The following is a 144,179-nucleotide window of genomic DNA, read 5'->3' as shown; positions in this document are numbered from 1 at the left end:
TCAAATTGCTGCAAATAAACCACTACTAAAGGACACCAATAAGAAGAAGAGACCTGCTTAGGCCAAGAAACACGAGCAATGGACATTAGACCAGTGGAAATGTGTCCTTTGGTCTGGAGTCCAAATTTGAGATTTTTGGTTCCAACCGCCGTGTCTTCGTGAGACGCGGTGTGGGTGAACGGATGATCTCCACCTGTGTAGTGCCACCGTAAAGCATGGAGGAGGAGGTGTTATGGTGTGGGGGTGCTTTGCTGGTGACACTGTCTGTGATTTATTTAGAATTCAAGGCACACTTAACCAGCATGGCTACCACAGCATTCTGCAGCGATACGCCATCCCATCTGGTTTGGGCTTAGTGGGACTATCATTTGTTTTTCAATAGGACAATGACCCAACACACCTCCAGGCTGTGTAAGGGCTATTTTACCAAGAAGGAGAGTGATGGTGTGCTGCATCAGATGACCTGGCCTCCACAATCACCCGACCTCAACCCAATTGAGATGGTTTGGGATGAGTCGGACGGCAGAGTGAAGGGAAAGCAGCCAACAAGTGCTCAGCATATGTGGGAACTCCTTCAAGACTGTTGGAAAAGCATTCCAGGTGAAGCTGGTTGAGAGAATGCCAAGAGTGTGAAAAGCTGTCATCAAGGCAAAGGGTGGCTATTTGAAGAATCTCAAATATAAAATATATTTTGATTTGTTTAACACTTTTTTGGTTACTACATCTTTCCATGTGTTATTTCATAGTTTTGATGTATTCACCATTATTGTACAATATAGAAAATAGTAAAAATAAAAAAAAGCCCTTGAATGAGTAGGTGTGTCCAAACTTTTGACAGGTACTGTCCATACAAATCGGTCCAAGTTAAAACCTAGGCAACAGTAAAAAAAAAAAAAAAAGATTATGTTGGAAACTGTTGGAATACCCGCCCATATGACCATAACGCGCAGGGCGCACGGTGGCCGTAGATATAATTACAGACCTATTAAAAAAACAACTTATGTACCTCTAATAATTTGATATCAATGAGATTGGTACATGTAGAAGTTACAGAAAATATAATGTATACATACACTACCGTTCAAAAGTTTGGGGTCACTTAGAAATGTCCTTGTTTTCGAAAGAAAAGCTTTTTTTTTGTCCATTAAAATAACATCAAATTGATCAGAAATACAGTGTAGACATTGTTAATGTTGTAAATGGCTATTGTAGCTGGAAACAGTGACATACACTCCCCTTACAAAGAAAGATTGCAGTTTTGAATCTGCAGTAAAAGTGCAGTAACTGCAGTCGACTGTGGTATTTTGGACGCAGTAACTGCAGAATAACTGCAGTGTACATCAGTTACACTGCAAAATTACTGCAGTAAAAAAACAGTGTTATTTTGGATGCAGTATTTGCAGCATACTGCAGATATACTGCACTCTAACTACAGTTATACTACAGCATACTGCAGTTATACTGCACTCTGACTGCAATATTTTTTCGTAAGGGTCTGAATGATCTAAAATGATAGATCCCATATTGGTCTTTCAGTCAGGCCACCCCAAGCTGTGCTGTGCAGTAGGCTAATAGTAGGCCTACTATTGAGACAGAAATTCACGTTTCAGATTTCCCAGGTTTTCGTTCTTTTCAGAAAAACAACAAAATGGTATGTTCTATGTTCATAACAATGCATAAACCACATCAGGAGACCACTTTTGAGGTCTGGGGAAAATAATATGCCATTTAGCAGACGCTTTTATCCAAAGCGACTTACAGTCATGTGTGCATACATTTTTACGCATGGGTGGTCCCGGGGATCGAACCCACTACCCTGGCGTTACAAGCGCCATGCTCTACCAATTGAGCTACACTATTGTTTGATTAGCAGTGTTTCTGTAGCACATGAGATGGAGTTTGCAAAAGAAATGGCCACTGGATTGATGGAAATAATCATCATGATATCATTCTGACAGGTAGGCATAGGCTACTTTGTAGCTAGTTAACATTTAATAGAGAAGGTTTTTGGGAAAGCCTTTCCATCTACCAGAATATGGTTAGGCCTATCATTAGCATCACTATAGTTTTCCTGTTCCTTCATTGTTTGAAACCTGGACGTTTTAATTCATAATATGAGGCATGTCTTACCTTGCTTCAAAGTAGCCTATAGCCAAAATCCAACCATAGAAACGTGGATGGAATTATTTTGATAAATACTTACTTATTATTATGCGTTCTCCTGTTCTATTGGTTTAATTTCAACATTCTTTAATTGTCTAGCAGCCAAAGACATTATCGTAATTATATTAGCAACCCATGATAGTTGTTGCATCTTTAAATCCCCCCTCTTTCTAACTGATATTTCCATCTCTGTCAATGAAACCGCTTGCATGTGCGGTGCGCATTTTAGAACGGTGTTTTGGTTCAGAGCTTTAGGAGACATGGCGGACAAACTGTAAAGCCAATACAATTATCTTCTCAGTAATAGATTGTCGATATCTCACCGCATCCTGTGAGTCTTAACATGTTCGATACCAATGTATCTCAGAGAGCTGATGTGACGAGCCTCCATGAAATGCGCAGCCACGGGTTTCTCTGGTCAGGAGTCCTGATATTACTCCTGTGTTCTGCTTTCCTTGTTTTCAGAGCTCGTTTTGTTTTTCCTACACAGTATAGACCACCAATACATTTGATCAGGTATACCACATTTTTTTGTGGAACACGTAATGATGCCCTTAATCTTAATGCCCTTGCCCGTGAAAGGGTGATTGAACATTGTGCATTTGTTCGTAAAGTTAAACTGTGTAGGCCTACACCCGCCACATCTGTAAATACCGTCTGGCATACTGTCTAGGAGTGTGCTAAGTGGCACGGGTGGAAAATCAGACTTCACCACCACTGATGTTTGGGGCGCGTTAGAAGACTACCCGCGGGGGTTCTTTAAAAGTATTTTCCAGTTGTGAATCAGTGCTCAAGATGTGCCAGTGTTTTTTAATGATATGGTCGAACTGTTTGCGAAGTGGGGAGTATTGAAGGAAGCATTGAACTCGTTGGTCAGGGGGGCGGGGTGGTTTGGGCGTGAGGCTGTCATCCTGGGTCATATCTTTGAAACGGTCCCTTGAGTCATGCAGCCATTCCTCTGGATAATTCCGTTGTCTGAAACGCTCATCCAGACAGACGGCTTGTTTGCCATAGTCACTGTGTACTACAGATCCTACGTATGCGACTGTATTAGCTGATAGGGAGGCTTTTTATCAGGGGTGTAGGGTGCAGCTATCTCCGCGTAACAGTGAATTCCTGTCCGTCGGCTTTCTGTATAGGGCCGTGCTAAAGCCACCTCCCTCTTTATCAAAATGTCCAGAAACTTGTTTAATGCGCATCAAATGTGAGGGTGAATTTTAGATATTCACTGCTTATATTGATGGAGTGGAATTGATGAAGTTCCTCTGCTGTACCCTGTAATGGAAGGAATAATGTCATCAATGAAACGTTTCCAGAGCTTGATATGGCGCAAGAATGGATTGTTAGGGCTGAAAATCATATTCTTCTCAAACAACCCAGCATACAGATTGGCATAATTCGGTGCCATTTTACTGCCATAGCAGTTCACTTCTGTTGAATGAACATGTAATTTTCAAACATGAAAAAGTTCTTAGAACAATCTCAGCCAGTTCAACAATACAGGTAGTGCTAGGAAGTGTGCCAGTGGGTTGTTGACTAAGATAGTGTGCCATAGCTTCTAGGCCTCCCTGGTGGGGGATGTTTGTATACAGGGATTCAACATCAAAGCAAGGGTTAGTATGTATAGTCAAGCCAGACGAAAACAGTAAAGCTTTATAAATCCATTCAAACCTGCCACTATGACAGTTGTTGTGATCACTTACCATTTCTGTTGGCTCCTCATGCAGTTTCCAGAGAACCTCAGAACATGGCCTCACCTGGACAGTGGTCAGCCCTATTGTGTTCACCTACAGAGTGATCCAATGCCACAACCTGCTGGATGTTGGGAATGACACACTGCTATGTGGTCATATAGAGGACCAGGATGAGCTCAAGGCCTTCAGAAGCAAAACCAAGCCCATCAAACGCTTCATTGTCATCGATGAGACAGTCAATCAGCTCTATGGCTCCCAGGTCACCAGGTATTTTGAGGCCAGAAATGTTCTCTATAGGATCCTCCCACTGCCCACTACAGAGGAGAACAAGTCCATGGAGCTCGTGACCAGGATTCTGGAGGAGGTTCACAAGTTTGGGATAGACAGGCGCTCTGAGCCCCTCATTGCTATTGGAGGAGGGGTGTGTCTGGATGTGGTGGGCCTAGCTGCTTCGCTCTACCGGAGACGAACCCCATATATCCGTGTCCCGACAACCCTGCTTTCCTACATTGATGCCAGTGTGGGGGCCAAAACTGGAGTCAACTTTGCCAATGGCAAGAACAAGCTGGGGAGTTACATACCCCCGGTCGCAACATTTTTAGACCGGACTTTCATCCGAACTGTTCCTCGCAGGCAGGTTTCTAATGGAATGGCAGAAATGTTAAAGGTACTCATCATCGCAGCATGGGTACAGGATGCATGTGGGTTAAATACGTGAAAGCTCTCTAACACATTACAAACTGAGCATGTCATCTTTTCTAAAAGGACTGAGACTGTTGCTGTGCATTTCGAGGCATATCTGGACAACAGTTGTTTTGGACAAACATCCCTTAACAGCAAGGTGTGGTTGTATTTGTTTGCTGTCTATTACATGTTTAATACACTCTACTAATCACTATTACTAATTTACAAATATGAATGAAGAAAGTTAAGCACTTTTTACGAGCCTAAACCACCCCATTGATAGTGGCTTACTTCCAAACTCTGTATGGAGCTAATAAATCAGCCATCATCCGTTGTGTTCTAGATGGCTCTGATGAAACACAGGGGCCTGTTTGAGCTCCTGGAGACTGAAGGCAGGTACCTGCTGGACTCCAGTTTCCAATCCCGTGACAAGTTCAGTGGCTGCTGTGACCTGGAGGATGCAGCCTCTTTGTCCACACGGATTGCCATAGAAACCATGCTAGAGGAGTTGGCTCCCAATCTGTGGGAGGATGACCTGGACAGACTGGTGGACTTCGGCCATCTAGTCAGCCCTGAGCTAGAAATGGTAAAGATATGATCACTGAGTTGATACTAGTGAACGATAAAAAAGGTCTATGGAGAGGATATAAAAGGATGGAGAGGAAGGCATCAGGGAAGGTGTGAATGATCAGATACATTTTTGACAAGTGAAGAGACAATTCGGCAAATGTGAATACAGTATAACTTTACCTTTGGAACTAAACTCTTTATGCTCCATTGCAGAAAGTGCTGCCTGCGCTGCTCCACGGGGAGGCAGTGAACATTGACATGTCCTTCATGGTGTACGTGGCCCACCAGAAAGGGCTCCTGACGGGAGAGGAGAAGGCCCGGATCAGCCGCTGCATGTTGGGGCTGGAGTTGCCTGTGTGGCACCAGGACTGCACTCTGGCCCTGGTGCAGAAGTCTCTGAGCGAACGACTGAAGCACTCTGCAGGGTCCCTGAGGATGCCTCTTCCCAAAGGACTGGGCTGTGCAGGTCTGGACATCTTTCCTTTAAGAACACCATCAGCCTGCCTTTTTTTATCAGTCTCAAAACATTCCTAGATATTCCATACAGTATGTGTTTTGTAATTACCTAAACAAGCAAGCTCATTGACTATACTGTACATTCTGTCTCATCTCTACAGAAATCTTCCATGACATCAGTGATGAATTCCTGTGTCAGGCTTTCAAGAGCTGGTGTGATGAACTTGGTTCTTCTTGACATCTGGAGATAACAATATCCACACTGAATACACTGATGCCATTATGAGCTGGTGAAGATGAAATACTGTATTTCATATTCAATATGTTTCAGTCAACACACATTACTTGAAGTCTACCAATACAATATTAATATATATAATATACAGTGCCTTCAGAAAGTGTCCACACCCCTTGACTTTTTCAAAATTTTGTTGTGTTACTGGCCAAATTTAAAATAGATTAAATAGAGATTTCTTGTCAATGGCCTACAGACAATACCCCATAATGTCAAAGTGGAATTATGTTTTTCGAAATGTTTACATATGAATTAAAAATGAAAAGCTGAGGGCCTCCCAAGTGGCGCAGCGGTCTAAGGCACTGCATCGCAGTGCTAGAGGCGTCACTACAGACCTGGGTTCGATCCCAGGCTGTATCACAACCGGCCATGATTGGGAGTCCCATAGGACGGCGCACAATTGGCCCAGCGTTGTCCTGGTTAGGGGAGGGTTTGGCCAGGGGCGCTTTATTTGGCTCATCGCGCTCTAGCGACTCCTTGTGGCGGGCCGGGCGCTTGCAGGCTGAGCTCGGTTGTCAGTTGAACGGTGTTTCCTCCGACACATTGGTGCAGCTGGCTTCCAGGTTAAGCGGGCGGGTGTTAAAAACCGCGGTTTGGTGGGTCATGTTTCAGAGGATGCATGACTCGACCTTCGCCTCCCGAGCCTGTTGAGGAGTTGCAGCGATGAGACAAGATTGAAAAAGGGGGTAACATTTTAAAAATGAAAAGCTTAAATGTCTTCAGTCAATAAGCATTCAAACTCTTTGTTATGGCAAGCCTAAATAAGTTCAGGAGTAAAAATGTGCATAACAAGTCACATAAGTTGCATGGACTCACTCTGTGTGCAATAATAATGTTTAACAGATACAATTATCTGTAACGTCCCTCAGTCGAGCAGCAAATTTCAAACACAGATTCAACCACAAAGACCAGGGAGGTTTTCCAATGCCTCGCAAAGAAGGGCACCTATTAGTAAAAAAGCAGACATTGAATATCCCTTTGAGCATGGTGAAGTTATAAATTGCACTTTGGATGGTGTATCAATACACCCAGTACAAAGATACAGGCGTCCTTCCTAACTCAGTTACTGGAGAGGAAGGAAATCACTCAGAGATTTCACCATGAGGCCAATGGTGACTTTAAAACAGTTACAGACTTTAATGGCTGTGATAGGAGAAAATTAAGGATGGATCAACAACATTGTACTTACTCCACAATACTAACCTAATTGACAGAGTGAAATAAAGGAAGCCTGTACAGAATAAAAAATATTCCAAAACATGCATAATGTTTGCAACAAGGCACTAAAGTAATACTGCAAAATATGTGGCAAAGTAATTAACTTTTTGTCCTGAATACAAAGTGTTATGTTTGGGGCAAATCCAATACAACACATTACTGAGTACCACTCTCCATATTTTCAAGCATAGTGGTGGCTATATCATGTTATGGGTATGCTTGTAATCGTTAAGGACGGGGGTTTTCAGGATAAAAAATAAACGGAATGGAGCTAAGCACTGGTTCAGTCTGCTTTCTACCAGACACTGGGAGATGAATTCACCTTTCAGCAGGACAATAACCTATAACACAACGCCAAATCTACAGTGGCGTTGCTTACCAAGAAGACAGTGAATGTTCCTGAGTGGCCGAGTTACAGTTTTGACTTAAATATACTTGAAAATCTATGGCAAGACCTGAAAATGGATGTCTAGCAATGATCAACAACCAATTTGACAGAACATGAAGATTTTTTAAAAGAATAATGGGCAAATGTTACACAATTCAGGTGTGAAAGCTCTTAAAGACTTACCCAGAAAGACTCACAGCTGTAATCCCTGCCAAAGGTGATTTTGACATGTACTGTATTGACTCAGGGCAGGGGGTTGAATAATAATCTAATCAGGATACACTGAGTGTATAAAACATTAGGAACACCTGCTCTTTCCATGACAGACTGACCAGGTGAATCCAGGTGAAAGCTATGATCCCTTATTGATGAAGGGGAGGTGACAGGTTAAAGATAGATTTTTAAGGCTTGAGACAATTGAGACATGGATTGTGTACGTGTACCATTACCATTCAGAGGGTGAACGGGCAAGATAAAATATTTAAAAGTGCCTTTGAATGGGGTATGGTGCACCGGTTTGAGTGTGTCAAGAACTGCAACGCTGCTGGGTTTTTCATGCTCAACAGTTTCCCGTGTGTATCAAGAATGGTCCACCACCCAAAGGACATCCAACCAACTTGACACAACTGTGGGAAGCATTGAAGTCAACATGGGCCAGCATCCCTGTGGAACACTTTTGACACCTTGTAGAGTCCATGCCCCAACAAATTGAGGCTGTTCTGAAGGCATGTAAATGTAAAGGGGGGTGCAACTCAATATTAGAAAGGTGTTCCAAATGTCTTTTTAACACTATTTTACACTTAATGTTTTATTTCCATGGATTTTTTTACAAATGAAAAAAGAAAAATGTCCACTTTGACAGAGTATTGTGTGTAGATCGTTGACAAAAAATGACAATTCAATCAATTTTAATCCTACTTTGTAACACAACAAAATGTGGAAAAAGTCAAGGGGTGTGAATATTTTCTGAAGGCACTGTATATATTAATTATATTGGAGTGTCTTTGAACATTATATACTGTATTCTCATTAACCTCATTGTATACAGTATTATTTCCCCATCAATCGTGTTTACAGACAATTAGTGAAATACTTAAATAGAAAGAAAACATATAAAGACAGGTAACAATATTTAATTGACTTTAATGTTTGTCACTAGATAGTTTTCACACTCAGTTCTAATTAATGAGCTTGAGTTTGACATCACTGATCCATCCCTAACCAGTGTATGTATCATTATCAGATTACAGTGGCAATCTCAGCAGATAAATATAATGAGTAGAGCTGACAGGTGTGTTCAATGTGTGAACAAACATGGCTCTTTGAAATGTTAGTGGTATACCCAAACTGTTCCATGGTAGTGGACCCAATCAAAATTACAATGTGTATTTACAAATAATAAGCTTCAATCAACTGTCACCATTGCTTTTAATGGAAATGTTAGTTATATGCATTCAATGATATGCTGACCTGGGTTCAGTCAAAGGGCAGTGAGTGAATGACAGGCCTGTGTCTAGTATGAAAATGTATGTACTGACTAAGTCGCTCTGGATAAGAGCATCTGCTAAATGACAAAAATGTAAATATCACCAGACAGACCTGGGTTCAGTTTGACCACGAGGGCCATTCTGCAGTGGATTGTTACTGCAGAGAATGCCCCTTTAAGTGCATGGGCTACTTTATGCTTAGCTTTACCTGCTTCCTGATTGCCATTCTTCTTAAGTTATCGTTCTATAAATAAGGAAGAAACATCCGTACATGAAGCTACATCAGCTAAGCTGTCAAGAAAACAACAAAGTTAATTCCTTCTTTGCATATTTTAGACTTCACTTTGACTTTGGAAACACATTTTGGCAGTCAACACTGAGGTACATTACATTCAGAAAAATTATTGGTCTTAAAAAAGAAGCAGAGAATTCAGTAAAACAACATTTTGATTATTGCCCTCTGAGTTGAATTGTGATATTTAAAAAAAATAATCGAGCATAAAAAAAAATAATCTAGCATTAAAAACATCCCAAACAAAACGGATGGGGAGACATTGTTACAGTCCAGTGTTAGAGACCATCTGGTCATGGGAGGCCCATAACACGGTCTTCTACTCGGTCTGACAAAAGGCCCTTTCCTACTGCTTCCCTTGGGGACCTTGCAGCTCAACACTTCATACATGAAGCACCAAACACCAGAAACAACAACAACATACCAGTGTATAGTCCCGTGTAGCTCAGTTTGTAGAGCATGGCGTTTGCAACGCCAGGGTTGTGGGTTCGATTCCCACGGGGGGCCAGTATGAAAATGTATGCACTCACTAACTGTAAGTCGCTCTGGATAAGAGCGTCTGCTAAATGACTATAATGTAAAATGTATAGTTGTCCTCATAGGTCTGTGTAAAATAAAAAACCAACTGTAAGGCACTTCACTTCAATGTAAATCATTCTGCCATCCGCTTCTTACTAATCATAATAGATGATGTGTCTAATGTCTTCTGGGTAAAACAGACAATACTGAGCTACAACTGTGATCATTGCATAGTTCCACAGACTTGAGGATGCACTGTAAGCATGCTCTCAATACAGTGGTGTAATGTACAGTAGATAGTTATTATCAAAGGCATATTTGAGTACTTTGCTAAGTTGTTGAATAGTAGAAATATACATTAAAAGTACAGCTTATAGTTATAACTACAATCAATCATACAATAAATTGTATGCATTTAAAAAAAACTAAATATAATATTGTTAGTACATATTATTTTTTAATGGTTACCAACCTAACCATTTTCAATTTATGGATGTCATTCCAGTGTTTTGAGTGTGTCATGCTTTTTTTAAAATCCCACAGCAGTGTCCTTATATTCCTTCACAATATAAACATTCACATAATTTAAAAAAAGATCCTGAATATCTCAAAATGGATGTTGGACAGGCAAATCCTAACAAGGGTACAACAAAACAATAATAATTTAGGAAATGGACAAGTTAAAAACAAAATGTATTTTTCTTCCTCTAAAATACACTTCTTAGGGCTCAATCCGTATCGCGGAAGATCCGTGTTATAGCTTGATTGAAATTTAAAGGCAATGTTCCCATGTTAAACGCTGCATATGTTGGCTCAATCGGAAATTACCTTTACATTTTAACATCCGTGATCCTTCAACGATACGTTTTGAATCCAGCCCTTAGTGAGTATTTATTGCAATACATTTCAATCATATTATCATAAATATCTTCATAAAGCAAAATATGCTTGTATTGAAATCACTGTTGCATTTCTGACAACATTGGTAGACTGACTACATTCTGTACTATATGTGAAATTTTTAAAAATCTTCTGACTAAGGCATTGTCACATTCAAGTTCAATCTAAGATGGTAAAGCACAAAAGTAATTAAAATAATTTATTATCGCTTCTGTCAAATTGCTCTGAACAGACTTGTTAAAAAGCAAGTAGTGTGTATCACACCAAAAATATATTTAACCACAATTTTTTGCTTTCATTCCGAGGGAATTACATTGTTTAAGATTTAAAAGCAATAAGCTCATCAATCACAGCTTTATAACTATTATAAGCCTGTCCTATACAGTACCATGATGACTATACACAGGTATGTCAGATTCGCTCCCTGACTCATTGTCATCAAACTATTATAAAATCAGACCATGATCGATTAAAATGAACTATAAAAATGTATTTAAAATCAATACATAAGAGAAACTGAACTAAATTCAGTTTGAACGCTTTCAGAACCCAATGATACCATAAAATAAACAAAACAAAATATAGGGCTGAAAAATTAAATATGTGTCAACACCTGAAAACAACCAACCAACAAACAAACCAACCAGCAGCTGGCTGAAGTTAGCTCCTGACGGGAGTCGTCTGAGGAGGCCTCAGCACAACACCATAGGACAGGGTGGAGGGATGGAGATAAAGCTGCAGGTGGGGGGAGTGGCAGCAGTGAGTGCTAACAGCCATGGTCGTTCTCTTCCATGCTTATGCTGCCTGAGCAGCTGCTGTCCTTAGAGGCCCCAGGCGAGACAGAGGAGAGCAGCGGGTCTCCCCGTCCCACCGGGGACAAGGTGTCGTCCATCCGGAGGTCGCCTGAGATGCCGCTGTGGCCCTCGGTGTAGGGAGAAGCTTCATCATTGAGCTCCAAGGTGGTGGACTGAACCTGGTCTGGAGTGCAGGCTGGGTGGTGTTGGTGCTGGGGGTCGACAGGGTACAGATCCTGGTGGAAGTCTCCCAGGGCTGGCTCCTGCTTGATGCCTCGGGCTGAGAGCTCCGCTGAGCAGAGGGCAGACGAGACTGTGGTCAGACCATGGGCACGAGCCTGCATCTCCAACTCCTGAACCCCATCAAGGCAGGAAGATAGAAAGAAACAAAAGGAAAGAGAGAGTTATCAACATTGTCTGTCTGTAAGCTGCATAACTGATACCATCCAGAGGATAGAAGCGCTCATCTAGATTCAATCCTACTTTTATTGGCTAATACAGTATGTGACCTTTTGAAGGCATAGCTAGGGCTGTGGCGGTCACAAAATTTTGTCAGCCGGTGATTGTCAAGCAAATAACTGTCAGTCTCACTGCAATTGACCGTTAATTAACATAACCACATTTAGCATCTCCTGGCTTCCACACATAGCCTACAAGCCATTTAAAAAAGTCTAATAAATCCATGTAATATAGCCTACACCTTCACAATAAATCCATTATTTATTTTAGACAGGTCTAAAGAAGCATGATATGAAGAAAATGTAGTCTATTTCAGAATAAAATAATAGCATACTCTTGAGTTGTCCTTATGTTAGGTCCTGATGTGGCTATGCCAAATGGCTGTGGGCTACACTAGTTCATTTAGCAGACAAGATTCGCTTATAATTCCGTGGCATTATTTTATAGTATGAAGAATACAATTGAACAAAGCTGAATAATTTGAGGGAGTGCGCACATGCGGCTATTCTGTGTTGAGCGGTTAACAAAGAAATAGGTACTCCTATATGCGTAATTTAGAGTTATTAATGTAACTTTAGTTGTTCTACAAACGTTGGGCTATATGTTTTGATTTTTAATACATTGTAAGGCTGCATGATGAGACTAATGATGATTTTTTTAAAGTCGCTTAAAAACGTATGAGCTCTGCTTTGTTTTTTGCACAGGCTGTACACACTCCAATAGTCTCTCATTCACAATTTGACAAGCACTTGATGATGCCTCGAATTTCACGGTGGCATCCCCTTTGTGGCCGTAATGCACCCAAAAAAAAAATATGCCTTGACAGCCGGCGTGGTGGTAATACAGTCAATGCAACAGCTCTAGGCATAGCTAGTCGTTTCCCATCTCTCCCAGTCAGCCACGGCCTACAGTGCTGTACCTGTATCCGCAGCATTAGGTGTCTATTGACGTGCTCCAGCTTTTTCTGCCTGTTCTCCAGCTCCTTGGCCCCCTGCTGCTCCCGCTGTAGCTTCCTGATGTAGTCCACCGACGCCTTGAGAATGGTGCCTTTGTTCCAACGCATATCCCTGAGGACCAGAGAGGGGCACGGCAGGCCAGCAAGATTTTATCAGACTGAACTTTGCATTCTAGAGTCAGCTGACAACGTTCTAACTCACAAAATTCTCAAGGGTATGGATGCACTGGGAATAGACTGAGGCATTGATGTATAATTATTGTCCTGTCTAGCCTAGGGTCAATAAACTGTCTGAGCCATGGTATACTGTATATCTGATAGAAAGACTTCAAATCGATGTCAATGTTTAGGCAACATACGGATCACTTGATTTTGGAATCATGGTCCCCAATTCTTTGATCCGGTCGTTGATGTTAAACCTCCGTCTTCTCTCAACTACAGCAAATAGGGACAACAAGAGAACAACTAGAAACAATGAATCATGCAACATTTTATAATGAACAGCTAATGTCACAGCATTAAACTTATGTTATGGAATGTGATATTACAGAGTATATGTAAATAACCTACATCATATTACTAGATAGCTGATAACTACAGTATAACAAAACTCACTCAAATTATGGTTATCCTTCTTCTGTCTTTCCTTTGCCATTGCCCTGACCTCTGCTTCTGAAACAAAGCAGTTAGCGTTAATGACTCATCAAAACTAATGGCAAAACATTGATGTTGACACACAACAAAATAGTTATGCCAGAAACATTTAGTCAGTCTGGAAGAAAATAAATGAAACTGTGCTGAGCACATTATAGGCTTAGCAAAGTGCACCACTGTAACCTAACTCAAATGAGTTAGCTAACGTAAATATGAATATTAATACGCAGACGTACCTACAGGAAACCCTTCAGGCCTCTGATAGTTCTCAAACTTGCCACATGATTCTGACTTGTCCAGCATGTGCATGATGGCCGGAGATTGGGAAACTATTTGGCACATAAAATGTTCAACGTATTTCTCCTTATTCTGAATTACAAAATACCCAAGTTTACAATAATCAAAAACAATATTCATGCAAAGCACATGCATAGACATTTTTCTGACCCTTTTAGCATATTTCTCAAATCACAAAGGCCTCGAGAGTAATTTGTAACACCATGTTTGAATCTGGATGTTTTTCATGCCATGGGGTTTTGCTCACCTGAGTATTCCCTTTTGATGTTGGGCAAGTTGGCAGGGCAGGAGTTGATGGCCAGGCCTGGAGGGGGCATTCCCTGGTTACCATACAGCTCCAAGAGGTTAGTGTTGACAGCGATCTGATGAGACAAGATAACCATAGACATTATTAACATTAGCATGTCAAATAGACCAGGCACAGGTGGTGCTTAAACATGAGTAGGTAACCCTTACATTGTTTTTGTTTACACCATGATCTGTATGCAAACACTGCTGTCTTTGTAGACCCATCTACTATGAAAAGGCTATCTGGGTTTTCTATGAACAGGTACGTAAATGAAGACAATCATACCGTATTGGCCATCTGAAGCCCTGGGTCCATTAATCCAAGGATATCATCGTTATAACTAGATTCCAGACTAATTATGTCATCAATGACATCATCCATCTAGAATAAAAAAAAAAGTAGTTAAATTCGAGATTACACTTTTTTTTCTCCAAAGGTTGCACTGTTTCTAAGTCATTTCAATGCACTTTAATGACTCAACAAAGATTCTTCAACTATAAGGTGCTTTTTGGAGCTCTCCTAGCTGTGCCGGTGAGGAACTAGAGCAAGCACACTTGTAGTTGTTTTGTTGGAACACAGCCTTTCATTCCCACCTTTACTGTTGTTGTTTACGCAATCCAAAAAATGTCCATTATAAATCGTATAAAATACGATCTTACAGCGTTAGGCTTTCACAAGGCAATTCAGAGATGCAGATCATCATTTTGGTGTGAATAGAATTGAGTCATGAGTGCATTCAGATGCGTGGTCCGTGGCAAATCTTCTTTACAATACAACAGGCTCATTCTGTTCAGGACAACCCAGGGTATAACGCCATGTCATCTTGTAACTGTACATCAAACATAGTGATCATAAACGTTGACACTGTATATTACATGGTTTTATGATATGGAAATGTGAATTGCCCATTTGGTGTTTGGCTTGATTGTATGACATCAAAGCGGTATTTATTATAATCCTCAACGTCTCATCTTTCATAATACACAGTCCTCTTAATTTACAGCATTTCCCTCACTCAGACAACAAAAAAATGATCAAAGTTGCCCAGTTAGCGGAAGGGATGGGGGCAACTTCTTGTCATATGCTGTGCTCAAGTTCAGAACGGCTGTCAGTCAAAACCCATACAGAGCTGTGAAGTGGAGAACCTGAGCTCTGACATCATGTATAGCATGTTACTGTACACTGTGTTCCAATTGAGGTGCTTATCAGTGTCCAAATCTGCCATTTTCAACCCGTATACGGGTACGAGTGTAAAGGGCTCCTCAACAGACGATCACATTTCCTGCTCAATGAATATGCATGGTGTTACTACCATTCATGGTGTTACTACCATTCATTACTTGAATACACATTGCTATGAAGCAGAAGTAATGGAAAATTGGCAGAGATCATGGAATGAAAAGCACACAGAATTTACACACACTGCATTGTAGCTTGGTGTCTATGGCCATGTTGCAGCCAGGTCTGCGAGAGAAGCTTTACCTCTTTCTCGCAGTTGACGTTGAGGGTGAGTAAGGCCATGGGGCTGTTGGGGGCACTGTTGCCCGGCCCCGGAGGCATGCCCCCGTGGTCAGCGGGCTGGTTAGGGCAGGGCAGGGAGCCAATCTTGCCCAGGTAGCGCTTCACCTGCTGCTGCTGGGCCTGCTGGATGTGGTACTTGGTGGGGTTCTCCAGGTGAGTCTGCACCTGGAAGAGGGAGAGAGGAGGAAAGGAGAGTAAAGAGAGGAGAGGGAGAGGCAGAATCCTTAAACTCTGATATGATGGGTTAATGATTGTGGGTCATGTTTCAGTTGTGCTGTGCATTCAAGAAAGGAGCCTTCAATATTATATCTCATTGATTAATAATAAACAGCCTTGAACATGTTTTTCCATTCAGTGATAATAACAATCATAAAGAAATAGCATTAGTAAAATATGTAAAGAAACCAAAAGGCAGAGCAATTAGTTCAAATAAAAGGAGTCGAGTGACAGTGTCTTCTCCTTTGACAAAGCCACTGGACCTGGGTTACTGAATAAAATATGAAAATAAATGTCAGCTCAACTAGTGATCCTGTAATTGACTTGACCAGGGGAAGTCAACTATGGGTTGAAATTGTATAAAGTATCACTATGAAGATCCCTTTATTGATCAACAAATAGTGATCAGACATTTATTTTATTCATATTTCCGCTGTACAATTTGGATCTGCACAATTGCATCCTCTCTATTGCTTAAAAAATATCCCTTGTTATTGTCACGAGTTACAAAGCCAGAACCCAGAAGCAGACCAGGACAAGGTAAGTTGAAACGAAGATGAGTGTTTATTTACAAATTCAAGAGTGATGCTGAATAATCCAGGGAACAGAGCGGGCGGCGTTGATTAGTTGTTGGGGGTGCAGTGGTTGATCCCATCATGGCTCGGCAGCCGCCGACCACCAGGCAGAGGTTGGATGAAGGTTCCGGACGAGTGATGTTCATGGCTAACGATCCGGCAGGGAATGGATGTTAGGCCAGAGCCTAAGAAGGGTGATGATCAGGACCAGGTGTGCAGATTGCTGATGGGATGCAGGTGCGGAAATCAAGAGAGCTCCCCGGAGCGTTCCAGAACCCTCGGGAAACTGGAGATCCCGAGCAGAAAAACTAGTCCACAGACAGGACCCGACTCAGACTGCCGGGATCGTTACAGTACCCCCCTCCGACGAACGCCACCGGGCGGACTCCCGGAGCGCCAGGATGGAGGCGGTAGAAGTCACGGATGAGGTCAGCATCTAGGATCTGTCGCCGCGGAATCCAACTCCTCTCTTCAGGACCATACCCCTCCCAGTCCACGAGATACTGGAAACCCCGGCCCCGCCGTCTGGAATCCATGATGCGTCGCACCGTGTAGGCAGGACCACCTCCGATCATCCGAGGAGGAGGAGGAGGAGGCGGAGGAGGCAACAGAGGACTGAGGAAAACAGGCTTGAGGCAGGAGACATGAAAGGTGGGATGGACTCTGAGCGTCCTCGGGAGTTTGAGTCGAACTGCCACCGGATTGATCACCTTCTCCACCACAAACGGACCAATGAACTTCGGTAACAACTTCCTAGACTCAGTCCGTAAAGGAAGATCCCGTGTGGCCAACCAGACCCTATCTCCGATGGTGTAGGTGGGAGCGGGGATCCGGCGACGATTCGCCTGGAGCTGATACCGGTCCGAAACTCTAAGGAGTGCCTTTCTGGCCCGATGCCAGGTCCGGTGGCAACGACGAATATGGGCCTGAACAGAAGGCACTGAGAGCTCCTTCTCCTGAGAAGGGAACAAGGGAGGTTGGTAGCCATACAGGCACTGGAAGGGAGACATCCCAGTGGCAGATGTAGGGAGAGTATTGTGGGCATACTCAACCCAAGGCAACTGAGAGACCCAGGAGGTGGGGTTGGAAGAGGCCAGGCAGCGTAGCGTGGATTCCATCTTCTGGTTGGCTCTCTCCGCCTGACCATTAGATTGGGGTGAAAACCAGATGTGAGACTGACTGTAGCTCCAATGGCCAAACAGAAGGACTTCCAGACAGCAGAGGTAAACTGAGGCCCACGGTCGGAAACGATATCACTGGGCAACCCGTGGACCCTGAAAACCTCCCTAACCAGGATCTCGGACGTCTCCGAGGCAGAGGGAAGCTTGGCAATTGGCACAAAGTGGGCGAACTTGCTGAATCTGTCCACGATAGTCAGAACGACCGTGTTCCCCTCAGAAGCGGGCAACCCAGTGACAAAGTCCAGGGCCAGATGCGACCATGGTCGCCGGGGAATAGGAAGGGGGTGAAGTAGTCCAGAGCTGGGCCGATTGGTACTCTTATTCTGCGCACACACTGGACAGGCAGCAACATAACCCCGAGTATCCTCGGCCATGGCAGGCCACCAAAAACGTCTGCGAAGAAACGCCATCGTCCGAGCCACGCCAGGGTGACAAGCCATCTTGCTGGCGTGGGACCATTTGAGGACCGCAGGACGAACCGACTCAGGCACAAACATATGGTCGGTGGGGAGGGAGTGACAGAGCCTTCTGCTTACTGAACACTTCCCCCAAATCGTGATATGTCTCGGGAACCAGGGACAAATCTGGGGGTTTAGCCTCAATCACCTGACTGGGAACCGAATGGGGACAGGCAGTCTTGAGACAGTTAGCATGACAATCAAGGCTCCAACTCGTTACCTTGCCCGTCACCCAATCGAACGTGGGATTGTGTTCCTTCAGCCAGGGGTATCCAAGGACCAGAGGAACATGGGAAGACGGCAGAATGAAGAATGAAATCATCTCCGAATGATTCCCCGACAACAGCATCTTAACCGGTTCAGTCCTCATCGTGATACGTGCCAGACTACTGCCGTTCAGAGTGGTCGCTTCAATGGCTTCCGGCAATTGCTCCTTGGAAAGCCCCAGCTGTTCCACCAACTCGGCATCAAGAAAGCTTCCATCGGCACCTGAATCGATAAACGCGTTAATCGCTAAGCTCTGATTCCTGTTCACAAGGGTAGCCGGGAAACGGGGTCTGACAGAGGTACTGAGAGGTTGAAACTGGCTCGCTAAAAGTCCTCCCAACTTTAGCGAGCCGGGCAGTTTGACGACCGCCGGGAACAAGTGGAGATGTAATGTCCCGAGCTACCACAGTAGAGGCAGCAGTTGGTCCTACGTCTATGTTGACGCTCCTCCTTGGTTAACCCGTGCCGCCCCACTTGCATGGGTTCAGAATCGGGAGAGAGAACCTCTCCACTAATCCTTTGTGGTGGAGAATGATCGACGTGTTCTGGTCCACCACCCGACCCGACTGGGAACTGAGAAGCTGATCGATTGGACGGACCCCATTGCTTCTCCCTCCTTCGCTCTCGGACTCGATTATCCACCCGAATAGACAAGGCTACCAAGCTGTCCAGGTCACTAGGCTCCGGATAGGAGATCAACTCATCCTTGAGCTGCTCCGACAGACCCTGGTAAAAGGCCGCTTGCAGAGACTCCTCATTCCACCCACTCTCCACAGCCAACGTCTTGAACTCGATCACGAAGTCGGCCACGCTGCGAGTTCCTTGGTGAAGCGAAAACAGGCGCCTAGCTGCGTCCCTCCCTCGGACGGAATGGTCGAAGAGCTTCCTCATCTCGGCCGTGAACCCCTGGTATGAAGCCATGCAGGGGTCTTGTCGTTCCCAAACGGCTGAAGCCCACTCCAGCGCTCGACCACGCAGCAACTCAATCACAAAGGCTATCCTAGCCTTGTCTGTGGCATAAGAGTAGGGCTGTAGATCGAACACTAATCCACACTGCATAAGGAAGGAACGGCATCTTCCCAGCTCCCCCTCATATTTATCCGGCGTCGGAACCTTAGGCTCACGGAAGGACACCGCTCCAGACGCGGCAGGCGAGATGGGTGAACCCGGTAGTGGATCCTCCACCGGAAACTTGCGCTGGTTCTGGACCTCCGTCAGACCGGTAGAGAGGTTCCGAACTGCCAACGCGATCTCCTGTAGCTCCGTGCTATGATGGCCCAACATCTTCTCCTGATGGGTAATGGCATGGCGAACAGAGTCCAGGTCCGCTGGGTTCATTACTGGCCGGATCGTTCTGTCACGAGTTACAAAGCCAGAACCCAGAAGCAGACCAGGACAAGGTAAGTTGAAACGAAGGTGAGTGTTTATTTACAAATTCAAGAGTGATGCTGAATAATCCAGGGAACAGAGCGGGCGGCGTTGATTAGTTGTTGGGGGTGCAGTGGTTGATCCCATCATGGCTCGGCAGCCGCCGACCACCAGGCAGAGGTTGGATGAAGGTTCCGGACGAGTGATGTTCATGGCTAACGATCCGGCAGGGAATGGATGTTAGGCCAGAGCCTAAGAAGGGTGATGATCAGGACCAGGTGTGCAGATTGCTGATGGGATGCAGGTGCGGAAATCAAGAGAGCTCCCCGGAGCGTTCCAGAACCCTCGGGAAACTGGAGATCCCGAGCAGAAAAACTAGTCCACAGACAGGACCCGACTCAGACTGCCGGGATCGTTACAGTTATAAACACATGAATAACATTTCACACTACTGTAACCTTTTAAACCCTAGAACTTAAAGCCACAAAAATGGGCAGAAGGGACATATCTCCAGTGCTTTTAATATAACCTGTCCCAAAAGAAAATACATTTCAATAAGCATATTATTGCGCCTACCTGATAATTATGGTATTCAAGCATCTCCAACATATTGCACAATTTATATTCCAACTCAAAAATGAGATGCTAAAACTTATATAATTATATTCCCTTTGACTATGTAGCAGGACCAGAGAGACTGTGCCTGTGATGCTCCAATTCCGATACTGATAATATGGGGAGGAACACTTTCAGCTCAGCTTATAAAAGGTGGAGAAAAAGTCATTAGCTACACGTTAACAAATCTGAGTAAGATACAATGAACCTTTTTAAGTTTGTGTTGTTTTATGTAAAATATTAATGTATGCCTTTATGTTGCTTGTTTGACGTCAGAATGGGAGTCTTACAAAGAGGCCCTTTCTACAGCCAGGCCAGTCCACCGTGTCTACTCACACTTGCCCGGGGCCAGATAACTCATCTCTTCTTTAACACCATGCATGGCTACCGCCGCACATTGACTGGCTGGTTCCTCTGCTATCTCCGTCTTTGGATGATCAGATCATTGAGCTAAAACTTTTAATGGAAACTACAGGCTACATAATATATTCATTTTTTGTCTAAATAAATTAAAATACTTAAATAAAAAATATTTGTAATAAAATAAAGCTCAAAGAAAGGTCTACTTCATTCACAGGAGCCTGGCGTGCTACTTACATGATAAGATGTCACAGTTTCTAAACATGAGCCTACAGCGACCTGTAACAATTTCTCTAACATGAAGTTGCTACCAACAGATATCCTTTGACAGTTCACTCAATACATTCAAGGGTTCCAACAATGGCAAAGATGACCAACCGATAAATAAACAATAATAAACCAGCAATGAAAACAAAGATATGTTCTTAAGACAAATCTAATTCAGAGTTTACAATCTGTTGTGCTGCTAAACATGTGTTTATCTACCATGTGTGGAAATTGACTGTAGCAAGCCTGGCCACGCTCTAGTCTAGACAAAGACAGTCTGTCTGTCTTACCACCAAATGTGCAAGTCTGTAACTATACTGAACAAAAATATAAACGCAACATGTAAAGTGTTGGTCCCATGTTTCATGAGATGAAATAGCCCTGAAATTTTCCATAAGTACAAAAAGCTTATTTCTCTTCAATTTTGTGCACAAATGTGTTTATATCCCTGTTAGTGAGTATTTCTCCTTTGCCAAGATAATCCATCCACCTGACACAGGTGTGGCATATCAAGAAGCTGATTAAACAGCATGATCATCAGGTGCACCTTGTGCTGGGGACAATAAAAGGCCGCTCTAAAATGTGCAGTTTTGTCACACAACACAATGCTACAGATGTCTCAACTTTTGAGGGATGGTGCAATTGGCATGCTGACTGCAGGAATGTCCACCAGAGATGATGCCAGAAAATGGAATGTTAATTTCTCTACCATAAGCCGAATCCAACGTCATTTTAGAGAATTTGGCAATAAGTCCAACGGGCCTCACATCCGCAGACCACGTGTAACGACACCAGACCAGGACCTCCACGTCCGGCTTCTTCACCTGCGGGATCGTCTGAGACCAGCCACCTGGACAGCTGATGAAACTGTGGGTTTGTACAACTGAAACATTTCTGCACAAACTGTCAGAAACTGTCTCAGGGAAGCTCATCTGTATGCTTGTCGTCCTCACCAGGGTCTTGAACTGACTGCAGTTCAGCGTCGTAACCGACACCGTCGATGGCCACTGGCACGCTGGAGAAGTGTGCTCTTCACGGATGAATCCTGGTTTCAACTGTACCGGGCAGATGGGCGAGCGGTCTGCTGATGTCAACATTGTGAACAGAGTGCCCCATGGTGGCGGTGGAGTTATGGTATGGGCAGGCATAAGCTACGGACAATGAACACAATTGCATTTTATCGATGGCAATTTGAATGCACAGAGATACAGAGACGAGATCCTGAGGCCCATTGTCGTGCCATTCATCCGCCACCATCACCTCATGTTTCAGCATGATAATGCACTGCCCCATGTCGCAAGGATCTGTGCACAATTCCTGGAAGCTGAAAATGTCCCAGTTCTTCCATGGCCTGCATATTCACCAGTCATGTCACCCATTGAGCATGTTTGGGATGCTCTGGATCGACATGTACAACAACAGCGTGTTCCAGTTCCCGCCAATATCCAGCAACTTCGCACAGCCATTGAAGAGGAGTGAGACAACATTTCACAAGCCACAATCAACAGCCTGATCAACTCTATGCGAAGGAGATGTGTCGCGCTACATGAGGCAAATGGTGGTCACACCAGATACTGACTGATTTTCTGATCCACACCCATAACTATTTTTTTAAGGTATCTGTGACCAACAGATGCATATCTGTATTCCCAGTCCCAATGAATGCATTTCAATTGACTGATTTTCTTATATGAACTGTAACTCAGTAAAATATTTTAAATTGTTGCATGTTGTGTTTATATTTTTGTTCAGTGTATGTTATCTTTCAAAACATGCTTTAAGTTAATGCTTTAAGTTAATTTTTCAAGCTATTTAGAAGAACACACATCCTTGGTTAGGGTCAAACACGAAACCATAACAATACAGGGTGAAATGTAATCAATTTCTACTGAACAAAAATATAAATGCAACATGCCAATATTTTTAGCATATTTTAGCCTATTAGCGTATGTGCTAATATGCATCTACTGGCCATCTTTAAATGCATCAACGTTATTTTCTCAAACTCTTTAGGGACTACTGTGATGAGTCCAAAGACCAAATTTGAAGTGAATCTGATTTATAGTCCATGAGAAGAAGATTTGTAATGATTATTTTAAGCATTGTAATTACTTTCCTTATATTTTAAGATATCAATGCCAAACTTAACAGGGTTCATCATGGTAATGTCTTTGACGACCCTAAAAAGTATATATTTGATAAGCAATTGTGAAGTGGATTTGCAAAGAATTTAAATGGACACGTAAAATCTGATTCCCTGATTTATCAATAACTCATCCATCTCTTAACCAATCTCTTAGCTTTTCTCAAGGCCTTTAGTTTCTGTGTGCCAAATTAGAAAAAACGTAATATGCTGAGTTATTTGACCAGGAAAATCAAATAGTCTAAGAATGACAATAGCTTCGCTGTGAACCCCTAGAAATAATTTGGTAGGTGCTTATATTTGTTTATTTCACATATGTACAAGTGTGTATTATACGCATGTGTGAATTGGAAATGTGTTTTTTGCATATCCCAACTCTCCCTGAGACACCCTCGGAGAGTGGGGTCACGGCCAGGGTCTGCCATTATCAACAGCGAACTTGGAGCAATTAGGGTAAAGTGCCTTGCTCAAGGGCACATCGGCCAATTGTTCACCTTGTCGGGGATTCGAACTAGCGACCGTTCGGTTATTGGGCCAATGCTCTTACCGCTAGGCAAGTGTATATGCGTTTGTGCACTTGTGTTTTAATGAATTTGTGCAGTTAATTAGCATTGAGATTCTCTTAGAAAGTGCCACTCACACATCCTCTTGGATCATAACAACATGCTGAACAATCTGATAACAAGGTCATTTAGAGTCTCTTTACTTCTTCACATGCAGTTCAACACTCCTATTACTGTACTAGTATGACTAATACATGCATGTACCACCTCTAATGGTAATATCAGTCTGCAAGGTAGTGAGTGACCAGGCAAATGTTATTGCAAATCTGACATGAAGTTACAATATGAATACAATACATTTTCTACATTTCAGAGTTTCTTCATCATACGGTAATCCTTCTGACATCGTTCCCACTCCAGTCCTACATCTGTTCCCACCAGGGAATACCAATGCATACTTCAAGCCAATCTCCCTCAGTATTTTCTTGACCTGGTCAAATTCCTTCTGCTAATGTTGAATATCTCCACAGTGGAGGGAAGGGGGTGTAAATACCGCTTTTGTTATGATGAATTGCATTGAGTTGATATAGCGACATCTATTTACCAGGGTGTCATTGAGACAATGGAACAAGGTCAGCAATGAATATAAATCATTTTCTTACTTATATATTGATTGATTGATAGACATTGAAATAATAATGTGGATTATAACACTGGATTAGCCCAAAATAGTGAACCAAGAAGCAGGTTAAAAAAATTGGCCACTATTTGTACATTACCTAAAACATGTATTAGTATTGCCGGGAATGGCAGAATGCAGGCTTGATAAAAATGTATTTCACTCTTGATACAGATTGAACGTAAAGCCTCCGGTAACTGAATTTGAAATCACACTAAAAGCTATTTGAAATCGTGCTACGTGTTCTTTGCCTTATGGTTCTTATTTGATGTCATAATATAACTTCCACGAAAGAAACACTACTAACTTTGTCTTAGATCAAACTTGATTAACAGGATATTACTAGAATAAAATACATTAAATAATAGATCTTCCAAAACAAGACAGGGCTCTGTTCTGCAGCCCATGTGCTGTAGCCATCAATAGAGTCCTCAGGCCACCCCAATAAAAGTCAATGACATCTCGAAGAGAACAGAACTCACACACATTATACTGGCATCTCAGTTTGGGGAGGGGTGGATGGGGAGGAGCAAGAGGGAGCGACAAACAAACATTTACATTTACATTTTAGTCATTTAGCAGACGCTCTTATCCAGAGCGACTTACAGTTAGTGAGTGCATACATTATATTTTTTTATTTTTTCATTTTGGTCCAGGATGCTTTCTTTCCTATGGATGAGAACAATGACACAGCATTATCCATGTTCGACATGCATGCAGTTGTAACTCTATATGAAACCATAAAACCATCACCTAGAGCAGTGGTTCCCAACCTTTTTTGGTTATTGTACCACCAACCAGTAGCGGTGCGTGGATAAAACAGTGGGTTGTCCTAGGCTACCTGGCTAAAATGCTTGCTCGCTAGCCTAACTTCCATTCATGGGCAACGTTAGCTAGTTAACAGTCTTCTACATATTGAACTTCCATCCTCTCAGGCCAGGGGCACAACAATGTATGAATTAATGGTTGGATCAGAATTGCCGTTATAATCATTGGCCAGTATGGAGAATTAAGTAAAACCACAAGTCCAAATCCCTATCTCCATCCATGGCTAATTTAGGAAAGGGCCAATTTTAACTAGCTAGCTAGCCACCGGAGGACAACAACAACAATGTTTTATAAAAAAAAATTATCAAGGGAGGCCAAATGCTCACTGGCTTCCCTTCAACACTTGCCTTCAATGCTACGGGCAGCAACAATGTCATACTCGTTTGGAACAGACAGCATCAGATAGATGGCCTACACGTAGAGAGATAGGAGGGGCGCTATTTCGCTCGCTCGGATGCTTTCTCCTGTGAGATACATTCAGCCTCTTGCGAATTGAAGGAAAATTATGAAACACAGAGACGAAAGATACATTATTTTATTTTAGGTCAATTTTGGGGGAAGCCTGGCTTCCCTTGGAATCCATGAATACACGCCGCTGCCACCAACTGAATTCTGCTCTGCCCGGAGTACTCCTAAGTACCCCCTCATGTGCATTTTACCAGTAAGCCTATGGTCTCATGAGTCTTCTCACGTACCCTCTGTGGAAAGGCCAAGTACCCCCAGGGTTGGGAACCACTGTCCTAGAGTGTGTATTTGTTCAAGGAAAAACAAGGAACCTGTCTTTCCTCATCCAATAGTGTACCAGATAGTACAACAAACAATGGTTCCCTATGAAGCTGAGGGTCTGTGCAAGTCCTTGTTATAAGAGACAGAGAAGGTGACCTTATGAAAATCTTATCAATGAGAGAAAACCTAAATGAAATAATTTCCTGAGCTTCATAAATTCTTAATATTTCCTTTTAAAAATGATATCTATTATAAAATCTGTCTCAAAAGGTATAATAATATTGCATTGGATGAATTAACTGCTGCTTTAAAATGGACCAAAGTGACCAGCTGTAAACTAATTATCCATGGATAATTACATAACGCTTCATTAATACATAACTTTGATGCAGTGTGATCTAAAAGAACACATCCTGTCATTTTCAGAGCTGAACACTATCCACAGTACTTTGTTCTTCTCTTAATATGCTAATTCCTTTTCACTAAATCTGGAAATCATGTTGAACCCTTTAGGAAATTATCCTACATAGATTTCAAAGCTAGTTTTTTCCCCCTTAAATATGCCATGGAATGAAAGCAGTGGGGCTAATTACGAGCATTCTTAGCTGAATTAGCATTGGGGTGTTTGGTAAGACTGTGCTTGCCTTTGTCCTGATCCCCAAATTGATCCCATACTTATTCCTCCAAAGGTCAGGGGTCACTTGGTTAATTAAGGGCCCAAATCGGTCTTCAGACAAACTCATCTGAGCTTAATGTTTTCCCTTTTTAGGTCCAGCTGCTCCACCTGGTACCCCTAAACTAATTTTGTGTAGCTTTGTGTGTGGACTGTGCTAATCTAGTCACAGACATGCGAGCAGGTTAACACTGCTCTGCAGTGCTCAGTACTAGGCAGGAACAGGCCTTTCATTTAGAGAATTTCAGTCAATGAAGAATGCCCGTAAGCTCCGACCCTGAATCACAGAAATGTCTTCCAGCTTGTCTATCGTACTCTTTAGTGGGGGATATCCTAAACCTCTCAAAGAGCTAAAGATTATACAGAGTATAGGCTAAGCAATGTTTATGTTGTATGTGGAGGGCAATGGTTTCAACGGTTGAGGGAGGCACTACTTCTATACCCACTGCTCTTTGTACTATTTGTACTAATCCACTACTTTAAACTGTATTAAATGTTATTTTACATAATGGGATTAAGGCTTTAACACATTAGTAAGTTAACACATTTTTCTTTCAAAGAATCAATCCTCTATGAATAATCTATATAATCTATGTCAGATTTCCACAAACAGCTGTCACAATCAAAACAATATTATTGACATAATCAAATATTACAGTGATATGGAACACTTGCACAGATACAACCAACTTTCACAAACAAAAATGGTTGACTACCCAGATGGCAAATCCTACATGCGTAAACTTCAACCACAACAATCACACAAATTCCAGTAAAACGTGGACTACGGCTTTTCTACTGCTAAATTATTACAATGCTTCCAGTAAATCTACAGTAAATCTTCATGTTCAGAGCGTTTACAGATAAACAAGAGCCAAATCAGTCACCATGAATCAGAAATGACTCAGTCTCACCTGATATCCTTAGAATGAGGTTCTGCCTGGGATGTAGCTCAATTGGTAGAGCATGGCGTTTGCAACGCCAGGGTTGTGGGTTCGATTCCCACGGGGGGCCAGTATGAAAAAATAATAATGTATGCACTCACTAACTGTAAGTCGCTCTGGATAAGAGCGTCTGCTAAATGACAAAAAATGTAAAAATGTAAAAGTGTGAACACTGTTTATTTTTGAGAAACAATTGTAAAAGCATTCCCTCACTGTTTTTGAATGGGTGGCAGTATGCTCTTTAGAAAAGTATGTCAGGCAGTTCATGCTATAATGCTACCACATGTACTGTATCATTGTGTTCGTATCTTTATCCTTTATGACTCTTATTCTCACCATTTTTTCACTTTAGAAATGAAAATTGTAGATATTGTACAGTGATAACAATCACACTATTGTAGTGACAATGTTGGAAACAACAGGAAAATTGTAATATTTTAAGGAAAAGACAAAGGAGAAATATCTATCCAGTCATGCAAAATGTTTGAGATATGAAGTTTGGGATAGTTCTTCAATATAACTTTTTTTTCCGAATATGCACGTTTTGATATTAGTAATACTATTTCTAAAGAAAGACAAATACATTTAATGCAATCAAAAAAAAAACTTACCAAATTATCTTTGTTTTGCTGGGTGTACTCTCATGAAGTATAGTATAGTAGTGTGTTGTGGTAGTTATCACACTGTCTCCATTAGCTCAGAAAATGTGCAACAGTCTCGAGTCCCCAAGAGCAGACTAACAAGGAATCAAAGCTATGAAAATATGTGAATGTAGCTCAGCAAATAGGATTAAAGATGGCTAAATCCAAATGTCTGGAAGCACAGCATGCATTACAGAGGAATTCTCTCAGGAAAGATAATCCCCATGTGCGTTTTAACACACTTCACTCATCCCCACGTTTTTACACCCTATCATAGTAAACCGTGCTTGATCGACTGTCCAGAAGACTTATGATCAAGTTGCCAATATAGTCAAACCCACAGTACCTTCTACAAACAAAACATCTGATGATGTATGCCTGCATCTAGAGGTGACAGTGAGAGCTCTGGAAGTCAGAGTAAGGAGTGGCATGGTTGTCATGGTTGTCAGATCACAGAGAAGCAACCAGTCAGGGAGTGGTGTGTCATCTTTGTCATTAGGTGTGAGGACTGAAGATGATACTTATTGCTTACCTTCAGCACCTCCATGGGCAGCTGGGATGCGGGGGGCAGGCTGGGAGGCGCACTGACGTTGATGGCCGGTGTCTGGGCGTGCGTGTGATTGTGGCCGGCGGTGGTCTGGGGGTACTGCGAGGTGGAGGAGGCCTGGCGTCTCTGCTGCTCCTGGCGCTCCTGCTCCTGGAGCTGCTCTCGCATCAACTGCTGCCGCAGCAGGATCCGTGATGTCATGGTCGAGGAGCCCAATGGGGGCTTGGAAGACGAGCATGGCTGGTCTGAAGGATTACTGCAGGACGGAGAGACAGAGACCAGGCAGGGCATCAGGAGAGAAGAGGGTGAGGAGGTGGGGTAAGACAGTGAGGTGTAAGGAGTGGAAGAAAGGTCAGCGAAAAGAGAGGCATTGGAGCATTATGATCTACATTACTGGGATCAGGAAGAAGCCACATCATAGTGAGAAAAGATACAAATGTCTTCTAAATGTCTCCTAGATGTTACAAGGAGCTGCTGGTCTGCGAGCCAGAGAGTCCTTTCTGCAGCAGAATACGGCACACCCTCCCTCCTCACTGAGGAATCTTAGCCCCAATCACTCAGAGTCATTATTATATATATATATAATTCCTGAACACTCCACTCTGGCTCCTCTCCCATGCCGTGTCCAGCCTCGGGTCAGCCACGGCCAGCCCTATAAGGGACTGTGTTGTGGGGTTATAAAGTTGTTTGATACCAATATCTCGCCATGCTCAGAATCACAATGGCTTGATCCTGCCTCCATTTATCACAGCAGCGCAGACATGGCCTGCCATGATATTATACAAATTATTATTAAAACTTTGAACTCCTCGCCCATAAATTAGGAGCTAAATTGCCTCGATGCCGTTACGTGGGGAGAATGTAATGGCTTCCGTCGCCTTACACACTAAACGCCAAAGTAATTACACACTAAACGGGAAGCATGGCTGGGCATTCTGCAACGAGGGAAGTAACGGAGAAGCGGGTGTGAGAAGGGAGGGAGGAGGGGAGAAGCGGGTGTGAGAAGGGAGGGAGGAGGGGAGGTGAAAATGGAAATTAGCTAAGGATTTGCGATCGGCGATATGTGCTTGTTAGTTTCAGTTTTCTTGTGCAGCACATTATTCATTCATCAGGTCAGGCCAACCTGAGTATGGACCTATTAACAGGCCTAGAGACCGAACATCTGCTGTTAAGTGCAAGCAGGCAATACTGTGACATGTTTGAAATCTTGTCCCCTTCAGATGTTTGGCCTACAGTGATACACTTCAAACACTTAGCCAGCACTGCTTTCCTTCACTCTCTCCAACACTCTCTCTCTCTTTCCCTTCTCTCTCTCGTTCCCTCTCTCTCAGCTGAGGTGCACCGATACCCTCTTCCCCTTGACTTCATTATTTTCTCTGGCATCTGCATGGGTACTGGGACTGGGTATAGGGCTGGGGTGATGGTGGGGGATAGGATCAAGGTAGTGATAATGGAAGGAACATCTGCTGAGCTGCAGGTGTCTTTTCCTCCTCCACTTGTCAATGTGTTAACTGATGATCTCACCCTTCTACATCACTGATCATAGCCCTCCTTTGTTCATAGCCACCTTCCCTCCCCACTAAACAAGTGACACACATGTCCCTGGAGCATAACAAATGACACATACTATATGTGTATGCTGAAGCCTAAAGCCTAGTCTGAACAGTGTCTAAATGTAGCCAAAATCCTATATCCTTGGATCAAAACAATGACTATCACAGAAAGGGGACATTTTCTTCACACACAGTTTCAGTTCTTCATGTGTTTTCAAATGTAGACACTTGCTGTTTTCCAGACAGAATCCTGCTGCAGACCTAAAATAGAGAGGGTGTGCTGGAGCAGAAGCTCCCGGGATGGAGCCTTCCCAGAGTGAGTGATCCTTTTGATAAAAACCTCTGCAAAAAGTCTCGCCAATCCAGCTGTGCAGTAATCGGACTAATTAGCCAGTCCAGTCAAACGCAGCCTTGGTCCACAGCCATCCCTCCGCACTGAGCACTCTGCACATACCATAATTCCTCTTTGTTTCTATATAAGCTAACATGTCAACCCCTCGTAAAATGAAAAATAAATTCATACGTGTTTGTATATCTGGCCAATTTTCTGACAACTGGTGTATTACAAATACAACTTTTATTTTAAGTTTGAATTGGATCAGACAGACCAAAAAATTAAATCATGTTAGGCCAAAAAATGTTTATAGACCTGAAGAAGCCTGGTACCAAATACCATTTTCTACACTGTAACTACACTGAGAGGGGTTAATATCTCGATCTGAGGTCTCTAACATGGAGGAAGTGCAGTCTGTGCCTTTTCCCCATTTCTACAAACTGATTATGGCATGTCTGGGGCAAGCGAATCACCTCCTTGAAAAAATGTGACTGGGAGACCTCATGACTGACTTAAACAAGACTAAAATGTTTCCAGTGGTGGATCCAAAATCCTTTTCATTTGCACATTATATTTTCGGACCTCCAAATTATATTGATCTGTGGTGCTGCTGTGCCACTAAATCAAGTGAATCTGTTGGAAATCCCCTAACAAGCATTCAGGAGACACAAAGATCAGCAAATGTTGATTCTCAACTCTTGCACTTACAAAATGCATCTGAAAAAGTTTCATAACCAGGAATCTTATCATCTTACATAGTTGAATGAGCAGAACTGTATTGAGGCAGGCTCAAGATTACAACCAGTGACCACTGTGTGTGTAGGTTCTGCCCTCACTAACACATTGACCGGCTGCCAGATGGCTTTTAGCCCAGTTGTTTCTAAGCAGAATACTGAAACCCATAAAAAGACCCTTTGTCTGGTTTAACTTTCCACTATTGTGTGCACACACCTCCTCGCTGGGCATGTGTATCAGGAAACACAATGGCTGCACAGTCTTGCATGGCCACACCCCTGGCTGAGAGGTTTTTAGGAGAGAGAGAGACAGAGAGAGAGACAGAGAGAGAGACAGAGAGAGAGACAGAGACAGAGAGAGAGAGCGCTCCTGGACTAGAGGTGGTTCAATGGCTAGGAGAGGAGGCTGCAGCCCACCCTCACACACCTTAATGACTTGCTGGATAAAGAATGGCTTGGTCTAGTCAGTGTGAGAGCAGTCAATCTAGCCTCACAATGAACAATGGCCCAATAACAGCTCTATAACAATACTAATACCTGTTCAAAAACTAATAGTGATAATGAGAATACAATAAACAACACGTTACCTTTGAATTCTGTCTGCACACATAATAAACAATGCTATTAGCCGAAAACACGTTTGGTTTTCATATGCAAAAGTATTTCTCTAGTCAACTTCTAATTGTCCTTCAATCGTGGCTGAATGAATTTATTTCACATTTTCTATTTGCATATCTGTATAATAACATATGAGTTCCAAACAAATGACAATACACCTTTAGTGCATTTAGTGCATTCTGGCAACAGTAGCCTACACTGTGTAAAATGTCCTGTTTCCGAGTGTGTACATGTACCGTAAATCAGAATATCTTTAATGATAAGAAGTAGAAGGTCAGCACTGAGAAGTCAGAATAAAAACAGAGCTTGACCAGTCTTGATTAGTCGGCTCTGGAGAAGGGTCAAGCGTGCTTATGGGGAGAAAAGGGGAAGAGAAGGCTCCGTCTGAACGAAAACCGGAGCAACCGTCCACGTCCACTGCAGACCTACCCAGAACATCTGATTGTGCAATAGGCCACAGACAATCACCTGCAAAGTTCCTCAGTGTCCAAATCAATAAGGAATTAACATGGTCCACACACACACACACAGTTGTGACGAGGGCACGACAGCACCTCTTCCACCTCATTTGGCATGGGCCCTCAGATCCTCAAAGTTCTTTTAAAATGTATTTTACCAGGTAAGTTGCCTGAGAACACATTCTCATTTACAGCAACAACCTGGGGAATAGTAACAGGGGAGAGAAGGGGGGATGAATGAGCCAATTGGAAGCTCAAGATGATTAGGTGGCTATGATGGTATGAGGGCCAGATTGGGAATTTAGTCAGGACACCAGGGTTAACACCACTACTCTTACGATAAGTGCCATGGGATCTTTAGTGACCACAGAGTGTCAGGACACCCGTTTAACGTCCCATCTGAAAGACGGCACCCTACACAGGGCAATGTCCCCAATCACTGCCCTGGTGCATTGGAATATTTTTTTAGACCAGAGGAAAGAGCGCCTCCTACTGGCCCTCCAACACCACTTCCAGCAGCATCTGGTCTCCCATCCAGGGACCGACCAGGAAAAACCTTGCTTAGCTTTAGAGGCAAGCCAGCAGTGGGATGCAGGGTGGTATGCTGCTGGCCTACAGCTGCACCATTGAGAGCATCTTGACTGGCTGCATCACCGCTTTGTACGGCAACTGCAAAGCACCCGACCGCAAGGCGCTACAGAGGGTGGTGAATACATCACTGGGGCCGAGCTCCCTGCCATCCAGGACCTCTATATCAGGAAGCCACCCAAGCCATAGACTGTTCTCTCTGCTACTGCACGGCAAGCGGAACCAGTGCACCAAGTCTGGAACCAACAGGACCCTGAACAGCTTCTACCCCCAAGCTATAAGATTACTAAACAAGACTGCAAAATAGCTAATCAAATGGCTCCCTGGACTACCTGAATTGACCCTTTTTGCACTAACTCTCTTGCACTGACTATGCACACACACTGGACTCTACCCACACTCACATTGACACCCCAACACACACTACATATGCCCACACACACATAAATCGAGCACACAGCCATGCAGCCTCCATAGACAAACATTGGCAGTAGAATGGCCTTACTGAAGAGCTCAGTGACTTTCAACATGGCACGTCATAGGACGCCACCTTTCCAACAGGTCAGTTCGTCAAATTTCTGCCCCGGTCAACTGTAAGTGCTGTTATTGTGAAGTAGAAACGTCTAGGAGCAACAACGGCTCAGCCACGAAGTGGTAGGCCACACAAGCTCACAGAACGCTGAAGCGCATAGAAATCGTCTGTCCTTGGTTGCAACACTCACTACCGAGTTCCAAACTGCCTCTGGAAGCAACATCAGCTCAAGAGCCTAAGATCACCATGCGCAATGCCAAGTGTTGGCTGGAGTGGTGTAAAACTCGCCGCCATTGGACTCTGGAGCAATGTACACGTGTTCTCTGGAATGATGAATCACACTTCACCATCTGGCAGTCCGACGGACGAATCTGGGTTTGGCGGATGCCAGGAGAATGCTACCTGCCCAAATGCATAGTGCCAACTGTAACATTTTGTGGAGGAGGAATAATGGTTCGGGCTAGGCCCCTTAGTTCCAGTGAAGGGAAATCTTAACGCTACAGCATACAATGACATTCTAAACGATTCTGTGCTTCCAACGTCGTGGCAAGATTTTGGGGAAGGCCCTTTCCTGTTTCAGCATGACAATGCCCCTGTGCACAAAGCAAGGTCCATACAGAAATGGTTTGTTGAGATCTGTGTAGAAGAACTTGACTGGCCTGCAAAGAGCCCTGACCTCAACCCCATCGAACACCTTTGGGATGAATTGTAACGGCGACTGCGAGCCAGGCCTAATCACCCAACATCAGTGCCCGACCTCATTAATGCTCTTGTGGCTGAATGGAAGCAAGTCCCCGCAGCAATGTTCCAACATCTAGTGGAATGCCTTCCCAGAAGAGTGGAGGCTGTTATAGCAGCAAAGGGGGGGACCAACTCCATATTAATGCCTATGATTTTGGAAATGAGACGTTCGACGAGCAGGTATCCACATACTTTTGGCCATTTAAAGTGTATATTTACATAGCTACCTCAATTACCTAGTACCCCTGCACTGGTACTCCCTGTATATAGCCATGTTATTTTTACTCATTATTGTTATTCACTGTGTAACTATTCCTTGTGTCACAATTTTTATTTTGAAATGTTTTATCTTTAACTAAGCATTTCACCTGTTGTTTACTAAGCATGTGACAGATACAATTTTATTTTATTTGACCAGAGACCTTTCACAAACTCTTATCCAACTGTCGGTGGAGAAACAAGCTTTTGAGTGTTCAGAGATAAAACATCAAGTTCTTCCGACTGGCATGAAAGTGGTTAGAGTCTTCAGAGGTGTAAGGATAATTAGGAGTCTGAAACTAGAGTATTTGGTGCAGTGCTACTTGCCTAAATTGCAGATACATTTCTTGAATTCCAATGCAAAAGCTTCCAACCTATTTGTCCAAAATCAAATCCGTCCAAGTAAAACCCTGAGCAACAAACAACTCACAATCTAAAGTTATTGTAACTGCCTAGAGAGAGTGCTATTAATAGCCATAAACATGTTATATTTATAGTCCAAACGCACGTTTCCCTCTGTACACACACACAAATAAACATAAAAACACACACATGCATGCACATAACACCATGGAGGTGCAGCTACTCACAGGTGGTTAGTGTAAAAGGAGCAGTGTCTGTGCACTTGGACTCCTAAGGCATCCATGTTTGTTTGTTTTTCCTGAAGGTGCATCAGACAGCTGTCCTTGGAGAGCAGTGAAAGTTATGCTGCCAATGCAGCTCTGTAAGTGTGTCACAAGGGGGAGGCTCCAGAGCCAGGCCTGGGAACTCCAGTGCCCACATAGCTACCCAGAGAAACAGCCTCGTTCTAGCAACGCCAATCCACACACAGTGAAGGATAGAGAGAGTGGGCTAGAGCACAGGAGCACTACTTGTACTATTTCACTGTAGATCCCCCAGCCCAGCTAAACCTGCCTTAGATAGCTCCTTTGTCCCACCCCCCATACACGCGGAGACCGACTCAATTGGTGCCTCCAGTGATGCTATCTCTTTCATTGTTACCCAACGCTTAGGTTTACCTCCACTTTACTCATATCATTCCATATCCTTGTCTGTACATAATGCCCTGAATCTTTTCTACAACGCCCGGAAATCTGCCCCTTTTATTCTCTGTACCCAACGCACTAGAAGACCAGTTCTTAAAGCCTTTAGCCGTATCCTTATTCTCAGTATCACTCCTACTCCCCAGGCGCTATCATTTGCTGACTTCTGTAATCGCAAAAGTCTTGGTTTCTTGCATGTAAATATCAGAAGTCTACTTCCTAAGTTTGAGTTATTCACTGCGTTAGCACACTCCGCCAACCCTGATGTTCTAGCAGTGTCTGAATCCTGGCTTAGGAAGGCCACCAAAAATTCTGAAATTTCCATCCCCAACTACAACATTTTCCATCTAGCTAGAACTGCCAAAGGGGGTAGAGTTGCAATCTACTGTAGAGATAGCCTGCAGAGCTCTATCATACTATCCAGGTCTGTGCCCAAACAGTTTGAGCTTCTACTTCTAAAAATCCACCTTTCCAGAAATAAGTCTCTCACTGTTGCCGCTTGCTACAGACCCCCCTCAGCCCCCAGCTGTGCCCTGGACACCATATGTGAATTGATTGCCCCCCATTTATCCTCAGAGTTCGTACTGCTTGGTGACCTAAATTGGGATATGCTTAACACCCCGGCCATCCTACAATCCAAACTAGATGCCCTCAATCTCACACAAATTATCAACGAACCTACCAGGTACAACACTAAATCCGTAAACATGGGTACCCTCATAGATATCATCCTGACTAACTTACCCTCTAAATACACCTCCGCTGTCTTCAACCAGGATCTCAGCGATCACTGCCTTATTGCCTGCGTCCGTAACACTTTACGCTCCCTAAAACACTTTAGCAAGCAGGCCTTCCTAATTGACCTGGCCCAGGTATCCTGGATGGATATAGATCTCATTCCGTCAGTAGAGGATGCCTGGTTGTTCTTTAAAAGTAATTTCCTCTCAATCTTAAATAAACATGCCCCATTCAAAAAATACAGAACTAAGAACAGATATAGCCCCTGGTTCTCCTCAGACTTGACTGCCCTTGACCAGCACAAAAACATCCTGTGGCGTACTGCATTAGCATCAAATAGCCCCCGCGATATGCAACTTTTCAGGGAAGTTAGGAACCAATATACACAAGCAGTCAGGAAAGCAAAGGCTAACTTTTTCAAACAGAAATGTGCATCCTGTAGCACTAACTCCAAAAAGTTTTGGGACACTGTAAAGTCCATGGAGAATAAGAGCACTTCCTCCCAGCTGCCCACTGCACTGAGGCTAGGAAACACTATCACCACCGATAAATCTACAATAATCGAGAATTTCAACAAGCATTTTGCTACGGCTGGCCATGCTTTCCACCTGGCTACCACTACCCCGGCCACCAACTCTGCACCCTCCGTTGCAACTTGCCCATGCCCCCCCCCGCTTCTCCTTCACACAAATTCAGACAGCTGATGTTCTGAAAGAGCTGCAAAATCTGGACCCCTACAAATCAGCAGGGCTAGACAATCTGGACCCTTTCTTTCTAAAACTAGCCGCCGAAATTGTCGCAACCCCTATTACTAGCCTGTTCAACCTCTCTTTCGTAACGTCTGAGATCCCCAGAGATTGGAAAGCTGCCGCGGTCATCCCTCTTCAAAGGGGGTGACACTCTAGATCCAAACTGTTACAGACCTATATCCATCCTGCCCTGCTTTTCGAAAGTATTTGAAAGCCAAGTTAACAAACAGATCACCGACCATTTTGAATCCCACCGTACCTTCTCCGCTATGCAATCCGGTTTCCGAGCTGGTCATGGGTGCACTTCAGCCACGCTCAAGGTCCTAAACGATATTATAACCGCGATCGATAATAGACAGTACTGTGCAGCCGTCTTCATCGACCTGGCCAAGGCTTTCGACTCTGTCAACCACCGCATTCTTATTGGCAGACTAAATAGCCTTGGTTTCTCAAATGACTGCCTCGCCTGGTTCACCAACTACTTCTCAGATAGAGTTCAATGTGTCAAATTGGAGGGCCTGTTGTCTGGACCTATGGCAGTCTCTATAGGGGTGCCACAGGGTTCAACTCTTGGGCCGACTCTTTTCTCCGTGTATATCAATGATGTCGCTCTTGCTGCTGGTGACTCTCAGATCCACCTCTACGCAGACGACACCATTTTGTATACATCTGGCCCTTCATTGGACACTGTGTTAACAAACCTCCAAACGAGCTTCAATGCCATACAACACTCCTTCAGTAGCCTCCAACTGCTCTTAAACACTAGTAAAACTAAATGCATGCTCTTCAATCGAACGCTGCTGGCACCCGCCCACCCGACTAGAATCACCACTCTCGACGGGTCTGACCTAGAGTATGTGGACAACTACAAATACCTAGGTGTCTGGTTAGACTGTAAACTCTCCTTCCAGACTCACATTAAGAATCTCCAATCCAAAGTTAAATCTAGAATCGGCTTCCTATTTCGCAACAAAGCCTCCTTCACTCATGCTGCCAAACATGCCCTCGTAAAACTGACTATCCTACCGATCCTTGACTTCGGCGATGTCATTTACAAAATAGCCTCCAACACTCTACTCAGCAAATTGGATGTAGTCTATCACAGTGCCATCCGTTTTGTCTCCAAAGCCCCATACACTACCCACCACTGTGACCTGTACGCTCTTGTTGGCTGGTCCTCACTACATGTTCGTCGTCAAACCCACTGGCTCCAGGCCATCTATAAATCACTGCTAGGCAAATCCCCACCTTATCTTAGCTCATTGGTCACCATAGCAGCACCCACCCGTAGTCTGCGCTCCAGCAGGTATATCTCACTGGTCATTCCCAAAGCCAACACCTCCTTTGGCCGCCATTCCTTCCAGTTCTCTGCTGCCAATGACTGGAACGAATTGCAAAAATCTCTGAAGCTGGAGACTCTTATCTCCCTCACTAACTTTAAGCATCAGTTGTCAGAGCACCTTACCGATCACTGCACCTGTACACAGCCCATCTGAAATTAGCCCACCCAACTACCTCATCCCTATATTGTTATTTATTTTGCTCTTTTGCACCCCAGTATCTCCATTTGCACATAATCTCTTGTACATCTAGCATTCCAGTGTCAATACTAATTGTAATTATTTTGCACTATAGCCTATTTATTGCCTTACCTCCATAACTTGCTACATTTGCACACACTGCATATTTTCTGTTGTATTTTTTTGACTTTATGTTTTTTTACCCCATATGTAACTCTGTGTTGTTGTTTTTATCGCACTGCTTTGCTTTATCTTGGCCAGGTCGCAGTTGTAAATGAGAACTTGTTCTCAACTGGCTTACCTGGTTAAATAAAGGTTAAATAAAAAAAAAATTAAAAGTGTCTTGTTCATGTGTTGTCTGTTAAACACATGCTATACCAAACAGGGGGTATTGTACACTAACTGAGCTACTTCACTGTATAAACATCGAAATCAAAGATTGGCCCTGGTCAATCAACGAGTAGCCACGTGTGCAGAAGGACAGAAGTAAATACAAGGAGTTATCCTCCGCCCCTTTCCCCCTCCAGAGGGTGCACTTCCTCCTCTGGGCTCACCTTCACAATCAAATCAAAATGTATTGGTCACATGCGCCGAATACAACAGGTGTCGACTTCACAATGAAATGCTTACTTACGAGCCCATTCCCAACAATGCAGAGTTAAAAATAAAGACAAATATTTGCTAAATAAAAAACAATAAAAACAATAACGAGGCTGTATACAATGAGTACCAGTACCGACAATGTGCAGGGCTACGAGGTAGTTGAGGTAATACAGTATGTACATGTGGGTAGGGGTAAAAGTGACTAGGCAATCAGGATATATAATAAACAGAGTAGCAGCAGCATATGTGAAGTGTGAAAGTGTGTCTATGTGTAAGTGTGTGTGGAATCACCTTCTGAGACACACAGAGCCCAGAGCCTGCAGGTGCCTTGGTTCCTGGCTGGATCAGGTGTTCCCGACAGTGCTACACAGTCTCCCTGCTGGAGGTAGAGCAGCACTAATGAGACGTTTGGCTGCACTACTGCACGCTGTTCTGCTCAGGACCTCCACCCACCCAAACCCCACTGCCAGGGTTGGGTAGGTTACTTTCTAAGTGTAATATATTACTAATATGTTACTAGTTACTTGTCCAAAATTGTAATCAGTAATGTAACTTTTGGATTACCCAAACTCAGTAATGTAATCTGATTACTTTCAGTTATGTTTAGATTACTTTCCCCTTAAGAGGCATTAGAAGAAGACAAAAATGAATATTACCAATTGAAAGACTGATGAGGTGGTGTGGAAGGAGTCAGGCGCAGGAGGGTAAATCACAGAAACACAGGCTTTAATCCGCAAAAATACGTCAAAACACACTCCAGGGCACAAAACAGGCGCACTGGAGAATACAAGGCACACGGGAAATCTCCTGTCAATACAAAATACACAAGCTCCACCGAGCTTCACTAACCTCCACAATAAACAATCACCCACACAGACAAGGAAGCAGAGGGAACACTTCCACAATGACTAATTAGGGAATAAGGACCAGGTGTGAGTGATTGAAGACAAGACAAATGGAGTGATGATAAATGGATCGGCAGTAGCTAGTAAGCTGGTGACGCCGAACGCCGAAACCTGCCCGAACAAGGAGGGGAGGCAGTCTCGGCGGAAGTCGTGACAAAGACATCTATTTAGCAATGTTTGTGTTTACATCGCTGGCTATAAATGGATGTTGCATTTGACTTTATGGGTTATGTAGGCTTCTAACCCATTGCTTTCTACTTCAATACTGATAATAAAATGATTAGGCTATATATTTACATAATAAACCAAAGTCTGTCAGATTTCCAGTCATTCCAATGAATTAAACACCCCTTGATCTTTAAGAATAGGACTTCAAAATATGGAAATATAGATTAGCCAAATTGTTTTACCTGAACATAACACCAAAATGAAGTACTTATTAGCCTACTTGAGACATATTTATAAATACATTTTTCATCAGAACAAATTATATTGAGCAATAAAAGCTACTCATGGTCTTCTTCAATTAAACTTGTTTTTGACAGTATGTGTGAAGCACATTACCATGGAAGATCTTTCAAGGGAGGAACTCCCTCAAACTTTTATTCTATAGGCTGTGATCCGCACTATGCAGCTGTTGCAAGAGCACATTATTCTCTGGCTGTCCACGGGTCGCAAAAACGATGATTGATAGGCAGCTTAGCCTACACTTCTTCAATTCAACCATTATTAGGTTAAAATACACCTATACATTGGTGAACAGCCATCCACAACATCCACAATCCGTAAGGTGTGAATAATTGAGAGAGCAGCAGTGTGATTACATTTACATTTACATTTTAGTCATTTAGCAGACACTCTTATCCAGAGCGACTTACAGTTAGTGAGTGCATACATTATTTTAATTTTTTTTATACTGGCCCCCCGTGGGAATCGAACCCACAACCCTGCCGTTGCAAACGCCATGCTCTACCAACTGAGCTACATGATTCACATCAACGCGCTATGTAGATATCCATAAGTGATGTCAGTATCTGATTACAATAGTTTTGCTGGTAACGTAACAGATTACAGTTACAGTTTATTTGTAATCAGTTACATGTCATCCGTTACTCCCCTAGCCTGCCTACTGTTCAGACCACTGATGTAGCTCTTTCCTTGAGCTGTTCTTGTCTATTAATGTTCTGTATTATGTAATGTTTCATGTTTTGTTTGGACCCCAGAAAGAGTAGTTGCTGCTTTCGCAACAGCTAATGGGGATCCTAATAAAATACCAAATACTGCTGCCTGCTGCCTCTAGCCAGTACATATCTCTCTGTCTGTGGAGTCCATCCCACTACTATACAATATAAATGACAAGGTCTGCAGTTCAAATCTACAGACTGGTTAAAAGGTACTGTACACACTGACTACAGTAAGGAAAGATAAAAAACGGATCAAACTGACCTTGACATAACTGAAGAATACTCACAGTAAGGAAAGTCTATGCACTTGTGCTTTGGTTAAGTAAGAAAAGTCAAGAGTACTATGGTTACAAATAAATAAAGTTGATGTATAAATTATGTCAGGAAAACAAAACAGCGAGTTGCCAAATATCACAACTGATAATGGGGTTCTTTGTTGTCGTAGTTATGGGACAGGAAGGGCCGGTTGGGATAATTTGAACTTGCCGGGTCCTATTTCTGTAATTAGGTTTCATGCTTTTCATGAGTCTTTTCACTTGTTTACAGTGGTATGGCCTACTATCCTACTCCAGCCCAGCTCGCCTTCCCCTCTCTGGGTGCTATGACTAGGACTGCATGCTCAAGGACAACAAAAAACAACAACTACATTCAGATGATCATTGTATTACATGAATTGTGCTGCTGCTGTATAGAGAATGGTGGGTGGCTATAATGGGTGATAAGTCACACCTTACTACAGACACTCTTCAAATGATCCTGACAGCATCAAAGTGTTCTCTATTCGAAAATATGTTGACTACCATACTGTACAGTATGTCTTCATTTAGAAATGGGAGAACAGTGAAAAATGACTCGCAGTTTCTGTACACAGATAGCTGCCTGAAAATATGACTCCATCCTTATCCCCCCACTCTTGAGGAAATATAACTGACCACATCTGCCTGAGCCTGATGGTCACAAATATAGATGATGCAGACTGGAACATTGTGGTTTTACTCCTTTGCTTATCTATTGTCGGGAAAGGATACAGAAGGGCATGGGTTTGTCCCTGTGTCCTGGAAGAGGAGTCAGATTGATAAAGAAAATCCTTCGTCAGTCTCACAATTGTTTACTCTGACTGTCAGATCCAACTGGAATGACGGAGAAATGAAATTAACACCCTCATGTTTTCCAGTGAATTTGTTTAGAGCCAAACTGGAAGTAAGGATGCGATCAGAGTGATTACGTAACCATTGGGTTGGGTAGTGTCTCACTCCACTCCAACACCCATCTATGTCACTCAGACCCAATCGGATCCCCATCCTGGATCAGGAGAGGAACACCCTGGTCCTAGCCTGCCCTCTTTGGCATGATATGGAACAGAACAGAGTGCTCCCTGAGACCTTGACTGTCCCTTAATAATCACCATGTTTCAGAGGATGCATTGACACCCGCACTGGATGCCGATGCTCATGTAAAAACACATAACATAAAAGCAATGCAATACAGTATGTACTTTATGTGAGCATCTGGCATCTCTGGTTCGGACTCCACAGAACAGAACAGAAAGCTTCCTGAGACTCTGAGCCACAACCCCCCTCTTATAGAGGCCACATTGACACCAGCAATGGATACTGGATGCTCATGTAAAAACATATATCATAATGGAATACAGTATGTACTTTCTATGCATTTCTCTGCTTTTGCCATTTGATGCCCTTGAGTAAACTTTTACCCTATATGTATTTTCTGGTTATGTAATTTCTAGGCCAAGATGTGGCTTGAGGAGAGCCTATAACACAATGAAGACAATTACATGGAAGGTTCAATGAAGGACAACTCTTAAGGCAACCTCTTGTTAAATGGGGCTTGGAGGGAGCCTTTGTGTTTCGGTGCACGGAGTGCATGGTCATTGGAGGACAACTCTTAGGGACATCTCTGCTCCTTGAAAGCGTCATATAGTCAACTAACCGGTGCCCCCGCACATTGACTTGGTACCGGTACCCCCTGTATATAGCCTCGCTATTGTTATTTTTACTGCTGCTCTTTAATTATTTGTTACTTTTATTTGGTATAATTTTATATAGTATTTATTTGAGAATGTTTATTTTATTTTATATTATTTTAAATATGTTTTATTTGTATTTATTTTTTATTTGGTATTCTTTCTTAAAACTGCATTGTTGGTTAAGGGCTTGTAAGTAAGCATTTCACTGTAAGGTCTACACCTGTTGTATTCGGCGCATGTGACATTTTCTTTTTGATTTGATTTGATTTAGTCATGTACGTAGTGTTTGAGTACATGAATGGTGCATCCTTAACCGCTCAATTACTGTAGTCATCATATCACACAAACAGGAAGATCCATAATGGAAAAAGGACGCAATATTGACAATGTGACTTATAGACATGTCACATGGTTTGACAGAGGTTTAACGCTGCATTGACACCTCACCTCTTATCCACATTTGCGACAGATGAAAGATAGTGTGACAGGTACAGTATGTGACGATTGGACACCAGTGACGTTACATACTATTTCATTCATAATGTCATGACATGAAATATCTCTCCAAAATGTATCTCAACTTTTGTTTTTAACTATGTCACTCCTATTTTAATATCCATTTCATTATTTAGTGCTGTGGCCCTACAAATGGTGTAGCACATATTTTTACCAGTCCTGACATTGGGCCTACCAGAAGCAAAATATATGCTGTAAATTAAAACTGAGACATGAACAGATCCTTTCAAGAAACTTGCAGAATAATGACAGTCTAATTAGAATCTCTGACATGTACAGCTGGCTCCATGGGTTGCCCTGATAAATATCTCAGCAAAAAACAACGCCAGGCCCACTTTGCATTGAAGGTGTCATATACATTGCTAAATTTACAGCACTAATTTACACTGCATAGAAGACAAGTTTCACAGTCTGTCTCACATCTATATTAAGGACACAGAGTCTGGCTTTGAGTCTGCAGGGGTTCGTTCGGCAGCCTGTGCCAAAAGCTTTCTGAGACATCAAAAAAACAAACTAAGATAATTCATGATGTTATCGCCGTATGATTTCAAATTTAGAAACACTGCATTTTAGGCCTATCATGCCAGTAAATATATTCCTTAGCTTTGTCCTGGCTTTACTGTAGTAGTCAGGGTATACAGCATCAGTCAAACGAATGAACCACAGTGGGCTGTTAGTGTCATAACCACAAGGGTATGTGAGGATAAGCATGGCCAAAATGACTACACTCAATGTTTGGCATTCTGTCATGGTTGCAAAGCCATTAGGATGCACTGTTTTTAGTAGGGCATTCTCACAGGAAAAGCAGAAAATGTAATTAATTCATGCATGTCAGATAATTTTGGAGACTCAATAAAAGTCACAATAAAAACTGTCATTAAATCACAACTCAAAGCTAGACCTTTTTAGTTATACTAAGAATGCAACTGCTGCGATGAGTCACAAAAATACCATTCAGCTTATAACAATGTAATGAAATTTACTAATGAAGAAATTAGTTTAAAATTATGAATTAGGTTAAAGTCTAGGGCTGCACAAAATGACGGTTTCTCACTCTCTCTCTACTGACATTTAGGCAGAAGTTTTGGAAGAAGAAAAGGAAAAAACTCCACAGCAATAAAACTGGAAAAATATCCAACAAATTGCTGACAAAATGCCAAGATCCAGAACGCAAAAAATAGATTGGGTCCACCACAAGAACGCTATAGGACCTCTAGACACAGAAGAGCACTGTCATGTTTAGACAGTGTTTAAGACACACGCAACCTTTCTATCTGGGGAACTTCTGTTTAGCAGAAAGGTCACATGTCTCCACCACTAAGGACAATAATGAAATGATACAGAATTACCAGACGAAAAGAGACAATATTGCTTTAAACGACTTCCTGGCAATAAGCATGCATTCACAGGCGTTTTAGACCACTGCTGAATGTAACGCTTGTCTCAGTCAATCAAGCATCACAGTAGGCATTCCCATACACTATGCAATTACACAGAAGGCAATATTATGGTAGAAAGACTTAAGTTAAATGTATAAGTCTTGAGAATAGAAAAGTCCCAGTTATTTCTTCAGTCTGATCTTACACAGAGAGACATAACCAAAGTGACAACAATTCAGCTGAGGCCTGGACCCCAGGCAGCATAGGGGTATAAGGTAATGTCCAGCGAACAGACCTGACTCAGCTCCCTGCTCTTTGTTCAGCGCTGGGGACGGAGGACACAATATGGATACAAATAGCTCTCTAATAACTTATTTGTCAACTGCTTAGGAAAGTATCTATACATTTTCCTTTATGTAGTTAAATAAGCTTTATTGGGAAGTAACATGGCCCCTACAATATTTTAGGATATTTTAGAATCTATAAGACATTTTCTTACTAGGTCTCTATTGATATTAATACTTTTCATAATTCACTACTACTAGGCCTACAAACTGATGAGTGATGCACCAGTGAAATGTGATGCACATTTTAACATGTGTGAAATACTGAACAACACCATTTAAGATGTCATTCTACCTTGGCATTGTAACTACATTTACAATGCAGGAAATATATTTATTCCAAAAGAAAATGCATTTAGACTATACATATAGTAGCCTGATATTTATGTTGAAAATAACGATGGGAATGGTAACACCAAGATCAACACCAGTATTAAGAAGACATCATAGTCTAATCCCTGGTCTGACTGTTCAAAATCCATGAACAAACTGTGTAGGAGGCTATTCTTCACAGGCTAATATTTGAAGTTGCATGTTGACAAGACAACACCCAAGTGTTGCATAACTAACTGTGCAATAAAATAGCCATAAGGAATTGGAGGCAAACAAATCCCTCCTAGAAAGTACTCAATAGGATAGGACCGGCTGCAACTAGGATGACATCCTTGAAAGCGCGTCAATTGGAAATAATGTAATTATTATAGCACCCCCCAAAACATATTTCCATAATAGCCTAATTAAAACTTTTGAAAACAACGCTTGAACAACAAATTCCTCTTTACCGTAGGAAATAACAGTGCACACAGCCAAAGCACTGACCTGTTTCTTTTCAAGGGCTGACTCTTCAATTCGTAATACGTTTTTGGTTCCTCTTGAAACTCTTCTCCAACCTCGAAGTCAGGAACTATACCCGATTCTGCTTGCATACTTGCGGCTGTCAACTCTTGACAATATCAAATTATAAAGAAACCAACGATGGTATGGCCACCTCTCTAAAACACTCGCAGTACAAGCCACTGAAAATGCAGACCCGTTTTGCTCCAAGAGGCAGCGCGCAAACAGCGCAAATAAATATGTAGTTCTGTAGAGAAGGGAATAGTGGCCGTAGAAATAGGAGTGTATGGGATAGAGAACTACAAGCACCATGATACCGTAGCCCACAAGTTTGGTGTTTTGATCTGTCAATGTCAGCAGCTTTTTCATTGGTCGCAACATCCGATAGGCTTTTACCACATTTTACCCTCAACTCTGCTGAATAGGTCAAATGCCGGAGCAGTCCATATAGCTTTCTATATGCATTGTTTAAATTTACAAATATAAATTCTTAAAATAATATCCTAAACAACATTTCCATAATTTTCACACAAAGCCTGCTCTTCTCACTACAATAGGCAGGTAGACAGTGTTACTACACAATATAAAGCCTATTGTATACCTACACTGTAATTACACAACTACCATGTACAAATCACATTGCAAACCATCAGATGAGTGGACTATTCCTAAATTTAAGATACTACATAGCCATGTTTATAGCACGGATCCAACATTGATAATGTTTGAACATTTATTTGATCTCCTGTTTGTTTTTTGATGATCATGGGAGAGTAACATTGATGAAATCTGTTCTATCTACAAATGTAGGTAGGATATTTATTCGGTAGATCCTTTCTTATCCTCTGAGCTATCACCCTACTGCACTCTCACAATGCCTGTGAACATAAACTTTAATTTACAACCAGTTAGGATTTATGATAGCTTAGTGTTACATTCCATTACATACTGTACCGTGGAAAGGTTAAAAGTAATAGCCATGATCACAACAGGGGTCTCTCCTATTTGTGACTTGCAATATGCCCCTGTTCCTTTTAAAAGTCCCTTATTCTCCACTGGGCGGCAGTGCAAAGCAAGGAAAATCAACATCCCCATTGAGCCTGCAGGCGACACCATCCTTGACAAAGCATGCAAGACTTGCAAGTTCAATATTTGCATTTGTGTCATCCTGCTCAACTGGTGAACAGACCTACATTTCACCATGCAACTCAAGATACAAACAAATGTTTATAGGAAAGGAAGCAAGGCTCACCTGTCAACATTGGACCTTCTCTAATAAGCCTCTGTTTATGTATCATTATAATAAATAGAGCTCTATTCAAATCTATTCTACGCTATTATTTTCTATTCTGTTCTATTCTGTCTCTTTTAAATCATGTAATCTCTAATAAATCATGTTCTGCTCACTGTCCCGTGCACATGATCAGGTCTTTGTGGGAATGCTATCCTTCTTGACCTACCTTTGCAGTACCTTATAGGTGCTCTCTATGACAATTTCCTATGCAGCCTGGATACTGTCACAGTATCTGTGGCAGACTACTACAGTATATAAACACATTCAGTTCAAGGAAGTGTCATGCTCCAATAATTTCAGTGTAACCACCCTTAATTGATTCAAGCTCTATTGATGCAATGGTCTAAGTAAGCAAAGTATTGTGTTGATTTTTCCTAATTTTTTTATAGTCTTGCCTAGATTGTTATTGAAAAAAGGAATATCTGGATAAACCATTACACAAAGGTACTGGGTTATTGCACAAAATTCGTCCCTTTGATATTGTAAGTAGAAATTGTGCACCAATATTGAATTTTAAAAGCCTGTTATATTAAATGAAGTGCCCTTTAATATAGACCACATGGAAAATTCAGTAAATCAGACTTTTTTATATAAAGACTTGCTAAAATGCCAAAATGCTGCATTTTGACATGTCCCGTTTTCACCATCATTGTAAAGCCCTAGTTGCTTTGACAAAGTCATTTCTGAAGATTATTTATTTCATGTGATTAGTGATTCATTTTAAGGTAATAAAAACCTGTCCCTCAATCCTGTTATGTGAACTGAACTCTCATTTTAATATGGTGAAACTATTCCTTTTTAAATAATGTTTTCAAAAGAAACATTGAACATCCAATAGTCAAATCAGTCAAAAATCAGGTGAGCTGTGTCTACTCTTTTTGGCCATTTTCTGGTGTTTTGGGGTGAAGAAATGAGTGGTTTGAGCATAACACGTCAAAACTGTTAGCCATAGATAGACAGGCTAGACATTTTTTAATAATAAAAAAAAGATTGTGAAGCTTGCATTCAATTGGCTCCACCCTGTTGCACACAACAAGCTTCCATTCCACCTGACATGAGGGGATTTATGGCTGATTTAAGATGAAATCGTCAACACTGTTATGGTCAACCCTGTTTCTTTATTTGGCACTTAATAGGCACTCACTATAGTATTTGTTTTTATTTCACCTCTTGAGATGGGAAAACATGCTTTTTTATTAAGTTGAACATGTGCTCTTCATGACAGAATGTTAAAATAAGGTGAAAAAATAAATAAATTACACTACCAAAAGGGACTCATTTCGTGGAACAACCCTACTAACACGGTTAAAGGTCCAATGCAGACGTTTTTACCTTACTGTGATTATTTTCAATTAAAATTGTCATATATATATACACAGTGAGGGGAAAAAGTATTTAATCCCCTGCTGATTTTGTATGTTTTCCCACTGACAAAGACATGATCAGTCTATAATTTTAATGGTAGGTTTATTTGAACAGTGAGAGACAGAATAACAACAACAAAATCCAGAAAAACGCATGTCAAAAACGTTATAAATTGATTTGCATTTTAATGAGTGAAATAAGTATTTGACCCCTCTGCAAAACATGATTTAGTACTTGATGGCAAAACCCTTGTTGGCAATCACAGAGGTCAGACGTTTCTTGTAGTTGGCCACCAGGTTTGCACACATCTCAGCAGGGATTTTGTTCCACTCCTCTTTGCAGATCTTCTCCAAGTCATTAAGGTTTCGAGGCTGACGTTTGGCAACTCGAACCTTCAGCTCCCTGCACAGATTTTCTATGGGATTAAGGTCTGGAGACTGGCTAGGCCACTCCAGGACCTTAATGTGCTTCTTCTTGAGCCACTCCTTTGTTGCCTTGGCCGTGTGTTTTGGGTTATTGTCATGCTGGAATACCCATCCACGACCCATTTTCAATGCCCTGGCTGAGGGAAGGAGGTTCTCACCCAAGATTTGACGGTACATGGCCCTGTCCATCGTCCCTTTGATGCGGTGAAGTTGTCCTGTCCCCTTAGCAGAAAAACACCCCCAAAGCATAATGTTTCCACCTCCATGTTTGACGGTGGGGATGGTGTTCTTGGGGTCATAGGCAGCATTCCTCCTCCTCCAAACACGGCGAGTTGAGTTGATGCCAAAGAGCTCCATTTTGGTCTCATCTGACCACAACACTTTCACCTAGTTCTCCTCTGAATCATTCAGATGTTCATTGGCAAACTTCAGACGGGCCTGTATATCTGCTTTCTTGAACAGGGGGACCTTGCGGGCGCTGCAGGATTTCAGTCCTTCATGGCGTAGTGTGTTACTAATTGTTTTCTTGGTGACTATGGTCCCAGCTGCCTTGAGATCATTGACAAGATCCTCCCGTGTAGTTCTGGGCTGATTCCTCACCGTTCTCATGATCATTGCAACTCCACGAGGTGAGATCTTGCATGGAGCCCCAGGCTAAGGGAGATTGACAGTTCTTTGTGTTTCTTCCATTTGCGAATAATCGCACCAACTGTTGTCACCTTCTCACCAAGCTGCTTGGCCATGGTCTTGTAGCCCATTCCAGCCTTGTGTAGGTCTACAATCTTGTCCCTGACATCCTTGGAGAGCTCTTTAGTCTTGGCCATGGTGGAGAGTTTGGAATCTGATTGATTGATAGCTTCTGTGGACAGGTGTTTTTTATACAGGTAACAAAAGGAGATTAGGAGCATTCCCTTTAAGAGTGTGCTCCTAATCTCAGCTCGTTACCTGTATAAAAGACACCTGGGAGCCAGAAATCTTTCTGATTGAGAGGGGGTCAAATACTTATTTCCCTCATTAAAATGCATATCAATTTATAACATTTTTGACATGCATTTTTCTGGATTTTTTTGTTGTTATTCTGTCTCTCACTGTTCAAATAAACCTACCATTAAAATTATAGACTGATGATTTCTTTGTCAGTGGGCAAACGTACAAAATCAGCAGGGGATCAAATACTTTTTTCCCCCTCACTGTGTGTGTGTGTGTATATATATATATATATATATATATATATATATATATATATATATATATATATATATATACATACATACATACATACATACATCTAGCTTCTTAGCAAACAGCAATTTGTCTATCAAGAGTTTGCTAGGACTGTCTGGGAATGGTCTGAGTGGGGAGGGGAAAACTGAAAACTAGCTGTTATTGGCAGAGAGGTTTGGAACTCTCTTTCTTATTGGTATATTAACTAATTTTCCTGGTGATGGCACCAGGCAGGCCAAAACACCATCCCACCAAAACAGGCTGAAATTTATTTTTAAACAGCTCACAATTTCACAGTATTAGTCCAACCTCATAGCGTGGAAATATATATATAAAACACAGGAAACTGCACTGGGCCTTTAACAGGGTGTTTATAGGGGGTATCCCCCAAAAAACATAAACTAAACTGCAATCTGGTTGTATAGTTTATGCAGCATAAATATCTAAACAACTCAGATGGTTGGCTCTTGGCAGTGAGGAGGAGTTATCCAGAGGACAGATGGTTTTGGGGAATCCTAATGAGATGCTTATTCATGTCTGATGACAGAGACCCTAGAGGGGGGGTTGGGGGGATGGGATGGGGGTTGGAGGGACTAGGGGATGGGGGGGGGCAGTGTGGCCCCCCGGGGTAAATAGTTTACAGTAGGCTGGGAGAGAACAGTAACAAACCAGCGTCTTGGTTCATCAATCATCAGCTTGACAAATGATATTTTCAGCACAACATTTTCAAATAAGACAACTGTTTCAAATCAAATTGTATTTGTCACATGTGCCGAATACAACAGGTGTAGATCTTATAGTGAAATGCTTACTTACAAGCCCTTAACCAACAATGCAGTTTTAAGAAAGAATAGCCCCCCCCCAAAAAAAATATATAAAATATATACAATATAAAATAATACGAAATAAATCTAACAAATAATTAAAGAGCAGCAGTAAAAATAACAATAGCGAGGCTATATACAGGGGGTACCGGTACCGAGTCAATGTGCGGGGGCACCGGTTAGTCGAGGTAATTGAGGTAATATGTACATGTAGGTAGAGTTATTAAAGTGACTATGCATAGATAATGAACAGAGAGTAGCAGCAGCGTAAAAGAGGGGGTATAGAGGTCCTGGATGGCAGGAAGCTTGGCCCCAGTGATGTACTGGGCCGTACGCACTACCCTCTGTAGTGCCTTGTGGTCGGAGGCCGAGCAGTTGCCATACCAGGCAGTGATGCAACCAGTCAGGATGCTCTCGATGGTGCAGCTGTAGAACCTTTTGAGGATCTGAGGACCCATGCCAAATATTTTCAGTCTCCTTAGGGGGAATAGGTTTTGTCGTGCCCTCTTCACGACTGTCTTGGTGTGCTTGGACCATGTTAGTTTGTTGGTGATGTGGACACCAAGGAACTTGAAGCTCTCAACCTGCTCCACTACAGCTCCGTCGATGAGAATGGGGGTGTGCTCGGTCCTCTTCTTTTTCCTATAGTCCACAATCATCTCCTTTGTCTTGATCATGTTGTGGGAGAGGTTGTTGTCCTGGCACCACACGGCCAGGTCTCTGACCTCCTCCCTATAGGATGTCTCGTTGTTGTCGGTGATCAGGCCTACCACTGTTGTGTCATCGGCAAATGTAATGATGGTGTTGGAGTCGTTCCTGGCCATGCAGTCATGAGTGAACAGGGAGTACAGGAGGGGACTGAGCACGCACCCCTGAGGAGCCCCCGTGTTGAGGATCAGCGTGGCGGATGTGTTGTCACCTACCCTTACCACCTGGGGGCGGCCCGTCAGGAAGTCCGGGATCCAGTTGCAGAGGGAGGTGTTTAGTCCCAGGGTCCTTAGCTTAGTGATGAGCTTTGAGGGCACTTGTGGAGCGCAATAGAGATTTCTACATATTATTTAGGAGAAAACTTAAGTTGTGTTCATTCATATACAGCAAAGTTACAGGCCATTGCTTCTTTCTCTGTGTCCTTTTGAATCATGAATCCTTCCCTGTAGCTTGGTTACGACTCACCATATTCCATACGGTAGCTACCAGTGGAGACTCCTCAGAGGAGGAAGGGGAGGACCATCCTCCTCAGTGAATTTCATAAAAATTTAAATTGTAAAACATTAAAAAAGTTATCCCTTTTAGATAAAACGATACTAAATATAATCACGTCACCAAATAATTTATTAATACACACTATTTTGCAAAGAAGGTCTACAGTAGCCTCAACAGCACTCTGTAGGGTAGCACCATGGTGTAGCCGGAGGACAGCTAGCTTCCGTTCTCCTCTGGGTACATTGACTTCAATACAAAACCTAGGAGGCTCATGGTTCTCACCCCCTTCCATAGACTTACACAGTAATTATGACAACTTCAGGAGGACGTCCTCCAGGCTATCAGAGCTCTTGCAGCATGAACTGACATGTTGTCCACCCATTCAAAGGATCAGACAATTAATCTAGTACTGAAAGCATAAGCTACAGATAGCTAGCACTGCAGTGTATAAAATGTGGTAAGTAGTTGACTCAAAGAGAGAGAAAGACAATAGTTGTAGCTCAGCTGGTAGAGCACGGCGCTTGTAACGCCAAGGTAGTGGGTTCGATCCCCGGGACCACCCATACACAAAAATGTATGCACGCATGACTGTAAATCACTTTGGATAAAAGCGTCTGCTAAATGGCATATTATTATTAATAGTTGAACAGTTTGGAACAAATGAATTTCTTCCAAAATGAAGGAGAAGCAAGAGAGAAATAGAGAGAGAGAGATATTGTCATTGTTTTTCACTTTCAGTTTGACTTACCTAGCTAGCAAATGCAGCTAGCTAGTTTAGCCTACTGAAACACCCTGCTCAAACCTAGGGATGCTATGTTAGCTAGCTGGTTATGACCATCCAACACAACACTGGAACTCTTCCAAGTCAAGGTAAGTTTTGGTATTGCTAATTTATTGCCACCGGGGCCCGCCGGTGTAACTGCTTCCTGACTGTACACTAACATTACTACATGATTATAGCGGGTTTACTAACGCGTTAGTTATATTAGCTATGCTGACTATCACATTACTTTAGCTAATATGGTGACAACGATGTAGGCTGTGTGTAGCGGTTTGGCTTGGAAAGGTTTTTTCACCTGGTCACATACAGCTGATGTGTTGTGCATTGAAGTCCACAAGCGAAGGGACAAGGTGAGAGGAGGAGAGCGCATTGAAGGAATAAAAATGTGGCTGCTATGAAAGTGAACTGTGTTTACGCGTGATCAGGGGTGTATTCATTTTGCCGATTCTGTTGAAAAATGTATCTTAAACGGAAGCAAACGGAACAAAATGGGGATAAACATACCTGAATTTGTCCAATAGAAACAATCGTTTGCAACTGTTGGACTGATGATTACACCCTATATCAGCTAGATGCAGGCAAGAGTGTGCAAGGCGGTATTGAATGTCACTGTCTGTCCATGTGCCACTGTCTGTCGCCTCAAATGTGTCTCTCGACCTGTGTGCACCTACGTTGTAAACTTTAAGTAATAGGCTAGGTTGTAGCAACCTCATGATGGGTACAGGGAACATTTTAGTATCATGTAGTAGCTTAAACTTATCGCTGTTATATTGAACTGGGTCAGTGGAATAAGAATGAGAGTCATCCAATATGCTGTAATAGAAATAAGGCCATGCTCATGAAAAAAACATTGTCCTCCCTCATCTTAAACAGCACTGACCGCCACTGGTAGCTACTTATGTTTTGCCTGGGTTAAGGCAACAATAAATATTTCAGGAGCAGGAGAAGTCCTGATCATGGATAAATATTACATGTGAAATATACCCCAATGATTGTGTCCATTAACTGTGTTGTAAATGTCAATCAGAGGATTAAATCCAATTAAGCTCTCAAATTTTCAGTTGCATTTGTTCACATAGACAGTGAGATTAATAGATTCTGTTTTTTTCTTGACTACATGTTATATCAATACCACTTCACAAATGACCTCAGGTTCATGAGACTTAAATGTGATATTTTCTGCAATATCGAGCAGTTTTTATATGTCACTTTTGTTCAATCTTATTCATTTCTGATCAATAGCTTTCTTTTTAAGGCGGTGGGCAGGTGGGATAAATGTCACATGGAAATGCATTAATTTACACAATGGCCATTGCTTACAATTATTATACTTTTTAAAACCCTGATAGGCCTGATAGGTTTCCATAATAATACCAGGGTCGAATACAAAATAGGCATTACGAATGGGTCTGCATCATGTCTAAAACATGAACGTTTATCACCAGCAATGGGCAGATTGTGACCCATTGTGTGTACAGTTCAGTACAGTGACTGTAGTTAAGATGAGAGCGAACGCTAGAAGCCCCTTTCACGTAAATGCCCGTGGGGCGAAGGCGTGGTGAGCTTGGATGAAAGTAAGCGTGCGCGAATACGGGAGAAGGCTACGAATAGTGGACGGCGATTCAGCTCACCGACTCTCTCCTCTGCTGAAAACGAAAGAGGGATGCATTGAATGAGGTTCCAATATGCCGGGGGAGACCTATTTTAAAATCAAGAAGCCAACCAGCTGAAATAGAAGGAAACGCCCAAACAGAAGGTAAGATTGCCACGTTACAATGTGGCAATAAAACGATATTGGAGTATTCTCTGAACTGTGCGGTGGGAAAAGTAGACCAGTTCATTCACGCATCTTTGGGAGTGATAAATTAACCGGCTTTATCATGTCGTTATTATAGGCTTGGCTGTGCCATTGTCGTTTTATTATCAATATCGGCATCAGTGTTTTTTCTTTCAACAAAAGAATCGTACGGATTCCATCTATCAATGGGCTTTTTTTTGCTCTGTAATTGGGAACTCAGGTTTGTCATTTAACAGAAAATAAACCACCATTAGCCATACATGTTCATTGTTCCTCCCTCATTGTGAAAAACGTGTAACTAATAGCATACAACGTATTAATTTATCATTATCCTACTGTATCAAAATGGTAAGTACTTTTCTTTACGTGAATGGAAGAAAACAAAACGAGTTTATAGATGATCAGACAAGATACACAATACATTTGCGTTCTGCCTGACACACCTTGGTTGCTATATCCAGTCTAGTCTGCACTGAACAGCAGTGTATAGAGAGATAGGGAGGGATTGGGACCAGGGTTTGATCAGTGAGGAAGGATACAGTGCAGAAAGAAGGCATCCTTACAGTAATTGGGTTGGGTAGGCCTAAAGTAAATAGGCAATGATTATCTAGCTTTATTGATCTAGAAAGGATGTCTTTAGGATTAGGCCTGTTGTAAGTAAATACAGTAAGCGTTTACAATTCATCTGTAAGCATCAGAAACTCAGGTGCCTCAGTTCAGTTGATTAATTCATAGCAACATCAATTTACTCTGCAAGTATAATGTATCTCCGTTTTGCTGATCTGTTTTTGTCCATGCTGTGTACTTAGGCTACATGTAAATAAGATAGTCATGAGTTGTGGATGATTTGCATCATTTATTTTACATGTACATTTTAGTCATTTAGCAGATGCTCTTCCAGACTTACAGGAGAAATTAGGGTTAAGTGCCTTGCTCAAGGGCTCGTCGACTGATTTTTCACCTAGTTAGCGCAGGGGTTCGAACCAGCGACCTTTCGGTTACGGATCCAACATTTTTAACTGCTAGGCTATCTGCTGGCCATTTTTTGCATTGTATGTTGTCAGTGGCTGCTCTAAAGCAGCTGGCTCACTCCATAATTTCCCAGAAAAAATGTAACCTGTGTACTAGCAGCCAAAGCAACAGCAGGACACAGTAGGAGGTCCTTGTTGTACAGGTGGCAGTGCCAGTAGCTAGTGGTTGAAGCAGTACAAATGTAGGATCTGAATTTGATCACCCTGTTTCAGGATAACTTTCCTGCAATGCAGGAAATGGAAAACATGTAGTGTATTGGAGGTTTAAAAGGCTTCTGAAGTTTGTAATTTCCACTTAGAAATTTCAGACTTGATTTTCCCTTTACGAAAAATGTATCAACACCTACAAAAATCTAAATTAATGATAATCCACATAACAATTAAAATGTCCTGTTGCTGCAGGATTCTTTTCCTGCTGTAGCAAACTTGCTCAAATTAATGTCCTACATCTGTAGTTGTAAGAAATAGTCATGTTTAATGGCAGTTGTTTTGTCCAGCTCTGGCCTAATGTTACCATTTGCATAGGTTATGTAGTTAACTCATTACAAACGTCAAAAAAAAAAAGTACACTCATGTCTCAAAACTAATTTTTTTACACTTACAGATTTAGCAGTGAACAGAACAAAGAAAGAACAGCAACACTAGCACTGAATCTCCTCCGACTTTGTCACAAGTCGTCACTATTTGTCATGTTCTCAAGTGAGATTCAGAAAAAGACACAGGGTCCTGACATAGTTTCAGGCAGCTAGCATGGTAAACAGGAATTGTCTGTTTTTCAGATATGGAAGTGGACAAACTTCACTATCCTGAGACTTATCCCGTTGTGATGGCCCCTGTAGTTGTTGGTCAGGATATCCTGTTGAAATAGTGTTGTGACTAATGTGATGTTGCACCGCTGGAGATAGTTAAAAACCAATATAAAGTAATTACTGACCCCTTGAAAAAAGAAAAAGGGGTCATTACAAAACAAGTGTTGTTTAAGTGGGTAACTAAATATATAGTAATTGGAAATAGTAAATCACCGCTTTCAAATCAATCAAATTGTATTTGTCACGTGCTTTGTAAACAACAGGTGTAAACTAACAGTGAAATGCTTTCTTACGGGCCCTTCCCAACAATGCAGAGAGAAATATATAGAAAAAAAGAATAAACATGAGGAATAAATACACAATGAGTAACGATAACTTGGCTATATACACGGAGTACCAGTACCGAGTCGATGTGCAGAGGTACAAGGTAATTGAGGTAGATATGTACATACAGGTAGGGGTAAAGTGGCTAGGCAACAGGATAGATAATAAACAGCAGCAGTGTATGTGAAGAGTCAAAAGAGTTACTGCAAAGATGGTCAATGCAGATAGTCCAGTTAGCTATTTGGTTAACTATTTAGTAGTCTTATGGCTTGGGGTTAGAAGACTTGGTGCATCGGTACCACTTGCCGTGCAGTAGGAGAGAGAACAGTCTGTGACTTGGGTGGCTGGAGTCTGACAATTTTTAGGGCCTTCCTCTGACACCGCCTGGTATAGAGGTCCTGGATGGCAGGGAGCTCAGCCCCAGTGATGTACTGGGCCGTACGCACTACCCTCTGTAGCGCCTTGCGGTCGGATGCCAAGGAGTTGCCATACCAAGCGGTGATGCAGCCAGTCAAGATACTCTCAATTGTGCGGCTGTAGGACTTTTTGAGGATCTTTGGGTCCATGCCAAATCTTTTCAGCCTCCTAAAGGGGAAGAGGCGTTGTCGTGCCTTCTTTACGACTGTGTTGGTGTGTATGGACCATGTTTAATTCCTTAGTGATGTGGACACCGAAGAACTTGAAGCTCTCAAACCGCCCCAGTACAGCCCCGTTGATGTATTCGGCCCTCCTTTTCCTGTAGTCCATAATCTGCTCCTTTGTCTTGCTGACGTTGAGGGAGAGGTTGTTGTCCTGGCACCACACTGCCAGGTCACTGACCTCCTCTCTATAGACGGTCTCATCGTCGTCGGTGATCAGGCCTACCACCGTTGTGTCTTCAGCAAACTTAATGATGGTGTTGGAGTCGTGCACGGCCACACAGTTGTGGGTGAACAGGGAGTACAGGATGGGACTAAGCACACACCCCTGAAGGGCCCACGTGTTGAGGGTCAGTGTGGTGGATGTGTTGTTGCCTACCCTCACCACCTAGGGGCGGCCTGTCAGGAAGTCCAGGATCCAGTTGCAGAGGGAGGTGTTCAGTCCCACTGTACATACACCACTTAGGCCGATACTTCAGCTAGTTTTCTGCCTCTACACACTAAGAAAAGAGGATTCCTCAAGGGTTCTTTAGGAAGGGTGATGGTTTCTATGTGGAACCATAATGACTCAAAGAACCCTTTGAGCCCTTCAATGGTTCTTTGCAGTTCACATAAGGGCTTTAAAATATAGGGCCTGCGGCTCATTCGAATATTTTGGAGTGTGGTCACGCACAGCTCTTTTTGTGCAACTGTGAGCGTCATTACAGTTTATCTAATATGTTGTGTTATGCCATTACATGTTATACAGTGTATATGATTAAGGCCAGTGACTGTGTCTTGTGAAAGACTTGCATATGGCCTTGTGTCAGTTGAGAACTGTTGTCTTAACCAGTGGTTCTCAATTCTCTCCTCAGGGATTCCGATCTGTTCCAGAGCTAGCACACCTAATTCAATGTGTCAATTAAAACAATAATAACATCTAAGGAATTGTAATAATATAATATGGCTTACCAGAATAAAAAAAACCTGTATGGTTCTTCAAAATAACCATAAAAAAGGGTTCTATATAGCCCCCAAAAGGGTTGTACGTACCATTGCAGAACCATTTTTTGGTGCTATATAGAACCTTAGGAAATTGATATTTATACCACCATAAAGGTTCCATTTAGAACCTCATGAGCATGTTTTTTTTTATAGAACTTAAAAAAAAAAAGAAGGTTATTTATAGCACCAAAAAGGGATCCACTATGGTTACAAGCCAAATAACCCTTATTTGGCACTATATAAAACATATTTTTGTGTGTACATCTCTTCCTTTAGTCTAGTGAATCTACCTCAGTACATGAGAGGTGGTTTGTGAGGCTGTTTGATACTGGTGATGAGCAACACTCAGTTGGCAGCTTTCCCTTCAGGAATCATGAAGTCTCCTGAGGATCTACATGAAACACACTGACTGAAGAGAGGATTCTTTTTTGGAAAGGCTGGTTATCCTGCATTTAGACATACCCTGGAAGACATACTGTAAATAATGCGTTACATGTCTATTGTGAAGTCCATAAGTAGGGCAGTATACACTTTCTATGAAACTGTGTGCATAAGATTTTAACCATTATGGCAATCATCACCCTGAAGCATCCATTTGTATTATACACCTCTTCAACTCCATAACTCTAAATGCTTCAGATTTGTGTCTCTTGCTAATACCTATAATAACAACTGATGGCAGTAAATGCTAATTTACGATAAAATTAATATTGCTATGTCAACATAGTATTGTTTTGACAGCTAATGTTTTCTTTTGATGATAGAATCTGTAAAATGTGATTCATAGTTATGTTACCCACGTCCCAGCCCCGCGTCCCAGTGTTCCTCCATCATTCATAGCCCAATCTCTACTCTGCTCCTCAGTGACTGACTGCTCCTTTCCCTTCTCCATGGCTCTGCAGAAAGTCACTGCAGCTCCTGATAATACAACTCTGCAGTCCCCTTCAGTAGGCAGGCAAACCCCTCACTACAGCACCTGCTACTGACACCCTATAGGAGGAGAAACAGCTTTTCATGCTAGTCGCATAACATCTGTAGTTAAGGGATAGCAACAGTAACTGGCATTACTACTACTACTACTGCTACTGCAGCAACGTGGTTTCAGGGCAATTCGTATTATTCTGTATGTAAATCTGTGCACTCCATTTAGTATGATATGTTACATTAGGTTACATTTAGGTCATTTAGCAGACGCTCTTATCCAGAGCGACTTACAGGTAGTGAATGCATACATGTTTTTTTTTTCATACTGGCCCCCCGTGGGAAACAAACCCACATCCCTGCCGGCCAAACCCTCCCCTACCTTGGACGACGCTGGACCAATTGTGCGCCGCCCATGGGTCTCCCGGTCGCGGCCGGCTGCGACAGAGCCTGGACTCGAACCAGGATCTCTAGTGGCACAGCTAGCACTGCGATGCAGTGCCTTAGACCACTGCGCCACTCGGGAGTGAATGGAATAGCGGTCGTACAATATCATATGAATGAGAGGACGAATAGTATTGTACGTCTTACCCGGTCGTTCAATAGCATACGAATTGGGTGACTTAATTTATCATACAACTTGGAGGACATACAGTATAGTATTACACGTCTTTATCTGAGACCAGGTTGCTTGTTATGCTGTAACAACAAAGGAGAATTATGGGGAGAATTTACGTTGGCGTTTAGGGGAACTAATGACAAAGGTTAGGATAATTTATGGAAAAAAGGTTAGGAGAACTTAAACGACAAAGGTTAAGTTAATTTATGTAGCAGGTTAGGTGAAGTTTAGAATAAGGGTTATCTAAAATGATACAGTTGTCACCGACACGACTCAAACATGCAACCTTTGGATTGCTAGACTGATTACACCTACCCATCCTCCCCAACCAACCTCCCTTCTTTCGTTTCTGTAACTAGACCATTAGTAGGTATCATACTGTACGTCTTGGAGGTGCTCAGAAATACATAAAGTATGTTTCGTATGACTCTGAAGCCCGGCTGACTACTACGATTAGTAATGCTGCTGCTGCTACTACTACTACTACTACTACTACTACTACTACTACCACTACTCCTGTACTAATACTGCTTCTACAGCTGTCATGATTAGACAGTGTAGACAGCATGGTTAGTGTTCAGTGCTTAGTGCTCTTTGATGGCAATGATATCAAATGACATAAATCAAACTTCTTAGATGAAGGCTGTCATCGCTTAATTATTTTATTGCAGGAGATATTGCAAAAACATAATTAATATTTCAAGCAATTTTATGCAGCATAATATCCTGTGTTTCATTGTGTCCAATATCATAATTCTCTCCAACATCAGTAAACACTTCGAACAGTCTTATAAAGACTGGTAGATGATGGCCAACTGCCATTATTTTTGACCAATGACAAAATTAGGCCAAGGGAGAAATCCAATATGGGAGACTTCCCAACACCACTCCCTTCAGCTCACTATCTCAGGATCCCAGAAGGCGCTAAGCCTAGGGGAACAGGTGTCCCAGCCACCCCTCAAATAATTCTGCTCCATGTAGCCTTACGTAGATGTTTTCTTTGGGGCTCTAATAGAGTGTCATGACCAGTCACCAGCAGAAGCCAAAAGGTACATTCACATATCAGTAACAAGTTACTGAGGGGAATTCACTTGCCGTGCAACCATCCAGTCGTTTCGTGTCAAAACAACAGAGAGTGTTCGTGCAATTGTGCCCTGACTGTAAAGAGTGTTGTTGCTGAATGGAAAACTACTACACGTGATTAGATTAGGTCCTTTTTCAGTAACCCTGGCTTGATAGCATGAGAGCGGGGTATCCTGTTTAGTAGGCTGTTTACTGGCACTTGAACTCACAGGAAGACATTGTTTTGACTGCTTAGAGTGTTTGGTTTTCTTTAGGAGTGGGAACACTATAACCCTGATATTAACTAGTTCAGAGCCTAATGCGTTTTTACTGGTTGTCAAATCCACCCATGACACATTGAGGCTAATTACCACAAAATTATTGACTAAGTCTTATACATTGCTTTGCAGCATGACACCAGGAAATGTGAACCTGATCATAGAAATGTGCAAAATGAATCGAGAGCATGTCTAAACCATGTTCAGAGGACATGCATGTACAGTAAGAGTCTAAAGAGCAGACATGAGCTGGCGTGTGTGACCAGGTTTCATCAATAATACATGAAAACAGGAAACTGAGATAAGATAGGGTGCAGACGTTTATTTACCAAAACAGAGGGCAGGCAAACGACAGGTCAAGGGGAGGCAGAGGTCAGTAATCCAGAGCAGAGTCCGAATGATACATAAACGGCAGGCAGGCTCAGGGTCGGGGCAGGCAGAGGTCGGTAATCCAGAACAGTGTCACAAGGTACAGAACGGCAGGCTCAGGGTCAGGGCAGGCAGAATGGTCAAAACCGGGAAAAACTGGAAAACAGGGACTAGAGCAAAACAGGAGAACGGGAAAAACGCGGGTAAGCTTGACGAGACAAGACGAACTGGCAACAGACAAACAGAAAACACTGCTATACACAGGGGATAATGGGGACAAATTGAAGACACCTGATGGGGGGTGGAGACAAGCACAAGACAGGTGAAACCGATCAGGGTGTGACAAAAATGTATGATTCTCTTTCTATTTTTCAGACTGTATAATCTATTTGCACTCAGTCTGGTGTTTCTTTGGTAGACTAGCAAAATAGGTTGTGTGAATTACAATATGTTACCAACACATATATCTCCAGAATGACTTGGAGCTATTCAAGTGAAAGAAGCAGCTAATTAATTCATTATCGTCCGCTTACCAATTAAAGGGTTCCTCAGTAATGAGGTCACCCACTGCCCAATACGTTGTGCACCAATATACCTAAATACTTCTAGTCTGTCATTAAACATGTTCATTGTTGTCACATAGTGGATAATCATGTACAGTTTAAAACTGCCATGTGAAAGTGACGTTGTTGATAAAGTTATGTAAAACAAGTAATTTACGATGACATGATTCAAGCCAAGCATTATAGAGGGTTGTTTAGGTCCCCTCAATACAGTTGATATTAGAGCAGTAAAGGGCAAGCTCCAATCCATAACATTAGACCATTTCACTGTAACAAGCTATCTATACCAACCAGGCCCTTAGGCCCCAGTATTTACAATCCCATGCCCATTGCCTGTGTCCCACTTTTCAGACAGCAGAGACAAAAAAAGCCTTTACATTTCTTTCACCATGTCCCGTTACATCTCTGCCATGTGGGATTCATTCATCTCGGCCCTGAAGGCAAGGGGTGTTTTATTGAAAGCTGTTGAATGGACTGTGTTTGGTTGACTGAGCAGTGACAGTAGTCTTGGATGAACATTAATACTGTAGGCCTACTGGAAAATTGGAATCAATATTCCAGTCAATCGATATCAATATACAGTACCAGTCAAAAGTTTGGACACACCTACTCATTCAAGGGGTTTCTTTATTTTTACTATTTTCTACATTGTACAATAATAGTGAAGACATCAAAACTATGAAAAAAACATATGGAATCATGTAGTAACAAATAAAGTGTTAAACAAATCAAAATATATTTTATATTTAAGATTCTTCAAAGTAGCCACCCTTTGCCTTGATGACAGCTTTGCACACTCTTGGCATTCTCTCAACAAGCTTCACCTGGAATGCTTTTCCAACAGTCTTGAAGGAGTTCCCACATATGCTGAGCACTTGTTGGCTACTTTTCCTTCACTCTGCGGTCCAACTCATCCCAAACCATCTCAATTGGTTGAGGGTGGGTGATTGTGGAGGCCAGGTCATCTGATGCAGCACTCCATCACTCTCCTTCTTGGTCAAATAGCCCTTACACAGCCTGGAGGTGTGTTTTGGGTCATTGTCCTGTTGAAAAACAAATGATAGTCCCACTAAGCCTAAACCAGATGGGATGGCGTATCGCTGCAGAATGCTGTGGTAGCCATGCTGGTTAAGTGTGCCTTTAATTCTAAATAAATCACAGACAGTGTCACCAGCAAAGCAACTCCACACCATCACACCTCCTCCTCCATGCTTCACGGTGGGAACCACACGTGGAGATCATCCGTTCACCTACTCTGCGTCTCACAAAGACACGGCGGTTGGAACCAAAATTCTCAAATTTGGACTCATCAGACCAAAGGACAGATTTCCACCAGTCAAATGTCCATTGCTCGTGTTTCTTGGCCCAAGCAGGTCTCTTCTTCTTATTGGTGTCCTTTAGTAGTGGTTTCTTTGCAGCAATTTGACCATGAAGGCCTGATTCACACAGTCTCCTCTGAACAGTTGATGTTGAGATGTGTCTGTTACTTGAACTCTGTGAAGCATTTATTTGGGCTGCAATTTCTGAGGCTGGTAACTCTAATGAACTTATCCTCTGCAGCAGAGGTGACTCTGGGTCTTCCTTTCCTGTGGCGGTCCTCATGGGAGCCAGTTTCATCATAGTGATGGTTTTTGCGACTGCACTTGAATAAACTTTGAAAGTTCTTGAAATGTTCCATTTTGACTGACCTTCATGTCTTAAAGTAATGATGGACTGTCATTTCTCTTTGCTTATTTGAGCTGTGCTTGCCATAATATGGACTTGGTCTTTTACCAAATAGGGCTATCTTCTGTATACCAACCCTACCTTGTCACAACACAACTGATTGGCTCAAACGCATTAAGAAGGAAAGAAATTCCACAAATTAACTTTTAACAAGGCACACCTGTTAATTGAAATGCATTCCAGGTGACTACCTCATGAAACTGGCTGAGAGAATGCCAAGAGTGTTCAAAGCTGTCATCAAGGGAAAGGGTGGCTACTTTGAAGAATCTAAAATCTAAAATATATTTTGATTTGTTTAACACTTTTTTGCTTACTACATGATTCCATATGTGTTATTTCATAGTTTTGATGTCTTCACTATTATTCTACAATGTAGAAAATAGTAAAAATAAAGAAAAACCCTGGAATGAGTAGGTGTGTCCAAACTTTTGACTGGTACTGTACGTTTGCATAGTTATACTTCCAAATATTATTATTGATATTTGTCTCTCTCTCAATGAAGCTTGGTGTGAGGTTGACAGTAAACACGGTCTTTAAAAACCCCTAGAGTCTACCGGTGTGTCAATCTAAGTAACATAATACAAATCTGTCTGTTTAAGATAGAGATATCCCTACGGGACTCGTCGGAAGTCGGTAACGCTAATGTGCCAACTTTTGTCTGTAGCGTCCGAACCGTTTGGGCTACAAACTAATATAACTCCACTGTAGAAAGGGGAGACTCTCACGAACACGCATTTGATGTTCTACGTTTTGCTCTACGACCCCCACAAGTGGGACTCCTCTAAAGGTAACCCATTGAATGGAAGTATGGAGCTAGCTAAATGATCCATGGTATGACCTTCTTAAAAATAATTCCATATGTCAGCTTAGAACCCCCACCCCCAACGGCTTAGACTTTTAAGAATTAAAGAAAATACATCAAAAGTGACATAGAATTGAGCTTCAGCCCTACTGAGTTTGTGCTTCTGGAAAAGCTCCGGATTGCTTTGTCCAGATGAAAGCTGTGTCCAGAGGGATAAAAATAGATAGGCTTTAATTCTGCCCACTGTGCCCAGCTGTTAAAAGGGGGCACACCAATCAGATGGTTCATTCAATTAAATTGGCTGATACTGTAAGTACACATTGGAAACAAATCCTCACATGTGCATGCACATGAGGGCCTAAAGTAAGAAACATTTCTTGACATTTTCTGCCCCACATAGAATTCTGTACTATACTGACAAATCACCATGCTCCCCCTAGTGGTCAACATGTAAATGCAACTGTGGCTATTCTAGGCAGCAGGTTTTGAACAGAATAAACTATGATAGTATTGTCATCAAAAAGACACTAGACATCTTGCTGCTATAATACTGCCAGAGCAATGTCAATGCACTGTGCCAAATACTGTAGGTCTTTGTTTACTGTGAGTGACATGCAGTCATTCAAAATGAATTGGATACATTGAATGTGCATATTTCACATTCAATCATAAAACATTTAATATATCCCATTGTCAGTTTTGCAGGGCCTTTAATTCAGGGCCCTTAATTTAATGAGTGCTAATTGATATAATCAACTGATTTGTGAGATTGAGTGTTCCACTTCCCTCTCAGTGAGATAACCAATCAATTTAGCCATTGTGTGTGTGTGTGCGTGTGTGTGTGTGTGTGTGTGTGTGTGTGTGTGTGTGTGTGTGTGTGTGTGTGTGTGTGTGTGTGTGTGTGTGTGTGTGTGTGTGTGTGTGTGTGTGTGTGTGTGTGTGTGTGTGTGTGTGTGTATGTGTGCGTGTGTATGCATTCGCGCATGCGTGCATCTGGGCCTAAATGAGCCTAAAAATGGCAGGTGAAGCAGACATTGATCTCTGTCTGTCCAGGCCGTCTAGATGGAGCCAAACGGACTTGTCTGAGACAGCCCCTAAGGGAGAATGCTTAAAGAGGTAGTATTGCAGTTACTGTCTGGTATCCAACACTATACAACACCTGGGTTTCCTCATGCCCTGTGTTGTCCCTAGAGCGTAAATGATTTGGCCACAATATAAGTCATCTGCACCAGGTCTCCTGGCTGACCCATGTTCCCTCAGGCTTAGCAGAAGCAGCATTCTGAAAGAACATTCTGTAGTCTAGCATCTGACCCAGACATGCCCTAGCTCAATGGGTTAGCATCACTTAGCACTGATGTTGTTACGCAAACAAACCCAGCCAGACTTGGGTTTGGTACCAGGCGTCGCAGGGCAGGGACAGCCAAGGCCCGGGTGGGGGTTATCTAGCGTGCACACCGTGCAGTATTGACAAGCTGGTGGTCAGAAGCGCTCGCTTTGTGCTGGATGTCAGTGTGTGGATATTGAGGAAGAAGGGCTTCATGCTGATGAAGATGAGCTCTGGACAGGGATGTGTTCAGACCTGTGTGGTAGTAGTTTTATTACCACAGAGACAGTAGTCCCTGGGGAGCTCCACCAGGTACAGCAGCACTCTATAGATCAGTAGGAGGACTTCATCTGGCCAACCCCATTCTGTCACTTACAATAGAGGGCAGTTAGAGAGGCTGGTTGAGGCGTGTGTCTTTGTCTGCTGTAGTGTTACCTATTATGTGATATTGTGATGGATTTGTAAGCCATTGTAGGTTGTATGCATGTAGCAGAAACCTATACTTTAGCAGTACAGTATGAGAAACCTATATCTTAGCATCATTGTAATTAACAAAATCAATGATTATTTCCTTAACAGGATTAAACTCTCTGGACTGTGAATTGCTCAATATGGGACTTTGTTAACACACCGTGGGACTTTGACTTGCTTTCTAACCATTTCTAAAACAAAACCCCTCTTTGAAGGCTGATGTTTGATCTTTGTCAATTTGCATTGACAGAGACAAGATTTCTACACAGCTGAAATGTCCTACTAATGTCATATATGATCTAAACAGGGTTGATGTTGTTTGACAGTATGATCAATTCCAATACTCACAATTTACTACATATATGTAGGTGCAAAGTACTGAATTTAATTTGAACCTAACTTCCTGTCCTCCATTGTAGATGACGGAGGGGAGACTCTGCCAGGTGCATCTCCTTGACGACAGGAAACTTGAGCTGCTGGTTCAGGTACAGTATACTATCTTCATTTTTTTTGCTGAGATTATTGTAACAGTTAATTTAGTTCCTATGAATTTCAAATTGTTTTGACAAAAAATGATAATGCCCTCAAATAGATAGGCCTAATGCGCTCTTCAAACAATCTCCTATTCCACAGCCCAAGCTGTTGTCCCGTGAACTCCTAGATCTGGTGTCCTCACATTTTAACCTCAAAGAGAAGGAATACTTCGGACTAACATTTGTTGATGACAGGTAAGTCACTGTCACGATCGTCTGAAGGAGCGGACCAATACGCAGCGCGTGGAGTGAACATGATGACTTTATTTAATAAAGCAACCACGAAAAAACAACAAATGACGATACGTGAAGTCCTCTGTGACACCGACAGAACATACAACACTGGAACAAAAACCCACAAACACACAGTGAAACACAACAGTTTAAATATGGCTCCCAATCAGAGATAACGAGCCGACAGCTGACACTCGTTACCTCCGATTGGGAGTCAATGACCAAACATAGAAACCAACCCAACAGAAAAGCAAACATAGAAATACACCCAACAGAAAAATAACAACCCTGGCTCAAAATAAAAGTCCATAGAGCCAGAGTGTCACAGTACCCCCCCCCTAAAGGTGCGAACTCCGGGCGCACCAGCATACAGTCTAGGGGAGGGTCTGGGTGGGCGTCTGTCCATGGTGGCGGCTCTGGCACTGGTCGTGGTCCCCACCCCACCATAGTCACTACCTGCTTACGTAGCCTCCTCCAAATGACCACCCCCCAACTAAAACCCACAGGATTAAGGGGCAGCACTGGACTAAGAGGCAGCACCGGACTCAGGGGGCAGCACCGGACTAAGGGGCAGCACCGGGCTAAGGGGCAGTACCGGACTCAGGGGCAGCACCGGACTAAGGGGCAGCACCGGACTAAGGGGCAGCACCGGACTAAGGGGCAGCACCAGGATAAGGGACAGCACCAGGATAAGGGGCAGCACCAGGATAAGGGACAGCACCGGGCTAAGGGGCAGTACCGGACTAAATGGCGGATCCTGGCTGGCTGGCTCTGGCGGATCCTGGCTGGCTGGCGGATCCCGGCTGGACGGCTCTGGCGGATCCTGGCTGGCGGAAGGCTCTGGCTGATCCTGTCTGGCGGAAGGCTCTGGCTGATCCTGTCTGGCGGAAGGCTCTGGCTGATCCTGTCCGGCGGAGAGCTCTAGCGGCTCCGGGTCTGGCGGACGGCTCTGAAGGCTCTGGGCAGACGGGCGGCTTTGCAGGCTCAGTACAGACGGGCAGTTCAGACGGCGTTGGGCAGACGGACAGTTCAGACGGCGTTGGGCAGACGGGCAGTTCAGGCGCCGTTGGGCAGACGGGCAGTTCAGACGGCGTTGGGCAGACGGACAGTTCAGGCGCCGTTGGGCAGACGGGCAGTTCAGACGGCGTTGGGCAGACGGACAGTTCAGGCCCCGTTGGGCAGACGGCAGACTCTGGCCGTCTGAGGCGCACCGTAGGCCTGGTGCGTGGTGCCGGAACTGGAGGTACCGGGCTGAGGACATGCATCTCAGGGCTAGTGCGGGGAGAAGCAACAGGGCATGCTTGGCCCTGGGGACGCACCGTAGGCCTGATGCGTGGTGCCGGAACTGGAGGTACCGGGCTGAGGACACGCATCTCAGGGCTAGTGCGGGAAGCAGCAACAGGGCATGCTTGGCCCTGGGGACGCATCGTAGGCCTGATGCGTGGTGCCGGAACTGGAGGTACCGGGCTGAGGACACGCATCTCAGGGCTAGTGCGGGAAGCAGCAACAGGGCATGCTTGGCCCTGGGGACGCACATAAGGCCTAGTGCGGAGAGCAGGAACAGGCCGGGCTGGGCTGGCGACGCGCACCGTCTCCCCTGGTGCGGGTGGCCGGAACAGGCCGGGCCGGGCTGGCGGGCGCACCGTATCCCTGGTGCGTGGAGCAGGAACAGGCCGGGCTGGGCTGGCGACGCGCACCGTCTCCCCTGGTGCGAGTGGCCGGAACAGGCCGGGCCGGGCTGGCGAAGCGCACCGTATCCCTGGTGCGTGGAGTAGGAACAGGCCGGGCTGGGCTGGCGACGCGCACCGTATCCCTGGTGCGAGTGGCCGGAACAGGCCGGGCCGGGCTGGCGGCGCACCGTATCCCTGGTGCGTGGAGTAGGAACAGGCCGGGCTGAGCTGGCGACGCGCACCGTATCCCTGGTGCGAGTGGCCGGAACAGGCCGGGCCGGGCTGGCGAAGCGCACCCTATCCCTGGTGCGTGGAGCAGGAACAGGCCGGGCCGGGCTGGCGTAGCACACCGTGGACCTGGTGCTTGGAGTAGGAACAGACCGGTCCGTACCGGAACACACACCACTGGCCTCAACCGAGGATCAGGAACGGGCCGGACCGGACTGGCAACACACATCAGTCTTTCACGCCGTGCCACAAACACTTCCCTCCCTCTACTCGCCAATGGCTCCCGTACTCCGTTAGCCTTCTCTCCTTTTCTCCCTGTGGCAGCCTCCTGCTGCCCAGCCTAGCCATGTGCCCCCCCCAAAAAATTTTTTGGGGTTGCCTCCCGTCCTTCCGACGATGGCCCTGCCGATGCCGTTGCTCCTCTCGCCGTCGCCTCTCCACCGTCTCGCTCCATGGTCGGCGATCCATACCATCCAGGATCTCCTCCCAAGTCCAGGACCCTTTACCGTCCAACAGTTCCTCCCATGTCCAGACCCTTTGCTCCTGGACGCGCTGCTTGGTCCTTTTGTGGTGGGTTTTTCTGTCCCGATCGTCTGAAGGAGCGGACCAATACGCAGCGCGTGGAGTGAACATGATGACTTTATTTAATAAAGCAACCACGAAAATACAACAAATGACGATACGTGAAGTCCTCTGTGACACCGACAGAACATACAACACTGGAACAAAAACCCACAAACACACAGTGAAACACAACAGTTTAAATATGGCTCCCAATCAGAGATAACGAGCCGACAGCTGACACTCGTTACCTCCGATTGGGAGTCAATGACCAAACATAGAAACCAACCCAACAGAAAAGCAAACATAGAAATACACCCAACAGAAAAATAACAACCCTGGCTCAAAATAAAAGTCCATAGAGCCAGAGTGTCACAGTCACATAGCTTATTTTGTGTAAGTATGTAAGTATATGTGTGTTAGACTATACAGCGTGCGTGCGTGCGTGCATATACTGTATGTATGCTTGTATGCGTGTCTTCACAGTGCTGTTTGTTTCTCTAACACTTTTCTTCGTTGACTCTTGCAGTGGCCAGTGTAAATACTTGCAGTTGGACCGAAGAGTTCTGGATCATGACTTCTCTAAGAAGGCTACTGGGCCTATCGCACTCAACTTCCTGGTCAGGTAGCTATTGCATCATCTCAATCTTTAGCACATACCTTCCAGTAGGAAGCACTCCTGGATTGGTTTGAGATGATAATGAATGGGGGTTTTATTACATTAGGGAATGTCTAGTAGTGGGTGCTAAGATTAAGGAATGTCTTACTGATTATGCATGCAATATGTATTTTATCATTCAATTCAACAAATCGTTTTTCAAACCTCTATTTGTGTGTATCCCCGAAGGTTTTACATCGAGAGTATAACTCTGCTGAAAGACAACACAACGGTGGAATTATTCTTCCTGAATGCAAAAGCTGCCGTCTACAATGTAAGCTACTTGTTATCTTATTCTGCTGTGTGTTGATAACCTTTGGTTTCTCAGGGGTCAGGTTGCTCTGCTTCACCATCTCATTCTCCCTCTTTATAAACAACCTCAAACAGTCAGACTGTAGCTGTGAAACACTGCTTTGGAATGAGATGACAGTCAGTAAGGATAGATTGCTGATCGGTTCAGTCCAAGAGAATTCTATTTCGATGAATACGAGTTAGTCATAGGGACAGAGCACAGATACAGACATCTGCAAAGCGTCTCAACAGCCCATATGTACATTTACGCATGTATGATTAAGCTTTAATTCTTACAGGGGGATATAGAGGTGGAAAGTGAGAATGTCTTCAAATTAGCAGCAAATGCCTTGCAGGTTAGTTCCTTATTTTCTTGGGGCCTTGTACTTTATAGTAATTTCCTAATCTAAAGCATACATCTTCTAACATGCTGTTTTTTTTTTTTTTTTTTTTTTTTTCAGGAAGCAAAGGGGGATTTCTCAAGGTAAGGACACTGAGTCTACAAAACATTAAGGACACCTGCTCCTTCCATGACATAGATTGACCAGGTGAATCGAGGTGAAAGCTATGATCCCTTATTGATGTCACATGTTAAATCCACTACAGATGAAGGGGAGGAAGGATTTTTAAGCCTTGAGACAATTGAGACATGAATTGTGTATGTGTGCCATTCAGAGCGTGAATGGGCAAGACAAATATTTAAGTGCCTTTGAACAGGGTGTGGTAGTAGGTGCCAGGCGCACCGGTTAGTGTCAAGAACTGCAACGCTGCTGGGTTTTTCACGCTCAACAGTTTCCTGTGTGTATCAAGAATGGTCCATCACCCAAAGGACATCCAGCCAACTTGACAGAACTGTGGGAAGCATTGGAGTCAACATCCTTGTGGAACGCTCTTGACACCTTGTAGAGTCCATGCCCGATGAATTGAGGCTGTTCTGAGGGCAACTCAATATCAGGAAGGTGTTCTTAAGGTTTTGTAAACTCTAATGAGTATCTAACACAACAGGTATCTAAGTAACAAGACAACATCACACATTTAGCAAAGACATTCAATAATGGAACTGTTTCTCCAGACTTAAAGTCAAATCAATGACAGAGAAGTCTGTTGTAAGAGGGAAGGCAGTGATGTTGTGTCTTGTGAGGCTGCCACGGTGTGTTAAAACCTCACACAGGCCTGCTAAAGAGTCTCATACCACTGGCAGCTCGGCCAAGGCTACTGCAGTCTGCAGGGCTGGATTCTAACAGCATAGTTCTACCTCCTTTTATACAACTTCTATTGCAACAGCAGCACCCTCTTTTCTGTCAGGGAGCATCCAGGTGGAACCATGGAAAGGGAATTATGGAACACTGTAGATCTTTGTCTGCATTTCCACCTGTCTCGTTCCAAATTAACAGCAATTACAGGAGTTAGATGGCCAGAGAATGGACCTTAAGTTAGGTCATTATCAGGAACTTCCCATGTGGCCATGCACCTGGAGCGTGTCTGCCAATTAGGTTTCTGCACCTGTGGGTCAGACAGTCTGACTCAATAGTGGCGATATCCATTAGAAGCTCATTCCAGGTTGTTTAGACTTTAGAAGACCTCAATGCACGATAATGGTTTCTCTACATAGTTTTCTGTATGGTAATTTGCTAACTGTTATGTACAGTATTAGTTAATGAATTTCACCATCCATATCTTCATAACCATTCTGTTTAATCATTATTCTCAGTGATGACACCACCAGAACGGAACTGAAGAAGCTTCCAACTCTTCCCAACAAGGTGCTAAAGGAGCACCCATCACTTACATACTGGTAAACTCACCTTGGTAACTGTTTAGTTTAGAAAGACTGCTAAATAAAAGGTGGTTCAACAGCAATGTTATATCAGACAATGATGTATGATGTTTGATGCATTCCTGAGAGGGAGGAGTGATGCAACCCATAACTTAGGAGTTGAAGGTGTCTTCATAATGCATTTTACAGTGAGGATCGAGTGATAGAGCATTACAAACAGCTGAAAGGAGTCTCCCGAGGACAGGCCATAGTGAAGTGAGTATTGGAAAAACAATGATCCCTCATTCCCTCTCATACACGCCTGTTTACCACAAGTCATCAGATAAAATACATCAGGCCCTGGCTTCATACATCTTGCTCTCATCCCTCACCCCTCTCTCTTTCCATCTCTCTCTCTCTTTCTGTCTCGCTCTCGCTCTCTCTGTCTCTCTGTCTCTCTGTCTCTCTTTCTTGCACACGCTCTCTCTCTCCCTCCCTCTCTTTCACACTCTCTTTCCTCTCTCTCTCCCTTATTCTCTCACTCTCTCATCCTCTCTCTCTATCACTCTATCTCCTTTCTCGCAACCAAGGTCTGATAGAAATCAATAACCCACTCCAGTTACTGTCTGGCCAGTGAATCATTGTGATTCACTGTAGGCATCTTTAACATATCAGGCTCTCATTGTCCTGTGTACAGTACCATCTATAATATTTATGGTAAACCACCTTTTGAAAATTAAAGAGGGAATTTGGGATGTTACTGTAATAGAACATTATTTCAATTCAGGTATTTGACCCTAGTGGAATCCCTACCCACGTATGGTGTCCATTATTATGAAGTAAAGGTAAGAATACAGTATATTGCATTATGCACACAACAATAGCTATTGCACTTATAAAATCAGATTTCTCTAAGGGAATGGATGTATGCAGTTCAGTCATGGAACTATGCTTTTGCCTCACAGGACAAGCAAGGCATCCCATGGTGGCTTGGGATCAGCTACAAAGGAATTGGCCAATATGATTTGCAGGACAAATTGAAACCCCGGAAGGTACAGTAATTTGTTTGTTCCCATTTGTGTTCTCCTCTACTTACAATATGGAGGAGTACAGGATACGTTTTATTTTATTGGCAGTGTACAGCAGTCATTGTGCAGTATAGCCTTTATACAGGCATATAGGAGATTCATTCTGCAGATGTCTGTCTGCTACTGTCAAATTATATCTGACAGCGCTAGGAGCTTCAGCAGTCTATTTGGGGAATGATGAAATGACAGGGCAGGGATAAAGATTCCTCCGTAGCACTAGACCTCTCGCACACATTCATCACCTATTCCACTGATCAGGGTTGGGCCCTCATTACAGCTGGAGCAGACAAGGCCAGACTTGAAAATCCAAGTGACAGTCAGTTCATTACCAGACTGTTTGATCGATCCCTTTAGGTAAACATTACATTGGAGACCTTTATTTATTACATTTCTGTCTGACAACCTATCACTCATAACCAAATCAATGTCAGGACAGAGGTATGCCTGCACTACTTTTACCAGACCAGTTAATATATGTAGACTTATTTATCATTCTGAGAATCCTGCATGTAAAGTGTGTAACCAGCTCTTCTGGTTCAGTGGATGTTTTCTAGCTTGGTGTTATTCTGTTAAGAAGAGGAGGAACACCCAGCTTTGTGATCCGTCTCTACAGTATCACGTTGTTAAGTTTATGGTCTATGTGCGTATGAGTCTGAACATGAAGAGAGAAGAAGAGCTGGTTGGGCAGACGTTTAGTGTTGGGAGGAGGGAGGAGGGTGTTTCTGTGATGTCAAAGACATAGAGGCAGGGTCTGGGCGTTACCCTTCAGAGTGCTGAGAATACCTGAGGAGACTTGTTGGAAGCAGAGAGAAGGAGTTGTTTGAGCTGGACAGAGAGGATTACAGACAGCAAGGATTGTTCACTTACTGAACCTCTACTGGTAAGAGTCTGAGATGACGGTAGAGTTTTCCATATTGGATGCTGACAATCTAATTTGTTCAACGAAAAACAGCTACAGTGGGGTCTGAAATTATTGACACCCTTGATAAAGATGAGCAATAATGATTAAATAATTAAAATACTGAGCTATATTGTATGCTCAAAAAAATTGGGAAATTATTTTATTTTATATTAATACAATTGCTCAGAGAAAGCGATTTTGTTTAACAAGTAATTTTAAAAAAATCTCTAAAAGGTAGGGGTCAAAATTATTGACACTCCTAAAGATTCTTATAAATAAAGTAGGCAAAAGTTTAGTATTTGGTCCCATATTCCTAGCACGCAATGACTCGAGCTTGTGACTCTACAAACTTGTTGGATGCATTTGCAGTTAGTTTTGGTTGTTTTTCAGATTATTTTGTGCCCAATAGAAATGACTGGTAAATAATGTATTATGTCATTTTGGAGTCACTTATATTGTAAATAAGAATAGAATATGTTTCTAAATTCTTCTACATTAATGTGGATGCTACCATGATTACGGATAATCCTGAATCAATTGTGAATAATGATGAGTGAGAAAGTTACAGAGGGTCAAAGATCATACCCCAAAGACATGCTAACCTCTTACCATTACCAATAACAGGGGAGGTTAGCATGTCTTGGAGGTATGATCTTTGACCCTCTGTAACTTTCTCACTCATCATTATTCACGATTCATTCAGGATTATTCGTAATCATGGTAGCATCCACATAAATGTAGAAGTGTTTAGAAATCTGTTGTGATTCACCATTACAGATGGGTACATATGAAGGTGTCATATGCCGGCTTTGAGAGTCATAGTTTAAGTGAAAGGTTTCACCACTCCTTAATCAGTTGTTTATCTGTCTCTCTGTGTTTACCTCCATAGCTGTACCAGTGGAAGCAACTGGAGAACTTGTATTTTCGGGAGAAGAAATTTGCTGTTGAGGTGAATGACCCTCACAGGTGAGGGCAAGTCAAACTATAGATATTTATCACAACTACATGGATTTGAATTTCCTTTAGACAACCAAAGAAGCTCATCTTCCTGAGACTAATCATTGTGTATGTATTATCTCTAAACAGGCGGGCAGTGACGAAGCGTACATTTGGCCAGACTGGCTTAGTCATCCACACATGGTACGCCAGCCACTCATTGATCAAAACCATCTGGGTCATGGCCATCAGTCAGCATCAGTTTTACTTGGACAGAAAGCAAAGCAAGGTAAGGTGCAAGGTACCATGTTATATGATCTATTTTTAGGCCTGACCCAATCAGTGTATCTGTGTTCTGTACCTTTATGCATCCCTATACCAACCAAATTGATCAATTTCTTCATGTAGGATTAAATGCTTATATTTACATGTAGACAGTGTAGGGCTGTAGTATGTATTGACTATAACAATCCCTAATCCTCAATCACCTCAATCTCTCCATCCCAACAGGGTAAAATAAGTGCCGCGAAAAGTTTGGGTGATATTGCCGTGGATTTAACAGATCATGGAGGAGGAACCAAGATAACCAGGCTGGGAGATAACCTTAAGCATAACCTCATTATGGCTAGCACTGGCAGCCTGGTGTCAACAGGTGGGCCAGCATTCTGGTAGCTCAAATCTCTCTTTAGCTAAATGTTTCTCTTTTGAAAAACCTGTAAATGGAAAGGGCTAGGAAAAATATACCCGTATTTGTATGCACTTTGTGTTAGATAATGTGCAACCAAAACAAGCAAATAGACCTATGGTACATTTACAGTGTAAACAATGTCACCACTACAGGGTCTGCAGATTCAGCGGTGGACGAAGAACAGAAAAAGGAGAAGATCTCTGAGCTAAAGAAGAAGGAACAAGAGATCCAAGATGTCTTGACCCAGAAAACAAAGGAACTAAAGAAAATCTGCTTGAGAGAGGCAGTGAGCTACTCTAAAATCTAATTGTTTCTCTCTGCTTGTAGACAATTGCTTACATTGATTTGCTCATTACGAGCACCTGGAGGGTCTAGGCTGATACAGTTAAGGAATTCCTTTTTCATTGCAGTCAGGGTCATTCAGTAGAACACCAGTGAAGCTACTATATAAATTGCCATAGTTTGGTCAGTTGAGACTATTGGAGTAAAACGCTTTGTAACTGTAAGAGCCTGTATGTTCCCTCCAGGACCTTCAGTGAAGAGAGTGTCTGTTTTCTCCAGTTGTTTGCTGTGAAGCTAAATGACCTGTATGCTTTGTTTTGTGTTTTCAGGAGCTCACGGGCAAACTGCCCAAAGAGTATCCCCTGTCTGCAGGCGAGAGACCTCCTCAGGTCAGACGACGAGTTGGCACGGCCTTCAAACTGGATGACCTCTTCCCATACAATGAGGTCTGTGTTGAAACGTTCAGTATATGACATATATTTTGCTAATCTCGGCACCCAGAACCAAATCTCACGTTTACTGCAGTGGGCTAAATCAGGGTCACACAGAGTGTTTCTTGGTAGTCTTAAACACATCTACTTTGAAACAAAAGTATACACCTCACATACATGGTTATGAGCTTAAATTAGATTTTGATTTGATTTGGAAAAAAATAAGACACCTGTACCATGTCAGATATAGAGTTGAAATGTATTCAATTTTGAGTTTGCATCCCAATATTACACTTTATATACATCACAGAAGACTGATATATAACAAAACCGTTTGACAAAGAAAAACAGAATTATCTGCGTAAAGAAAACACATTTATTATGAAATTATTAAAAATATTCATAACATTCACCCATGAGGCCACTAGAGGGCGATTTGGTCATTCGACTGCAGGAAAATAATTATATATGTCTGTCATGAGAGACTAATATTTTGTAGAATATGACATGACATGAATTCCATGATTTCCTCAGGGAGGGTTGTGAACTGGGGTGTTAGGATATTATTCTAAGCAGAGTACCATCTGTACCGTACACTGAAAGATTGTTTTTGTGTGATTAATGGAATGTGATGAAGATTGCATTCATGTCCTGTCCTGTTTCGTATGGATCACGTGTTGATGAGTTGTCTTCTGTATTTCCCAATACATACACAAACTACTGCAAAATATTACCTTGTTGTTATGGCTACATTGTTTGTAATTTTCAAGTTGGATATGCATGTCAATTGCTCAGTTGAAATTGAAATGGATCTGCCCTTCTCTGCTGTAATATTGTCTATAATAATGTATGTATACTCTGATCTGTAGGACCCTTATCTGAGGAACCTGGAGAGCAGGTTTGCTCTTCAGCAGAAGATCGTGGAAGCAGCTAAGAAACTAGCCTCGGAGGCAGAGCTCTGTAAGACGGTGAAGAGGAAGAGGAGGAGGAACTGTCAGGACGCCATGAGGAAACTGCAGCAGGTTGAGGATGACATGAACCAGTACAGAATCAAGAAGGGCGAGAAGTCTACCCAAAGAGCCTCTGTGATTATTGCAGGTACTGTAGATAAAAGTAGACACACACATTCCGCTGTATGAGTTTATTGATTTGTACTATAATCTTTCATCTATGATATGCTTTCGTCCTTCTTCCCTAGATGAGCTTCTCCGTTCAGAGACGAGCTCGCTGTCAGACAGTCAGATTCTGGATGACGGTGAGTGGAGCACAGTTCAGTCATACATTAGCTACATGACCTTTGTTGCAACAGTGCCTTTACCAGTCCCATCTGACCATGAGTTGTGTCTCTTTGTCCAGATGACTCTGATGGTGCTCAGAGGCCCCGGTCACGGTCGGTCCAGTGCTCCCCTCAGGTCAGCCCTGCACGCTCCCTGGATCACCACCACAACAAGAGTCTCAGCAGGTTAGCATTTGACGGCCAGGATGCTTCACACCATTTCCACCCCAGAGAGGTGTCATCTGCACACAGCAGCCCCTACAAAACCTTACCCAGATCTCCACGGGACCCACGCAGCATGCCCTCCACCCCCGTTATGACCCGCAATGCCTACAGCAGCAGCCATCTCAGGTGAGACCCCCCCCTCTCAGACCATGCCTACCCAAACCCTTACCCAGTCACCCCGAACCTGAACATTTAACCTGTAATCTAAAACCGTACCTGCATCCCAACGTTTAACAGAAAATGATTGTAATCATAAGTATTTAGTATGCTGTACATCCAGATTTCTTAACACTATTTGCTTGATAACCCTATAATTACATTGTTATTTTTTTTGTGTGAGACTTTTGCAGGTCACACTATTTGCTTGATAACCGTCTAACAACACATTTATGTGACAATAACACATTAAATGTTTGTTTGTTTTATAAATGTTTTTTGGCTGTGTGACTTTTGCAGGTCGGATGGGAACTCTCAGTCCTTCAGGCACCGCAGTGGCAGTCTGGAGTCCCAGCAACGGATACTAAAGGATACGAACTCAGAGAAGCCAGTCTTCACCCTGTCCCCTGCCTACAGGAGCAACAGCACAGAGGCCATGGAGGACTGCTCCTCCTTCACCAGCCAGTCCAGCCTGGACTACCCAGGCAACCCCCACTACTGCACCCTGGACTCTCGAACCCGCAACCATCAGCTGCACAGGAGGGTGGAGGTCTATGGAAACACAGGCAGTATGCCTAATCTGGTCCAGAATCATATCGGCTGTAGTTATTTGTACGAGCCCCCAGCGCACTATGCACCAACTGCTTACTACGTGGCAGGCTACCCCTGTCCAGACATGGAGCCCTACTCCAATGGTGCTTACGTGTATGAGAACGAGATTGAGGGCCACTACAATGTCAACCCCTCTTACCAAGTACAAAATTACCACAGACACGAGCGGTACAGGACCTATAGTAGTGATCAAGCAGACAGCCTTGCTCAGAACCCATACGCCACCATGAGATTGCCCCGGACCAGACAGGGGCCCCGCAACGAGCCCTTGCAGAAGAACATGCAGAAGGCCCTGGTGGCTGAGCACCTGAGAGGCTGGTACCACCGCAGCGGCGGCCACAGAGAGGCAGGCAGGGGTCTGGCTGGGTATGACTACGACAACGGCTCTCAGCTCAGCCTGGGATACCAGACCATGCCAGCCCCCTTCAGCCACTCCAGCCGAACCACCTCCTACTCCTCAGGTAGGGATAGATCCTGCTTCTCCTCATACTGCAGCAGGTCACCTCAGAATACCATACTCTGTCTGTTCACCCTCAGTAACACAGAGGGACACGTATTTTTCGGATCAATATAATGCATACATTCCTAACATACTGTATGACAATAATTATGTATTGTTTGTTAGGGTTAGGATTAGGGTTGTGGTTGTGGTTGAGGGTTAGGGTTGGACCGGGATGTGGACATGAAACTAGGGTTAGGGTGTCATTCTCTGAGACTCCCCAATATGTGTCTGTTTCTTTAGTCCAACTAAAAAGTGTTCACTTTGTCTCTCTTTCTAGTTTCCTCATCAACCAGCACAGGAAACTGGCGCAGCCAGCTGGCTGTGGGTGTAACAGACTATGATAACATGGCAGAGTCACCACAGCACCCTCACCCAGGAGCCCATGACATTTACAACCGCAGCCCCACCCATACCAGGTGATAACCAGTAACCTACCACAGCACCACACCTACATGTCGTTTTCCATACCATACAGGCTATTATAAATTGTGTGGTTCGAGCCCTGAATGCTGATTGGTTGACAGCCGTGGTATATCACAGGTATGACAAAACATGTATTCTTACTGCTCTAATTTTGTTGGTAACCAGTTTATAATAGCAATAAGGCACCTCGAGGGTTTGTGGTATATGGCCAATATACAGTATCATGGCTATGGGCTGTATCCAGGCACTCTTGCGTCACGCATAAGAACAGCCCTTAGCCATGGTATATTGGCCGTATACCACACCCCCTCGGGCCTTATTGCTTAAATATAGAATTGACAACAGTACCACTAAGTATATGCTAAATCTTATAATTGGTTGTCTATGTCTGCTAATGTTTTCTCCTCCCCATACTCAATGGCAGGTCCTCTTGTGGATGTCACCTCTGTTCACTCTCTGTGTGTGCCTGTCACGATATTGAGCCTCAGGACCTCCCTAGCATTGTCACCACTTGCCACTATCCTTCCACTTGCTCTTACTCCTGCTGCATCCTCTCCTCTTCTCCACCTTCCTCCTCCTGTTCCTCCTGCTCGTCTCATGATTGGACAGGTCATTTTGGCTGCCAGATAGACATTTACAGAGATTAAAATGCTATCCTTATCTATGAACTGTCTTTGCTAGTAAGTGACATCATATGGCAGCATGTTCAGTTTGTTTGGTCTGTTGGTGTGAAACTAAACCCCAATAACGAAGTAATCTCTAATGAGTGTATATGAACTAGTGATCTTTTCACTTTCTTTCTCTCCTTTCACTAACTGTCTATCCTCAATCGTCATGTACATAGATTTCTCCCAGAATGCAATGTGTTGAAGAGGTCTGATACGATGCCAGTAGAGTCAGTAGAGGTGTTTGGTGCTGTGGCCAATAGCACTGAGGAAGACCATTAGGCAACTATTCAAACACAGAAGGGTGAGATGAGATGCAAATAGGCTGTCGTAGTGGTAAACCATTTCCATCAGTGCCACTGTTGTCAGTTTCCATCTGGGTCTCATCATTTGTCATATTGATCAATATACTGTAGCTCATTTAGTGGCGTCCACCACAGGTCAATCAGGGTGAAATCAATATGTAGACCATTCATTAAATGTACAGCCAGAGCAGTGGTAACACATACTGCCAAGGCCCAGTTGGCCACATTCCACTCCATTTCAGATACTTATAGCTCATGAATGGCAATGCCTTACCCGGTCGACCAAAGGTTTTGCCAAATTATCTTGCTCTTTGAGCAGGCTCACAAATTCAGCATGGACGCATGTGAAGTAAATGTTGTGTTCATTACATCCTGTAGCTAGAAACCACACTTTCACATTGTCTAGCTTCATATCCACAGTTAAAACACCACATCCTCCTCATAACTCATAGAACCAGTAGTAGAGTTGACCTACTTTTGCTTACCTCTCATTACTGTAAGTTGTGATCCATATTAAATGGAAAAGTCTAATTTAAAATGTTACATTCCTTATTTTATTGCATGACATGCTTGACAAGTTAGTAGCAGGTTTTCTTTTGTTGAATAGTCTTCTTTCTAATGACATATTATTTTCATAGTGTGTATCCATGGTTTGTTGTGTTCCATTTTCATGGCTCTAGATAATAATCACCAGCTGTTGCAGCATGCAGGGGGTTTGATGAAGTACTATGTTGTGCTACAGTATGGGAGACTTTTATATTGACCTTGTTTGTTTGTTTTCATCTCTTTATTACAGAAGAGTATACATGGATGGAAATTACATGGACATGCACTAAAGATAAGAGGACCAACAGGAACACTGGCACAATGACCCCAACACTGGAAGCACAGTTCTCTGGAAGGATACCAACTAACCTCTGGAAATACTGTATTATGACACTCTTGAATTACTCTCCCATGTGCCTTGGATTAGATGGAGATTGATATTATTCAGGAAGACATGGATGTGGTGATGTCACAAATGCAAGGTTTTGCTGATCTGGAAAACCAGCTTCATCATTGTGAATATTGTGAAGGATCTACAAACAGCATATCAAACCCTGGGATACCTTTGACCCAAATATATTACCCTATTGTATTATGACAAAAATAAGTCTTTAAAAAAGTTCTCATTGTCTTTATGATAATCAGTAAACTGTGTATTGAGAGTGTAGGAATAAGGAGTTAAAGCAGGATATCTCCAAAGTGTTGTGCCATACAGTACACACATAGCACTATTTAGTGAGCTACTCATTATAAAAGTTGTAAATCAACTTGAATATCTTTGTAAAACATTTAGGTATACATTTTGGAGTTACTATTCACAAAGTGTGATAACAAAAGAATAAACCAACCCTTCCTTACTGCAGTCTGTTCGTCCCAGGTTTGTCAGTAAATGGACTGATGCGCTCTCTCCTCTCCCAAGTATGAATCTGAATGTTGATATTGTTTAAAGATTATTCATATTTTCATTTTTGTGAATGTGTTAATGTGGTGTAAATTGCTTGCATGTGAACATAAACTTTTGATAAGCAGCTTTTTTGTATATTGTAAAAATATATGCCTTTGAATTAGATAACCCTAAAATAATGTTCCTTTATTGTTTTTCTTTATTGTATTTCTCTACATATTTGTACATTGTCCATGTATTGTTAGGCTTTGTCATCTCCTACTCTGAGTGAAATATCTCCCATTTGGATTTGGGACATCAATAAAAAAAAATATGTGTGAGACACATACAGCATGTGGTGTGACTTCCTTAGCCCTGGATGTGGTAAAGAAGACTAGATTTCTCCATTGGTGGGCGGCAGGTAGCCTAGCGGTTAGCGCGTTTTCGCCAGTAACTGATAGGTTGCTGGTTCAAATACCCGAGCTGACAAGGTAAAACATTTTTCGATGTGCCCTTAAGCTGTAAAACAACACATTGCACTGCACCTATCTGATGTATGTGACAATAAAACAAAAAACAAAAATTTGACATTCCCAGTGAGTGTATTGAGTGTAGTGACCCCCTACACAACAGATGATCTCTTCTGGTTTTACATCAGCTGTCAGTTGACGTGCACCACTTCAGGGAGATAAGATTACATTTTCCTGGAAGCTCTGGGGGATTGGGCGGAGCCCTGTGCGTAGTGGACCGTGGAATCCTTCCGAGGCCTGTAAAAAAACTGTCCACCTGTTACTGTCTATCGCCCCCTTTTCCTGTCTCCCAATCAACTGCCATGCTGAAAGATCATACAGCCTGTCCATCTGACTCAAGCTACTGAAAAAAGATCATGTTAGTATGTCTCTCCTGGCCCTCCTGCACCATAAATATCTTCCATGAGGTCCTATGTGTTTAATTTTAGACTTTGCCGGGGGCGTGAGCAGACCATTTACCAGCTGGAGACATAGCCAATAGCACTGGCAACTCAGCTCTAGAACTGTGTAGTCATTGTGGATATACTTTGTACCCTTTAGGTTGAAAATAAACTCTTGACAAAATTTTGTCAAGACGACTACTATACAGACATGTTCAGCCAAAGGGAGCGGGACATGGAGGACATACATGAGGAAGACATTGATGAAGATGATATCCTAGCCAGCTTGTCTCCTGAGGAGCTTCAAGAACTCCAGAAAGAGATGGATGTTTTAGCGCCAGACGAGAGAGTACCGCTTGGTCAGAGACAGAAGGACCAGAAGAAAGAGAAGCCATCCGCCGACTCTGATGATGAAGAAGACATTGATGAAGATGATATCCTGGCAAACTTGTCTCCTGAGGAGCTCAAAGAGCTCCAGAAAGAGATGGATGTTATAGCCCCAGATGAGAGGGTACCTGTGGGTCAGAGGCAGAAGAGCCAGACAGAGAAGGTGCCCACAGGTTCGTTTGACCACAGGGGCCTGGTGGATTATCTATACTGGGAGAAGGAGTCCAAACGCATGCTGGAGGAGGAGAGGGTCCCCGTCACTCTACTGCCCAGTAAGGTAAGAGACTATAGTCAATGGTCAATATATTGTCGCTATAGTCTTCAATATATCATACATCATACAGTATACCACTTTAACTGTACGTTCTACAAGGCTACGTTTATTAAATGATTGTACTACTTGTCTTCATCAGAAAACTATGGAAGAGGACGCTGAACAGAAAGAAAACGCTGAAGACGTGGAGATTGTGTATGAGGTGATAGAAGAAATCATTGAGGTGGAAGCTACAGACTGTGTTGAAGGAGAGGAAGTGATAGAGGAGATTATAGAGGAAATGATTGTGGAGGAGGAGGAAGAGGATGTGAAGAAGGAGGAAGAGGAGGAGGAGAAAAAGGACATAGCCGTAAAATATGAAAGGGTCATAGAAAAACATGAACATCCAGTGAATGAGCGTCTAAAAGAGTCATCAGATGATAACAGCACTAACACTGTAAACACTACCAGTCCCCTGCAACCCCCACCAGAGTTCGCAGACATGAAAGAAGAGAAAGAGATTGAGAGAACAGAGCAAAAGAGCACATCACAAATACCTGAGAAAGTCAAAAGTAACACTACAGATGCTCCCGCTCCTGAAGTAATAGAGATGACTCCAGAGGAGAAGAGGGCCTGTTTTGTTCCAGAGAAAGAAGTGAGGGTAATTAACAAGCTAAATATTCCAAAGCTGGCTCTTGGTGGGGGGCTTGGTGGCCTTGGTGGGGCCAAGAAGACATCAAGGCCCTCAGGGAATGAGACAAACCTGGACACCACTCTGGATAAGATACGCAACAACAACCCCGCTATCACAGACGTAAACCTGAACAACATAGAAAACATTCCTAAAGAAATGCTAATAGAATACGTTGATGCCTTAAAGAAGAACAAACACGTCAAGACCTTCAGCATAGCCAACACCGGCGCAGACGAAAACATCGCCTTCACCCTGGCCAACATGCTGAGAGAGAACCGTAGCATCACCACCCTGAACATAGAGTCAAACTTCATAACAGGGAAAGGCATCATCGCCATTATCCGCTGCCTACAGTTCAACGAGACGCTCACAGAGCTCCGCTTCCACAACCAGAGACACATGCTGGGCCACCACGCGGAGATGGAGGTGTCACGCCTGCTCAAGGCCAACAACACCCTCCTGAAGATGGGCTACCACTTTGAGCAGGCGGGCCCCAGGATGGTGGTGACCAACCTGCTGACCAGAAACCTGGACCGCCAGAGACAGCAGAGGAAAGAGGAGCAGAGCAAGCAGCAGCAGAAGCAGCAGAAGGAGGTGTTTGAGATGTATGAACGGGCTCTGAACCTGCCCCCGGGGCTGCTGGCGATGCTGGGCTACGTCCCTCCTGAAATCGCGGCCCTCATGCCGCAGCTTCCCAAGGGTCCCCAGGGTCCCATGGAACCCAAACCAGAGCCCTCCTCCAGATTCCAGCAGAACAGCCCTCTACAGCAGCCACAAAAGCAGCAGAACACGTCTCCACAGTATCAACACAAGCAGCTTAAACACATGCAGCGCAACCCCATTCCACAACAACCCCCCAGCACGGACTCCTCTGGTAACCTTCTGAAGGACATCCAGCTGAAGAGGACCCCCAAAAAGCGTGACCCTTTCCTGGACATAGATCCTAGGGAGGACAGGAGAGCAGAGAGGCCGAATGTCCTGCTCAAGAAGACATCAGGAAAAGAGAGGGACACAGGCGTTGATGAGATGGTAGAACTGAAGGCCACTCTGAAAGATGTGATGAAGACACTGAAGCCTGTCCCTCGGAGGCGGCAGCCGGCCAAGGTGGATGTGACACCCCGCGATGAACTGCTTAATGAGATCAAAAAGAGCAACGTGGCCTATCTCAAAGCCGTGAGTACAACTGATGATTCTCAGATTAGCACAGGGCCACGAACAGTCATATTGTTAGCTAACCTGATCTGACCAGCCGTCACATTGTTTATTTAGATGGCAGAAGTTGGTGGATTAGTGTTAGATCAAAAAAAATGTTTTAAAGATGCATTGTGGAACTGCCTTGAACTGGAGAGCCCTTACAGTCCAATCAAGCTTGTTAGCTTTAACCCATATTAGACACCAACTAGCAAATATGTACACTAGATTTATAGTTTGAAAGGGAGTGAACGTTATTTATAATAAGTGTTACATGGAGAAAATCGGACCTCTCTAAAATGGGTGGCCCTCCCTTCAGCAAAATATATTTGACCTAAACCCTCCCTGAACGCTTGAAATAAAAAACAAGTGACCCTCCCTTATACCCAAAATAATAATGAAAACAAAGTGGATAACAGAGAACATGTCTACCGTTTACTTCTTGGACAGACCTGAGCCTTAGCCTTATTCCAGTAAACATTATATTAAAAGCATTGCATTAATCTATCATCGTATTTGCAAGTCCGAGAAAAAATAGCCTTTTTTTAAATGTCATGTAATTCTAAGTAATTTTAGCATAATATTTTTGAATACCACACAAATTACAGAAATGACAGGCTAAGAATGGACAGAGAGATAGGCCTATGTGTTCATCTTATCATACTGTATTTCCCCAATGCCAAATCAGTGTGTCTTGTTTGCAACAAAACTGTCCCTGTTTGCAAATAATTAAATCTGAGACATCATTAGCAATCTGAGCATGGTACTTTCAAAAGTTAGGCCTACCTTTCCACCCAAGACAGAGTAGGCCTACTGACGCAGAAAAATGTAAGCTTTGACTGCTGACTACTCTTTTTCCGTGTGGCTAAACCCAACGAGTGAAGGTCATAAATGTCTGGGTTTAAACATCTTCTTTTGTACAGAAAGTGAATAGCTTAATCAATTGATAGTGACAGAATTAGATTACTTCCCAAAGTCAGCCTCTGAATGGCAAAGAAATGAAACAATGATATCCTCATATGCATCGGAGTCACGTCTTCCCAGGGTATTTTACAGCTTGTTTCTAGCATAAAGCATTGCGGACCAAAGCGCTGTTATATAACCGGATCCTTTTTATTTTCTTCTAAATCTTAAGCTAACAAGGGGTAGGCCTGTGCTTTTTGCCATTTTGTTTGATAAAAGGTAGGCCTATGGCATACCCTCTTATACCCCCTCAATTAAAGTATTGGTTTTTAATTTAACAGCCCTTCACTGACATGGAGGTAGGCTATTTAAAGAGTGCATGGTGGGTGGAGGAATGGACCTACAAATCTATGGATATAGCAGCCTACAGCCTAATTCCGTCTGTCAAACAGGTAGGCCTACCTCTTATTTCTTAAATAGGAAGAAATAGGCTCCAACACAAAACCCTCGTTGTTGGTAAAGTCTAATTAAAATGAAGAAGGTTGAAAGGAATTTGCCTACTTTCAGCACCATGAGCTGTCCATTTCCGATTGATTCTTCAAGTTAAAGCACCACAATGTAAATTACTCTAATCTGGTTTATTTGTGAGGTCAATAACTCTGATAAATACATCACAGGCAAGAAACATATTGTTTTTAATAAAATCAATTATAAAATTAATAATCTTCGCACTCTCCTCAAACTGAACAGAAATAGGCTAAAGGCTAGTCTGCTCGCAAGAAAGTGCATTGTTTGGACTATGCCTAATCAAAATATATTTTCGGAAGACGCCTTTGACTCTCCTGAACTGCCACTGTAGAACCTACACAGCACAGCCATTGGTTAGACAGCACACAAAAAAGTTTTTATCAGCAAGAGCAGAGCAGGCCGGGGCTCAAGGTTGGAAAGCCATTGCAGTGTGTAATGCTGCCTAGTTTTATTTACACCATCCCAGCAGCTATCTTGCTATCTGCTGGGAGCACAATTGATATTGTGCTCCCAGCAGAGAATCAGAGATGAGGGGTAGCATCGGGTACACATCGATATATAGCCTAATAAGCAACTAATTCTAAAGCAATGAGAAATATAGAAATGTAATTAATTACAAATTACATAATCCTCCCCTGGACTAGATTTAAAAAATACCAAACCCTCCCCTTGGCTGAAATTTTAAAAGCATGACCCTCCCCCATTTTCCTCCATGTAACTGTTCTGTAAATTTCGATCCATCCCTAATACCTCTGTGTATCCTCCACTGCCAATCAAAGCTTTCTCACAGCTGTTTCTGTTTGTGTAATGTATTGCTCCTACAGGTGCCACTCCCCAAAGAATTAGAATCAAGAGAAACCAGTCTCTTCAATCTCTGAGGAATCTACAATACCTTTATTCCTGTGTTAGTTCAACATCGCTGAGGAATCTACAATACCTTTATTCCTGTGTTTGTTCAACATGTGTTTAATCTCTTCCTTAACAATAATCTGCTTGCACTTGTAACACTAGTTTGCCTCAGTACTCCTATTCAGGCAGAACACCTTTTGTTCCTTGAGGTTTGGAAGAACTAGTATGGTATTTGGATATGAGTCTACAGCTGGTAAATGCACCATAGAATGTGCATAGTATAAGTAGTCTCAATTAATAATTATGTTTGTTTGTGGAAAATTCATTTACTTTGAACACTCCCAAATGAGTGCGGGCAAATCCATAATACATCATCTACTGATGACTTGGGTCTTTCATCTATGGGTTTTCAAAACCACTCTGGTGTCTGCTGTCCACTTCGCAATATTGATAGAGCTGAACCCCAGAATATAGAGTATAGGAGGCACCATGAAAACATTAGTCTTTTACTGTGTAAAACACTGTGGGTCAGTGGTCCAGAAGCTAGATTTCAAATCATACTTCATTGTTTCACGGAACAGTCCATCTTAACAAGTCATAATCCTAACGAGTGTTGACATTAAAAATCAGTGTACATACAAGATGTCTCATATGTAAATGTTTCCTTCATTAACATAGTTGACATAATTTGGATTACTTAAATTTTGTTTTATTATTATGGTGGAACACAGTGCTCTGCTTCCAATTCTGTAGTTACGTTATCACTACTCAATGGAAATACAAAAAACAGCAGTTATAACATCCTTATAATAGAACCTAGAACCATAATATTAGCGTGCACTCCTTTTTTCTGAAAGCAATTTGTCTAGATCCGATACAAGCTGTGATTCTCCATAATTCTTTGGAAGACTGCATCCGTGTGTACAAATAGCTCATAAAATCTTCATTAATTTAATTTAATCATTTTCATCTATTACTAATGGTGATCCCTGGAATTGGATAGGCTATTTATTAGGGCGGATTTATAATAAAATCTCCAAACATCTGCTACTGAGGGGGACATAATCAGAACCCCAATGCACAATCAAGCATTCATAATGTGTGTGATATTTAATAGTACATACTTTGGTGCCTTACACTGTGCTTTTTGTAATGCAAACATTTATGTTTTCTGTATGCTTTTTGCTGAATACACAAGTAGAGAAGATTCAATGAGACATGAAAGCACAATGTAAACATTTACAACATGACTACTTCAACTAATAAAGTTGCATTTGCCATTCATTTTCCCATATTGCATAGCCATGATCTGAGCATGTTAATCTCAAGCCCAACCCACAGGGTCTGAAGTAACCAGAGGGATATTATTGCGACTTGTCAATATGCAGTCACTGTTTCAGTGGATACAAGAGGAGCCCAGTGACACCAGTTCAGCATTAGGAGAGGAAATAGAGATATTTATCTTCTGAGGTAGCAAATAAATTGATTCTGATTGATTAAATTATTTGCTTAATATCTTTTTTTTTGGAACGATAACAAATCTAGATGCTATGCCACTGAACACAATTGTTTTAACGTGCAATAGTTATTGCATTCTGGCACGCAGCTTTATTTTGTCAAGTTCGACAGAGTAAAATGTGCCAGGATATGTATTGCAATTACATAATGACAACATGTGTATTGCGTGTTACTTTGAACATTAATGGGCAAATATACAGGTATGCTCATGCCTCATTTCATTGTGCAGAGTGCCTTCCCCAAACATATGATCCATACAGGACTGTACAAATCTTTCTGAAATGCTCTAAAGAAATCAGGTACTTTGACACAAAATGTATAAAGGTGTTCATTCAATATAACAAAATTGAGTGAGAATGACAAATAAGGAGAATGTGACACCACTGACATTATGCGGGGTAAAAATCAACGCTTGATTTTAGTGTTAAAGGAAAAAGCAAACCATGTTGAATTGAATGAGGGTGCCATTTTGGCTCTCTCCCCCCTCACTCCTTGTTTAGCTTGGACTCCAGGAAGTCCTGGATCTTGTTGATCTTCTCCTCCTGTTGGTCTAGCAGATCCAGGATGATGCCCATTGGGGACTTCTTCATGCCCACTCCCTCGATCTTATTCTCCAGCCTGTTCTTCATGTTGCGCAGCCTCAGAGATGCATGGACCAGGATCACTACAGGGAAGAAAGGCTGGATTAATTTCCTACCCGTTCACGATGTGCTACCCTCAATGGAGATCCCCATGGTAGCATTTTCCCATTCTGGCCGATGGAAACATGATGTGTGTGCCTTCATCTAAAATTATGCAGCTTCAACTGAGAAGGATAATTATTTTCTAGGTATATGTTATGAAATACAATGCACAGATAAGGTTAAGGAGAGGCATCTTTACTTTTCTCGTCAGAGATGCCGACTATATGATGTAAGCCAGTAAATGTAGTTGAGTATTGTGCAGACAGTACATAGCAACCAGTCAACACACGCAGGCAGCCACAGGACAGCCCTGGGAAGGGCTCCGTCACTGACTGACTGCCTCCTGATTCCCACCACAATGTGGCAGCTGTTGCCTGCACTCCTTTTCTCAGAACCACCAATTAACCAAAACATTTTAAGGTGGAGAACCACACACATTCTCCATATTGAACCCATACAATGAGTCAGAATGAGTGGTTGAAAAAACAGTTCGCGACTCACACAGCAAGGGAAAAGTAATTCCAAAGATGAAGACCATCACTCCACCACATAGTGACAGCAGGAAGTAGCTTGTTCCCATGACAGCGATGACAAACAGGGTGGGGTTCTTCTTCTTGAAGTTCTTGATGAAATTCTTGTTCTCTCCCGCCCACACCGAAACCATGAAGACCAGAGAAACCACTGCCCCTCCCAGAAACATGCCAAGAGGGTTCAGAAATCTACACAGACGGGAAACATATTACACAAAACATCTATATCCACTCAAATGCTGTATGGCAATAAAAAACAATAATTGTGCATCTGTAAAACACAATACAAGAAATTAACAGCACAACCTGGTGACTGGAATAAGATCAACACCTTTCCTTAAATTATTTTAGCCATTTTCATAAATAATCTGAGAGCTTTCAAACTACTGTAGCTGCAATTTAGGAATTAGGATACATACAAAACTGCTCCTTGGGTATTTTATCGGGTATTATCAGTACACTTCTACATTGTACATGCAGTGTGTGGCTGAGATAAGGACCCAAATGCTGGGACAACTTGTAGCATTCATGTGTTGTCAGCCAAGTAAGCTAAAGAAACTATTCATATAAAAAATATTTTTTTTAAATTATGGAAACCCATCTCTGTCCAATCGTTATTTCTAAATATAAGGTACTCAAATACTCAACCACCTAGTAATTATGTTCACCGTGTGAACCATTCACACAGTCGCAGGCAGCTGATGCAGGAAAAGTGGAGCAAATAGCTACATTTGTTTTTAGCAGGCCAGCTAGTACCAGACTCCATTCCAATTCCATCACATTATGACTGCATCTCTTATTTCGTCGTTGCAGTTGTGTGAGGAGAATATGAAAAGATAGGGAAATCTTGCTCACTGCTATAAATAAATGCCCGTGCATGACAATTACGTAGCCATGACTTGGTGTGGATTGGACTGCAGGCTAATCAAATCAAATAGTTAGCAGCTGGGTGGGAAATGCTAGCAAGCTCGCGCTGTCATGCTGACTTACCCCACGATCAGGAAAACCACGATGGCCACTGCGAAGTAATTGGTCTGATAGTATAACAAGTTGCTGATTACCCTGTTGTTCCATTTAGTTAAATCTCCGAAATCGGGTTTGGCAAAACGATCAGCTCCTGGGAAGAAGTCATCCCATGGTCTGAGCGGTGCAAGCTCCATCCTTGCCATTTCCGAGTTCACTGCTCAAATATTTTTTGACACATCAGCTGACCAGTAAAACCAAAGAGACTAGCTACCAAAGTAATTTATAGGATGTGCTCCCCCAGAGAGGAAGAGGCGAAGCGAGAAGGTTTACTCCGCTACAAATCTGTTCACGAAAATAAGACCACGAATTGAGGAACTTTTGTATGGGGGTCAATATGTGTCAAATTTGGTCAACCAAAACGTGAGGCTTATTTGATCGAATAGAAATTTCGTAATGGTTAGGTTCAGCGGTGTCGTGGAGGGTATACACACTTATTTTTCCGTGGGCATTGCTTATACTCACTTCTTAATACCCACTGATACGTACCAAAGTACTGTAGTGGAGGTATTCGCCATTTCAATTAATAAGGCTGATGGAACAGATCAGAATATTTAGTTTATAATTTTGCTAAAATATTATTTCTTCACATTTTATGTGCAGCAATGTACAGACGGCTGTAGACCTTCGCGTGAATGTTTCAGAATTCTATTTGCAGGAAAACGCCGTTCTAAAATGGACAGAGATGGAAATATCCGACAGAAATTTAGAAAGAGGGGGGATTGAAATATGCAACAACTGTCATGAGTTGCTAATATGACTACGATAATGCCTTTGTCTGCTTAACAATGATAGAAAGTCAAAAGAAAATCAATAGAACGGGAGAAAGCATATGAGTAAGTCTTTAATCAAAATAATTGCCTCCACGTTTATATGGTGTGATTTTGCCCACAGTCTACTTTCAAGTAAGGTAAGACATACCTCATAATATGAAGTAAAACGTTCAGGTTTCAAACAATTAAGGAATATAAAAAAAATATAGCTATGCTAATGATAGGCCTAACCATCTTCTGGTAGATGGAAAGGCGTCCCCAAAAACCTTCACTATTAAATGTTAACTACAGTAGCTACAAAGTAGCCGTTGCCTACTTGTCATCATGATTATTTGCATCAATCCAGTTTCAAACAAACTCATGTGCTACAGAAACACTGCTAATCAAACAACAGTGCTAGGTGCCTGCACACTTGGATTAAAGGGTAACTACACAAAAAAAAATCTAAATTTCTTAGAATTTTCCCAGACCTCAAAAGTGGCCTCCTGATGTGGATTAAGCATTATTTTGGATTTTAAACATACAGTTTTGTTGTTTTTCTGTTAAAGTGTGACTTTGAGTGTGTGAATGTGAAAAATGAGGAAAAATCTAAAACCTGTGAATTTCTTACATTTATCTGTTTCAATGGTAGGGTTACTATTAGCCCACTTGCATGGTACAGCTTGGGTTGGCCTGACTGTGAAAAACCAATATGGGATATATAATTTTAGGTAATATGTCACTGTTTCGTTTCTTTTTTTTATCACACAGGGCGCCTTTCCTTCGTGTGGCGTTTGGAAAAATGTGAGTATACTCACTTCTCCAGGCATCACTACACCACCGGTTAGGTTGTTACAAATGCCCTGATATAAGTGGGATTTCGGCAACTTTGGAAAAAAACTACTTTATATCGGAGTTGTGCCTGTTGTTCACATGCGTATCTGCCCTCTCGTTGGCTAGAATGGTCCCACCTGATCTTGCCTGCTTTCCATCTTTGAGGACATTTATTTCCATTGTTAGAGCAGTCACTCGACTATCTTGTCAATATAATAGAACATCTTTGGGTCGGCTCTGGTTCTCGTCAGTTCAGCTTCTCGCGAGAGTAAGACAAGCGCAGTAATGTTGATGGAAATCACAATTGCGCTGTGCTGCACATAATGCGCAGAACATCTTTCATGTACGGTCATTGCAAATCCCTATATACTTTGTACATTTTGGGCACATATGCTAACATTTCAGTGCCAGAAATATGTGAGAGAAAGGGAGCGATTGTTATTAGATTAAGTGAACTGCTGGGGAAATCTTCAGGGGATGTAGTATTTAATTAAATATTTCGTTTCCTTAGGGAGACGAGATTTTTGGGTAGGATTTAGACTTTCACAGTGAAGGTCTAAATCTGGTCCACACTCCAGTCCAGTTGGTGGCGGTAATGCACCTTAAAGTTGGTTGCCAACCGCCATATAAAATCAACAGAAGAAGAAGAACATGCGCTAACGCAGGTTTGATTTTCGTGAATATACAGTACGGCCAGTGAGGACATGGAACCTTGAAAGTATGGCGGATGCTGAGGAGCCGTAAGTACAAAAAATGATATTTATTGTAGCTAGCTGACAGAATCGACATTATGCTGCTGTAAAACAAGCATTGAACCTTCTTTTATTCTCTCCTCTTTAGGGAGAAGAAAAGAAGGAAAATAGAGGAGCTGACTGAGAAGTTAGTGACGAAATGCTTGAAACTGGCAGCAGGTTTGAGTTGCACAGTTAGTTAGTGAGCTAGCTAACTAGCCTGTTAGCATGGAGTGTTGAAATTCATTCGTTCAACAATTTCACACAGCTAGCTATGGAAATTGGCCCAATTCGAGTAGATAACGAGCTAATTCTAACAACCGGGCAAAGGAACAGGCCTAGTCGAAGTGTGCCCAATGCAATATCAAAGAGAACCAGTTAACCGTAGCTAATATGGTATCTAGCTAACGTTAGTTAGCGAACGTTAATATAATAGGGAGCTAACGTTAGCTAGCTAGTTAGCAGTAACAGCAGCATCTGGTGTCTGACTTTTCACATATAGAATGATTGATTAACGTTAGCTATACTAGGGAAATCATCCTGATGTTAATTTACATGCTACAGACTTATATTTATCTACCTAGCTAGCCATCTAGTTTTGACTCATCATCACACTTGTCATAAAGGTTTGTGTGATTGCTGGTTGATATGTGCAGCAGAGCACCTTCTGTTCTGTGTTTTCTGTGTGCAGAATGGCTGTAGATGGGGGACACAGGGACAGTGGAGATTGGGATGGCCGATGGAACCATGTGAAGAAGTTTCTGGAGAGACCCGGCCCATTCACTCATCCTGACTTTGAGCCAAGCATTGAGGTAAGGAATTAGATAATAACATTTCTTTTTATTTAGGGGATAGAGAAAAGCAATCACCACACCAACTCTGATGTTCCTTTCAGTCCCTTGGGTTCTTATTGGAGACATGCAAAATCCTGGTCATTGGAGCTGGAGGACTTGGGTGTGAGCTGCTCAAAAATCTGGTATGAGAGATAATGTCCAGCTTCCAGGTGCACATTTTGTTGTTATCTTGTTCTATTTCTACTCAGTATTTTAATATGTGGTTTTGCCTTGTTCTGATCTAGGCCCTGTCAGGTTTTTCGTCACATTCATGTTGTTGACATGGATACCATCGATATCTCCAACCTCAACAGGCAGTTCCTTTTCAGGTTTGGCTCGCCTTCCCCACCTCCCATGGCCATTACTCTATTAATAACAACCTTAGTGTGTTCACGGTTGAAAGAAGCAACATACTGAAAGTGTCTTAAGTTTACTTTTCAACACACACCTCAATCAATCAAATGTATTTATAAAGCCCTTTTTACATCAGCAGATGTCACAAAGTGCTAACCTGTATACCCTGTTTAGGCCCAAAGATGTTGGACATCCAAAAGCAGATGTGGCTGCTGACTTTGTCAATAATCGAATCCCTGGATGCAAAGTCGTCCCGTATCCTTTGCAACTGACGTGCAGAATAGTGGAGTGTAGGCTTACCCCATACAAATTACTGCATTACTAAGCTTGAGCATGTGAAGTACTATAAGTACTATATTTTCTATTATTTTTCTTTAATTAATATTCTGCTTAGACACTTCAACAAAATCCAGGACTTTGATGAATCTTTCTACAGACGTAAGTGCAAACTTTGTTTACATTATGGTGTTTTCAAAAAACATTTGTACCTAATAACAATGGCTCTGACACTTTTTTTTTCTCTCTTATATTTGTAGAATTCCACATTATTGTTTGTGGATTAGATTCTATCATCGCCAGGCGTTGGATGAATGGCATGCTGGTATGTATGTCTGAATATGAACTATAGGCTATGTGGATTGTGTGTGTATGTAAAATGTGAGATCACCCCATTTCCCCCCAATCATTTACAGATATCCCTTCTGAGCTATGAGGATGGTGTTCTGGACCCCAGTTCCATCATCCCCCTCATTGACGGTGGGACGGAGGGTTTCAAAGGCAATGCTCGGGTCATTCTGCCTGGCATGACTGCATGCATCGACTGCACCCTGGAGCTCTACCCACCACAGGTGCTCCAAGCTCTCTCAGACCTGCCAAATATAACTGCTATTTTCAGTGTACTACTTCAGTAGCCCACTACTTCTTTGTTAAGTTGGACAGTGATTTGTGTACTGCAGCCATTTTTGTGTTATTTATCAGTGACAGCTTTGGTGTATGTGTTCAATTGTATGTGTGTTGTATAGCCTAATGTGTTGTATTATTTTGGTCCATAGATTAATTTCCCCATGTGCACCATTGCGTCTATGCCGCGGTTGCCAGAGCATTGCGTTGAGTATGTCAGAATGCTACAGTGGCCCAAAGACAAGCCTTTTGGAGGTATGTCCATGAATAACACTTCTCATTGTCACATATCACAACTTGATTGCAATCAAAAAGGGCAGCAAGTTATTATGCTGTATTACTCACTGTATCCTTAGGTGGCCATAATCCCTTCATAACACCATCATAAAGATCAACATAATATATATAATGGCAGATAATGACACATGCTCATGTCTGTCCCTCAGATGGTGTTGGTTTGGATGGGGATAACCCTGAGCACATCCAGTGGGTGTTCCAGAGGGCCCAGGAGAGAGCTGCTGACTACAGCATCACAGGAGTCACATACAGACTCACACAAGGTGAGGAGCACCATACTGTAAACCCTGTCCTGCATAGATGGTAAAACTCTCATGCTATATCAGCTTTTAGCTATACATACTGTATAGTACAAGCAACATTTGGGGTAAGTTCCTTTTTCAATGAAGATGGGAAAAATATATATATATATAGGCCTATTACAATTCTAAGTTGAAATTGTATTAACCCCAACTCCCCCACTTACAAGTATTGGTTGCAAAAATCTGCGAACAGTGTGGAGTTAGATTTCTTTTCACATGGTTTTTGCCTCAGGCGTCGTGAAGAGGATCATCCCTGCTGTGGCGTCAACGAATGCTGTAATAGCTGGTAGGAAACCCTTATGGACTGTCAATTTTTGTTAGGGGGTCATTGTGTTTTATCTTGATGGATCCCGACTTGATTACAAGTAGCTACTTCAGTACATTTCAGTTAGTGTAACTTATTTCACTTTTTTTGTAGCTGCCTGCTCCACTGAAGTTTTTAAAATAGCTTCAAGGTCAGTACTATGAATGAATCATCCCATCACTGTAGAGAAAAGTTCTGTTTCATACTAGATATCAAATTCATATGACTTTTCTCTGACTTTGCAGCGCTTATATTCCACTGAATAATTATCTGGTATTTAATGATGTGGACGGACTGTACACCTACACCTTTGAGGCAGAGCGAAAGGTTAGTAATGTCTCGGTAGTACCCAGAGTATCCTAAATGGATATATATTTGCCCATTTTATTAAGGAGAACTGTACCAATGTTACTGACAGTGCTATTGACACAAGGCTGTAAAGGGATGGTGTGGTGTCAGGCCTTCATGCTCTTGTTTGGTCTGACAGGAGAACTGCTCAGCTTGTAGCCAGGTGCCCCAGGATCTACAGTTTCCACCCTCTGCCAAGCTACAGGAGGTCTTGGAGTACCTGACAGAGAATGCCTCCCTGTGAGTACATCTGCTAGTAACCAGATTGACTGATATTGATGTCTGTCATGTTTTTTATGGTTACTGAAAAGTGTAAATGTGAAGTTATCATTTTTAACTTTAAAACATTATTGTTTTCCAGACAAATGAAGTCCCCAGCCATCACAGCAACCCTGGAAGGGAAAAATAAGACACTATATTTACAAACTGTAGCTTCAATTGAAGAAAGAACTAGACCAAACCTTTGCAAAACCTTGAAAGGTAAGATGTTTTTTTTTTTCTTCAAATATGTGCATGGTATGTGTATGGTAGACTATATAAAGCTATGTGTTTGTTTCGGCCATCTTGTAAATGTAATGTGTTGTTGCAGAACTGGGATTGTCTGATGGACAGGAACTAGCAGTGGCAGATATCACCACCCCTCAGACTGTCCTCTTCAAGCTGAAACTCACCTCTTAAACCCATCAAAGTACACATACAGAATCCATTAAGACTTCTGACAACCTTTGGGGAAAAAATGGCAAATGATACAGCTTGGTATTGTTTTAATATATTTGAGACTGATAATGTATATAAGATCCATTTTCTCTCTTGTATTGGCCCATTATGGGGGGTAGTGTGGAAGGTCAACAGCTTTATATCACTACAGTGTAATCAGTCTGTGAACATTTTCCTTTAACAATGTTGTTTTACTTCTCAATGTTTGCTCCAAATGGCTGTCTTCTTTCCCCCACTTAAATAGCAGTAGTTTCTCCTTATATACGTAATAATGACAACTGTGCTGCAATAAAGTGTTTTGTTAATGAAAGTTGGTGCAAAGTGGGTTTCCTTAGTCTGTGCACTAGATGTTCTTTTTTTTCACCTTTATTTAACCAGGTAAGCCAGTTGAGAACAAGTTCTCATTTACAACTGCGACCTGGCCAAGATAAAGCAAAGCAGTGCAATTTAAAAACAACAACAACACAGTTACATATGGAATAAACAAAACGTACAGTCAATAACACAATATAAAATCTATATACAGTGTGTGCAAATGTAGTACGTTTTATGGAGGTAAGGCAATAAATAGGCCATAGTGCAAAATAATTACAATTTAGTATTAACACTGGAGTGATAGATGTGCAGAAGATGATGCGCAAATAGAGATACTGGGGTGCAAATGAGCAAAATAAATAACAATATGGGGATGAGGTAGTTGGGTGGGCTAATTACAGATGGGCTGTGTATAGGTGCAGTGATCGGTAAGCTGCTCTGACAACTGATGCTTAAAGTTAATGAGGGAGATAAGAGTCTCTAGCTTCAGAGATTTTTGCAGTTCGTTCCAGTCATTTGCAGCAGAGAACTGGAAGGAATGGCGGCCAAAGGAGGTGTTGGCTTTGGGGATGACCAGTGAGATATACTTGCTGGAACGCATACTTACTACGGGTGGGTGTTGCTATGGTGACCAATGATCTAAGATAAGGCAGGGATTTGCCTAGAAGTGATTTCTAGATGACCTGGAGCCAGTGGGTTTGGCAACGAATATATAGTGAGGGCCAGCCAACGAGAGCGTACAGGTCACCATGGTGGGTAGTATATGGGGCTTTGGTGACAAAATGGATGGCACTGTGATAGACTACATCCAATTTGCTGAGTAGAGTGTTGGAAGCTATTTTGTAAATGACATTGCTGAAGTAAAGGATCGGTAGGATAGTCAGTTTTACGAGGGCATGTTTAGCAGCATGAGTGAAGGAGGCTTTGTTGCGAAATAGGAAGCCGATTCTAGATTTAACTTTGGATAGGAGATGCTTAATGTCAGTCTGGAAGAAGAGTTTATGGTCTAACCAGACACCTAGGTATTTGTAGTTGTCCACATATTCTAAGTCAGACCCGCCGAGAGTAGTGATTATAGGCGGGCGGGTGCATGCAGCGTTCGATTTGAAGAGCATGCATTTACTTTTACTAGCGTTTAAGAGCAGTTGGAGGCCACGGAAGGAGTGTTGTATGGCACTGAAGCTTGTTTGGAGGTTTGTTAACACAGTGTCCAATGAAGGGCCAGATGTATACAAAATGGTGTCATCTGCGTAGAGGTGGATCTGAGAGTCACCAGCAGCAAGAGCGACATCATTGATATACACAGAGAATAGAGTCGGCCCGAGAATTGAACCCTGTGGCACCCCCATAGAGACTGCCAGAGGTCCAGACAACAGGCCCTCAGATTTGACACATTGAACTGAGAAGTAGTTGGTGAACCAGGCGAGGCAGTCATTTGAGAAACCAAGGCTATTTAGTCTGCCAATAAGAATGCAGTGATTGACAGAGTCAAAAGCTTTGGCCAGGTTGATGAAGACGGCAGCACAGTACTGTATTTTATCGATCGCGGTTATTGTATCGTTTAGGACCTTGAGCGTGGCTGAGGTACACCCATGACAAGCTCGGAAACCAGATTGCATAGTGGAGAAGGTACGTTGGGATTTGAAATGGTCGGTGATCTGTTTGTTAACTTGGCTTTCAAATACTTTCCAAATGCAGGGTAGGATGGATATAGGTCTGTAACAGTTTGGATCTAGAGTGTCACCCCCTTTGAAGAGAGGGATGACCGCGGCAGCTTTCCAATCTCTGGGGATCTCAGACGATACGAAAGAGAGGTTGAACAGGCTAGTAATAGGGGTTGCGACAATTTCAGCGGCTAATTTTAGAAAGAAAGGGTCCAGATTGTCTAGCCCAGCTGATTTGTAGGGGTCCAGATTTAGCAGCTCTTTCAGGACATCAGCTATCTGAATTTGGTTGAAGGAGAAGCGGTGGGGCATGGGCAAGTTGCAGCGGAGGGTGAAGAGCTGGTGGCCGAGGTAGGGGTAGCCAGGTGGAAAGCATGGCCTGCCGTAGCAAAATACTTATTGAAATTCTTGATTATCGTAGATTTATCGGTGGTGACAGTGTTTCCTAGCCTCAGTGCAGTGGGTAGCTTTTATTCTCCATGGACTTTACAGTGTCCCAAAACTTTTTGGAGTTAGTGCTACAGGATGCAGATGAATGATGGTGCTATACAACTAACACCACTAGATACCATAATTTTTATTACAGTCAGTGCTATCAGGGGTCCTTGTATGGAGCGAGATACCGTCCAAAAGGTTGAACGTACGCATCGTTAGGATCGTAAGAAAATCCATATGTAAATTGTTAGGATCGTAAGAAAAGCCATGCGTGAAACGTAAACATGAAATTTCATCTGTGAACATACAAACACCATGTTACGATTACGGACTAACATTTTACTCTTGAACAAATCGTGTTGTAATTCTGACGTACAATAATACCTTTCAGAGTTTTGGTAGGTTTATCTCACCAACAAAAAAAACGTACACAAAACGGCGTGTGAGGAGTGCTACGCGAACTAGCATAACACAGTATTTAAAAAAAACGGAAGTCAGGGAAACCGGAAAGAGGTATCTTGCATGTTTTCAAGTTAAGTCTCTATTACTCCTCAGTTGAGTTTACTTCACATTAGGTAGCTAATGTAATGGATTTGTTTGCCAGCGCAAGTCTAGATAGCACTAGCTGTATTATGCCTACAACAGTGAAGTTTCAGTCCGCATGGGCATCTCTCTGGGTGACGTGGACATCCCCATGCATGCACCTTATCAAAATATGACATTCAGTATTGCACCATCCCATTCCCTGGGCTCTGTCTTCAATCATAACCAGTAGTATCTACCAGGAATAATGAAACAATAATAATAGAATCTATGAATTATGTATGACCACTGGAGTCTTTGCCACTCAATATTTTTGTATAGAATATTTGGATATTTATTTCATCACTCAATCTTGCCAAAGCATATTCTGTAGGAGGGGTTAATATTAATTAAAAATTATTTGACATGATTTATATGAATCGGGTCATGAACATTGAAATTAACATGGGAGAGGTTAAACGTAGGCTAAGTCTGGCATAAGCTTACTCCCACACTTTACAATAACTATGTTGCAGTGGTCTTAGGTAGTCTCCATATAGGCTATTCCCTCCATCGCGACATTGCTGCCCAGTTGAAGAGCTTGTGATCGCCGTGCAGCACCACAGCACCATGTGCCTTCAGAAAAGCACCCCTCATCCTCAGAAGATGCCCTTCTGGAGGCATGCAGCCATAGAGCCATTATTCCCTCAGTATTTGATCCCCTGCTGATTTTGTACGTTTGCCCACTGACAAAGAAATGATCAGTCTATAATTTTAATGGTAGGTTTATTTGAACAGTGAGAGACAGAATAACAACAAAAAAATCCAGAAAAACACATGACAAAAATGTTATAAATTGATTTGCATTTTAATGAGGGAAATAAGTATTTGACCCCCTCTCAATCAGAAAGATTTCTGGCTCCCAGGTGTCTTTTATACAGGTAACGAGCTGAGATTAGGAGCACACTCTTAAAGGGAGTGCTCCTAATCTCAGCTTGTTACCTGTATAAAAGACAACTGTCCACAGAAGCAATCAATCAATCAGATTCCAAACTCTCCACCATGGCCAAGACCAAAGAGCTCTCCAAGGATGTCAGGGACAAGATTGTAGACCTACACAAGGCTGGAATGGGCTACAAGACCATCGCCAAGCAGCTTGGTGAGAAGGTGACAACAGTTGGTGTGATTATTCGCAAATGGAAGAAACACAAAATAACTGTCAATCTCCCTCGGCCTGGGGCTCCATGCAAGATCTCACCTCGTGGAGTTGCAATGATCATGAGAACGGCCTTCCCTCAGCCAGGGCATTGAAAATGGGTCATGGATGGGTATTCCAGCATGACAATTACCCAAAACACATGGCAAAGGCAACAAAGGAGTGACACAAGAAGAAGCACATTAAGGTACTGGAGTAGCCTAGCCAGTCTCCAGACCTTACTCCCATAGAAAATCTGTGGAGGGAGCTGAAGATTCGAGTTGCCAAACGTCAGGCTCGAAACCTTAATGACTTGGAGAAGATCTGCAAAGAGGAGTGGGACTAAATCCCTCCTGAGATGTGTGCAAACCTGGTGGCCAACTACAAGAAACATCTGACCTCTGTGATTGCCACCAAGTACTAAGTCATGTTTTGCAGAGGGGTCAAATACTTATTTCCCTCATTAAAATGCAAATCAATTTATAAAATTTTTGTCATGCGCTTTTCTGGATTTTTTTGTTGCTATTCTGTCTCTCACTGTTCAAATAAACCTACCATTAAAATTATAGACTGATCATGTCTTTGTCAGTGGGCAAACGTACAAAATCAGCAGGGGATCAAATACTTTTTTCCCTCACTGTATTTGCCTCCTAGCCAAATAAAGTGAAGATCAAGCATGATGCGTGCAACTCGTCATTCCAACATATTTGAACATTTAGTTCAGTCAGTCAGTATGTAATCCATTCAGTCATTTTTCTGAGTTGCAATAGGAACTAAATCAAAGAGAATAGAATGATCTTATCCATTTGTTTATTGAAATCCATGTGTGTATTCAAAATGATCAAAATTCTCAATCACTTTAATAATTCAATGTTTAATTTTTAGGCCTATCCAAATAAAAATAGGCGGCCTTCATCTTGTAGGCATTGCAATTTAGGCTATCATTTTGGGTACTAGTGTCTTGCAGAATAGTTTTAGAACTCTATTTGTGTTTTATAAAAAAAATTATTATAGGGCTCCCCTATAATGATAATAATAATATAATATAATATGCCATTTAGCAGACGCTTTTATCCAAAGCGACTTACAGTCATGCGTGCATACATTTTTCTTGTGTATGGGTGGTCCCGGGGAATCGAACCCACTACCTTGGCGTTACAAGCGCCGTGCTCTACCAGCTGAGCTATAGATGATCACCACAGTAGCCCCACGCAGCTATAAAAATAAATTATGCAATTATATGGCCATTAAATAACAAACAACAGCATTGCATATTTAGATAGCGGAATAGGCCTAGCCTAAATCATATTTACTTTCTTTTTTGCAGCTCAGGTCATTATTCTAGACAAGGCTCTTCTGTCTTTATCATTCTCACACAAGTCATTTTCTGAAGGCCCAAGCCTATGCTACGCCATCTACTGGTATAACGTCGTTATTGAATGCAGTTCTAAAACAAGCTCTAGACTTTTATTTTGGAAATGAAACCGGAAGCTGCAAAGCAACTCTAACATCTGGGCTAGAGTTGCTTGAATGACTAGCAAACTTCGACTTGCTACGTTCGGTTCATGTCCTTTGCAGATGCCACATTACTGACAAAAGTATGCATAACAAAAGATCTCGAAGCGAGTAAAGGGAGACGTAAAGTAAGAATTGAACGTGGAAATGTTCATTTATAGTCATAACATAGGATTGTACATTTACAGATCTAAATTAACGTTTACGTTTCATGTTTCATGCATGGATTGTCTTACGATCCTAACGATACATACGTTCAACCTTTTGGCAGCTATCTTGCTCCATATCCTTGGGACATTCCTAGCCTAAACCCTAACCTTAACCCCTATCATAACCCTTACTTAACCTTAACCATTTTACATTTCAACTTCAATGGGGTAGGGACATCCCAAGGATCCAGCAGAGCACAAACCTTTTGATTACACAATGAGGTGGTTTCACCAACTCAAATTAATTTAACTTTTTAGGATTATGATCATTTGATTTCTTATACATTGTTTAGTAGTCCCTGGACTCTCTCACTAAATACATTTTAAATGTGGCATTTTGTAGTCGACTGAAAAAAAAAGTAGTTGACACCTATTTTACTAAGCACAATAAGATGATCAGTACCATGTACATCGCTGGTACAGGAGGACGCGGAAGTAACTCCCCAAAATTCCTCGGTATTGGGTTCTGTCCATGGTGCGGATCTTATTGCGCGTAATATAATGGGGATCAACTCCTTACTTTTCCACTACAATAATCCACATTACAGTTCACACTTTCTTTAGCAAGATGGGTTTTAAATTGGAACACCCCCGGATATTTTGTCATTCATACCCCGCAGTGAGTGAGCTGGTGAATAAAATGTAACCACACACGCTACCACTGTTCAATCAGCATAAGCTCCTAAATCCTTCCTTACGCATCATAATGAATGAGGTTTGGTGTGGTCTGGGAACAGATGGATTCCTGATTACGTTTTTTAATGATGAGAAAGCCTCCGGGCGTGCTAAGCAGTCAGTAGGCCTATCATGTGAACACTAGTCTCTTGTGCCCTCAGTTGTGTGGTAATTTAGCTCTGGGGAAGGACATCATACCAATCACACATATTTTGCCCACTGGCGACTGCATGCATATATGATACCTAACCTGAATGTTTACAAATTAGTCTATCAATGATGAGAGGACAGCTCTGAAGCCTGGAATGGAAGACATTTCAACAGTAGTGAAAGTAATCTTTCTTTTCTTTTTCCACCTCGGACTGTATCTTGATCAAAGCAAAAGTATTGAGTGGAGCGACGTGGCACGCGGTTTTTCGTCTCAGTTTTTACACCAGATGAGAGGCAGACTACGGAACAGAAACAAACTAAACGGAAACCAATAATTATCTAGGAGGGGACTGTTTTTCAACCGTTATTCCAAGCCTATTGCGCGTCGATGTGGATAATACTTTCTCTACACCACAGACGTCTCCCTAGGAACCATAGTTGTTAGGGGTTAGTACGAAACTAGCTCTATTAAGTCAAAGAAAGATAGGAACAGATAGATCAAAGTGTAATTGATCATGCATATGAGAATTACTTAAACTGTCAGGTTGATGGACCGCAACTTCATATCAGGAAAGTAGCTACTTTCGCATCACAAAGATATATGGCTATAATTTGTAAGACTAAGACAAAGGTAAGTGAGTGATTACTATTTATATCTTAATTTGATCCATTATTTCATGAATGTGATAAAATTAACTAGGTCGTCAGTAAATTACAGACTGCTTCATCTGCAAACAATTGTCAGTCCAATGATGTGGCAGCTGCAGCATTGTGGATTAAATTCCAAATATCTTGGAAAATTTGGTTTTCTAAGTTTGACATTGCTTCTATTTAGCTTAAAATGTGTGATTACCAGTCAAAATGTAGGCAAATGGGTGTATTGACTTCAACATCACCACCACCGCCACCACCAAAACATACACATGCTACTGCTTGTCCTTTAGATAGATGCTGCTGTGGACACAATTAATCACTATACAGCCCAAATCGTGTATTGTGTCACATTTTGTAATGCCAGGCTTTTTTAGTTCACAAGGAATTATCTATTTGTTTAGTGGTAATTGTCTGGGATTAAATTATCTCCAAATCTGTTTTCTTTGTTGTCTTTTAAAAACAAATTTGATCTCACAATAAAAAGCAATAACATCCTTACCAGCAGTGGTAAATATCTCTATTCCCCCCAGGGGTTGAGCAACACAGTCTTTGAGATACTGTAGGCCTAATATCAACGATTTTCTCTTTGATATGGAGTTTGACAGGTGACTGACTGAGGGACCTCACCTTAATTATTAGATTTGTTTGAATTAATGTGGGTGTATGACAAAAGCATTGTTGTCTATTTACTGCTAGTCTTGTTCATCTGGTCACAGAGAGGTAATGTGATAACCTACCTGCTCACTGTGGTGTTTGATATGTGATTACCTTGGTGAGTTACATCACACTGTGGTAGGCTACCTACTGCATACAGACAGACAGACAGACAGACCAACAGTAACAGGTTTAAGACCTTGTTGAAGAACAGATGGTAGTTAAAAATACCTCAGTCAATTCTCCTGATATGCTTCTTCCGGGGAAATGTTTTTCACCAAATGTCCTCTGTGCATTATTCATCGTTGTAATTAAATGTAAAAGAAGAAACCCTTGTCCTAGTTTTTCTGGGACAACTTTTTGGATTGGAACACTTGCTGTTATATTTGGGGTTATGGACTGGGGGAGGGGGTTTGTGGGATAGAAATGCTCAGCTCAGAGAGAGGGTTGTTCATGGGTGATATGGCCCAGGTTATTGAGTCAAAAACAATAGAAGGGAATCATTGTATATACTGTGTGTGTATATATATATATATATATATATATATATATATACAGTGAGGGGAAAAAAGTATTTGATCCCCTGCTGATTTTGTACGTTTGCCCACTGACAAAGAAATCATCAGTCTATAATTTTAATGGTAGGTTTATTTGAACAGTAAGAGACAGAATAACAACAAAAAAATCCAGAAAAACGCATGTCAAAAATGTTATAAATTGATTTGCATTTTAATGAGGGAAATAAGAATTTGACCCCCTCTCAATCAGAAAGATTTCTGGCTCCCAGGTGTCTTTTATACAGGTAACGAGCTGAGATTAGGAGCACACTCTTAAAGGGAGTGCTCCTAATCTCAGTTTGTTAACTGTATAAAAGACACCTGTCCACAGAAGCAATCAATCAATCAGATTCCAAACTCTCCACCATGGCCAAGACCAAAGAGCTCTCCAAGGATGTCAGGGACAAGATTGTAGACCTACACAAGGCTGGAATGGGCTACAAGACCATCGCCAAGCAGCTTGGTGAGAAGGTGACAACAGTTGGTGAGATTATTCGCAAATGGAAGAAACACAAAATAACTGTCAATCTCCCTCTGCCTGGGGCTCCATGCAAAATCTCACCTCGTGGAGTTGCAATGATCATGAGAACGGTGAGGAATCAGCCCAGAACTACACGGGAGGATCTTGTCAATGATCTCAAGGCAGCTGGGACCATAGTCACCAAGAAAACAATTGGTAACACACTACACCGTGAAGGACTGAAATCCTGCAGCACCCGCAAGGTCCCCCTGCTCAAGAAAGCACATATACAGGCCCGTCTGAAGTTTGCCAATGAACATCTGAATGATTCAGAGGAGAACTGGGTGAAAGTGTTGTGGTCAGATGAGACCAAAATCGAGCTCTTTGGCATCAACTCAACTCGCCGTGTTTGGAGGAGGAGGAATGCTGCCTATGACCCCAAGAACACCATCCCCACCGTCAAACATGGAGGTGGAAACATTATGCTTTGGGGGTGTTTTTCAGCTAAGGGGACAGGACAACTTCACCGCATCAAAGGGACGATGGACGGGGCCATGTACCGTCAAATCTTGGGTGAGAACCTCCTTCCCTCAGCCAGGGCATTGAAAATGGGTCGTGGATGGGTATTCCAGCATGACAATGACCCAAAACACATGGCCAAGGCAACAAAGGAGTGGCTCAAGAAGAAGCACATTAAGGTCCTGGAGTGGCCTAGCCAGTCTCCAGACCTTAATACAATAGAAAATCTGTGGAGGGAGCTGAAGGTTCGAGTTGCCGAACTTCAGGCTCGAAACCTTAATGACTTGGAGAAGATCTGCAAAGAGGAGTGGGACTAAATCCCTCCTGAGATGTGTGCAAACCTGGTGGCCAACTACAAGAAACGTCTGAGGGGTCAAATACTTATTTCCCTTATTAAAATGCAAATCAATTCATAACATTTGTGACATGTGTTTTTCTGGATTTTTGTTGTTGTTATTCTGTCTCTCACTGTTCAAATAAACCTACTATTATAATTATAGACTGATCATGTCTTTGTCAGTGGGCAAACGTACAAAATCAGCAGGGGATCAAATACTTTTTTCCGACACATACATACACACACAATACCGGTCAAAGGTTTTAAAACACCTACTCATTCAAGGGTTTTTCTTTATTTTTACTAGTTTCTACATTGTAGAATAATAGTGAAGACATCAACTAAACTCAGCAAAAAAATAAACGTCCTCACTGTCAACTGCGCTTATTTTCAGCAAACTTAACATGTGTAAATATTTGTATGAACATAACAAGATTCAACAACTGAGACATAAACTGAACAAGTTCCACAGACATGTGACTAACAGACATGGAATAATGTGTCCCTGAACAAAGGGGGGTCCCTGAACAAAAGTAACAGTCAGTATCTGGTGTGGCCACCAGCTGCATTAAGTACTGCAGTGCATCTCCTCCTCATGGACTGCACCAGATTTGCCAGTTCTTGCTGTGAGATGTTACCCCACTCTTCCACCAAGGCACATGCAAGTTCCCGGACATTTCTGGGGGGAATGGCCCTAGCCCTCACCCTCCGATCCTACAGGTCCCAGACGTGCTCAATGGGGTTGAGATCCGGGCTCTTCGGTGGCCATGGCAGAACACTGACATTCCTGTCTTGCAGGAAATCACACATAGAACGAGCAGTATGGCTGGTGGCATTGTCATGCTGGAGGGTCATATCAGGATGAGCTTGCAGGAAGAGTACCACATGAGGGAGGAGGATGTCTTCCCTGTAACGCACAGCGTTGAGATTGCCTGCAATGACAACAAGCTCAGTCCGATGATGCTGAGACACACTGCCCCAGACCATGACAGACCCTCCACCTCCAAATCGATCCCGCTCCAGAGTACAGGCCTCGGTGTAACGCTAATTCCTTCGACAATAAACGCGAATCCGACCATCACCCCTGGTGAGACAAAACTACGACTCGTCAGTGAAGAGCACTTTTTGCCAGTCCTGTCTGGTCCAGCGACGGTGGGTTTGTGCCCATAGGCAACTTTGTTGCTGGTGATGTCTGGTGAGGACCTGCCTTACAACAGGCCTACAAGCCCTGTCCAGCCTCTCTCAGCCTATTGCGGACAGTCTGAGCACTGATGGAGGGATTGTGCGTTCCTGGTGTAACTCAGGCAGTTGTTGTTGCCATCCTGAACCTGTCCCGCAGGTGTGATGTTCGGATGTACCGATCCTGTGCAGGTGTTGTTACACGTGGTCTGCCACTGCGAGGACGATCAGCTGTCCATCCTGTCTCCCTGTAGCTCTGTCATAGGCGTCTCACCGTACGGACATTGCAATTTATTGCCCTGGCCACATCTGCAGTCCTCATGCCTCCTTGCAGCATGCCTAAGGCACGTTCACGCAGATGAGCAGGGACCCTGGGCATCTTTCTTTTGGTGTTTTTCAGAGTCAGTAGAAAGGCCTCTTTAGTGCACTAAGTTTTCATAACTGTGACCTTAATTGCCTACCATCTGTAAGCTGTTAGTGCCTTAATGACCGCTCCACAGGTGCATGTTCATTCATTGTTTATGGTTCATTGAACAAGCATGGGAAACAGTGTTTAAACCCTTTACAATGAAGATCTGTGAAGTTATTTGGATTTTTACTAATTATCTTTGAAAGACAGGGTCCTGAAAAAGGGACGTTTCTTTTTTTGCTGAGTTTATGAAATAACACATGGAATCATGTAGTAACCAAAAAAGTGTTAAACAAATCAAAATATATTTTATATTTGAGATTCTTCAAATAGCCACTCTTTGCCTTGATGACAGCTTTGCACACTCTTGGCAATATCTCAGCCAGCTTCATGAGGTAGTCACCTGGAATGCATTTCAATTAACAGGTTTGCCTTCTTAAAAGATAATTTGTGGAATTTCTTTCCTTCTTAATGCGTTTGACCCAATCAGTTGTGTTGTGACAAGGTAGGGGGGGTATACAGAAGATAGCCCTATTTGGTAAAGTCCATATTATGACAAAAACAGCTCAAATAAGCAAAGAGAAACGACAGTCCATCATTACTTTAAGGCATGGAGGTCAGTCAATACAGAACATTTCAAGAACTTTGAAAGTTTCTTCAAGTGCAGTCGCAAAAACCATCAAGCACTATGATGAAACTGGCTCTCATGAGGACCGCCATAGGAATGGAAGACCCAGAGTTACCTCTGCTGCAGAGGATATGTTCATTAGAGTTACCAGCCTCAGAAATTGCAGCCCAAATAAATGCTTCACAGAGTTCAAGTAACAGACACATCTCAGCATCAACTGTTCAGAGCAGACTGTGTGAATCAGGCCTTCGTGGTCGAATTGCTGCAAAGATACCACTACTAAAGGACACCAATAATAAGAAGAGACCTGCTTGGGCCAAGAAACACGAGCAATGGACATTAGACCGGTGGAAATTTGTCCTTTGGTCTGGAGTCCAAATTTGAAATGTTTGGTTCCAACCGCTGTGTCTTTGTGAGACACGGTGTGGGTCAACGGATGATGTCCGCATGTGTAGTTCCCACCGTAAAGCATGGAGGGGGAAGTGTTATGGTGTGGGGGTGCTTTGCTGGTGACACTGTCTGTGATTTATTTAGAATTCAAGGCACACTTAACCAGCATGGCTACCACAGCATTCTGCAACGATACGCCATCCCATCTGGTTTGGACTTAGTGGGACTATCATTTGTTTTTCAACAGGACAATGACCCAACACACCTCCAGGCTGTGTAAGGGCTATTTAACCAAGAAGGAGAGTGATGGAGTGCTGCATCAGATGACCTGGCCTCCACAATCCCCCGACCTCATCCAAATTGAGATGGTTTGGGATGAGTCGGACCGCAGAGTGAAGGAAAAGCAGCCAACAAGTGCTCAGCTTATGTGGGAACTCCTTCAAGACTGTTGGAAAAGCATTCCCGGTGAAGCTTGTTGAGAGAATGCCAAGAGTGTGCAATGTTGACACAAAATGTAGATACTATTTTTATTTTTTAAGAAATCAAATATTTGGAGTAGGCGCAAGCACAGTTTGTGTTCTAACTTTGAACAGAGTTTTCAGACCCCATTACTGTGCAATAGCTGTATCATATCTTCTCACTAACAACATATGTCTCTGTGGTTGCTTGGCTGACCGGATGAAGGTTATTAGCTGTGAGATGGCGTGGCCAGTACACTGGGGCCTCCTCCTGCTCTGCATAGTGATCCTCTACTGCCAACCAGTGTCCACCGGCAACCGCAGCTCCCGGGGGCAGTCAGGTAAGTCCCAGAACCATTCATACCAGTGAACACTGGCCCCCACTGGACTCATTATTGCTCCTGGTCACCTGTACACCCAGCTCCACTGGGAACTAAGCACGGCCAACACTAATGAGGTGAAAATAGGTGTTTGTGGTCTGGTCTGCATGGTAGAATGTAAACACAACAAGTGCTGATGCTACAATTACTGTAGTCTGTCTTGTCAGACTCATGGTGTTCCTGCAGCTACTGAGGGAGGAGACAACATAATACTATAATATTTAAGTATACATTCATAAATAAGAAACGGGTCATTTGCAGTCATTTATTCCCTTGAGTGTTAATGAATACATCTCAAGTGGCAACTAATATTGATGCATTATGCAGTGTTCCCCCTGAATGTGGCACTGATACTGTCAGATGTTTATTGTGAAAAGGTCACAATCCTCAATGCCAAAATCTGTTATTACATTCATACACATTCTGAAAAATATATTTAATACCTACATTTTATTGTATATTTTCTTATCTCAATTGAGAGAACTTTGCAATGATTGAAAGGGAGTTCTGTGAATGCTGCCTTTCCCTTTTGGTCTTGGTCTCATTCACTTTCTCTTTTACCTCCTCCATTTTGACTGTGTTCCCTGTGCTATTTCTTATATCCACACGGGGGCCTAGTTGCTCCAGAAACCAAATGGATGTGAGTGCTGATACTGTGTAAATACTTTTCTTTGTCTTTGTCTTCTTCTTTTTTCTTTTCTTTTCTTTTTTTAACAAAATTAAAGTCACAGTACTATTATCACAAAACTACCACTAACAGGTCCCGATCATCATCATCATAAAGGCAAACATTGTAATTAAACAAATACCTAACGCAACAATGCTGTAAGTAGGAGGAAATATGCATCTTTCAAATGATTTGCCACAGATATGAAGTGCTCCACATGTCATTGTCGTTAACAGTTGGAAAAATAGTAGAGAGACAGGCAAGCAGCTTCAGCGAAGTCCTGTATGGCAATACTTTGAGAAGTTAAAGGAGAAGGTGATGAAATGCTAACCTTGCGAGGTGGAATTGAGCTACAGTGACAGTACAGGTGCAATGCTGAAAGGGAGGCAATGTGAGACCCAACCTGTTCCTGGCAGCATTACAATAAGGGACAGAGTGAGAAAATCAAAGCACTGATTACAGAAATGATTGCAGTTGATATGTGGTCCTCTGTAGCTCAGCTGGTAGAGCACGGCGCTTGTAACGCCAAGATAGTGGGTTCGAACCCCGGGACCACCCATACACAAAAATGTATGCACGCACGACTGTAAGTCGCTTTGGATAAAAGCGTCTGCTAAATGGCATATTATATGCAGCCATTGTCAATGGTAGAAGATGTTGGCTTCAATACTCTAATGACATATCTAGAACCAGATGAAAAACTGTGACTGCCCTGATGGTGAAATTGTACAATGATTGCTCTGCAAGTACAAAGTGTGAGCTCTCAAACACCATACGTGGCGCTAACAACAGATTGTTGGACATCTATGAACACGCGGTCAAACATCACTGCAATGATTCATCACATTGATGAGAAGAGGGACATGAAGTCCCATGTACTGAAAACAGGCATTAATACCATCGTTGCCGAGTGGGTGGGGACAGCAGTAAGGTGAGCGTCGTCTGTTAGGTAGCCAGGGCAGTGGTAGATTGAACTGCAGTGCCCCCTAGCGGTTATACGCAGGACCATACAGTGAGGGAAAAAAGTATTTGATCGCCTGCTGATTTTGTACGTTTGCCCACTGACAAAGAAATGATCAGTCTATAATTTTAATGGTAGGTTTATTTGAACAGTGAGAGACAGAATAACAATAAAAAAATCCAGAAAAACGCATGTCAAAAATGTTATAAATTGATTTGCATTTTAATGAGGGAAATAAGTATTTGACCCCTCTGCAAAACATGACTTAGTACTTGGTGGCAAAACCCTTGTTGGCAATCACAGAGGTCAGACGTTCCTTGTAGTTGGCCACCAGGTTTGCACACATCTCAGGAGGGATTTTGTTCCATTCCTCTTTGCAGATCTTCTCCAAGTCATTAAGGTTTCGAGGCTGACGTTTGGCAACTCGAACCTTCAGCTCCCTCCACAGATTTTCTATGGGATTAAGGTCTGGAGACTGGCTAGGCCTCTCCAGGACCTTAATGTGCTTCTTCTTGAGCCACTCCTTTGTTGCCTTGGCCGTGTGTTTTGGGTCATTGTCATGCTGGAATACCCATCCACGACCCATTTTCAATGCCCTGGCTGAGAGAAGGAGGTTCTCACCCAAGATTTGACGGTACATGGCCCCGTCCATCGTCCCTTTGATGCGGTGAAGTTGTCCTGTCCCCTTAGCAGAAAAACACCCCCAAAGCATAATGTTTCCACCTCCATGTTTGACGGTGGGGATGGTGTTCTTGGGGTCATAGGCAGCATTCCTCCTCCTCCAAACACGGCGAGTTGAGTTGATGCCAAAGAGCTCGATTTTGGTCTCATCTGACCACAACACTTTCAGCCAGTTCTCCTCGAATCATTCAGATTGGCAAACTTCAGACGGGCCTGTATATGTGCTTTCTTGAGCAGGGGGACCTTGCGGGCGCTGCAGGATTTCAGTCCTTCACGGCGTAGTGTGTTACCAATAGTTTTTTTGGTGACTATGGTCCCAGCTGCCTTGAGATCATTGACAAGATCCTCCCGTGTAGTTCTGGGCTGATTCCTCACCGTTCTCATGATCATTGCAACTCCACGAGGTGAGATCTTGCATGGAGCCCCAGGCCGAGGGAGATTGACAGTTATTTTGTGTTTCTTCCATTTGCGAATAATCACACCAACTGTTGTCACCTTCTCACCAAGCTGCTTGGCGATGGTCTTGTAGGCCATTCCAGCCTTGTGTAGGTTTACAATCTTGTCCCTGACATCCTTGGAGAGCTCTTTGGTCTTGGCCATGGTGGAGAGTTTGGAATCTGATTGATTGATTGCTTCTGTGGACAGTTGTATTTTATACAGGTAACAAACTGAGATTAGGAGCACTCCCTTTAAGAGTGTGCTCCTAATCTCAGCTTGTTACCTGTATAAAAGACACATGGGAGCCAGAAATCTTTCTGATTGAGAGGGGGTCAAATACTTATTTCCCTCATTAAAATGCAAATCAATTTATAAAAAAATTTAAATGCATTTTTCTTGATTTTTTTGTTGTTATTCTGTCTCTCACTGTTCAAATAAACCTACCATTAAAATTATAGACTGATCATTTCTTTGTCAGTGGGCAAATGTACAAAATCAGCAGGGTATCAAATACTTTTTTCCCTCACTCTATGTGAATTGTGAATTCGCGTCATTCTATGATAAAAAAAAACAACGTTTAAACGATTTTTAAAATGGCAGTTTAAACGTGAAGAATTGTGCATTTAACATTTGTCACATCCCTAGTAGATGTATTCAAGCTTCAGCTTCATTTAGGCAACTGCAGGAGAATCTTATGACCTCATACTTATATGCATGCCTGGTGCATACTGATGTGAATTATGTAATTATGTAGTGTTGAAATCTCTTATGTTGGCTTGTATGTATGGTTAGATTTTTCTTCTCACACTCAAACAGTATGTGAAAGGCAGGCAAGTGCAGTATGTCATATCTTGCAAAGTGCACTAAAATGATAGCACAGACAACTTCACATCCGTTTGACTGATTTTAAGGAGCTGTTTCATTGTGTTTATCCCTATCTATGCATGCTACTACTGCTTGTTAGTAACCACCTTTCCTAATCCCTCTCTCAGGTTCATCACAGATAAAGACGGGTACCTGTGAAGTGGTGGCTGCCCATCGCTGCTGCAATAAGAACAAGATTGAGGAGCGCTCTCAAACAGTCAAGTGTTCCTGCTTCCCTGGTCAGGTCGCCGGGACAACAAGGGCAATGCCCTCTTGTGTTGAAGGTAGGATGCTTCAAATAAGATGGTAGCGTTTCAGTGCTTCAACGGGTTTTGTATTGCATCAACATATTGTCAATGTTACAGTTGTTATCTCGTCCATTTCCAGGCGGAAATCAGTGTTTATTGAAGTGCTCTCCGAACAAACGTTGCATCTCATCTCATTTCAAGTGACTGACTGCCCACTGTGCTGTGTTCTCTTCAGCATCCATCGTGCGTCAGAAGTGGTGGTGCCAGATGCAGCCCTGTCTGGAGGGAGAGGATTGTAAAGTACTGCCTGATCTCACTGGCTGGTCCTGCAGCTCCGGAAACAAAGTCAAGACCACCAAGGTGAGTTTATGTGAAGGGACAGCAAAGGAAATCCAATTCATATGACTTTGAATTCATGCATTATTACAGTTGGAAGGTAATGAAACCAGTCTGTTTAAAAAATATATATTTATTATATTATTATTTAAGCAGGGAGTCACCATTGAGACCAGGGTCTCTTTCACAAGGGAGCTCTGCATATACAATTTCATGAGACAAATCAAAAATCAAATACAATATAAAACAAGTAAAATACAGCGCAACACAAATATTCAAGAAAAACAATTACATTTCTCAGTAAGATGGTCTCCAATCAATATTTTAAATTACATGAGCAGCACCAGAACATCCAATTGTAATGTTTTTTGTAGTTGGTTCCAGCAATGAGGTGCTTTAAAGCTAAAAGCAGATTTACCTAGTTTGGTGGAGACCCGAGGAACCTCAAGAGTTAACCAACTTTGTGAACGGGTTTGGTATCTCATGTTTTTATATTTTAACAGCGAAGTAAGGTAAGTTGGAAGCTTGTTTACTAGAGCTTTGTAAACAAAAAGGGAACAATGAAGTGATCTACAGGACTTTAATGAGGACCAGACAACCTTTTGATACAGGATGCAGTGGTGAGTATTAAAACTGTCAGCAGTGATAAAACGAATGGCACTATGGTAGATGGCATCTAAAAGTTTAAGAGTAGTGGCTGCTGCGATCTGGTAAATGGTGTCACCATAATTAAGAACTGGCAGGAAAGTTGACTGTACAATCTGCTTCCAGCTATTTAGGGAGAGGTAAGATCTATTTCTAAAAAAGAAGCCTACTTTAAATCTTAGATTTTTAACTAGCTCATCTGTATGTTTTTTAAACATTAAATCTTTGTCAATCCAAATGCCCAGATATTTGTAGGCGGGAACCCGATCGATTGGGAGACCTATCTAATGAATAAATATGTAATCAATCTACATTTTAGAGAACAACATGTATTTAGTCTTGCCTGCATTAAGTACACATTTTAAACCAACTAGAGCTTTCTGTAAGGTAGCAAGGTCAGATTGCAGCTCTAACATAGCCTGGTCAACAGTTGGGGCAATGGCGTACATAACAGTGTTGTCTGCATACAGATGAATATTACAAGTTTTAACACATAGACCAATATTATTTAAATAAATAGTAAAGAGAACAGGTTCCAATACCGACACCTGCGGTACAGCTTTTGTAATATCCAAGAAACTAGACTTGACACCATCAGAAATCACGCATTGTGTCCTATCAGACAGATCATTCTCGGACCACTTGCGAATTATTTCAGTCAGCCTTTGAATGAGAATGTAATGGTCAACAGTGACAAAGACCTTGTAAAGGTCTATAAGTAAGGCAGCACAATGGTTTTTATGATTTAAGCAATTTAACACATCAAAGAACAAGCGTAGCAGTTGAAACGGTGCTATGTCCAGGTTTTAAAACCAGACTGGTGCACATTTAAAATAGAATGAGAAAAAAAATAAAGTTATTAGCTGAGGGTTGGACAGGGATTCTAAAACTTTGGAAAGGCAAGATAACTTGGAAATTGGACAGTAGTTAAGTCAAAAGGATCTGCTGCTTTGTGTATAGGGAGGACATGTGCCGCTTTCCAGAGCTTAGGGATAACAACAGGAACAATTGTCATATAAAAAATCTAAGTTAATTATTCTGCAATAAGTGGAATTTTTTAAGACAATTTTTAACAAGGCACTTAGTACATCATAGATATAAAATGGTTGAAATTAAAATAGAGAATGTGTATGTGGGAGTGCATCATTCTCTACAGCAGTGGTCACCAACCAGTCGATTATGGGACTAGAGGCTGTCATAACCAGCTGGGGCAATGAAGGGGGGGTGGAGTTTTGTTTCAGAGATTTGACTAGTTTCCAGAAGTTCACTGGATTCCTACCATTCTCAGATACACAGTTCAAAAAGTATGTTGACTTTGCTTTTCTAAGCAGAATGTCTGAAGGACTGCCAGTCAATCTAGCCTTAGCCCAAGCAAGATGTATTTCCAGTAATCTTTCAGACAATTCATGCGTGAACCAAGGGTTTGATCTATACTTTACTCTTAGTTTTTTATATGGAGCATGCTTATCTGCAACAGAGTTAAACAGAGAATTAAAACAATTTAGGGCCTGATCCTAGTCAGAGATAGATGACACAATCCCCCAGGCACACAACCCTAGATCAGACATGAAATGTTGCTCATTTTAATTGCAAAAATGTCTCTTTATAAAAATGCATGGGCGGGATTTACGTAGCCTAGCATCTCTCATGCAGGGAATGGGACAATGGTCAATGAGCTCATTAGCAAAGATTCCATTGGCAGTATACTTATGAGGGGCATTTATTAGAATAATATCTAAAATAGTAGATTTTTCAAGGTGTTTAAAGCTGAGGCGAGTTGGTTTATACATTATAACCAGTCAAAATTCGGTATAGACTTCTTTAACCAATATTCATTAATAATCAGAATGTCCGCATTGGTTTGAGAAGCCAGAGTTACAATCTTTTGTTTTTGTTGAAAATCTAACTTCTGGCATTTACATGAATCAGTCCAAGGCCGCAGCTGCGGGATTTCGATCAGACGGAGTCTCTAGAATAACCATGCTACCGTAGGGTTGGCTTGAATTTGTATAGATACAAGATTTCCCAGGATTGTACCATTAGGCCTATGCCTCGAACGAGGACATGACTTAAAACAAGAGTCAATGAGGGTTACCTGTTTTGGGCCAGGACTGAAATCCTATCACTTGTTTAGTGCATGTGCAATGTTAGAACTCAGCATTCTAGCTCCTCTTCTTTTCGGATGTAAGCCGTCCCTTTTTAAGAACTGAGGTAGCTCCCAAAACAAATCTATAAAAGTCAATAAAATCCAATGCTTTTTGGGGCAGAGTTTCAAGGGCAGAATTTCAACTCCAGAACCGTATGTTGGGATAGGGCCAGAAAGGACAATCCTCTTGCCAGTAGCCATTAGCCTGTCCCTCAGGTATTCGAAGTCCCGAGTAGCTCCCAAGTAATATCACGCACCCTAGCACCAGGAAAGCAGAATGTATTTTCTCCAGCAACCACCACATCCCGTACAACAGAACTCCCTACAATGGCCACACTAGGAGGGGGAGGTCGTGAATTCCCAGGCCGCACGGAGGCAGTGGCTTTCGCTGGGTACTGCGGTGGAGTGGTGGGGGGAGCGGTGGAGGGCCTCATTGGAGGGCCGGGGTCAGGGCCGCAAAACAGTTTGAGAGCTGCAGGTCTGGACGATAGGGCAGAGGGAGGATTCGTTGGAATATTCCTTTCCTTCTTCTAACTCGATTCCACTTTGCCCCAAAGGTGTAGAGCAAGTCGCAGTAGTTCTCCCGTTCTTGTCGGTGGGATGTGTTAAAATGGGAAAGTGGTCCAAGGTGGTATCCTCAGTAGCTACTGCAGAGTAGCCCAATCTCGTAGTGCACCCTTGATTATCCTCTCGGTAATTTAGAGGTGTTGTATCAAAACAGCATGAAGTCTTGAAGTCTCGCCAGAGCGAGACCTTCTTTTAGGACTCTGTTCTCTAGTAGTTCAATCATCCAGTCTTTTGAGGCAACGAGTTGCTTACACTTTTCACAAATGTATAAGTCAGTCAATTCTTCCTATTTCACTACAATGAACATATCACAGATTTCACATTTTATGGCTTCACTGTCCATCTCTGGATCCGACTCCAAAACAGAGGAGTCTGACATGCTTATTCTCAGGTCAGAAACAGCTGGCTACAAGAGCCAACCGCGACGTGAGACAAGCTTTGCCAGTGACAGCCAGGTAACCTAGCTAGTCGGAGCTAGCCTAGGCTAGCCTGCTAATGTAAGCTCCAGGAGACAGTAAAATCCAGCCGGAACACGTTGTGTTAAGAAAAGCACTAACACCATGGTCCCAAAATAAAACACTTAAAAACAAAGGTTTTAAAGGTATAAAATGTATAAGTATCTTAGAAATATAAAACATAATGACAAGCAAACTATACATCTGTTTAAACTAGCAACACATCAGGGAAATAACGCCAATGATGCATACATGTTTTAAAGTTATTATATATTATATTATATTAAAGTGGTCCCTGTGTAAAGATTATGATAAATAGCCTAAATGAAATGTAATGATTGATGGTTTTGATAAAAGTAAGAAGAAATGTAAGCACTTGCAGTCACTCTCTCTCTCTCTCTCTCTCTCTCTCTCTCTCTCCTCTCCCCCCTCATGAAGCCTAATTATGTTTGCATATAAAGATTGAATGACAGTGTTTATGCAGAATCATCAGATGCGATTACAGTACTTGCAATAAGACTTGCTTTGATGATAAAAGATCCCACAATCAGTCACAATTACTGCTCCCATAGGCAGCATCAACACTGCTGCTCCCAATCAGATACAGAGGGCTAAGCAAGCCTCATTTGGTAATCCTGTGGAAGATGGGACCAAAAGAACAACATGTAAACCATCTGATACAGAGATCTTAATGGGATGTAATTCAATCTGACAGCCTTAAATGCATGTGGACAAACTACTGCCTTTAGGAATGTGCAAATCTGTGATATGTCTTTTATTAGCTTCAAATTGATATGCAGTAGGGAAATATCTAATGAGAGTCAACTCAAAAAGAATAGAAAAGCAGCTGAACATATAATGCATATATTAATTAATTAATAAAAACTGACAACAAACAGTCCAACATTAAGCTTTCTGGACAGGTAAAGTATACCCATTTGATCTAACAACTCCTGAGGAATAAACTATTTTCTTCCATTTTCATGTCAACTACATAAAATATATCTGAGATGTGGATCAGGCTAGCTGCAAATAATGATGCCCAGGAAAGTAGACTTGGCTCAGGGTGACCCAGCATTTAATGGACCTTTTGGAAGTTCCTGTATTTGTTCTTCCTTTTCCTTTTTCAGGTGGCGCGGTAGCAGAAAAACCCATCTCAGCCAATCGACTAAGACCCTGAATGTTCCATGGCCTGGCCAGTTGTCAATCACACCATTTTTTGCTTTGAAAAAAGTGAAGATCTCCTTCAGTCCCCAGAATATAATGAGGAATACAATAGCAAATGAGCAGCCCTATCAGATGAGTAAAATGACTGATGTGAATGAAAAGGCGAACTCAAGAGGAACTCAAGAAGCCTACGTCAAACAGTACGTATCCTTACTTCCCTGCCTGTGTCCTCTGAGAGGAGGAGACAGTGCCTCAGTCTCAGCCAGCTCCTACCTGAGACTGAGGGGCAGATTAAAATATATTGCTTGGCACTTCTTTCAATGGGATTCCATATTGTGTTCTGTCAGCGGAACATTGTCTTTCCGTGACAGATAAATGCTGAGCTGGGGATTGCAGTCTACATTCAGTCTAAGTTTAGGATGAGCCACACGCAGAGACACAACTGGACATTGATTCGAGAAATAGATTGTGAACTTGGACCAATGGCTGTATGGAGAGAGACTCTTGTCTTGACTGTCTCATTAAGCAATGTGCCCTGCTAGTGACAAGTGGAAGCACCTTCGATTTGGGCATTATTATTGATACAATATGTGTAGAGATTCAGCCACACACACACACACACGTGCACAGAGAGCTTTTCGTCTCACCCAGTTAGACAAGCCACCACCTGCAAGGATGCGATGGCATGCAAATAGACAGATGCAAAACAACGGCTGTTTGAAATGCTAATCACGAGGAGAGGAGGAGAGAGGAAAGAAGCTTCTTCACTGCCGAGAGTATTTACATCACGCTTTAGTTTGTCTTTCGAACTCCCGTCTCCCATGGAGAGGACCTCTGTAATAGTAATGATGTGAAATGGTGCAGAATCGTCTGTGCCTTCAAGCAAATTGTGTCTACAAGCAAAATAGAACATTCATTCTACTGTCATTTACTATCCTTACTTTCTGTCCTCTCAACACTTTTGTACATCTGTGTATACTCATAATAATTGTCATTCTTTTGTTCATTCTTAAAGTAATTTGAGAATTCAGGAGCAAAGCTTTTACATTTCACCACAACATTGTAGATTTATTGTAATGAATCTTGCCCTGGAGGCAACTCTTCAGGGTGGTCACTAGCTGACATAGCCACAAAGTCAGGAAATCTGTTTTTAAACATAACCATAGACCTAACCTTACCCACACTGCTAACCGTAATGCCTAACCCTAACCTTAAATTGGGTTTTGTTTTTGAAGCTGGCCCATCTAGTGGAAATAGCTTAGTTCTGCCTCCAGGGCAAGATTCATGACAATAAACTACAACCTGCTTGTTTGCTCACCACCGCCCAAATCATTAACTTGTAAAATTATTTGGCATTTACATCTTCTGAACTTTCACAAATGGTCAGATGTAATGTCATGTTTGTGACAGAATAATTCATTCTAGTGTACATGATGCCTAACCTAACCTACAGAGTTTTAGGGGAGAGTGGGGTAAGTTACATTTAGCATCACTTCATCAAGGGAAATATAGTATTCTTTCTAAGATATCTACATATATTTTAGGATGTTGTGTATCCCTGGAAATAATCAGAATTCATGTAAACATTTGTGATGAGGTGGTGTTGAAGGAGTCAGGCGCAGGAGGGTAAATCACAGAAACACAGGCTTTAATCCGCAAAATACAGGTTTATGCAGAAATGCGTCAAACACACACCAGGGCACAAAACAGGCGCACTGGAAAATACAAGGCACACAGGAAATACTTCCTTCGATACAAAATACACGAGCTTCACTAACCTCCACAATAAACAATCACCCACACAGACAAGGAAGCAGAGGGAACACTTATACAATGACTAATGAGGGAATAAGGACCAGGTGTGTGTGATTGAAGACAAGACAAATGGAGTGATGATAAATGGATCGGCAGTAGCTAGTAAGCCGGTGACGCAGAAACCTGCCCGAACAAGGAGGGGAGGCAGCCTCAGTGGAAGTCGTGACAACATTACAGTTTTGAAAACATAGCTTGTCCAAAAAAAGTGGTCTCTTGGCACAACTGACCCCGGGTATGGGTTAAATTTAGCCTCGGGACAGGGTAAGTTAAGCCGCCTATACATTTCTGTACTGAATGAAATATTACCACTACCTTTTTAAAACCATGTCCATCTTTATTTCCCAAACACAATTCAACACAATCACAATAACTATTTTTGTATTTTAATCATTTTAACTATCTTTTAACACAGGCGTAACACCTAACAAACACTTTGTACTTTTTAAAACACTTATAGCATAGGCCAGGCCCAGTTGTTACCTCACATCCCAGCGATAATGCCTTGCATTATGCCTTGGAAGAAAACACTTGTCACGAATTCAGCCGGGGCTGCCCCTCTTCCTTGCTCGGGCAGGTTTCGGCGTTCATCGTCACAGGCTTACTAGCCACTACCGCTCCATTTATCATCACTCCATTTATCTTGTCTTGTCTTGTCAATCACACACACCTGGTACTAATTCCCTCATTAGTCTGTGTATAAGTGTTCCCTCTGCCCCCTTGTCCTTTGTGAGTGATTGTTCATTGTGAGAGTGAGTAGCTCGGTTGAGCTACTCTTTCGTTGTATGTAGCCGAGGTGGATTTTTCCCTTGTGCTAGTTTCGTTTTGGCGCTTGCTGCGCTTTATTCATGTACACTGAATAAACTCTGGATTTCAGTGTTTTACCTCCTGCGCGTCATTCACACCTCATCACAACACTTCAATTTGCTAAACTTACCCCAAGGCAAACCAGTTGAATATATTAGCCCACACAACTACAAGGATGCACTTTCATGCTTGGTTTAGGACCTCATATTGAGACACCAACTGATGTATAGAACAATCTTAAAATATCTAGTAGTTGGTTTAGATACAAGCATCATGAAACCTCTAACACAATACATTAATTTTACTTATTTCAAATCTGCTTTCTGGACCTACTTGCTTACCACTTTTTCCATGTGTTTTCTTCCTTCACAGACTCCATGAAATGACGACCTTTTCCTAAATATTTGGTCAAATGATTCATTTTGTGTATGGTTTACTAGAAACAAGGGTGGCTCAACTTACCCCTTTGGCTCAACTTACCCCACTCCCCTACTCAACATTAACAGTTCACAATTATTTATGTTCCTAATTTATTCATCACAACCTTCTCTTAGTAACCTAGAGATGACACGGCTAATTAATAAAGTGTGAATATGATAAATATGACCATTATTACGCTGTGTCTGTGTGTCTGTGTGCGTGTTTTGCCTGGTGAGGCAGAAATTAAAATCACCCTGCAATTTGGTCATGGCTCAAAGATTTGTTCCATTTGTCTTGTCTTGTGCATGATGTCTAGAATTTGAATTACATTTAACATAATTAGAGATTTTAATGAATATAATATTAATCAGACTAACATTAATGTTAGTTAATCTACCTGTGTATAATTCATTCATAATGCATGTACAGTATTTCTATGCCTCTTGGCTGTATGCACAGGCAGATTGATACATATTGTGTAGCTACTTGTAATCAAGTACATAAAACCGTAGTATACAGTCTTTCTCCCTTTTTTCATCGTGCTGTGTCTGATGTTAATTATATCGAATAGTATGTATGAACATTTCTGCAGTTAACATGATTTAATATGTAAAATACACTATGATTTATAAAGCAACGGTCATATCAGGGCAGCCTAATTCCCTGAACTATTTTGAAAGTATCTTGCATATGGGTAATTGTAATTTACTGTCACACTCTATTAAAGTCAACATGGTGAGCTCACAGCAGAGAAAATAAAATAACCCACAGCACAAAAAGACTCAGACACTGCCTATTTCATGTCATCCAGACAGTACAAGGCATGTGGTGACATTTCACATTCTTCCATGTTGTTCTAGCATTAAACACAATGTCCTTATGCACTGTGTAACTATTGTAGCTTTGTATGCCCCAGTGTTACCATAATATTATCACCCCTTCTCACAGATTTAATCCATTTTGTAAAATCTTTTAAAACATGCATTTTACAATTCAACAATTATTTAATTAACCTTTGTATTCTGATGGTTCCTTTACAAGGGAAAAACTGTATGTTTAAAAGTTTTGCTTCCTGAACATCAGCTGGGTAATGTTTCTGTAAGGTACACTGAGTGTACAAGGTCACTGAGAGACAGGCCCACAACACATAACACATTGTCAGTGTCAGTTTCAACACATGTCAAAGCATCCCAGGTTCCAGGCTGTGGGCTCACAGCAGGTCACCACTGAAAACACTACCTTGTCAACATGATATCATTGATAAGCGTCAGTCTGGTATGTTTTGCAAAAATATATACTTCACAAAGCGTAACCCTGTAGATTTATCATTGTAGCAATTTCACAAAATATAATCAATGTATTTTAAAAAATATTTTGAAATATCACTTTGCCTGACCTTCATTCTAATCGCTATACTGTATACGTATGTTATTACCGAACATGCTATATGTATAATTCATGGGAATGAATCAGTGCATTAGATTACTACCAAATTAACGTCATGACATGATGACATACAGCAGCATTTGTTACACAAACGCTTAACGATAATATGTTGAGTGAATAATGCTATGAGTCAACATCTCCTGGTATACTGTTAGTATGATTCATACATGACTCATTTGACGTCAGTACATTTTTTAAAGATTACAATCTAGGGGCTTTTAAATCACACATCTGGTGCTGTTTAATGTGTTATTGTTTTTGTTTGCTTGATCAAGTCTTTAATCATTGATGGAGCCCAAATGGCGTGGCGGCCTCGGCGTTCTCAGCATGAATGATTTAGATGAAAGCTGGAGGAGCCGGGAGAGGAACCTGATGTCAACTTTAATTAGAATCCAGTTTGGTCCACGTTATCTTGACTTTGAAATCCCAGCATCCCACAGGGAAACAGGGAGACAGTGCCTGGTTTGAGAGGATGTGATTAGACTTGGTAATATATTGGTGGCTAGCTGCTGCCTGTTGTACTTGGAGAGAATGGCAAACAGTAGAGCATGTTACTTTACTCTAATGTCTATGTACAGTCTGTATGTGGCTCATGCTTTGTTTTTTACCAGTTGTCCAAATGTAATGGTGGCTGAAGTGGTGGCATTTACTTAAGAGGTTAATTAACTCCCTCTAGATACAATAATAGACTTCATACCTGACACCACCCATCATGATATTGATACTGACTGACTTTGAAAACGTGTAAATGAGTTGGTGCAGATCTAAAGTACTACATTGAGCATGAATATACTGTCAGTGTTACCCAGTTTGAATATGTTCATATCTAAATAATTCCATGGGGATCCAGCAGGAAAGGGGTCCCATAAGTACCTCACTCTTCAGCCTGGTCTCATAGACTAGACATAACATAGTAAATGTAAATCCGGGACACTTAACTTAGTATGATATGTTACGTTTGGTATGGTTACATAAGACAAGGTTACTTAAGGCAAAAACAAAATGAGGGTGGATAGGTTAGCGTAAAACGCAAACGTCTAGCAAACCAAATGTTGTGTTCGAATGTCATCACGGACAACTTCAGCATTTTAGCTAATTAGCTACTTTGTAACTACTTTCCATGTTTGCTAACCATTCCCCTAACCTTAATCCTTTAACCTAACTCCTAACCCCTAGCCTAGCTAACGTTAGCCACCTAGCTAGCATTAGCCACAACAAATTGAAATACATTTACATTTACGTCATTTAGCAGACGCTCTTATCCAGAGTGACTTACAAATTGGTGCATTCACCTTATGATAGCCAGTGGGACAGCCACTTTACAATTTTTTTGTAAATATATTTTACAAATTTGTTAATTCTTAATTTTTAGAGTATATTTATAATTTTCATTTGTGTTATATATATATATATAATAATAAATAAATATGTAACATATCATACGCATTGCAAATTCGTAACATATTGTACAAATTGGAATTTGCAACATATCATACGAATTGTAATTCGTAACATATCATATGAAATGGATGATGGACATCCACAAATTCATACATACCATACAAAACACAACATATCATACTAAATGGAGGGAGACAGATTTACAGTTACTATGTTACGTCTACCCCTGAGTCCAAGTTGCACTGTTGTCCCATGATGCCTCAATCACGTCCTGACAGAAAGTCAAGGCGGATCAACGTCAGTTGTCACGTATTTGTCACGGTTCTGCACCCAAATGTGAGAAATCACGCCCCGTGGGAGAGGCCCAGAGCGTGACTTAAGAATGTCTGATTTTATGGCGCTGGTACAACTTCAGAAACTCCTGCACTTAGCTGACATTAAATGGTCATTAGTGCCACAGTGTTTGGTAGTGTGATGGAGTACCAAACAAATCAACTTTAGTTAGAAACAGAATATGGTGAATGTCAGGTTCTGGGGAAGAGGGACAGGAGAGTGACTGAATGAGACAATTGGAAGCTGAGATTGAGTAGCCATTGGTAGGATAAGCAGCCATATTGGGAATGTAGCTGGGCCAGGGCACCGGGGTTAACACCCATATTCTGGCCACACGATTTTTAATGACCACTGAGAGTCAGGACCTCATTTTCAACAGCTCATCCACAGATAATTGAAGACGAGGACTTTTCAGAGTACTTCCATTGAGCTGATCTGCGCAACAATTTAGCTGATTTTAGCTGACCATCCTCCCAGACACCCTAGACCCACTCCAATTTTCATACTGCCCCAACAGATCCATAGACGACGCAATCTCAATTGCACTCCACACTAGAGCCCCTCCTATACTCCCTGTTCACCCACGACAGCGTGGCCACACACGACTCCACCACCATCCTCAAGTTTGCTGACGACATGACAGTGGTAGGCCTGATCACCGGCGACGATGAGACAACCTACATGGAGGAGGTCAGTGACCTGGCAGTGTAGTGCCGGGACAACAACCTCTCCCTCAAGCAAGACCAAGAAGCTGATTGTGGACTTCAGGAAACGGGGGGGCGAGCACGCCCCCATCCACACTTACAGGGCTGCAGTGGAGCGGTTCGAGAGCTTCAAGTTCCTCGGTGTCCAAATCACTAAGGACTTAAATGGTCCACACATACGCACACAGTCATGAAGAAGGCATGACAGCGCCTCGTCCCCCTCAGGAGGTTAAAAAGTTTGACATGGGCCCTCAAAACGTTTTATAGCTGCACCACTGAGAGCATCTTGACTGGCTGCATCACTGCTTGGTATGGCAACAGCACCGCCTTCGATCGCATGGAGCTACAGAGGGTGGTGGAGACAGCCCAGTACATCACTGGGGCCGAGCTCCCTGCCATCCAGGACCTCTTTATCAGGCCTTGTTAAAAGAAGGGCCAGAAAATCGTTAAAGACTCCAGCCACCCAAGCCATAGACTGTTCTCTCTGCTTCTGCATGGCAAGCTGTACCGGTGCATCAAGTCTGACACCAACAGGCTCCTGAACAGCTTCTATCCCCATGCCATAAGACTGCTAAACAGCTAACAAAATGGCTACACAGACTATCTGAGTTGACCCTTGTATTTATTTTTATTTGTGCACTGTCTCTATGCACACTCACAGGACTTTACACACTCACGCACACTGACACTCTAAAACACAAATGACATGCACATACATTTAGAATGACTACACACACACACTCACATACAATCTTAATTTACACTGCTGCTACTCTGTTTATCATACATCCTGATGCTTAGTCACCCTATACATATCTACCGCTCAGTGGCGGTCGGTGCCGTTTAAGATGAGGGAGGATGATTATTTTTTTAATGAGCATGGCCTTATTTCTATTATAGCATATTGGATGACCGTCATTCATATTCCATTCACCCAGCTGAATGTAACATTAATAGGTTTAGGCTACTACATACAAATTTTCCCTGTATCCATCATGAGGTTGCTACAACCTAGCCTATGAATGAAAGCTTACAACGTAGGTGCACAGGTCGAGAGAATTTTGAGTAATCAAGGAGAAAAACAGTTACACATTCAATACCGCCTTGCACACGTTTGCCTGCATCTAGCTGATCTAGGGTATAATCATTAGTCCAACTGTTGTAAATTATAGTTTCTATTGGGCAAATTCCGGTATCTTTATCCCCGTTTCGTTCTGTTTGCTTCCGTTTAAGAAACATTTTTAAACCGAATCGGCAGAATGTACAGTGGGGGAAAAAAGTATTTAGTCAGCCACCAATTGTGCAAGTTCTCCCACTTAAAAAGATGAGAGAGGCCTGTAATTTTCATCATAGGTACACGTCAACTATGACAGACAAAATGAGAATTTTTTTTCCAGAAAATCACATTGTAGGATTTTTTATGAATTTATTTGCAAATTATGGTGGAAAATAAGTATTTGGTCAATAACAAAAGTTTCTCAATACTTTGTTATATACCCTTTGTTGGCAATGACACAGGTCAAACATTTTCTGTAAGTCTTCACAAGGTTTTCACACACTGTTGCTGGTATTTTGGCCCATTCCTCCATGCAGATCTCCTCTAGAGCAGTGATGTTTTGGGGCTGTCGCTGGGCAACACGGACTTTCAACTCCCTCCAAAGATTTTCTATGGGGTTGAGATCTGGAGGCTGGCTAGGCCACTCCAGGACCTTGAAATGCTTCTTACGAAGCCACTCCTTCGTTGCCCGGGCGGTGTGTTTGGGATCATTGTCATGCTGAAAGACCCAGCCACGTTTCATCTTCAATGCCCTTGCTGATGGAAGGAGGTTTTCACTCAAAATCTCACGATACATGGCCCCATTCATTCTTTCCTTTACACGGATCAGTCGTCCTGGTCCCTTTGCAGAAAAACAGCCCCAAAGCATGATGTTTCCACCCCCATGCTTCACAGTAGGTATGGTGTTCTTTGGATGCAACTCAGCATTCTTTGTCCTCCAAACACGACGAGTTGAGTTTTTACCAAAAAGTTCTATTTTGGTTTCATCTGACCATGACATTCTCCCAATCCTCTTCTGGATCATCCAAATGCACTCTAGCAAACTTCAGACGGGCCTGGACATGTACTGGCTTAAGCAGGGGGACACGTCTGACTCTGCAGGATTTGAGTCCCTGGCGGCGTAGTGTGTTACTGATGGTAGGCTTTGTTACTTTGGTCCCAGCTCTCTGCAGGTCATTCACTAGGTCCCCCCGTGTGGTTCTGAGATTTTTGCTCACCGTTCTTGTGATCATTTTGACCCCACGGGGTGAGACCTTGCGTGGAGCCCCAGATCGAGGGAGATTATCAGTGGTCTTGTATGTCTTCCATTTCCTAATAATTGCTCCCACAGTTGATTTCTTCAAACCAAGCTGCTTACATATTGCAGATTCAGTCTTCCCAGCCTGGTGCAGGTCTACAATTTTGTTTCTGGTGTCCTTTGACAGCTCTTTGGTCTTGGCCATAGTGGAGTTTGGAGTGTGACTGTTTGAGGTTGTGGACAGGTGTCTTTTATACTGATAACAAGTTCAAACAGGTGCCATTAATACAGGTAACGAGTGGAGGACAGAGGAGCCTCTTAAAGAAGAAGTTACAGGTCTGTGAGAGCCAGAAATCTTGCTTGTTTGTAGGTGACCAAATACTTATTTTCCACCATAATTTGCAAATAAATTCATAAAAAATCCTACAATGTGATTTTCTGGATATTTTTTTCTCAATTTGTCTGTCATAGTTGACATGTACCTATGATGAAAATTACAGGCCTCTCTCGTCTTTTTAAGTGGGAGAACTTGCACAATTGGTGGCTGAATAAATACTTTTTTCCCCCACTGTATACACCCCATATCACACGCAAACACAGTTCACTTTTATAGCAGCCACATAAAAACAGCATGATCACTTTGCTCGTTGTATATATAATTCCTTCTCACAAATATTATCCTCCTCTCACCTTTTCCCTTTGCTTGTGGACATCAGTGCACAACACATCAGCTGTCTGTGACCAGGTGAAAAAACCTTTTCAAGCCAAGCCTTCATATCATGACCGCTAACTACTACACAGCCTACATCATTGTCAGGTCATAGTCAACGTGAACTACTAGAACTAATGCGTTAGTAAACCCGCTACAATCATAGCTCCCTCTCTCTCTCTTGCTTTTCCTTAATTTTTGAATAAATTAATTTGTTCAAAACAGTTCAACTGTCTTTCTCTCTCTTTGAGTCAACTACTCACCTCTTTAAGGAACACCTGGGATAGGATAAAGTAATCCTTCTACCCCCCCCCCCCCAAAAAAAAAAAAGTATAATTGTAAAGTGGTTATCCCACTGGCTATAGGGTGAATGCACCAATTTGTAGTCGCTCTGGATAAGAGCGTCTGCTAAATGACGTAAATGTGCCCTTGAGCAAGGCACTTAACCCTAATTGCTCCTGTAAGTCGCTCTGGATAAGAGCGTCTGCTAAATGACTAAAATGTAAATGTAAATGTAAATGTAAATTTTATGCACTGCAGTGCTAGCTAGCTCTACTGTAGCTTATGCTTTCAGCACTAGATTCATATTATCTGATTCTTCGATTGGGTGAACAACATGTCAGTTCATGCTGAGCTCTGATAGGTTGGAGGATGTCCTCCAGAAGTTGTCATAATTAACTGTAAGTCTATGGATGGGGGTGAGAACCATAAACCTCCTAGGTTTTGTATTGAAGTCAGTGTACCCAGAGGAGGACAGAAGCTAGCTGTCCTTCGGCTACACCATGGTGCTACCCTACAGAGTGCTGCTAAGGCTACTGTAGACCTTCATTGCAAAACACTGTGTTTTAATACATTATTTGGTGACGTGAATATATTTAGTATAGTTGTATCTAAAAACTATAACTTTTTTAATGTTTAACTATTTTAATTTTTATAAAATTCACTCCCCTTCCTATTCTAAGGAGCCTCCACTTCTACCTCTATCACTCCAGTATACCTGTACATTGTAAATATGGTATTGGAACTGACCCTGTATATTCTTACTTTCTCGTGTTCTTCTTATTTTTATTTCTTGTGTGTTTTTGTTCTACCTTATGTTATTTTTTAGTACTACATTGATATTGATCACTGCATTGTTGGGTTTAGAGCTTGCAAGAAAGGCATTTCATTGTACTTGTGCATGTGACATTAAAACTTGAAACTTGATTCACCCCATGAGGCACAATGCTTGCTACATACCGTGGTTTCACCTTCAACTACTGTTCACCTCTCTCATTTATCTTTGTCCCAGACTCCCAGTAGCCCAGTCTTACCAGCTGGTGTCCTCTGTGCTTAATCATTTCATCTGCAGCATGATTGTAAATGGAACCTTTAAAGGAAGCACATAGTCCATTAAACAGTGGTTTAGTAATTAATTTGCTCTCTTAGGCTGTGTCCTTACATAGGTACAGTGTGCACACTACAGGTTTATCAATAGGTCGTTATCAATAAAACAACACAATACAGTGCAGAGCGTTCGATTTGGAGATGCCCAGCTCCACTACAACCATTGACAGCTATGTGCCGTTTTCAAGGGATTGTTAAATAAATGTTATAATTATTTGCTTTTAGTATCATCACCTCTTGAAGAGTATAGTCAGAACTTCACATTTCCGATTATTCCACATTTAGCTCTATCATCAGAGTTATACATCAAGTAACTGCATGCTTTTCATGATCAGTAAACATAAATTGATCATGCACTTTCAGATAGATGAGGGTAGCCTTTTCATTTGGCATGTAGCTAGCTAGCTAAGCAAACAACATGTGCCATTTAGCTTGCTCCATCAGAGATTAGGCTTTTGGAAAGAGCTTGACATCGGCATGTTCTCATCCTGGTAAAGTTGTCAGTCGGACTACTGTCATGGCCACTGTAGATGGCAAGCAAATCAAACAATATTTGGATATAGCCATCTAGTTTATGCCCTGAAAGTTAACTTGCTAATTAGCCATATTGACATGATCTGTTATTAGCTAGCCCAAAGGCTGGCAGATGGCGATATTAAGTAATTTCCATCTTACCGTCCAAACGCATTGTACCACTAGCATGGTGATGGAAAATGGTGTTTCATAAAGAAAGTACGCATATCTTCCCAGTTTTTTTCAGACTTCTCGCCATTAAATCTAGTTAAGGAGAAAATCGATGCCTTTGCAGCCTGAATGGAGAATGTTTTGGCTACGAACCGTTCCACGGGGGATACGAGTTCATTGAAGGCTACATACAATGCGTTTGGACGGTAAGATGAAAACATCAATACCAGATCACTAATCACCATCTGCCGGCCTTTGGGCTAGTTATTTACTAGCTAGCCAATTTGACGTGGTCAACCAACCGATGTTGCTCATCATGCCTGTCAGCAGCAATCATTATTAAACACGCTTAAAAACAATGTTGAAAAGGGGATAATGTTAGCTAACATCGCTAGGTAGGCCTACGTTGGTTGGAGAAAAAGGTACATTAGGTCTGCTTACCACTATGTTTAGCCAACTGTACAACGTTTCTACCGGTAGCTTGCAAAGTAAACATTATCAGCTAACAGTGCATTGGCAAATGTGCCCTTCTGCTGCTTGACAGGTGTTGATGATCACAAGTTTACTGGAGAACGGAGACCAAGTAGAGACTTTCGGACAAGGTGGATAATTGTATAATATAAGGCAGTTTATTCAGAGGTAAGGATATCTGTAAATAGCGTGCACGGACCCGTTCGTCAATCTCGTAGGGAGATATCTGAGCGAGAGCCCCTAAACATTGTGTGCTGACATTTTATACAATAAAATGAAGTAGGTTGAATCTAGCAGTTCTGATCTTCTGATTGGTCCTGATGAGTTGGGCGAGGTCACCTCCAGGCTAGTGTCACTGTTGCATTGGCTCTGAGTCGGGTTCTCTGTCTTCAGATGTTCAGCCTAAGAGAAGGGGATTTTTGTGTGTGTGTGTGTGTGTGTGTGTGTGTGTGTGTGTGTGTGTGTGTGTGTATGTGTGTGTGTGTGTGTGTGTGTGTGTGTGTGTATGTGTGTGTGTGTGTGTGTGTGTGTGTGTGTGTGTGGGGGTGTGTGTGTGTGTGTCCTCAGAGCAAGAACTCGTGAGTTGGAAGAACTGAGAGACCTATGGCGTGGGTGTTGTCCTTAGCCACCTGCTGATAAGGCTGACAAGATAGAAGTCTTTTGTGCATTGTATTGAATACAAAGGCCCAACACAAAATGGGTCATGCACAAGATTTTAGTCAGACCAAGATATAACATTATATATTTACTACGACAAATCCCTCTCTTCACGTCTCCCCAGAGACGTGACCAAGTAACAGTAAAGAAGGAAAACTTAAGACGTGACACAAGCTAACAGTGTAATTGGCAAAATAGGGAAAACTTTATCAGAAGATAAAGTTTTGATTCCCCCTCTTCACGTCACACAAGAGACGTGACAAAAAGCTTAAATGCTGCAATTTGGCAAAATAGGGAAAACTTTATCAGAAGATAAAGTTTTAATTCCCCCTCTTCACGTCTCACAAGAGACGTGACACAAGCTAATAGTGCAATTGGCAAAATAGGGAAAACTTTATCAGAAGATAAAGTTTTACATTCCCCCTCTTCACGTCTCACAAGAGACGTGACAAAAGCTTAAATGCTGCAATTGGCAAAATAGGGAAAACTTTATCAGAAGATAAAGTTTTACATTCCCCCTCTTCACGTCTCACAAGAGACGTGACAAAAGCTTAAATGCTATTCATCATCCAGATATCCTTGGTCAGCATCGTCAATAGCAAGCAAAGGGAAACATCTGACCGTTATCTGCAGGATGTGGATCAATAGCGGTGGTTATAATCCTGGTTGTCAGCGTCCGTATGCATGGAATGCAACAGCATCCACAAAGCACTAGAATTGCAGCAAAAACAGAGATGGATACAAGTATAGAAGAAACTAGCGTTTTATATTTACCAAACGCATCCATCCAAGAGTCCCACATTGAAGTATCCACCCCTGAGTGGCTCTTCATTTTGCCATTAAGAGTTCGTAACCCTTCCAGGGCGACAGTCAAGCTGCCATCTGTGGCTGTATTGTTGGGAATAAAGGTACAACATTGTTCACCAAACATAGCACATACTCCTCCTTTTTCAGCCAGGAGCATGTCGACAGCAATACGATTTTGGAAAGCCATGAGAGAGGTCGCAGCCAACTGGCCATGTACCGCCTCAAAACCTTGTTGTGTCCAATTGCCTAATTTTTGAACATTAAAATGGACATAATTGATTCTGTCAACATTTTTATTAATCGTGCACCACCAGCAAAATGAAGATTCAAAACCTGCGGCTACTTGGTCAATCAATTTATACTCATCTGGTACCCCCTAGGGACCCCAATTGCATCAATGTAGGTTGGGTCCCCATGAGTAGGGCCCACAGCGCGCCTGGTCCTGGTAGGAATTAAGTCAGACACATGGGTCACCAGCTCCTGAACACCTGTTGGATACACAGAAATTGGTAGCAAAAGAGAGACTAGTGCACAGGTGCCTGTGGCATTTCCAGGCAGTCCATCAAACAGACGAACGCCTCCACACCACCACCAGACATCAGCCCTGGAAACAGGTTTAAACTCAGCATTAGGCGTATAGATAAACCGACACCATCCAACAGGTACCATACCCAACAATGGTAGACCTTTCGTGAGATTAACACAGGTAAAGTTAGCTCTAGCCACCTGATAGGAAAAAATTGGTTTCTTAGTTACCTTAGTAACCAAGGGATGAATTACGTCCCATAGTGTACAATTGGCGGAAGGGTTGTCATGTTTCATGACAGACAGGAAGCATTCTGGCGTAATGGCGGCAGGGATAATGCGAAGCAATGGCCGTGCCCCCATACAAACCACACAACTCTGATGAGTCACCCTTGCCGCTTCCTCAGTCAACAAGAGCCAGTTGTTAGAAAGGCCGGAGACTCCTGTAGCGGTCAAGATTGCATCATCCAAAGTAGGTGGAGTGGTAACCATGGTAATTGGTCCCCATCTACCTCTACCTGTGGGTTTCACAATGTTTTTTCTATCGTCCTTAATTGTAGAAGTGGAAGGGTCGGGTGTTGATACAAAACAAACAATCAAGTTCCATTTAAAATAGTAAATATAAAATGGAGCCCTATTTCGACTATATGGACCGGTGTCCATATATGGAGCCAATATGAAATATTGGCAGCCCTCCCTCTGGCCTGGTGGGATAATTAACTTCAGGCCATTTTGTTCTTTGGCCAATGTAAGTCCCTTTCGCCATAATAAGACGTTCCGTCCTGTTGAATAACTTGACCAATCAGGACCTGTCTCGGCGACTAGGTTTTTCCAGGACCATTTATCCAAACCCCCCAATGTCATGTACCAATGATATTGGACTTGCCATAACTTCCTGTTTTCATTCTGCCCAGTACTTTCCAACATTCCCCAAGGGACGGTGACAGTGGTGGTAGTATTTATAGGGATACATAGGGTGGTACTTCTAATTTGGTTGGTAGTACAGTTTTGGTCGCTATTTAAAACATGTCGTTTTCGTAAGGTATGGGTGTTTGTTCTGACGGTGGCGTGAGATGTGATATTATTAGGACTAGTGATATTAGTATGTGGATGTGCTGGTTGCTGTATTAGCCATGTGAAAGTTCCCATGGAAACTCCAGTGACTATAATGAAAATAACAAACAAGGGACCAGAGATACCCAGTCTCTCCCAGGGAGGTCTATGTCTCCTCCCAGGGCGAAGCCCTCCAGTCTCTGTTAATGAGAGTCTCCTCCACATTCTCACAGACTAGGAGCCTCTGTATTTGGTGCCGAATTTAGGGCGCTCAAGTCAGCCCTGACCTCAGTCAAAGTTCTGGAAGGAGTTGGTGCTGGTGTGCAATGTGTAAGGTGGTGCCAAGGTGCGCCCAATTTACCTTTGACCTGGACTGAGTGTGAAGTAACCTCCTTCACTTCAGTACGGTCCAGTCCACCTGGGTTCTTGCCACTTTCTCTTGTGGACCTTAACCCTCACCCAGTCACCAACTTTTACCTTCAGCGGCGCCGGATCTCCCGTCAGCTCCCCCTCTTGGACCTTGTGAATCTGTTTGGAGAGAGCTGCAGAGAGTTCCGTTAGTTTTCTCACATATTCAGACATTACAATTTGTTGTACATCAAGGGCGGGCATATGACCTCCCTCCCTTGGTGGACCAGGCATGACTCTACCAGTCATAATCTCATGTGGAGAGAGATGGGTGCCTGCTCCTGGAGAGGCTCTCATGGCCATCAACGCCAGGGGCAGAGCTTCAACCCACGTCAACTTTGAACCTGCACATACCTTGGCTATCTTAGCCTTCAAAGTTTGATTGGCACGTTCCACGAGGCCCTGAGATTGCGGCCGGTACACAGACCCAAACTTGTGCACAATGCCGAACCTCTCCTCCACCTGTCTCAGGTGTTGGTTACTGAAATGGGACCCGTTGTCGGATCGGATTTGTCTTGGAACCCCATACCTTGGTATGAGTTCAGTCTGCAGCCACTTAATGACCGACCTGGCATCCTCACGTGCTGTTGGTATTGCCTCAACCCATTTGGAGAATCGATCTACCATTACCAATAAGTACCTTTTCCCATTAGTTACATTATCAGCCCCCATGTCAGTGTAATCTATGCTAATGTCCTGAAAACATGCACTAGGTACTGGGTATGAACCCATGGGTGTTTGGAAAGGTTTCTTTGGGTTGTGGCTGCCACAAATGCTGCACTCATCACAAAACAAGTCTGTCATGTCCTTAATGTGTGGGTGCCACCAAATATGGGAAACCTTCTGTAAAGTTTTGAGTTTCCCTTCATGGGTGGGCCCATGAGCCTCACGTATCAGCTCGGGACAGAGATTAGCTGGGGCCACCAACCTGCCGTCATGGCATCTCCAAAGTTCATCAGGTCCTTTGGTGGCTCCATTCTGTCCCCATACCGAGTGCTCATACGGGCCCGCTGTGAATTGTAGTTCCTTTATGTGTTGGTCTGTGAGTTCTGTTCTAGCTGGTTGAGTCTGCAGCACCATCTGTCTTGGAGTGTAGCCCCCAGCTTTCTTGGCTGCTTTGTCAGCTGCGTCATTTCCCTCGCTGACTTTGTTCTTGAGTTGCTGATGTCCTTTGCACTTCATGATGGCCACCTGCTCAGGTAGTGAGACTGCTTTTATCAGTCTCTCCATTTGTGCCTTGTGTTTGATCGGAAGGTTTCCTGTTGTGGTGAAGTTACGTCTGACCCATTGTGGTCCATCTGTATGGACTGCTCCATGAGCATATGCTGAGTCAGTGTAGATGTTCACAGTCTTTCCTTCAGCCTTTTCCAGGGCTTGAGTCAAACCAATGATCTCGGCTAGTTGGGCTGAGGCAGGTTGTGGGATGATGTCTGATTCCAGGGTCACGTGTGACCCGTCTGGAAGCTGCTGTACCACTGCATATGCTGCTATGTTCCCTTCTTCTCCTCTATAGCAGCATCCATCGGTGTACAACCATAGATCAGGATTGGTAAGGGGGTTCGTTTCCCAAGTCTGGTCGCAGTTTCAGTTCCTGTGCCGCCCTCTCTTCGCAGGAGTGTGCCAACCCTTCTTCTGCATTGAGTGCGTCTGCCATGTTTTTGTCGGTGTTGACAAAAGTAATGTGTGATTGGGTGCATTTATTCTGGATTTTGTTCTTTCTTTCAGCGCTGAACGTGAATTCCTTGCTCATCAGATATGCTGCAACCCCATGGTGCGTATGGATTTCCAATTTGTGGCACATTACCAGGTGGGCGGTTTTTTCAATAGCTTTTGCCACTGCAGCCACGTACCTGGAACATGTTGTCTGACCTGCTTCAATATGGTCCAACTTAGAGGAATGATACATCAGTACTCTTCTCTCCCCCTCTTGTTTCTGAAAAAGGATGGAAGAAGTGAACCCCTCCTTTTCAGAAACATCAAGATGAAATTTGTTTTTGTAGTCGGGTGCTGTCAGAGCTGCTGCCACCGAGAGATCGGTTTTTAGGAGAGCAAATGCTGTTGATGCTTCAGGTGTCCAGGTAAGTGAGGAGTGTAAGTTTCTTGGTCCTGCTTCTCTCACTATTTCTCTCAGTGGTTCAGTCCTGGATGTGTAGTCAGGGATGTGGGTACGGCTGTACCCTGTCAACCCCAGGAAGGACAACATGCCTGACACTGTGATGGGACGTGGATGATGGAGTATGGAATCTCGGTGGGATTTCGAGAGACCAGCACCTTCTCCTGAGATTTCTCTGCCAAGGAAAAGGACAGTTCTGCGACAGGACTGGACTTTGCTCATTTTGACCTTGTAGCCTTTGACAGCCAAGAAGTCAAGTAGGGTTTTTGTCATTTGTAGACAGAGATCAGATGTGGGAGCCCCCCAGCAAAAGGTCATCTACATATTGGATGAGTATCACTCCTTCAGGGATTTTCAATTCGGCCAGGTGTGTCTTTAGGATATGATTGAAGATTCCGGGAGAACACCTGTAACCCTGTGGAAGAACCGAATACGTATACTGTTGATGTTCATATGTGAAGGCAAAGAGAGGCTGTGAAGCCTCATCCAGTGGAATGCTGAAGAAGGCATTAGCCAGATCCACAACGGTGAAGTATTGGTGTTTTGGTGAGAGATTACTCAGTGTAATGTGAGGGTCAGGGACAGGTAGGTCAATGGGTGCAGTGACGTCGTTCACTGCTCGGAAGTCTTGTACCATCCGGTATGTTTCGCCTCCTGTTTTCAAGACTGGTAAGATTGGTGTGTTCCATGGAGACACAGTGCGATATATGACACGAGCTCCCAACAACCCATCTATGGTTGGTTTGATCCCCATGGTCTGTTCAGGTTTCAGACGGTACTGTGTTCGGTAGATAGGAATTTGATCAGGGTTGAGTAAGGTGATGGTGACTGGTGCCACCTGTAGTTGTCCAACATCAAATGGGGTGTGTGTCCATATGCCTTCATCAATGGTGGAAAGCAGTGCTTGTGATGAGGGGTGGTCTGTGTAAGGTTTACCATGGTGTCTTGGGAGAGTCAAACGTTCAGGAAGGCAATGTTCCTCTGTGTCAACTGTCATAAACCTCCACATGTTCTCAGTGGTGGCTTTGGTTATTCCTGGAGTTTGGGTGGGTTCCCACTGGAGTTTGGATGCTCTTCTGATCATAGGCCCAAGGCTCCTTGCCTCAAAACCGTGTCCAACTGCCAGTGTAACATGGGGAGCAGATTCTTCGCCCAGTAGGTACCAGGATTTCAAATGGGAAGGTAGGATAACCGGAGCAGCCACTCCTTCTTGTCCACACACTATGGTACAACATCTGATTGTTGGTGTCAGGTGCATCATGTTTTCATCCCAGTCATCGGTATATGGGTTGACATCATTGTCAGTCACATTAAGTGTACAGTGGATTTCGCTGAGGTTGTATGGGTGAAATGTGTAAATGAGTTGTCTCAGCTGGTTGAACTTGAATTGAACCTCAGGGGTTCCTTGGCCGGATTCGATGCACTTCAACCAGTATATTTCTTGGGTCAGGAGAGCACTGGGGTTGGGATGATGGGTAGCATCAGCACCCTAACTGGATGAACTGGTGTGGAGGTAATGGGATCAATGGAAACCTCCACACCCTTTTCGGTAAGGTAGATTGAACATTTCAGTTTGCACAATAGGTCCCTTCCTAATAGGTTGATTGGACAGTTGGGACAATATAGGAATTGATGCTTCAAATTGGAAGGGCCCCATTGGAAGAGCAATGGTATGGTCTTGTTTTGTGCTTCGGGTGTTCCTGATACCCCCACCACCTGTATTGATTCCGAAGAGAGTGGTTGACGAGATCTTATGGCAGAGTACGTACATCCTGTATCTACCAAAAATTGGTGGGTAACTCCCTCCACTTCACACATGACAGTTGGTTCGGTGTGGAGTGGAAAATGCTGACCCCCATTCCCGTTCTGTGGTGGTGGGCAGCTTCAGGGCCAGGGAGGATATTCGTCTGACATGCCCTGGAAGGTCTTCTTCTATTATGGTTGTGTTATGTGACGCCTGTCCCTGACACGCATCCCACTCATCCTCATAGGTTTTTTCTTCCTTCCTTTGTTCTCCTTCATCATCCTCACTTGGTTGGTCCCCGATTGAGACCCCCCGTGAGCTTCTTAATGAGCCAGACCCTATCGACCCCCAAAGCTCATTGTCCCCTGCACCCCCCTTCTGTCATGGATTGGGTACTTCCCCTTTCTCTTTCGACAAACCATTCTGAGAGTCTGGGTTTAGGCTGATTGGGTGCAGCTGCTTGTCTTAGGCCAGATGCTCCCCCTCTCCTGTATAGATCTGATGGTTGGTTTTGAGTCATCATTACCAGGGACTCTGGGTTGGAACCCCCCTCTTGTGGGACTGGGTCTGGGTTGGGTTCCGCCGGCCGGGTGTGGCTCCTCTCGTCCTTGTGGCTCGCTGTTGGCTCGGACTTCCACACAGTGAAGTACTCCTTGCCCTACGCTTAGTGCCATGTTCCCCTCTAGGTGTCCTCCTTGCACCACGAACACAGGCGCTTGTACCACTGCAGGACTTAGGAATGGGTTATAAGGGTTAGTTGGAGGAGTGGGTGTGATGCGGGTGGTGTGCTCTTCGCTTCCTGATGCAGGGTCGGATACAGTGGTGCTGAGGGCGCTGGTATGTCACTCATGGACTGTGTCCCCACTATTGGTGTTGTCTCAGTTGTGGGTTCAATCACCACACCCATCATGTCTGGTTTCTTGTATGGGTGTGCTCGTCGTGTTTCCTCAATTGCCCACGTACCTATCCTTAGCTCAGCCTCTGCTCTCTCTCTGTGTTTAGTCCCTTCCTTCTTGAATAAGTGAGACTTATTCCTTTCCACTTCACTTTCTGTTCCTTCCTTCACTGCCTCCCTAGCTCTTTCTCCATAGAGGTGAGTTGCCCTTTGGACGGGGCACCCCCGCTAAAGTAACCTGCCTGTGTCCATTTGAGTTTCACTCCCTCCCACACTTTCTTTACTGTCTTATACTGTTCTTTCCCTCCCGCTCTATCCTGTATTTTTTGATCTAGATATTCATTAAATTTGAGTTTTGGGACGGTAGTGGTTGCCATGGTTATACAGTTTTTAGACTATCTTGGTGCACTTAGCCCGTCACTGGCCGAATCCAGCAATGTATTCTTGGCGCTGACTGAGACTTATCTCTGATGTCCCACCCTCGTACACAAAAAATGTTCAATACTTTATTATTAGGAATTATTTTGCAAAAGGTATTATTGTTTTTCAATTATTCGAATTATTATATATTTTCCCAAAAGGTATCAGAATCGCCCTTTTTGGAACAATATATTAACAAACTCAAGCGCTCCCAAAATAATTATCAATTTAATTTTAGGAATTATTAGCAAAAGTTATTATTGTTTTTCAGGTATTCGAGTTATTATATATTTTCCCAAAAGGTATCAGAATCGCCCTTTTGGAAGAATATATTAGCAAACTCAGCGACTCCTAAAATAATTATCAATTTAATTTTAGGAATTATTTGCAAAAGTTATTATTGTTTTTCAGGTATTCGAGTTATTATATATTTTCCCCAAAAGGTATCAGAATCGCCCTTTTGGAAGAATATATTAGCAAACTCGAGCGCTCCTAAAATAATTATCAATTTAATTTTAGGAATTATTTGCAAAAGTTATTATTGTTTTTCAGGTATTCGAGTTATTATATATTTTCCCAAAAGGTATCAGAATCGCCCTTTTGGAAGAATATATTAGCAAACTCGAGCGCTCCTAAAATAATTATCAATTTATTTTTTAGGAATTTAGGAAATACCAACACCACAAGAGGGAAAAAGTACAAGTCAGCTTTTAGCGCTAGCGGCTGCATAACAGGCAAAAATAGGACTCGGTGGTCCTCTTAAAAGTTATCAACTAGTTAGTCTCATGAAACGGCCAATCTTACACAACATTCAGGTTAACATTTTCAACATTTACATTTTGCATTTACATATCAACATCAACACACGAATTCAGTTTGAGTTCCTCACAGTACATCTAGTTGAGTGCCAAGTCAACCATTGCCCGACTATCTGAACTTGTATTTTTATTTTATTTTATTGATTCTCCTCAAGGAGACTCCCAGTCGTTTAAACCATTCAACTGGCGTCTAGTCGGGAGAACCTTTTCTGGACTTGGATTCTCACGGAATTAACTCAACCCGACTATCTGAATCTTTTTATCAAGTCACCAGATCCTTCTCTTGTGGATCAAATAAAAGGGTCCATCTCTTGTGAACCAAACCTCTGTAAATAGGCTCCTCACTAGAAAGCCACAATTCAACAGAAAATAAAAGTCGGTCCTTCTCTTGTGAACCACTGTAACTAGACTTCTTCTCTTAGAGTCACATTTCAACAGTAAAAACCTAAGATTTCAGATATCAACAGTAAAAATAAAAGGGTCCTTCTCTCGTGAACCACAACCTCTGTAACTAGACTCCTCACCTAGAGTCACATTTCAACAGTAAAAACCTAAAGAATTCAGATATCTTTACATATATGCCTTTTGAGTCATAATAGATATGTTATAAATTTAACAGTAATCCATACTCACGCTCAGTACTACTGATCTTAATTTGGTTTATCCTACAATACAATATGCAGATTTTGTTTTAACAGGTTCTGCTTACCTTTGTATTGACGTCCGTTTAGATCAGTTTCCTGAGGCGAGCTGGATTCCCGGCTGCTCCTGCGAACAGGTCACCCGTACTTTCTGATCCGTCTCTTACTTGTCTCCTGTCTCTATCAACTTTTATGGACCGAATTCAGAGTTAGAAAACCATCCTCTGCTACCAATTTTGTTGATGATCACAAGGAGAATTTACTGGAGAACGGAGACCAAGTAGAGACTTTCGGACAAGGTGGATAATTGTATAATATAAGGCAGTTTATTCAGAGGTAAGGATATCTGTAAATAGCGTGCACGGACCCGTTCGTCAATCTC

General features: G+C 42.5%; 7 protein-coding genes across 10 annotated transcripts in view; 5 read left to right on the top strand and 2 right to left on the bottom strand.

Annotated features, from left to right (window-relative positions):
• LOC121545634 (2-epi-5-epi-valiolone synthase) overlaps window positions 1-6,006 on the top strand; it is a 7,875-nt gene extending 1,869 nt beyond the window's left edge. Inside the window, exons 2-5 of the mRNA XM_041856346.1 lie at window positions 3,891-4,524; window positions 4,885-5,127; window positions 5,325-5,577; window positions 5,729-6,006. Of these exons, the coding sequence (XP_041712280.1) occupies window positions 3,891-4,524; window positions 4,885-5,127; window positions 5,325-5,577; window positions 5,729-5,805 (1,207 nt within the window). The 3' untranslated portion in view covers window positions 5,806-6,006. The remainder of the gene's footprint in view (window positions 1-3,890; window positions 4,525-4,884; window positions 5,128-5,324; window positions 5,578-5,728) is intronic.
• A 3,756-nt stretch (window positions 6,007-9,762) lies between these two features.
• On the bottom strand, window positions 9,763-46,449 carry LOC121545632 (microphthalmia-associated transcription factor). Of its 3 annotated transcripts, none has more exons than XM_041856343.2 (10): window positions 46,230-46,449; window positions 28,612-28,882; window positions 15,597-15,800; window positions 14,400-14,495; window positions 14,073-14,187; window positions 13,765-13,857; window positions 13,490-13,546; window positions 13,234-13,309; window positions 12,839-12,986; window positions 9,763-11,813 (listed from the first exon to the last, which is right to left on the bottom strand). In XM_041856343.2, the coding sequence occupies exons 1-10, from the start codon at window positions 46,334-46,336 to the stop codon at window positions 11,433-11,435; spliced, it is 1,548 nt and encodes a 515-aa protein (XP_041712277.1). In that variant the 5' UTR covers window positions 46,337-46,449; the 3' UTR covers window positions 9,763-11,432. The 3 variants fall into 3 exon arrangements, with proteins under 3 accessions (XP_041712277.1, XP_041712278.1, XP_041712279.1); XM_041856344.2 differs by having other exon boundaries at window positions 13,490-13,543; XM_041856345.2 differs by lacking the exon at window positions 13,765-13,857.
• An 8,425-nt stretch (window positions 46,450-54,874) lies between these two features.
• On the top strand, window positions 54,875-83,275 carry LOC121545635 (FERM domain-containing protein 4B). Of its 2 annotated transcripts, XM_041856347.2 has the most exons (23): window positions 54,876-55,116; window positions 67,498-67,563; window positions 67,712-67,806; window positions 70,834-70,929; window positions 71,152-71,236; window positions 71,553-71,609; window positions 71,715-71,737; window positions 72,965-73,048; window positions 73,220-73,285; window positions 73,797-73,854; window positions 73,975-74,061; window positions 75,888-75,964; window positions 76,085-76,223; window positions 76,445-76,586; window positions 76,775-76,908; window positions 77,234-77,350; window positions 78,205-78,433; window positions 78,534-78,590; window positions 78,692-78,962; window positions 79,293-80,065; window positions 80,384-80,522; window positions 81,374-81,498; window positions 82,296-83,275. In XM_041856347.2, the coding sequence occupies exons 2-22, from the start codon at window positions 67,498-67,500 to the stop codon at window positions 81,474-81,476; spliced, it is 2,898 nt and encodes a 965-aa protein (XP_041712281.1). In that variant the 5' UTR covers window positions 54,876-55,116; the 3' UTR covers window positions 81,477-81,498; window positions 82,296-83,275. The 2 variants fall into 2 exon arrangements, with proteins under 2 accessions (XP_041712282.1, XP_041712281.1); XM_041856348.2 differs by lacking the exon at window positions 81,374-81,498 and having other exon boundaries at window positions 54,875-55,116.
• A 229-nt stretch (window positions 83,276-83,504) lies between these two features.
• Window positions 83,505-89,927, top strand: LOC121545636 (leiomodin-3-like). The gene is made up of 3 exons (XM_041856350.1): window positions 83,505-84,502; window positions 84,639-86,345; window positions 88,619-89,927. Exons 1-3 carry the CDS (start codon window positions 84,050-84,052, stop codon window positions 88,670-88,672), a joined length of 2,214 nt encoding a protein of 737 aa, XP_041712284.1. The 5' UTR covers window positions 83,505-84,049; the 3' UTR covers window positions 88,673-89,927.
• A 282-nt stretch (window positions 89,928-90,209) lies between these two features.
• Window positions 90,210-92,616, bottom strand: LOC121545637 (PRA1 family protein 3). Its single transcript, XM_041856351.2, has 3 exons — window positions 92,365-92,616; window positions 91,346-91,563; window positions 90,210-90,825 (listed from the first exon to the last, which is right to left on the bottom strand). The coding sequence occupies exons 1-3, from the start codon at window positions 92,541-92,543 to the stop codon at window positions 90,647-90,649; spliced, it is 576 nt and encodes a 191-aa protein (XP_041712285.1). The 5' UTR covers window positions 92,544-92,616; the 3' UTR covers window positions 90,210-90,646.
• A 2,038-nt stretch (window positions 92,617-94,654) lies between these two features.
• On the top strand, window positions 94,655-99,079 carry LOC121545638 (NEDD8-activating enzyme E1 catalytic subunit). Its single transcript, XM_041856352.1, is given in 18 exon segments — window positions 94,655-94,723; window positions 94,824-94,862; window positions 95,406-95,526; window positions 95,610-95,690; window positions 95,793-95,804; window positions 95,806-95,876; window positions 96,076-96,156; window positions 96,296-96,339; window positions 96,438-96,502; window positions 96,594-96,749; window positions 96,954-97,056; window positions 97,248-97,361; window positions 97,633-97,686; window positions 97,819-97,855; window positions 97,950-98,031; window positions 98,192-98,292; window positions 98,414-98,532; window positions 98,642-99,079. Coding segments are annotated over 18 exon segments (1,389 nt in total). The 5' UTR covers window positions 94,655-94,703; the 3' UTR covers window positions 98,731-99,079.
• A 6,393-nt stretch (window positions 99,080-105,472) lies between these two features.
• Window positions 105,473-122,778, top strand: LOC121545639 (chemokine-like protein TAFA-4). Its single transcript, XM_041856355.2, has 5 exons — window positions 105,473-106,080; window positions 111,921-112,035; window positions 115,814-115,969; window positions 116,169-116,293; window positions 121,213-122,778. Exons 1-5 carry the CDS (start codon window positions 106,051-106,053, stop codon window positions 121,222-121,224), a joined length of 438 nt encoding a protein of 145 aa, XP_041712289.1. The 5' UTR covers window positions 105,473-106,050; the 3' UTR covers window positions 121,225-122,778.
• Window positions 122,779-144,179: the final 21,401 nt, after the last annotated feature.

This window comes from Coregonus clupeaformis, chromosome 30 (assembly GCF_020615455.1).
Source record: "Coregonus clupeaformis isolate EN_2021a chromosome 30, ASM2061545v1, whole genome shotgun sequence".
Taxonomy (NCBI): domain Eukaryota; kingdom Metazoa; phylum Chordata; class Actinopteri; order Salmoniformes; family Salmonidae; genus Coregonus; species Coregonus clupeaformis.
This window is presented reverse-complemented; position numbering and strand designations above follow the sequence as displayed.

What these genes read in the sequence shown, in the direction of transcription:
- LOC121545632 (XM_041856343.2), bottom strand. Translation starts at nt 46,336, where the DNA reads ATGCAAGCAGAATCGGGTATAGTTCCTGACTTCGAGGTTGGAGAAGAG. An exon ending in CAGCCCTTGAAAAGAAACAG is followed by an intron (nt 28,883 to 46,229) that starts GTCAGTGCTTTG and finishes TCCGTCCTGCAG; the next exon opens with TAATCCTTCAGACCAGCCAT. An exon ending in GCCTGAAGGGTTTCCTGTAG is followed by an intron (nt 13,547 to 13,764) that starts GTACGTCTGCGT and finishes GCTTTGTTTCAG; the next exon opens with AAGCAGAGGTCAGGGCAATG.
- LOC121545635 (XM_041856347.2), top strand. Translation starts at nt 67,498, where the DNA reads ATGACGGAGGGGAGACTCTGCCAGGTGCATCTCCTTGACGACAGGAAA. An exon ending in CAAAAGCTGCCGTCTACAAT is followed by an intron (nt 71,237 to 71,552) that starts GTAAGCTACTTG and finishes TAATTCTTACAG; the next exon opens with GGGGATATAGAGGTGGAAAG. An exon ending in CGCAGCCCCACCCATACCAG is followed by an intron (nt 80,523 to 81,373) that starts GTGATAACCAGT and finishes TCATGTACATAG; the next exon opens with ATTTCTCCCAGAATGCAATG.
- LOC121545636 (XM_041856350.1), top strand. Translation starts at nt 84,050, where the DNA reads ATGTTCAGCCAAAGGGAGCGGGACATGGAGGACATACATGAGGAAGAC. An exon ending in TCACTCTACTGCCCAGTAAG is followed by an intron (nt 84,503 to 84,638) that starts GTAAGAGACTAT and finishes TGTCTTCATCAG; the next exon opens with AAAACTATGGAAGAGGACGC. An exon ending in ACGTGGCCTATCTCAAAGCC is followed by an intron (nt 86,346 to 88,618) that starts GTGAGTACAACT and finishes TTGCTCCTACAG; the next exon opens with GTGCCACTCCCCAAAGAATT.
- LOC121545637 (XM_041856351.2), bottom strand. Translation starts at nt 92,543, where the DNA reads ATGGCAAGGATGGAGCTTGCACCGCTCAGACCATGGGATGACTTCTTC. An exon ending in GTGGTTTTCCTGATCGTGGG is followed by an intron (nt 91,564 to 92,364) that starts GTAAGTCAGCAT and finishes CCGTCTGTGTAG; the next exon opens with ATTTCTGAACCCTCTTGGCA. An exon ending in AATTACTTTTCCCTTGCTGT is followed by an intron (nt 90,826 to 91,345) that starts GTGAGTCGCGAA and finishes TCTTCCCTGTAG; the next exon opens with TGATCCTGGTCCATGCATCT.
- LOC121545639 (XM_041856355.2), top strand. Translation starts at nt 106,051, where the DNA reads ATGGCTATAATTTGTAAGACTAAGACAAAG. An exon ending in TTTGTAAGACTAAGACAAAG is followed by an intron (nt 106,081 to 111,920) that starts GTAAGTGAGTGA and finishes GACCGGATGAAG; the next exon opens with GTTATTAGCTGTGAGATGGC. An exon ending in AATGCCCTCTTGTGTTGAAG is followed by an intron (nt 115,970 to 116,168) that starts GTAGGATGCTTC and finishes TGTTCTCTTCAG; the next exon opens with CATCCATCGTGCGTCAGAAG.